Source organism: Hippopotamus amphibius, chromosome 7, assembly GCF_030028045.1.
Source record: "Hippopotamus amphibius kiboko isolate mHipAmp2 chromosome 7, mHipAmp2.hap2, whole genome shotgun sequence".
In the NCBI taxonomy this organism is placed as follows: domain Eukaryota; kingdom Metazoa; phylum Chordata; class Mammalia; order Artiodactyla; family Hippopotamidae; genus Hippopotamus; species Hippopotamus amphibius.
The window spans coordinates 45,336,094-45,450,899 of record NC_080192.1 but is presented as its reverse complement, the minus strand read 5'-3'; the positions used below and the strand labels follow the sequence as shown (position 1 = coordinate 45,450,899).

Here is a 114,806-nt window from a genome sequence, read left to right as displayed (position 1 = left end):
TGATCAGAAGTTTTAACTTGAAATTGAAAAAAATACATTTTTGAGGTGTTTTATAAGATGTGTAAATATAGAACTGTATTTATTACTACAGTAAAGATTCAGTAATACTAAGGACCATGATAATAAACCATGTACAGTGGCATATTCTTCCATATATATTGTGTTTCTCTGCCCATTTTCTTTAAATTCATTAACTATGTAATATATGTAAATGTATATAGTACTTGTAAATAGACTCCAAACTTGCTTTTCTATTGGGTACAAAATAAAAGAAATTTGTAATAAAATGTGTGACTATAAAACAAAATATTTTCAGGTGTTTTATTGAGCCCATAGGCAAATACATGGTCTCCTAAATGTTTTTGATTTTTAATGTTTAAGTACATTTGCTATCTAAGTATTTGCACTTCAGTATTTTAAGTATTTTGGACTTGTCTTAAGAAGTAAATATTTCACAAGAACAAAAAATATCTTTACCAACTCCTGGATTATTTTAACTATGACTGATAAGCTATTTTGTCATGACAAATGACCTGGTGAAGTTCATTGTCCCCAGTGATAGTTTGGACTTAATAGCCAGAATCTACTTCTCTTGCAATATAAGACGAAAAAAACACAATTAGAAAGAAATATATAGATAACAAATGAATCCTAAAATAATTCAATATGAACATGAGTTTTCTATAAATTCTTCCTTGAAAGAAAACATATGTATGACCATGTCAAGGCCAAAAGATAAGTACATGTGATTCTCGGGGCACAAAGAAATACACTATTCCCCTTTAGTGCCCAGCACCCAAAACATAGGAAATGAAATGATTTTTCTAAACACCAAGTGCCAGACTTTCCCAGGGTCGATGATGATTCCTGCTCTGCCAGTACAAGCTGTACAATGAAACCATCAAGCCGGAGCTGGAGCCTCAGCATCACTGTTAAGATGAACCCATAGCGCCTGAGCCCCTCCAGGGTCCCTGGCACTGAGTTTCCCACCCATCCATCAGATACCGTCACATGCTTCAACCTAACCTCCTTACAGGCATCCAGTGGGATCCTCTTCTGCAGTCTACGCTTTGTTTGTCTTCAGTTGAAACAAGGGCCATAAGATAACCTCACTCCTGTTAATCTCATACCTCTTAGCCGAGGCAGCTGATACGAAAGTTGCCTCTGGAGCAATGGATCTCGGTCTCTTTCCTCAACATACTTGCTTTTGGGTGCCCAAAGTTAGGAACGTCCTGGCAGCCCACTCCTTTCTCTTCCACTCAAAAAAGCACAAGTCAGTGGTGTGATTTTTTTAAAGGAAAAAAACCCCACTCTGATTTATGTCTTTAAAAATCCATAAGCTTTATTACCTTATTGGCAAAACCTAGTCACAATACACATCACACCAAACACTGCTCCGTTAAGTGTCTGATAAATACTCTCCACTATAATACTGTAAATCAGAATGACTGGAATCACATCCACCAATAAATAAACCCACAGTGAGACGGAGAAGATTTAATAAAGTGTTGACAGGCTGAACAACAATGAAAACCAAAACAAAACAAAAGAACCTAAAATAGAGTAAATGGTTAGCAATTTTATGTTTTCAAAACAGAATCATTCATTCAACAAGCATCCTGTACTTCCTATGTGTTCTGTGCCTGGGGATAATAAAATTTGATCTGGAATTTGCATTTCAGTGGAGGAGAGAGAGACAATACGCAAATATAAAGAAGGAAATATATGACGGGAGCACGAATGAAGGAAATGAAGCGACATAGCTTGACAGGAGTGACTGGCACATCACTTTGCATGCAGAGCCCAAGGAAAATCTCTGGAAAGGCACCTTTTAAATTAAGATCTTACTCAAAGAGGAGCTACCTTTGCTTTAGTGTTCAGCCAATTACATAAATAAAACATTATTTTCAGTCCCTCCATTCATATGTAACCTACTACAAACTGTTTTGAGAGACATTTTAATATAAAAATATATTAGACGGCCATTATTACACAAAATGTTTTCTCACAACTGTTACTGGAGAAAATCATTCTTACATGAAATAGAAAACATCTTTTCATTTTGTTTTGGCCAAAGGTAGAAAGGCCAGGTAGTAAAAGGTAATAAAATTAGCAACCTTGTTGGCTTAGAACCAGAAAATCTCTAACATCTGAAAAAATAACAGTGTTTGCTTTTTGTTGTTGTTGTTAATCTTATCATTGCATTTAGTTCAGGGGCCCATTGGCCCGCAAGAGAATAAGCCCTAGATAAATAAATGGGGCCCTTTGTGATGATACAAACTCCATTCTACTCTTCAGCATTTGGAAGTTTTATTTTACAGTTTAACTATGTAGTTAAGAGGGTCTATGTTCTTCCAAGTCACTAAGAACTGACAACTTTCTCTCTCAGGTCAGAGGCCCTAAAATACACTGAGGTTATGGTAGGTTTTCCTTGCAAGTCAAGTGGTCAGGGGACTCTGTAACCACATCCCCATTTCAATATCCTCCCTATGAACATTTCTTAATATGTTGAACTCAGATTCTACACTGACTCATTCATTTCAAACACAAGTGTCAGCATGCTTGACCCTTGAAACCTATTGAATAGGATGATAAACTTTAGCTCCTTGGGTTCAGAAACGGGTAGAAAATACATGTGCTGAGCTGGAGGAGCGTTGTGGAATATTGTTCCCAGCTCTAGCCATATTAGGACATGACTTCCCATTCCAGTTAGGCTATATTAAGTGGGACCTTAAAAACACGCTGCTCTGTGAGGACAGTGAATCTAATGATATGGGCTTGGGAAGTGAGAGTTTGTCAAAGAATAACTGCAAAAACTGAGAATGTTCTACCTGGAGAAAAGGCTAAAGGAAAACATTTGAAATATTTGAACAATCGAAATTTATGAAGTGCTTTCTTTCATAGCAGGCCAAAGAGTAAAATGGTTAAGTCCGGGAATCTGCTGCCACACAGAACTGTGTTCCAGTCCTAGTCCTATGACTGTGCAGTAGTTGGGCAAGGTATTTAATTTTTCTCAGCCTCAACTTTCTCCTCAGTACAATGGGAATAATACCAGCCTCATAGGATTAAGAGTATTAATAACTCAGTGTGTATAAAATTCTTATTAGCACATAGAACATAGTAAATATTTAATAAATGATTACTGTATTTGTCTCCTTTCCCAACAACCCTGTGACATGAGCAAAGCAGGACTTGCCATTTTGCAGTTGAAGAGACAGTGAGAGTGGTGACTCCCTAAGGTCAAAGATGAGGAGCTAGTATTAAAAACTTTCATTTTTATTTAATAGCACTTGAAAGGCAGTCATAGAGTAAGCTGAATTACTCTTTCAGAGAACGAGAACCAGCTAGTGAGTAACTTGGGGAGACAGCGTTGGGTTTAATCTAAGTAAGATTCATTTATCAGATGTCTTGGATACCAAAGAAAATCCATTATATTGAATAAGTTAGATCAAATAATGGCTAACTTTTCAATTCTCAATGTCTTAGATGAATTGTGTTAGTTTTCTTTTTTTTTTTAATAAATTTATTTATTTATTGGCTGAGTTGGGTCTTCGTTGCTGTGCACGGGCTTTCTCTAGTTGTGGAGAATGGGGACTACTCTTCGTTGTGGTGCGAGGGCTTCTCATTGTGGTGACTTCTCATGTTGTGGAGCACAGGCTCTAGGTGCGTGGGCTTCAGTAGTTGTGGCACATGGGCTCAGAAGTTGTGGCTTGCAGGCTCTAGAGCGCAGGCTCTGTAGTTGTGGTGCAGTTGCTCCGCGGCATGTGGGATCTTCCCTGGACCAGGGCTAGGAACGGTGTCCCCTGCATTGGCAGGCGGATTCTTAACCACTGCGCCACTAGGGAAGTCCCTGGTGGAGTCTTTAGAGTTTTCTGTACATTAAACCATGTCCTCCACAAATAGTGACTTCTTCCCTTCCAATCTGGATGAATTTTCTTTCTTTCTGTTGCTTAGTTGCTCTGGCTAGGACTTCTACTGCTAAGTTAAATAAAAGTGGTAAGAGTGGACATCTTTGTATTGTTCCTAATCTTAGAGGAAAAGCTTTCAGCTTTTCACTGCTGAGTGAGATGGAGATATATATATATACACATATACACACACACACACACATATGTATATATACATATATAATTTTTTTATCTAAAATTTGAAACTACGTTTTTAACTCCCTTTTTGTTCTCAAATAGGAAATTTGGACAAAGAGAATGGCAGGGCTCTAGGTCATACAGTCCTATGTCTGAGTGCCAGTGCTACTACTTATCAGCTGGATTGACATATTACTTAATTCTGGGTGGGCATATTCTTTAATATAGTGTAGGCATATTACTTAGTTCCCCTAAACAGCCATCTTCTCGTCTATAAAATGGAGATAATAATAGCATCCATCTCATAGCTTACCTTGAGGAATTATTAACGTGCAGTTGAAGAGTTTTAATGTGCAAAGTGCTTAATACTTCATAAGTACTCAATACACATCTGGCTATTGTTTGGGAAAGCCCAGTAAAGGGAACCTCCTTTCCTTGCCTTCGTTCTGAACGTGTGGAAAAACCAGGACAAACGGTAAGGCAGCTGAAGGTCTAACATCCCCTTTATTACTGGAAAGTTGATAAAAGACAGCAGGGCTTTCATCTGCAGGCAAGTAGGCATCCTAATACTTAACCTGAGAATTAAGCAGACTCATCCACTGAGTCACAGAGAACACTGGACCACCGCGAACCTTCCCACAGAGGGGTGTGTTTCTGTGAAATAACAGCACAGAAGAAGAAAACTGGATGTAACCTCCTTGAGGGCACTAACAGAGGGAAGAAGACTGAGTTCTTCTTCTAAATTCTAATAAGCTATGTCACTTATCCTCCCTTACAGGAAAAGTCAGTAAAAGGACGGAACACTGCCAGGACTGTTACTCTAATAGACTTCCCTCCATATGGAAGGAAACATCAGGAGGGGAATATGATCCCCTCACTCCCAACCTTCACTGTATTGTATTCTTTTAACTTAATCCATTAGGCTTAACCAGTAGCACTGTGTTCAACCAGAAGAGTTGCTCTCCCCTTAGAGGAGGATATCAGCTGTGTATCCGGGCTGTTTTAGTCCCACCTTCACAAAGTTGCTCCCCTATAACATCAATAGTCCCTGGAGGTATCTTCCTGGGTCCACTGGGGGCAAGAGATTTGATCTCCAGAAGGCTTTGTGATACCATATTCTCCAAAAGACAGTCTTTTTTCAGCTTTCGAATGCCCCAGACTGGATTAAGCCCAATGAGGAGTGAGTAAAAACTTACACTCCTCTGTGGATACAGCTTCTATAAACCTTAGTAATCTGCCAAAGCCAAAATACTTCATAGCTGAAGGCTCAACCTCATATTGGATTTGAAGGGTTCCAATAAATAGCATCCTTTTTCCCAGCCTGAGTTCTACAGAAGTGACAAATAAGAAAAAATAAGGTAAATATGGATCAATCTGTCACATTTTCTAATAATAAATTTAACAGTGCAGAATGTGGCCGAGATATCTCAGCAGGTGAGCTTTCTTGAGTTAGCCACACTGCTTTCCCAGACGTGCTCAGCACTCTATGACCACAGCCTCTCCACGTGGAGGCCAGGCTTTCTCTAGTTACTCCGTGGTGCAGTAGACCTGATGGCTTCTGTGGACAGCTTAGTTCCAAATTTAAAGAAAGGGTGTGGGGGCAGCACGGGTTACTCAAGCAGACCAGATATCTCTCCCAAACTCATCAATAGTTTCTAGCACTCTTACTCCCCGGGGAGGAGTGAGTGAGTGGGCGGAGAGGCCAGGATAGTGACAGTAACGGAGCTCTCTCTACTGAGGAGGAAGTATCAAGACTGAGGAATATGTTTGTATTGCTAATAGCTATTTCTTTATTGCTAAATATGTTAAGTGGATGCATGTCTGGAAAAGCCAGCTCATAACAATAGTTAACCTTTATTGGAGTCTTGATCATGCCAGGTAGTGTTAGGTGTTCTTACGTACAATACCTGATTTAATTAGGAGACAGTCCTATGAGATCAGTCTTGTTATTATCTCCACTTTGTAGACGAGGAAGCTGTAGCACAAAGGTTTGATTAAACAAAGGTCTGACCACTTGCCTGGTGAATAGTGAGGCTGGGTCTCAGAGACACTTGTTTGAACAGTCATACTGGTGATTTTCAAAGTGTGGTCCCCAGGAACTTGTTAGCAATTCACATTCTCAGACCTCCCTTTAGATCTACTGAATCAGAAACTCTGGAGTGGAGCCCCGTAATGTGGTTTAACTGGCCCTGCAGGTGATTCTAATGCAGGCTCAAGTTTGGAATCACTGCACTCTACTGCCCACAGGAGCTGCCTTAAAGGGGAATTGAGCTCTCACTCCTGTGCAAGGGAGAACAGGAAACAAAAGATAAAGAAAAGTAGCTACCCTGAGTATAGAGGGAAAGGGAGTCATGAAGGAGCAAATTTATTTCAAATTAAAGAAAAATGAATGAAAATGTTGGCTAAAGCATTGACTAGGAGAAATATTTGTAGAACTCTGTAAACATTTCCATCCTTTGTTTACTTTGTCTACAAAGAATTTGTGTAGCACACATTTAGATTAATTTAATTATTTGGTAAACATGCACTGAGTGGTTACTTTGAAGAAGAGTATAACATAGTGATTAAGCATTCAGATTCTGAAGCCAGGTGGCCTAGATTCAAATTCTGGCTCTAACCTGTAATCGTTGTCTGACCTTGAGCAAATTTCTTTACTTTTCTTCAGAGTGCTTGTCTATAAAATGGGACTAATAAAACCCCCACAGTATACTGTACCTGCCAACAAATTTCATTTTCCAATTAAATGTAAAAATCAAGGGTAAAGGGGCATGGAGGTATATTAATTACATGAAAGGTTTTATTTTTGTCGGAGGGATTTGCAGTTCATGTATATCTGATACTTATCTGATTACCTTCTCAAATTTTAAATCTTCATTCCACAGTAGAAAAAGATCTTGCCTGACATTTTGGTCAAAACCTGCTAACCATTGAGAGGTTTATTGGAAGCAACAATAAAGAAGTGGTCTACAAGAAAAGAAAGAAAAGAAGAAACAACAAAAACAAAAAACCCTTGTACTTTCTACCCAAGTCTTCTGTGTTAGCAAGAGCAGAATTGGCCCTCTGGAATATAGAGTGGCCTTTGATCTGGAGTAGACCAAATGTCATTGTTTCTGACTAACTTTATTTTCCAGTAGAAAAGTGTGAATTCTTGATATGATGTTTTGTTATAGTAATTACAAAAAGATTGTGTAGTTGATTTTGCCTGCTACAATCTCTGGAATATTCAGTTTTCCCTCTGAATACGTTTGTAATGAGGAAGAAAATAAATTTATTTATTTATTTATTTATTTATTTTTGCTGCGCTGCACAGTGTGCAGGATATTAGATCCCTAGTTGAACCCAAATCCCCTGCAGTGGAAGTGCAGAGTCTTAATCACTGGACTGCCAGGGAAGTTCCTAAATATTTTTATATATGAACTGGAGGTATCTATTCTAGCCAAAATTCCATGGAGATGGGCAACAGTAGCTCTTCTATACAATTTTTTTCAATTTTAATAGTTCATATAGACAATGGCATATAAAGTGGGTTGGGTTCATCGTATGCCTGGTTCAGTATGAGAGATTGCATACAGATGCCCAAAGCTGACTAAGGAGCAGATGGCATCACCTGAAGCAGAGGATGAAGCCTCATTTCAAAGGGAAATGGTACCAAAGTAATGGAAGCTTATTTCACTGTCTGTAGGCCTGTTGATAAGAGGAGTTGCAAAATTTTTCCCAACATTTGGTTATATTCATCATTCATTGTGGCCAACCTTTGATGTAGGAGGCTTAGTATGCTGGCAAGTATGGCCTGTTTAGAGGAGTCGGTTTGACTATTTCAAGTAAAACATCTCTTCCCCACTTTTGATGTAATTGTGAATTAAAGAACTGCTTAAAGTGTTCTGCATCCCATTTTTTTTGGAATATAAAAGCAACCTCAACTGGATAGGTGTTCTTTGTTTCCATATTCCCCTCGTTTCCCCACGAATCAGGACTAAAATCCATTTCTGCTTGGATCAGTAGCTCTTGAAGTTTAAACATGGGTATGAGATCTGCAAGTCATTCATTGTCTCAATTCCCTCCTCTCCACAGAGACTGAAGACACTCCCAGCCCTGCAAGCTGCACCTGAAGTAGCCAGGCTCCAAGATGGCCTATCAATGACCTCCACCTGCTGATATTCACACCCTTGTATAATCCTCTCCCATATTGTGCCAAGACTGGTCTGTGACGGTGTGTCATTTCCATTGTTACGTTGTAAAAGACTGCAACTTGCATTTATAGTGGCCCCTCTCTATCTCTTTCCGTCTCTCTGTCTCTGTGTCTCCCCCCTGGCTCACTCACTCTGGGAAAGCCTGCTGCCATTCCATGAAGCCCCTCATGCAGTCTATGGAGACATACATGTGGTGAGAAACTGAGGCCTGCAAACAACTATGTGAGCAAGCTTGAAAGTAGATCCTTCAGCCCTAGTTAAGCCTCAGATGACTGACTGCAGCCCTAGTCAATGGCTTGATACAGCTTCTTAAGAAATTCTGAGCCAAACCACCCAGCTAAGCCATTCCTGGATTCCTGACGCACAGAGACTGTGATAGAATAGTTTGTTGCTTCATGCTGCTTAGTTTTGGGGTCATGTACAGTAATACCTAACTAACCCAACTCTCCTGTGAACGAACAAGGAGTTATCATTCACTTAAATTTCAAGACCACTTAAAGATTTAAAACTTGGGAAGCCAGAACTATTCCTTAGCATCAGTTTTAGTGTAAAGAACACTGATGAAGGTGTAGATCAATGGTTGCTGCTACATTTCTGTGCCTGGTAGGCACACACCTCATAATGAGACAGAGCCTGAAGAAAGCTATGCAACTCGTAGCCACTGTATTCCCAATATTTAAATAAATGTTCCAGTGATTTGGGACCACATTCCTGCATTCCTTTGTAGTTCAAACAATGAAACCCATGCATTTTTTTCTCTAGCCTAGACAAGTGCTTCCCACATTTTAATGTGCAAAAAATCATTCAGGGATCTTATTAAGACACAGATTCCAATTCAGTGGGTCTGGAGTGGGGTCTGAGATTCTGCATGTCTAACAAGCTTCCAGATGTTCCTGATGCTATAGATCTAGAATCATGCTGAGGAGAAAAGGCCTAGATCATTGCAATCTCTTCAGTACATTCCCCACAGTAGGGAATTTCCAGCTTTTTAAAAAGCCATAGTTTCCTTTCATCTCTTTGCAAGTGCTGTCCCCATCTAACAGCACCCTTTTGTTCTCAAACATTCACTGGAACTTTATTTTGCCAAATAAATATAGGTCCAAACTAGCTTGATAGTTCTATATATACCATAACTAATTTGATTACTCCATTTTCTTTGTCCCAACTTGTTCTTCAGGTCTTATTTACTCTCAGGAATTTAATCAAGTAATTAGACCCACCAACCCACAAGCCTTCTCTTGTTATACCGAAATGCTGCTCTAACCCACGTTTCTGAGGCTTCTTCCCTCAAACTGCTTCTATAATCTCACATCTGCTATGGAAGGCTAATGCTATTGAGTAGTTAGTGTTCCGGGCAGTGGTCTAAGCCCTTAACCTATATGATCATATTATCCTCACAACCCCAAGTAAGATATATAAATGCTAGTTTTAATCTCCTCTTACAGAAGAAATGTTGGCTTAGAGGAGTGAAATTTCCCAAGTTTATGTAGCCAAGGGTTGAACCCAAATTAAAGACACCTTAAGCATTATTGCTATAGTTGTCTCTGAAGTTTGTCTTCTCAGCCCCACGCCCTACATATCTAAATATACAACTCTCTCACTGTCCATTCTTCCATACCTCTCAAGTTCAACATAAAGTTACTACGAAAGTCACTTAATTCATGTAGCTCTAAGAACATGCTCCATTTTCTGTCTTTGATGCCTTTTTTTTTAAGATTTATTTTATTATTTATTTATTTTAATTTTTTTATTTTTGGCTGCATTGGGTCTTCATTGCTGCGCATGGGCTTTCTCTAGTTGTGGCGAGTGGGGGCTACTCTTCGTTGTGCTGCGAGGGTTTCTCATTGCGATGGCTTCTCTTGTTGAGGGGCATGGGCTCTAGGCGTGAGGGCTTCAATAGTTGCAGCTCATGGCCTCAGTAGTTGTGGTACACGGGCTTAGTTGCTCTGCAGCATGTAGGATCTTCCTGGACCAGGGATCGAACCTGTGTCCCATGCATTGGCAGGCGGATTCTTAACAACTGCGCCACCAGGGAAGCCCTCTGTTCTTTAGTGTCTTAATCACTGTTGCAACTTATGTCTTCAGGTATTAGGTCCACAAATGTTTAACTGAATTTGGTTAACCTATTGTGTTGTCAGAAGACAATTCTACCGAATCTCAGAAGCTCAATTTAAAAAAAGGTTTGTGGGGTAGGTGGAAGTAGTTGGTAAGAATAAAAAATTTTAAATACCTGAAAAATCCAGGGGTATCTGATTTCAGACACAGTGAACCCTGCTAGCACTAGATTATATCTCTTTCCTCATCTCCGCTCTGCTTGCCTCCTGGGCCTCAATCCTGGTGGGCTTTCTCAGTGCTATGGTGAGGTAGTTCCAGGCTGCCACAGTTCCAGACTTACGTTCTACTAGTTTAGTAACAACAAAACAACACCAAACAAAAAGAGCCTCCGTCTCAATAATTCCCTCAAAGGTCCCAGGATTCCTTCTCAGTGAACCAACTTAAGTCACTTTAGAGGTTTTAGGTTTCCAATTAAGGGCATGCACTCAGAAGTCACCTTCCTGGGTTTGTCATTTACTACCTTTGGGTCTCAGCTGAGTTACTTAACCTCTTGTGACTCAGTTTATCATCTATAAAATGAGGATTTTAACAATATCTTGGGACCTCCCTGGTGGTCCAGTGGTAAAGAACCCGTCCTGCAATGCAAAGGACGAACATTCGATCCCTGGTGGGGGCACTGGGATCCCACATGCAGCAGGATAGCTAAGCCTGAGAGCCACAACTGCTGAGCCCACGCACCTCAACCAGAGAGCCCACGCACCCTGGAGCCATGCGTCACAACTAGAGAAGAGAAAACCCGCACACCACAACTAGAGAGAAGCCCACGCGCTGCAGCGAAGACCCGACACAGCCATAAATAAATAAGTATAAAAAAGCAGTACTTCACAGGGCTGATACAAGAATTTAAATAGGTTAATAAACCTCAAGCACGTAGAACAGTGTCTGATATAGACTAAGGCCTCAACTAAGGGTTAGTTATTAAATGCCAATCCCTGAACCTACTTTGATAAGCTAAATCTGGGAAATGTGCTTTCTGCTTTCCTATTCCAAAGATTTATAGGGTAGGATTATAAAACTAGAAGGGATTTTAGTAGTTCACCATTAAAGAGTTTTATTTGGAGATCAGAGCAAACTAGGTTCAAGCCACTAACCTCATTCTATAGTCTGTTTAATTTGATGGTGGTGTGGCAGAGATGTTTAGCTGTCCCCAAATATGTATTTCGGACTTCATCCTTGAATTTTTGCTGTCCACATAGCCACCTAAATAAAGACTACATTCCCCAGTCTCCCTTGTAGTGGCCAAACATCTGAAGAATGGCACAAAAGCAGAGATTGGTTATATTTAACTTCTCCTCTTGAGAGAGGAGGTTTGTCTTTCTCATTTTTCTTTCCTGCTAAATGAATGTGACCAAAGGCCTGGGACTAGGAAAGCCATCTTGAATCATCAGGACCACCACACTGCTGTGTGCAATTCAGAAAAAGGCCCACCCTCACCATAGAACTTGGGGCCAGGTAGATCCTATGTGTGAATTAGACAAAGGCCCTCCTTCCTCCAGACCAACAACCAGTGCCCTAGGATGCTTGATAAGCTATCTAATCATGGGCTTAATTTCAGCCCCTATTTCAGCCTTTTGACCATGTGCAGGACATGACCAGCAGAACCACATGTGGCAGCTTTCTTAGGGATGGAAATCACACGGGACAGGGCAACGAGACAGAAGGAGCCTAGGCCCTCTATCACCAGTGAGTGCCACATGGGTCAGCCCCGGTCCACCCACCTGGATTTTCACTTAAGAGACAAACTTCTATCTTATTTAAGCCACTGCTATTTTCTTTCTTTTCTGGTCTTTTTTTTTCTTTTTGTATTTATACTCAATTTTAAAATTTGTTTTTAATTTTTTGTGTAATTATTTTTTAATAGTTCATTTACAATGTTGTGTTAGTTTCAGGTGTATAACAGTGATTCAGTTAAATATATATACATATATAAATTCCTTTCCAGATTCTTTTCCCTTATAGGTTATTACAAAATATTGAGTATAGTTCCCTATGTTAAGTAAGTTCTTGTTGGTTATCTAAGCGACTGCTATTTTCATTTGCCAGTCCTAACACAGGAGGCTCACTTACAACATACTGGAACCCTGGAATGTACTCTTGGCTATTTCTACTCAGACTCTCCCCCACCCCACCCCCACCCCCACATCACAGTAATTCACCAACAAAAGTCAATGCTACCAATTACCTCCTGCTCTACGCTCTGTGATTTTTATATCTTTCCACCACTAGGACCAGAACTCCCACCAGATTTGGCCTCATTACAATAAAAAGCAAAATCACAGTTAAAAAGAAAATAAGGCAATCCCCACTCTTAAAATTATGTTCCCGGAGGGTTGTCTTCCAGCCTGGGGATCATGCAAACTTTATGCAAGTTCTCTTACCTGATTAGGTCACTTTATTACTTCTGCCTGGAAGCATAAGTAAGCTTAAATTGGTCAGCACTGCCATGCCCTTCATAAGCAATTCCAATAAAAAGTGGAAAGTAGCTTGGATTACTGGCTACTCTTTGCACTTAAACGAGCAATGAATGCTTTCTAGACCCATCAACAAGTGAACACTGAGTCCTGAATTAAAGTGGCCTTTATCCTCCACTACACCATAAAAAGAGCCCACTCAACATGCTGAGAATCCTCAGAATTGAAAACTAGAATCACGTTGACTCCTCTGACTTAAAGTTAGGACCATCTGCTAATGGATTGTCTTACCTATTATTTTAGGCAGTAACACCAGCAACAAGCCACTGAATCCAGATGGCAGTGATCTCTTGTGTTTTTTAGAGACAGCAATTAACTCATGCTTGAGTATTGGTAGGGTCACATGCTCCAACTGATGATAATGAAATTATGTCCAAAAAAAGCAAACTGTTATTTTATAGCATCTCTTTGCCTTCAAAATTTTGGAAAATGATCCCAAACTCAAAATATTATTTTTTAAAGGTAATTTCTATTACATGATCTCTCAACACCCCTGAGGTAAGTACACACATTTGCCTAATTTGTATATGTAGAAACAAAGAGCAATGAAACAACTTGTCATGATTACACAGCTAGTTAGTGGTGGAGCTAAATCTAACAACCAGATCTTTTAGATATGTGCTTTTGTCATTACTCACATTGGTTCACACTCCTCTATTTCCTGAAACTATTTCTTTGTAGCTCCATTTCAACCAGCATAAAATGCCAAATCTATCCACAGGCAGAGGCTTCCTAGGCGGCACAGTGGTTGGGAATCCACCTGCCAATGCAGAGGACATAGGTTCGATCCCTACTCTAGGAAGATCCCACATGCCACAGAGCAACTAAGCCTGTGTGCCCCCCCCCCCCACCAAAAAAAGGTATCCACAGGCAGTCTCATGATTTTGACTGTATGATATGCCAAGCTGAGTGTTTGTTTTGGCCTCGGCAGTAGCTGTCCTGATTATCTCCATTAATGCAAACAGCTCACCAACTCGTCTATCACCCTTCCTAATTGGTTCAGCTCCCTTAGGCTGTTGGCTATCATTCTCTTTCATAAGGCTTACATCACTAGGTAAGAATATTTGCAGATTTAATTTGCTTGAAAGACCAAACAATATTCTAAACCCATCTTTGATTTTGGCTAAATTGACCAAGTAAAGGACAAATGCAGTATATTCTCGTTTAGAACAGCTGTGCAAATAGCTTTCACGTTTGGATTCAGAGTTTTACTTAATTCATTGAATATGGCCTCGAAGAGTCATATTTGTTTCTGTTTTGGGTGGCCTGCAAAACTTATTAAACAGTCTTGCATAAAAGCAAAATAGTCATTATTCTATGTGGTATTTGTGATACAACTGACACGTATTCTTAACTCTATTCACTTTCTTCCATGCTGTACATTGTGTCTTTAAACTGGAGAAAATTCAGATCCACCAGCACTCGCCATAAAGTCACATCACTTAAGACCAATCAAATTGGCCTCAAATATTTCAGATCTCCTGCTTTCCTGCTGAAACCAGGAAGCAGATATTTCTTCCAAGCTCACACAAAATTTTTTGCTCCCCAAGTGAATTATTTTATTCCTGGCGTTACTGAGTTTCACATCAATTGAAACATTTCTGGAATTGGGCTAAAATATGTCATTTGGAAAAATCAGTTTAAAGCATTGAAGACTGGGCCATCTCCAGGTTGTTCTTCTACATAAATAGGAAAATAACCACGATTCATAACAGTCACAGGATATACCTTAGAGCCTTCACTGGGAATGGAACAGGGCTCTCTGCAAGTGGTAGATACCAGTAAATGTTCAGTCATGTCTACCAAACTGTCAGTTGTGCATGAATTAGTACAAAGCCAGAGAAGCTTTTTAGGGAGTTTTTAAAAATCCACTGGTTTCTAAACAGTGCAAATCATCCTACAACATTCAGGTGTAAGTGCCGCATAATTTTTGAAAACACTATTACTGGTCTCAATTTTTCCTCCTCCTATTTTATGACTTAGCCAATAATCCACTTCCATCTGGGGAGACTTTCCCAACCTCCAACTCCAAATTTGGAGCCCCCCTTGGAAATGCTTTCTTGACATATACTCTTCTGTTCTTAGACCCAGGGACCTCTATTCATCCTTGTATTGAGAGTGACACAATGCTCAAATTGATTCTGGAATGAAAAAACGCCTGACTCTCCACTGTGGGGCCTCTGAAAACATGTTGTTGGGTCCTGCTTGTGAAGGTCACTAAATGAAAACTAGAGACCAATTTGATAGCCATTTTACTATCTATGAAAGACAGACACAGCTTTCTATTATCTACCTCAAAGATGTCAGAGAGAAAAAAAAATGAGAAACTCTTTTCACATTTATTGCAGATATCTCAATCAAGTAGTATTCAAAAAGTATCCCATAACTCTTACTGAGGAAGGCTATGTGAGTGGTGGTGGAAGATGGGAATGAGAGCAGGGTGGCTCTTAGGTGGCTGTTAACTGGCCCCTGAAATAGTGAACACACAACTGAAGAACACTTGCAGAAGGTGAGGGGATTTTTTGGTTGTATATGGAATAGAGCCCTAAAAATATAAAAGAAAAAAACCACACTTTTTCAGCTCAGCTCTATGACCTACATTAAGAAGTATCATGGCTTGGAAAGATGGTGACCCAACTGTGAAACTGTGAAGGACAAAAAAGAATATAAAAAATGTTCCTGGGGGCGAAAGGGAAGCTGAGACTAAGTGAGAGAGTAGCATTGACATATATACACTACCAAAGGTAAAAGAGATAGCTACTGGGAAGTCGCTGCATAACATAGGGAGATCAACTCAATGATGGGTGATGACTTAAAGGGCTGGGATAGAGAGGGTGGGAGGGAGTCGCGGGAGGGAGGGGATATTATGTATAAATACAATGGATTCACTTCGGTGTACCTCAAAAACTGGCACAACAGTGTAAAGCAATTATACTCCAAAAAAGAGCTTAAAAAAAAAGTTCCTTAGAAGCCTACCTTTTCTTAAAAACTCTTGTTCCAAAATGCTCTGTATAATTACTGTTAATTTGTACTGAGGGGCAATGATACATTTGCAGGCATAATCCCCAAACCTGCAAGGTCACTAAAATCGTATTTCCCCATTCTTCCCTCACACCAATGTTAACAGAGAGATTTGAAAACAGACTGAAGGAAATTATGACTTATCTGTGAACACATGACAGCTTTAAGCAAGAATATTGGCCCTGCTTTGTATTATAGCCACATGTTCTTACTTTTCCAACAACCTTGAAAAATAAATATTTGAACTACAATCTTCAATAAAGTCCCTCTACATTTGTTGTCAGTCTTAATCACCTTTTGCTTGTCTGCTTAGTGCCTTTAGTTCTTAGATGTTGCACCTGGAGATTCTTGCTTGCTTTATGATGTAGGTTTACACGCCCTTTAATTGAAAGCAAACCGCCTGAGATAATCCAGTGACAACAATGTTACAAGGTCCACTTTCCGTTAAAAGGCAAATAGAAATATTAGGCTGTTCTCTAAAATGAAGAAAAACACATAAAAATACACCGCAATCTGCCACACCACTTCCTTTATCGGAGATAAAACCCCACAGCCTAAAATGCCTCTTTTGTGTTTTTCCTCCCTGACAGGAGTGGGAGAGTGTAAGGAACTGCAGTTCTCAATGACTAATCCTTTCTCACTGTATAACATTTCTCTGCCCAAAGAAAGACTTCAGTCATACAGTATGTTAAATATTACATTCACGTCACTACAATAACTCTATCAACTTCAACCCCAAGTTTTGTTTAATATTCTAATTATTACTTGTTGAAAGTACTTCATTAAAAAAGAAGTAAAAGTGAATAAGGAAGGATGACAGGAACATATACCGCACTCATAAGCAGTGTTTGCTATTTTTTTGTGGAGGTTACAGTGAGTTTGTAAAATGATAGGAAGAAAAGGTGACTATCTTAAAGGCAATACAATTTCTATAAGATAGCTTCATGATTTTAACTAGCAATACGACAACTGATTAAAAAGGAAACAGCTGCTTAACATATGCTAAGGCCTCTGCCTGCATGACTGTGAACATGTGAACTGGGACCTCTGGAGTTGTTACTGTGTACAGCCTGCATGGCTGGACCTTGCAGTTGCATGCACCAATGCAAAGTATTCTTTTTCTTTTTTCAAAGAAGCAAACGCTACTGCTGGTAGAATTGTTAATGCAACAAATGGTAGGTTTTAGAATTTACAAAAGTTCAAAACTTAGCACTGTCTCCAAAAAACTATTGAGGCATTTCAATTAATACCAAAAATATTACACTATGGGGGGACAGACTGGAAATATTTTTCCAAGCACCTAACAAATAATCAGAGCAGGAAGAGCTTTCAAGGTTAAATAGCTAAATGCATACAATGGAAAAATACCCCTCTGGGTTTACTATCTTCCACCCAAGTTTCTTTGGTTCTAGAAAAAAACCATATAGCCTCTTTTTGGTTTAATGAAAGACACTAGACAAAGGGTTCTGTTCTTGACCTCAGCAAACAGCACTTACTAGCCAAATATGCACTATGTGGTAGGCACATTAGTAGAGCCTCAAAATATGGCTTTAACTAAGCACTATAAACATGTACAGATGTACAAATCTACCTAGTATTTCATGGGGCTGTGGCTCTGCCTTCAATAACTAGATTGCACTGTAGCTGTAAGACCAGATTTGTGGCAGCGTATGCATCATTAACAATTTTTCTACCAAACACAAAAAACCCAACAAAAAGTCTCCTTTACATTTGGTCATATTGATATTCAACATAAGACAGAGCGTTACTAAGCAAATCATTCAAACTATAATTGGGAGATACTTTCTAAACACCATGGTCCTAAGAACAAGGAATTTAATGGTGGTGCAAACCTATATGTTCACTGTCCCCAAAACAGAATAGGACCCATCTTCCTGTGAATTTAAAAAGACACTGGAATGTTTTATGGGAAAGCAGACGGGTTCAAGATAAGAAAGTACTGATATAGTGAATATCCATATCTCCTACTTCAACCCTTTCCCACCGGAATGTGAAAAGTGAATAAAGACAGCAACATTTTTCAAAAAGTTAACTTATATTAAAAATATTTTTATAAACAATTTTAATACTACAAAGTAGTATCATAATACAAAGCAGTTCAAATATTAACTGTTCTTTAAACTGTTAAACTTTATTATAAATTAAAATTTCTTTACAAAAAAATTGCACATAATATTTGACCACTCTTAGGTTCTGATGCACTGGCATTTGCAATAGTTTCTTTAATCTTCAAGTTAAACAGTCTCGGCAAGGAGTCCAGAACGTAGAAAGGGCAATAAACAACCCTGTTAGAGCATTCAAGTGCAACTAGCAGACTTGTGGCCATGGCAGTTACACTTTCCTTAAGATGGACTGCTTAAGTTTTAAATCCTGAAATGAAGAATCTCAAAAGGTTTAAAGAGGAAAAACTAAAAGGGACTGCCGGCTTTTTACTGTAAACACAGCCCTGGAAATTAAATCCCAAACAAGAATCTCTCAGGCATCAGAGAGTGTCAAGTGAATCAGGAATAGCACAACGTAAAGGAAGGGGGAAAAGTAAAAAATAAAAACAAAAACAAAGCAAAATGAAAATAAATGTCAGTCACTTTGAGGAACTATACTTACGTACATGATGTTATGAGAATCTGGCAGGGCCTAGAAGCAGGCCAAACAGGAAGTTCATTTATCCAAGCGAAGAGGGTCATGTTCATTGCTTCCGGTTTTGAGGATAGGATATTGTAGGGGACTTGATATGATCAGTAACGCTTGTCTGTCTTACACAGACCTTAGCCAGGGATCAGCCTAATCTTGAAGGATCATTCAAATAATTTTGGCAATTATTATAAGGACTTAGAACTGACTGCACCCAGTGTTCAGTGATTCTTGCTTTCTGTTTTGTAACTGTTTAAATTTAAGAGCTCATTTAGGCTGACTCCAATCTCTTGGCACTTGGAAACTAGTTTTCTCAGGTTATCAGTTTTACCTCCTTCTGATGCTTCAAACAAGAGTTGCTGTAAAAGACAGGGAAGTATAGAAGTAAGACTTAGCTAGATTTTGAGCATTACCACATCAATGGACATGGCACATGCAGAAAATTTATAGGAAAACTTCAAGATGAAATAAAAGATAAAAAAGCATTACATCTTTCCACAGTGATGCACAAAGAGGTAACTTCTGTAAGGCTCTCTGATATAAACGATGGACCTATAAGATAGATATATATACAATTTCATCAGGAAATGTGGTGAAAAACACCTTCAAAATCCTAACTATTTGAATGATACTTCATAATATAACAACATGGTTATAACCATGACCAAATGGTTATGTTGGATTTTGGAGTTTCCAAACATTTACAGTTCTTAGGATGTTAACGTCTATGTTTTAATCCTTTTAAATTGAGAAGTCAACAAAAAGGGCAGAACAACTATTAAAAAAAAAAGCAACCCATCTGATAGTCAATCATGGCTTACCTCTCTTTGTCCCTTTAGAACAATCTCAGCAGCAATGGCTCTAAGAAAAGAAAAAGGAATATAGAAAAGGGAAAAGAAAAGTTTATATATCTTTGAACAAAATGAGATACTACCACTGGCAGAATACTGACTGTGGGAATCTGAGTACAAAACTTCCTGAAAGTAACAGGCTAAACTTCCAAGGAGGGTAACCTATAGTGAAAAGAAAAATTCAACAATTTTTATCAACTTTACAATAATAAAGCAGACCAGTGTTTTGAACATATATAACGTTCATGAAAAATATTCATAATCACTAGTAAAAAAAAATACCGGCACTAACACCTTTAAAAGAAAGAAGACATCAGACTATAAGAGGGGGGAAACCCCGCATTTCAAAAGAGATAGTCTTAAAATGTGTATAACAGATCTGTTTGTTTGATAACAGTACTATTATCTATGTGTTCTCCTTCAAGGAAAATTAAAACTATCCATTTTGCTTTTAGAAGCAATTGTTAATGAGCACTCCTTCACTCTTGGTATAAAACCTCAGAAAGTGCCAAAAACAAATCTAAATTAGAGTAGAGATCTCTCCAGGGGGGAAAATAAACATGTCATTTCAGATTTACCTGTCTGGAGCAAACCTTATAAATAAAAGCAATAGGTATAAAAACATGTACATGATTGTTGCATTACATTTTCCAGGTGGCCAGGCATGTTGGGATATTATATGTAAACATCTTGGCTTGAAGTTTCAGAATCTGAACATTGCTTTCTTCCCATTCATGTTGAAGTAGCCTGTAAAGTACATTCAGGAAAATGAACAAAAGCATTGCAAGTATAGGTAACTCCAAATAAGCTCTATGAGCAGAATGTTTCATGAGGTATAATTTTTAGTGAAATTCCATCAAGGCTATTCAGCAAGTATTTGCAGAATGCCTCTTACAAAAATTACCCTGGAAAAGAAACATGCAAACTAGCAAAAGGTCCCGTCAAGTCCCATACCATCTGCAACAAACTAAAATAAGGCTGATGTATTCCTACAGGATATTAAAGCATTCTCTCCAAAGTACACTCCACATGCTCCCTCCTCCCAAACTTTCTAAAATAATGAATTGATATATTAGCACAATTTCTTGGTATTGTTTCCTTTACTAAACACAGTACACTTAATTGTGAATGTTTCTTGAGCTAAAATGTAATAAGTACAGTGACTAATTATTAAGTTCTCTATTCTGAAAAAAAAAAAGGACAAGGATGACCATAAGGAAATAAGAAATATCAAAAATGGAACTCTGCCCACAAAACCAACCATTAAACTACCTATATTGCCAAATGCCTATTATTATAGAACTAGTCAAAACATCACCACATTTTCTATTTCACATGTTTTATCAAAGGTGATGTTTTATAATACAAATCTCTATAATTAACTTTGGCAGATTAGCATGCTTAATAAGCATATTTATTTTAAAATGCTATGGCGTTATTTTGTTATTTTTGTCACAGTTTTAGGCCTTTGAATTTTTTTCAACCTCATACCTTTTTCCACATACAAGCTAAGGGGAATGCAAATACTCTAAAACACAAAGCAATATCTGATAACTATTTTAGGTACCTTATAATCCATAAAATAAGCTTAGAAACATAAGGCACAACTGATGCAGTGGAAGTGAAGGCACAAGTGGAGGCCACAGCATTAGTATGCAGGGTACCTTTTTGAATCAAAAAGCGCAATTCTTGAGGGTTAAAATGGGTTTTACTCTATCAGAGCAGAAAATCTACAAAGAAATGCTCTAAGAAATCTTCTGATTGAATGTACGAAATCCCTGGACAAGTGTTTATCAATTACAGTTTGAGGTCTCTAGCTCAGGAATCTGCGTATTAAATAATCACCCCAGGAGATTCTGATGCATGCTAATATTTGAGAACGACTGACCTATATGAAAATAAGTGACAGTAACCAAAATATATATGGGGGGCTGCTTATCTCTTCAACATTAAAAAACCTCTCAAGTAATATTCCTTTGCCACGTAAAACATGCTTACTGCTTATAATGCATGCACTATGGACAGATGGTGTGTGCTTAGGGCACACAGGTGAACTTTACTTGAATTATATGCCCCCTTATAATCTGTAGTTTTCTGAAGTGATCAGATTTTTACAATGACTTTTACATGAATAGCTACATATTGCTTAACAACTCCAAAATGAAAATGAAAATGAGGAAACAGTGAAAGAACAGACTGTTCGTAGCAAGTTTTCAAGAATAATTGTATCTGAAGAGCGTATACAATTGAGCTGAGAATTTTATTTTTTTCTTACCTCAGTGCAAGTCCAGAATTAGTTGGCATAATTGAGCAAAACCGTTCCAAGGTTTTGGAATGCTGGGTCTTTGGAACACAGCTCAAATAAAAGAAAATAACCTGTAAAGGTTTGGGGGGGGGGGGGGGGGGGAGGGGAAAGGAATGCAACACATGTGAAATCCAATTACCTACGTGTTTTAATCAGAAAACCAAAATGGTCTTTAAGACATGAATGTATAAATTATAATAATGTATGATGCTGTGAGTTATAGTTCCTACCATTAATTATATTAGTGACTTTCCAAATATGAATTAGGAAATATGGTCTAGTGATGAGAGCCATGGACTGAGAACACTGACAAGAAGCCAGGAGTCCGGGTTTTCATTCCTGAGTCTACCTTTACTTGCTGTATAGCTGGGCAAGTCATAGGGCTAATAGTACCTGCCACATCTTGCTCATGGAATGCCCGTGTGTAAATGACTTAATGTCCACAAAGTGGTTTGAGATCCTGGGATAAAGAATGGCACAGAAGTACAAAGCATAATAACTGGTTATCCCAATTAGCAACAAGACCACCCCACCCAAAAAATAAATAAATAAACCACAGAGATGTTTTAGTCTATGCTGAGCTTTAGTAGGAGCTTTTAGCTTACACTGCACTGAATGAAAGGGGTCTCTGAAGATAAACCAATTTTTAAAAAACCCTTTGCTTCACTGCCTATAAGAAGATGACCTTAACTCAGTATTCTCAGTATTCAGATTCTACTCTTAAAATTCCAAACAGCATCTGATTTCAGCTTTCTTATGTCCTATGTATAGCTATATTTGCTTGACAAAATACCAGTAAAAAGAGCAGCTACAACACATAAGCACATTCTTACTTATTTTGAAGTTATGGAATTTTTCATTCAGTAAAATTACCAATTACTCAAGCAAAACATTACTGATATTATTACAATTATTTCTTTTGATCTCTCTTCTTTAATTTTGCTTCAATGTTAAATTTTCTTAAATAGAACATAATCAATATGCACATTTTATCTTAACTGAACCTTAGAGGGCTCTGTCCCTAGATTTTGAAGAGATAAACAGAAAACATGGTCAAGAATAATAGTAAATGTTAGTCAAGTGGTCCTAAGAAAAGCTTTCTTGATATTAAACTGGAGTTTTGCTATCATTTAAATCCCCTTCTTTTGTACAAATATCTAAGGAAAATAAGTTTTAAGTTCTTACCCTATTATGAAATTCATAGTTGGACCAGTAATCAGCACTGCTAAAAGGAATGGGGTATCGGGCAGGGACTGTAACCAAACATCTATTCACTAAATCAGTAAAAAATTTGAATTCTTGGACTTTGTTTCTGGATCCAGCAGCTCTATTATTGGCAAAGACAAGGTAACTGCCAAAAGAAAAATATTATAATTTAGAATAATTAAGCCAGTAATTCTCTAACAAGAAAGCTGATCACCCTTTCCCCAACCATATCCCCTTATTTCAAATCCCACTCTTATTAAGAGGAACTACACTTACTCCATCCAAATCTTCTGCACTATATCAGATCTCATGGCCACCCCTAATGCTGCCTCATATGCCTCCACTGCCTCTTTAATACTTGATTGAAGAGGATGACAAAGGCTGTTTACAAAATGAAGGAAAATGTTGTATGTCTACAGCTCAATTCGATCAGGTAAAGGAATGACAAAGTATAAACATTACGGATATTATTACAATGGAATTCTTCTTTTGATCTTTCTTCTTTAATAATGTATAAACCTTAGCATCCCTTAAATTTTGCTTCAATGACTTTAACAGGTTCATTTTAACACAGTAAATTCAGTAATAACAAATGCAAGCCTAGTATACAACATTTCTCTCCACAGTAGACAATGTCTCACCAGTATATCAGCCACAAATAAGGAACTTGGTGGTTAAACATTTCATCATCAAAATTTCCTTTACATAAATCGGCTGGAATGTCAAGTGGTCCTGGGATATTTAAGAGATACCTGAGGAAAAAAATCATACTGTTTGAAATTATGCCTCTGCACACATGGATTACTAAGACTTTAAAAAAAAACAACTCAGTTTCAACTAAAAGTTTGCTGAGATACTTTTATAAGCGAATGAGACTTTCTTTTCATGTGTATACCATACCACTTTGGTCACATCTCTAGCATATATTTATTATCTTATTCCTACTGGAATAACTCCTTTCCTAAAATGAATTTTTTAAATTTTATAGCCCAAGTTCAACAAACCACCATAATCATCTAATTAAACCTAATTAAAAACAGAACAAATGAGACTACCAAGTACCTAAAATTTCCCCCCAAATTTGTACTTTCTTATTAAAAAAAAAATCCTTTGAGTTACAAAACTTGATATCTGAAAACAATTTCTCCCTCACATACATACATACACACACACACACACATAAATACAACCATACATTTAATTTTAGACATGCTATCAGAGTGTATTCTATAATATATTGGCCCATAAGGCACCTGTCAAAAAGAGGTCTGTGATCAAATACGATTGAGAAACACCGCAAATTAAAGCTCCCTCTATAAAAAGAAAAAAAAAAAAAGCTCCCTCTTAAAAAGCCACAATACATATTAGGATATTGACTTCTAAAAGTCAATCAGTAAAAAAAATCTATTTGACTTTGGTAATTCAGGTTTCCCCCCCAATATATTTGAATCTGTGTCTATAACATTACCAGCATCTTCAGAAACAATGTTTTTAAAGGAAATGCACTGATTTCAACAATGACAACATAGTATAACTGCTCACATTGAATTTATTTCAAGGGACTAAGTTTTAATGGACTAGAGAGGCTGTATGGGGGCTGGGGTGGGTGGATCATAAGAAGGGAAGAAATGGTACGTCTAGAAGTCAGGTTATCATCCTGACTTGGCCATAACTAGCTCTATTACCACGAGTTAATCACTTAACTTCTAAGAATACTGACTTTTCTCAAATGAAAACTGAGGTAAGTAAGAAGAGATAATTGATCAATATAAGACTATCCCTATGCCAATAAGGTGAATGAAATCATGGTTATCTACTAATCTTCGAATTGATTTGAAACACATGAAAATTACTCCATCTTGGACCTCCTAGGTGGCACAGTGGTAAAGAATCCGCCTGCCAATGCAGGGGACACGGATTCAAGCCCTGCCCTGGGAGGATTCCACATGCCACGGAGCAACTAAGCCCGTGCGCCACAACTATTGAGCCTGTGCTCTAGAGCCCGTGAGCCACAACTACTGAGCCCATGTGCTGCAACTACTGAGGCTCACACGCCTAGGGCCCATGATCCACAACAAGAGAAGCCACTACAATGAGGAGCCTGCACACCACAATGAAGAGTGGCCCCCGCTCAAAGCAACTAGAGAAAGCCCGTGTGCAGCAATGAAGACCCAATGCGGCCAATAAATAAATTAAATAATAAATAAATTTAAAAAAAAATTACTCCATCTAGCTCTGTCTTCATAGTAAATCTTATACATAAAATTTTACAGTATAAAATATATACTAAATGTTACACAGAAAGAGAAATGACAGACTCTAATTCTAAATAAATATTACGGTTCTAAGTACTTTGCTTTACAATTTCTACTTATGAAATTAAAGAATATTTTGAACCTAATAAGAGCACTGAATTCTCCTATTAATAAGCTTCGGCTCTTTTATAAATTTTAAAAATTTATATCAATACAATTAAGTATGGCAATACTGAAAACTCTCTCACTTACTGCCAATCTTAATATTTGACTCAAAAAAGATTTCCTAAGTTAACAGAATTGCACACTGTAAATAAGGACTTCAAATTATCTAAATAAACTAAGCACAGGATACCTTCTTCTCATAAATCTTGGTGAATTATAAATTATGACTACACAAAAAAATTAATAAAGCAAGATGACTTAGTAAACAATGAGAAAATTATTTGGAGATAACCCACTTTCACACTTTTATTGACACTCATTTATTCTGCTTCATTAAGCTGACATCAAGAAGATCTGAAGATCTTTGACCACGGCACAAAACTGGCAGCATCTTCTTCAAAGCTAAAACAACTACCTCCATGCTGAAGGGGAGACAGAGCCAGCAAGCCTTTATAAGATTGGTTCAGCCTTGAATTTATCCTGTGCTTAAGCCTGAGATGTTAAAGCAATCTAATTTAAACAGGGAGAAAGTAAGCATGGGGAAGCTTAACAATCTCTAAATTTCTCACAGAATACTTTAATTCTTCTCTACTAATTTCCATTTCAAATTATTCTTTTCTAATTAATTGTAAGATATTGATCTAGATGTAGCAAAGCAGAATGATTTTCAGGAAGAGTACTAAAATCACTATGTCAATAAACTGGCTACCATGAGAGGACAGATATAAAGACTAAAATCTGGTAAAGAATAGTGACCCCAAACTTTTTGCCAAGTCTCAATTAAAACTGCCATGTTCACAAAATATTCTAGAGTGGATAGACCACTGACTTAACAAAATATGGCTTAATTTTTAAAATGTTTTTATATAACACTGTTATAACACCATAATAATATGGGGGCTGGGGGGGGGCGGCGGTGGTGCAGGGAGGGAGCAACTAAGAAAAGAAAAATATATCCAAGCATTAGACTTGCATTTATAAATCCAAGATTTTATCTTCACTTAGTATTTTCCACAAGAATATTTTTTCAGGAGATATTCAGCTTAGACCTTCCTTCTCTCAGTTCTTTCCAACATACACTAAAAAAGCATGTCATGATAAATATTTTCCTTTTGATGCTGTTTTACTTAGGATCAGCAAACTGCACCTATTTTCATAATAAACTTTTACTGGACCACAGCTATGCCCATTCATTTATACACTGTCTATGGCTGCTTTCTTGCTACAAAGGCAGGGTTGACTAGTAGTGACAGGCCATATGGCGCTTGCAAGCCTAAAATATTTACTATCTGGCCCTTAAGGAAAAAAGTTTGCTGATCCCTAAAGAGAGATGAGGAGGAAGAAGGAAGGAGAACTTTAAAAGCCTCCAAAGAAACCACCCTTTACGATCTGCTGTGACCTCTTACTGTTGTTAGAACAAGAACTCACAGGGAGGTAAATAAAGGCAGAACTCTATATGAGCTACTGAGAAAGTGATGGTTAAGAAAAGAACTCTCTAAAGCTTCTTACTCAACAACCTTTCAGAAGTTAAAGCAGTTCTCTTTAGAATTTTTTTTAAAAAGGCATATTATTTACATTCACTTTAAAATCACCAATCCAATAAATAAAAACTCATTTTTTCAAAAATCACTGAGATTGTCTCAGGATAATTTATTGCTATAGTATTAACTGCTAAAATTAACAATGACGATAATTAAAAGCAGAATGATCACCATGGTGTTAATATAAACCTTCCTTTATTAGTGTTCTTAATCCACAGAATGCAAAGCATTTTACACCTTGTGTCCATTTTTATTAAATTCTACTGCACTTAAAACGGTTCTGTAAGAGGGTATTCAGGTGTCTTAAAAAAAATTAGTCTAAATATAATCAATCCACCAAAAAATTGGTAATCTTTCCACTGAGCTACAGTATTTCTCATTCCTCTACAAATCAAAGAGTTCCACAAACTTACCGAAATAGATCTAAGTTACTATACTTTTCAAACCCAGGTTTAAAGAAGGATGCAATAAATTTCCGCAAAACTGGAAGAAGATTATCTCCTTGATTCTATTTTCAAAAGAGAGAGGAGGGATATACATTAGGCTTATAATGTTTAATTAAAATCTTTCAAAGGAGGAAAAGCCCCCCCCATTCCCCGGCCCCCACCCCACCCCCCAACACTGATTAGATTAGGTTTTTTGAGTAGGTGGAGGTAGAGAAGACGTCTGTATTCTGATCTCCAAGTTGAACTAACCATTAAACAGCTTATCACTCAATATACCACAAGCTCAGACTTCACTCACCAATTTCACCAATCAGGCATTAAGCTCTATTACATGTTTGGCACTGTGCTAGGTGTTGGGAGTAAGGGGGCTCTAAATTGGAAGAAGACATGGTCCCTGCCCTCTAGGCGTTCTTAGCATAGTGTATAAAGTAGCTATAAGCAAAAGTACAATGTGATATAATTAAGTGCAATGGTTGAACTATGCATGGGAGAGGGAATACCTAACACACTTTGCAAATGGCAAAATAGATCAGTAAAAGCATCCTGGAGAGGCTGATGCATGAAATACCTTAAAGGATGAATACATGTGAAACATAAAAATATCATATTTAAGAATTATGAAAAAAAAGAATTGAGTCTTTTTTTTTTTTTTACCTGCAACATGAAGAATTTGCATGTATAATAAAAAACCTCTGCATTCTGAGGATTTTTTTCAAAGGCAGTAAGCCACACTGCCCTGGCTTTGTCGTGCTGATTTGTTTGCAAATATATAGCAACAAGGGATTCCAACAACTGGCAGTTCATGGGACATGATTCCAATAAACATTTACAAAGCTCCACTGCAGCCTCATACCTTTACAAGAAAAAAGCACACATCTAAACACATGAAAAAAATCAACTTTTAATATGAAGTTAACCACTTGTCAGTTAAGTTTTACCTCCCAAGAAGCTGATGAAGAACAATCATGTTTGTGTAAAGTGGAACACAAGCCTCTATTCTTTCCTCAGCAGTAAGGCTCTCATCTGTGCAAGCTTTCACCGCATCTACTCAAAAATATCACAACATGAATCAAATATAAAATGAATTATCTGACTGTTATTTAAACTCTAGGATAGCCTATTCTTTTTTTGACTATATCTTATTCACCTTTACTAAACTTCTGGCTTTTACCCAAAGGAGGTATTTCAGATTTCTCCCAAAACTAAAGTTGAATCTCTTACCCTCACTTTCCAACATGAGCTCGCGCATCTAAATAAATACCTTTGCATTTATACTAAATTCCTGAAAAATTATGTCAAAAAAATTAAACATGAATTATCTTTTCATCTTTCTCTGACCCACTTCAAGAGGCCTTGCTCTGCTGATTTACAGCCATATAAACATCTCCCCCTAAACTAGATCTTTTCTTTACTTCTTCAAAACACTTTTCCCTTTGTAAAGAGTCCTTTACTTGGTCTTGCTACTTCTTATAGAGAATAGTCCTCCACTGTTTCACTCTGCACAACTGTCACCATTTCCACCTTGCCCAATGGTGGTATGACTTCCCAGATTTGCTGAGTTTAAAAGTGAATGCCATTCTGAAACAGCACTTTTGAAGTTCACTTATAAGGATCCTATCTAAACAAATCTCTCTCTACATTCATTTTATCTGATTAGCATTTGATAACATTCTTCCTCTTCTTTTTAATTTCTTCTTGTCTCTGCTTCCAAGAGATTATTTATACTTTCTCTTTCTCATTCACTGACTCAATTCTCCCTTTTACCCCTTACTCCTATACTTTAAAATCTCCATTTCCTTAAAGAAAGTATCTCATAGCTTTGACTTTTGAGTAACTTACTGGGAGAGTACATTAAAAACTGTAAAGCGGGACTGCCCTGGTAGCACAGTGGTTGGGACTCTGCCTGCCAGTGCAGGGGACACGGGTTTGATTCCTGGTCTGCGAGGATCCCACATGCCGCAGGGCAACTGAGCTTGTGTGCCACAACTACTGAGCCTGCACTCTGGAGCCCATGAGCCACAACTACTGAGCCCATGTGCTGCAACTGCTGAAGCCCACATGCCTGGAGCCAGTGCTCTGCAGCGGGAGAAGCCACCACACTAAGAGGCCCGTGTACCACAGCAGGGAGTAGCCCCCGCTCGCCACAGCTAGAGAGAGCCCACGTGTAGCAGTGAAGACTCAATGCAGCCAAAAATAAACAAATAAATAAAATAAATAAATCTTTTTAAAAAAACTGTAAAGCCTTATATAATACAATAATTTCTATGTTGATAACTTTCATATCCATTTCTCTATCCATAATTGTCCATTTAAGGTGCACTTCCTTATTTCCTTTTGCCAACAAGCATCTCCACTTGGATGACCAATTATCATTCACAAACACCACTCCTATTAGCAAAATTAGTCTTCCCAATTCACCAGTTTTCTATTAGTACACTTTCCTTTTCCTGGTCTCAAAACCCTGAAATCATCTTTGACCACTTTTTCTCTTCTTCCCTGACATTTAATCTGTCCCTTATACCTCTATGTGGTAACTTAAAATGTCTCCAATAAAATACTCTCCCTTTCCCAGGTTATTTTTACTGCCTCAGTTATGGCTGTCAGCTTCTAGTTGGTTTCCCTACCTTCTGCATCATTTCTCTCCAGCATATTCTTTTTTTCTTTCTTAGAGAATCTCTATTGCCATCAAGCCTACCACACTCACAAAGTTCTTGAAAATCTGGTATCATTCCACTTATCAAGCTTAATTTCTACTATTCTCCAGCACAAAAGTCTCACTTTGATAAGGACTCTCCCTTGTCCTAATCTCCCTTTAAATCCACTGCACCAATTCCTATCTACTTGTTGCTTTTTGTTTACTTAGTTCCCCTAACAGGAATATCCTTTTACTTCCTTTCTTCCCTAGTTTACTCAATGAACATTTACTAAGCACTCAGTACACTGCCAGACATTACAGGCCCTTGAGAAATATAAAAATAAGACAAGAGTTCCATCTTTCAGGAGGATGCCCACCATGTAAATTACATCATAGTCAAGCTTCAAAGTCCAGCTTCAATACCGTATAATTCTCTAAATCCCAGATCCCAGTCTCTTCTCTAAGCACAGAATTTAGACTATATACTAATAGACAGTTATATGGCCTCATGTTTATTAATTATGTCAGATGTATAAATTTTATCTTCTGACTAGGCTATGTATTTCTTATAAGAAGGGGAACAGACTTTATATCTTATATATGTTCCAAAGCAGATACCTTGGTTAGCACACAGAGGAATCAAACTCACTAACTGATGGAGAAAATATTAAATACTTGAAAAAATAAGATACTATCATTTAACTTTCACCTTGATAGATTGCTTTACAAAATTTACCTGGCTCTATGATTCAATCAACTCATTAAACCAATGTAAATATGCTATATTATATAGATATTTAGCTGATATCCTTTGCCATAATCAGAAAAATTAAATATGTAACATAGTACAGTTCCTGGCTTTCATAGATGCCAATGCCCATCTTACCTGATTCAACTTTTAATTTTTTAAGCATTTATATAATAAGGTGTAAAACTTCAACTTGCAATACATAAATTTGTTTCACTTAATTATGAAGAATCATAATAAGTGGTAAGTTGATGTTCTAAATAATTTATAAACATTTATACTTACCTTCAAATACTGCTAACAACATGTCAGGATTAGTCTTTACATCTTGGACTGCTTGCCACGGCATTACAAATGGTTCTATGTTAACAATTCTTGAAGGATTGGCATTAGATGGATCATAAAATTTTGAAGGGAGAACGTTGAATTCAATAAGATGTATGTAGGCTAACCATGCCAAACATCGATCACTTGTTTTAAGGTATTCAGCTACTATTCCATCATTAGCCAATTTCAATGCATTCTAGGTAAAATGGAAAAATAATCTGAAGGTGTTTTAAAAAATATTCCTAATAAGATTCAACTGTAAAGGCAAAGAAGATTAAAAGTGTTTTATTTCTTTGGCATGGTTCTTAAATACCTAAGTCAAAATTTTGATAGTCGCCAATTTTTTAAATGAAAAAACTCTTTAGAGATATCAATACTAGATTAACATAATTTTTACTATGCTAAGGTTTATGACATAATTAATGAAAAGGTTAAATTTATTTGTACATTTTAAGTGTCTTGATATTCAAAATCCAGTAAGATAAAAACAGTAAAAATAACAAACAAAAAGCCCCACCACACCCATGCAGAAGATTTTCACCATGGACTAATTTTTTCCCCTTATGGTCTGAATACTGGAGTTTATTCTAGTGGGCACTCAACAAATGTTATTCTCATTTAAACCTCATAAACACTCTAAAGAAGGTATTATCCCTACCAAATAAGCAAAGGAGGAAACGGTCATAAACGTACCCAAATTCACACAACTTAACTAGCAAGTGGCAAACAAAGATTCAAATCTTAAAGCCTGTGTCCTTATCATTAAACAATGCAACCTGTACCGTTTTAAATCTTTAAAATATTCTCTACGGGTTGTCATTAAATGGTATAATAAATGTTTACCTGCAAAACTGCAAGAGCACTTTGGCATCTTCCAGTAAATATGTGTAGCTGAACTCTAAACAAAAGAGCCTCTAAAAGCTGAAAGGACAGAATATCTGATGATTCCCGCTTGGCTGCTCCCATTAGGAATTCCACCATTCTCTCACATACGTAATCCTTTTCTTCAAAGGTGCTTTCTAGGTGCAGAAACTGCCCAAAGAGATTTCACATGATTACTCCTGCTTCATAAGAATAATCTTTAAAGTACAGGTTTTTCACATTTCATTAAGAAACTGTCACATATCAAAAATTCAGTTTCTATAAAAAGAATAATTACAAATATGTATAAACCCATCTTCCAGTATTATGACCTAGATTTCCCCTTCTACCACAAATTGGAAAGTGGAATCAGATGAAAACTAAAACAATACAGATATACTCTTAGAATTATCACTGAAGCAATTTCGCCTCTCCTTTCCTTGAATCAATAAATGGCAGTAAGACCATGATGGATCTCCAAAAGCTCATGTTTATGATCACATAATTTGAATTGCTCAGGTGTGTGACTGTATAAAAATTTTGAGAACAGCATTCATGTAAGAAATATGTGATAAAATAAAAGACTTAATCAAGAAATTAAGAGGTCCTTTAAAGACCAAACAACTTAAGGAAAAACATTACACTCTATAATTTGTGGCATTAACTTTTGTACAAGGCTGCAGGTACAAGTCTAAATCTATTCAGTGAGTTAGGAGAGTAAGAAAGAGGCAAGTTCATTCATTAAGGTATACCAAATCTATCTGTTTTGAATTTTAGTTAGCAAGTAAATGATAGATCTGACAGTAATAGGTTTATATGAAAGTTCATCTGAATCTAACAGTTTCTGAGTTCAGCTGGTAAAAGTTCACATATTAATGAATATTTATTTTATAAGTGGATTAATTATAATTTTAAGTTTAAGCCTGGGTAAGAAACATCTCATTTTCTCAGAGAATGAGGAAAAACCCACTTTTTGACCAAATCTTTTTAACACAGCAAGGTTCGATATTAGCATGATTTACATATAAGATTATTTCCATACATAATGAGGGCATATAATAAAAAGACCAAAATGTTTCCTGGCTTTCATGAAAATGTTATACAAGCAGGAAAAAAAATTTTTTTAATTATCTTCCGGTGCTTAGCAAAAAAGTCACTTAACTTCGCTCAAACTAAAACTGCTTAAGAATAGGTAAGTGTAAAATGTTTTTAAATGTTTATGTTTTCTCATTACCAATAAAGTAAACAACAACAACAACAACAACAACAAATCACCTCTTCACTAAATACTGTATTGTTTAGTCTAAATTAATCCTGACCCAGAGAAGTGGTTTTGAGGTTATTGGACAGTGAAAATAAGGTTATTATTATATGTATATGCAGACAAAACATATGATCTATTAAAGCTATACATCAATATGTAAGATGACCTAAAGAATTACTGATCTCACACACACACACACACACACACACACACACACACACACACACACCCCCTTTATCTTTTCTACTCACAGTCCAAAAACTTTGATAATCAGGAGCATATTCAACAGCTGTTTCACACATTTCCTGCACCTCCTCCTTGGTTCCTCTTTTTGAGAACAATCTGAGGTAATGGCACCAAATTTCTGGATTGTCTTTGTTGTTTTCCAAAGCTCGAGCCAGCACATTTAAAGCAGAATCCAAGGACTCTGAACACAGCCTACGTTTGAAAGAAAAAGCAAGAGCTTTTTTTTAATGCTTGAAAATACTTCTTAAATCAGTCTTGTCTAATAAGTCAACTTTTTAATTCCATTTTCTATTAGAACATACCAAGCTAGAATCACCTATGACAAAGGGAGGCAGATTAAGATTTTAAATCACATCTGTCCAAAACAGGTCAGATTTCCCACTGACCCAACAACCCCCTTTAAGTGGATGTTCAATGCTCATTTACCAGATAAAAACACAGTGTTATAAAACCACTAGATTATCAGCTTCAAATGTGCTTTATGTCCATATTCAGCAATACCTTTTATGATTTACACTGGTCTGGGAATGGGAAAAGTTAAACAATTCTCCCTCAAGGCCAGCTACTGCCAGAACAAAATAATCAAAGCTTTCAATATAATAGTTCTTTTCAACAGTCAAGGGCTTGCTGTCTTCTAGAGAAGAAAACTGTCTCTCATGACCCTATTCATAAAATAATGTAGAGTTTTTTTGGCCTTTGCTCAGTAAATGAGTCAGAAAAGAAAACGCTGTAACTTATCCTATTAACATGAAAATGACACACAAGGCAAGTTAAATAAGTACCATATTCAGGTATGTGTACTACCTTAAAAAAGTTTTTACACTGAGTTTTAAGATAGAATAGCCTGTTTAAAAAACAAAAAACAAACACCTGACAATTATAATTCTAAAATTAAAATAATAAATATTACCCCTGGTAATAAAAGATTATTTCTGGCAATTCTATCCACAAGTAGGAGTCAGAAAACACAATTATATAATGAAAATGTCATTTTTGAGATAAATTACTATTTACCTTATTTGAATACACATAACACCAAACACAGAAAAAAGTCAATTCACCAGAATTTAAAGCTCCTTAGACAAGCTTTAAATCTCCAAATGAAAATTAACATAAAATTTAACCTATTCCACTGTGACTTTATCATAATTTTATTAAGAGATCATTACTACCTGGCTTATTAAAAAACCCAATGATTAATTATTGGACCACTCGGAATTTAATTGATACTACTTTGTTTTAATTGATACTACTTTGAAATAAGAGCCTACTTAAGTTAAAACCTGTGCTAATTTATTACCCATACACTAAGCCATGCACATAACTCAAGATCTAATCTTAAACTTTTTCTAATAGCTTTTAAACAATAAGTGCTTTTGGCTTTGTCAAAAAACAAAGACTCCACTGATACTAGGAAGGAAACTTGATTACCAGAGATGAAATAAACCTCAAACATAAAAATATAAATGTGCAACAGTTTACCAAAGATTAGAAGGGGACCTACCCCTCATTTTGATTCAAGTACTTGTATGCAAGCTTGAGCCAAAGTTGTACATGAGAAGGATTTTCAAGCACACTTGCTTCCAAATTAGCAATGTCATCAGTCTCATTTGTAAAGTATCTGACATCATCTGGAGTGACAACTGTATCCAAAGCTGGAACATTTATTCGGTTCTCTGGCTGGAAGGCTATAAGGAAGAGTACTATTAGCTTCACAATTTCTCTAAATTCACAGACACAAGAAAAAACAACTGGCCTCATCTTTAAAATAATCTAAAACTCTAAAGCTCATAGCTTTAAGACAGAGCAATCATACAGTTTATTGTTCAAACCAGGACACTTCTAAGAGTAAAAAGGGGTGTTATTAAAAATTATGCCAGGATGACAGGTATATAAACTAGGACTCTGCTGGGCAAACCAAAATTATGAACTCCCTACTCTAATGGTAAATGACATCAACTGATAATTCACATTCATCAAGTTTTAAGAGAAACTTATAATTCATGAAGATGATTTATTACACTGCATCTAAATTAGAGAAAAGGTGTTAATGTAAATAAGTACATGAGAGCATATTTGCTTATCCACAAATAGTAAACAATTAAATTATCCAGACTTCAGATTATAATGCAAGATGTGCTTGACAATAAGGCACTCATTCATATATTAACTTTGTTCACTCATTTAATTCATTCATTCTGTGAGCCTACTGCATGTCAGAAAACACAGACTCAAAGATGAAACAAAACAGAACTCCTGCTCTCCAGAAGGACACAGGCCAGGTAATAATTCTCACATGGGAGCAGTACTGCTCCCCTCTTCCCACTCAAGTAGGTTTAGCAATATTTAAAGTTGTCACATTTAGTAAAGAGTGATCCTTGCATTTACTGGGCAGGGGCCATGAAAACAAAACATCCTGCAATAAAAGGGGCAGTCTTGCATAAGGAAGACCTAATTGCCTTAAACGCCAAGCAGCGTCATTGTTTTTTAAAAACAGAAGTTTTTAAAAGGCTAGTAGATTACATCTAAAGATTAGCAAAGTGTTACACAAAGATGTAACACCACAATTTAATGATTGTGGATCTTAAATTACTTCTTACCATACTTAATTGGTCCTGTAGACTGTTCCTCATCACTACTGAAATTATTCTCTGAAATAGGTTTTCTCCAAAACTTTGGCTTCCACTTTCTTTTATCTTTGTAGGTTGTAAATGGAGGTGCTAAAGTAGACAGGAGAAGACTTAGTTAAAAGGGCTAGTTTTTTATAGTTTTGAAGGATACCCAAACAGTACTCAAAAAAAGCTAAATTTATTCTATCATGTTACTCAGAAATGATATATATGTATTTTTTACACAATGCCAAAAAATTTCTTCTCATAAACTGTAAGGTCCTTTTGTGCAAGAGGAAGACCTATATACTCACTGTGGCCTTTACTCTCGTTGATGTTGCTCACAAGGAGAACAGCCATTTGGTCCATTGACATGCGATCTTTGTTTACTCCAAAAAGTTTCTCAACATATTTTTCTGAAATGAGAGCAATGTATCTTCATAAAAAGTATAAAAAAACATGGATTACAGAGATGAGGCTAATTAAAGAGTATGAAGTAAAGAACAGTTTAAAAATTAAAGGTACTAGTCAAAAACACCTATGGCCTTCTAAAAAGCAAGGCCTACGTTATCTTAACCACTGGAGCAAATCCTACTATATCATGCACCCCAATTTGGGCTGAAAAAAAAGTATTTCCTAAAACAACCTAAACAAGTGAAAATTAAAGTCCCTAATTATGGATGATGAATAGATTCAGTGATGCTATAATCACTTTGAGCTGTGATAATACCGAATTTAACAAACACCAATTCCCTTACTTCCAAAAGACTTATAGTTTAAGGTTTAATATTTGGCACTAAATCTGGGGAAAAGCTTAACAACATTTACTCACAATGTCTGGCAGTAATCTATGCTTTCTACAACGTCAAAGTGTATAAAGTCCTTTATTTCATTGTAGAATTTGAAACTATAGTCATCTCAACTTCCAATCCCCCTCTATTTTTGAAAATAGTAAATAAAAATAGACCCCCCATTTTTAAATCATCAGTAATATTTCTACACAACTATGTTAACATATTCTTCTAAATAAACTATTTAGATAAGCTCCATCAAAAGAACTTTCTAAAATAATGGAAATGTCTTACATCTGCACTGTCTTACTAGTAAGCAGTTACCACTATTGAGCTCAATAGTGGCTACTGAGCATTTGAAATATAGCTAGTGTGACTGAGGAAGTAAATTTTTATTTTAATTAACTTAGATTTAAATAGCAATACATGGCTAGTGACTACTGTACTGGACAGAGCAGATCTAGATAAAGTGTCATAGATGAATGTATTGAATTATTATAGCTATTTAAATATGTCAAGAACTGAATATAAAACTTTTAAATTGTCTAAATTCAATTTTCACTTGGGAAATAAGAGGTCTTTAAAACCTGCTGCAGCAGCAATTTCTTCATCAGTGCTTGTCTCTGAACAACCAATCAAAGACAGATTATATGACAGAATGTCCTGGAATAGCTGTTTTCGGCTAAGCGTATAGTCTTGTGTATGCTGCCTAAAATAAAATAACAACACAGAAAAGATAATCATGTATATATCAAAGCTAAACAACCAAGACTGCCTTTTAAAATATAAAATGTTCACAAACAAAAACTACTCACCACTGACAATCATCATCATTACATGTTCCTGTTAAATCAAAACGGCAGAAACACTGATCGGGTTCAATCATATTACTGTATGATACTGAGCTTAGGGGAAGTTTTTCCTTGGTTCGATAGTATGGACTAAACCTAAGAAGAGAGGCAGAGATGCACATTATGATACTCCATAAATATTCCTTAGAAAATCTTAAATTTTTTCATTTTTTCTTTCTTTGTTAAAGTTCCTGTGCTTTGAGCTTACTATCAAATTACTTAATACCAAAATTAACTCTAGAAAACAACCAGAATATCAAGCCATAGGGACAAACTACTTGTATACCCAGGACATAAATTATCTGAAATAGAAAACAAAACAAAAATATCCTGTATTTTAAAAGCAGTGTTTTCTTACCACATAATAAAATTGCTATATAACATTGGTATTTCTTCCACATACTACCAGCTAACCAAAAAACTAGAGAAAAAGTCTATACTACTTGGTAGGTGCTTTATGACTTTATGATTAAATCATACCAATTTAATAGTCTCACAGCTTCTAAAGAGTCTTAAAAAAAGACAACCTCCCAAAGTTAATCATCTGAAAATGTCAAATCAATTTTATGAAAGCTAGCCAATGCATTCCTTAGAATAACAATAAAATTAAAAAGCAAAAATTAAAAATTCTCATGAGACTCCAGTTATTTTTCCTAAAATCCTTAACAGACAGTAATTTAGAATTCTCCACAATTCCACCAGTAGCCAGAAATCAGGATTTGATAAGAATTAATAAACCCACGTAGTGAGTTAAATCTTGCCTCCTGTTTGGTTCAAGTATGACAACAAGGCACTTAAATTTGTATATTCCCTAAAAGGACAAGTTCATTTTTGAGAGATCATGATTCAGTTTTTTCCCACTGTCATCACACATGCAAGGTTAACCTATCATTAAGAACAAGGAGCAATCATGAAACTCAAGCTTATTGAATCTTTCTTCTATACCTGTAAGACTTAAAAACTAGAAGGGGACTATGGTAGGGTCTAAATGGACATGGCTTCACTTCTGTTGTTTTACTCTGTGCCGTCACAAAATCCACATCCACAGAAATCTCCTGCAAAAGAACAAAGTAATTTCATAAGGCAAATAAGGCTAGGGTGAATTCTAGATTTTATAAAGAATATGAAATGTTCAGTTACCTGACCATGCAAAACCTTGTCTGTAATGCCTGTGGTGGTTTTTAAAATCAGTTGTTTTAAGCTGTCAGCTTTTGAATATAATTTCTGCAATTCACCAATTTTTAACCCTAGAAAAAGTTCTGGTTTTTCTACTGTGTTCTTAGTAGGTTTGTTTATACATTCTTTGTTAGGTGTATCAGTGTGCTTAAGGTTAGGTTTAGTAAAAGAATTGGATTCTAAGAAGGATCTTCTTCTTTCTCTGTTTGAACCAGACAAAATCTCATCATCAACATCATTCTCCTCAGTGTCCAGACTTAATTTATCTTGAGTCAGATCGTGAAGTGAGGGTTGAGGTAAGGAAAATTCAGGTTCCTCTTCCACAAGTGGAGCAATATTTTGCTGTTCCTTTGCTTTAAGAGCCCTGGCTTCTTTTAGTTTCTGAATTTTCAGGGCATATTCATACTCTAGTTTTTGTAATCGTCTTTTTTCCATAGCAATTAGTTCTGCTGAATGCTTTCTTGGACTTGATATTGGAGAATTGTCCAGTCTCATCATTTTGTTTGGCTAGGGGGAAAAATGATATCAATATTTTATATTGCTATGATTTTATAAACAACTTTTAGTAAGATAATTGTGCTATCCCTACAATACAATGGCAACATTATAAAACTAAGTCAATAACAAGAATAAAATTTTATAAACTCCTCTAACAGATTTGCTAGTTTATGATGTACAAAAATAAATAAAATAAAAACAAGCTTCCAAAAATGTGGATGTCATTTAAAAACAAAGCTTTAACCTTATGCTCTTTGAACATGTAGGGAAAAGCATGAATTTTTTATGCATTTCTTACCCTCAAAAGAATCATTAAAACCTTCTCCTTTTCAAACATAAAATATTTCTACAAACAACTTACTCCAAGGCGATCTTGTTCCAGTTTACGTTTTCCTATTTCTTTACTAGCCACTGCCTTTGCCCGAGCAAGTTCTTCTCCATACTTCAGAGTCAAAGCTTTCTTAATTGTAACACGCTGTTGAACTTTGTGAATCTGAAATATAGGGTAATTCCAAAAATGTAAATCTTAGGAGAGGAAATACCTTCTTAAGCATAATAGCTTTAAGGTATTCAACTGAAAATTTAAAATATGCTAATAATATGTCTCAATGGAGAACAATATATGTTAAACATTTTGATGGCTTTGGTTTATGGTTTTAAAAATTTGGCCCATAAAAATGTGCAGTAAACATGAGACTACAATATTTGAATTTAAAAAAAGAACATTACTTGTTCTTGAAGCTTCTTCAAAAACATTCTGTTGACACTGAGAATTTTCTCTGTTGCCTGAAGCTGCTCTGTGAGTTTTGTAATTTTTGTTTCAGCATTTCGAACAGATTCTTTCTTCTTAGCTTCTTGCTGTACTAGATTCTTTAAGACAGATTCATCTTTCATCAAGAGAATCCTTTGGGAAATAACAAAATTCTCATTAATGTTTTTCTAAACTAGTGGACTAACACCATCAGAATAAAAAACTTACAAAGTAACAGCTTTATTTTAAAAAATATGTTTATGATACACAGAGGTGAGTACTTAAACAGAGAAATGTTTTCATATTCATCAATCACACAAGTATTCAGATAGACACTGTTAAATTTTATGAAAGCAACTATGGGTTAATCTTTTTTTTTTGGCCGCACCATGAGGCTTGTGAGATCTTAGTTCCCCGACCAGGGATTGAATGCGGGCTCTCAGTAATGAAAGCAAGAGTCCTAACCACTGGACTGCCAGAGAATTCCCTGCGTCTGATCTTTAAAAAAAAAAAAAAGAAGAAAGTCATGCATCTGAGTAATGTGAATTGCAGCTGAAAAGCTATTAATAGTAAATTTCAATGTAGCCCTAAATGACTCCTGAAAAATGAGAACTTAAGACAGAAAATCGCTATGTTTAGTTTCATTTACAATGCTCCTAATAAACATCTAATAAAATATAATCAAGCAAATTTAATTCACTTACAAACTTCTAACTCATTTCATCTAAAGCAAGGCAAAGAAGAGGAAAAGAAGTTTAATTTTTAAACAATAGACAGATGTAAAGTTTGGAACTGAGAAATAAAAAATCAGGACAAAAAGACAAATTTATGGATACAGATTTTCATCTTTTCAACTACTGAATATTATGATAAAAAAATGAAGCATTTTCCCCAGAAAGATACCATATTTCAAACAGTCACAATACACGACATCTAGAATGAATCATAAAGAGAGAATATGTGATAAGGAGGATAGGGAAGAGAAAGACAATTTTTTAAAATCTTTTCATTTGTTATGAAAGTTATTAAAGAAATGGAATCTAAATGAATTTATTTTAATTTCTTTTAAAACATATGTAATACCATTTCTCATTGATAATTTTGGAGATTTATAGTCACCACAATATTTCATCTATAAGTAACATTTTTCAGACCTCTAATATCAGGATACATCTTAATGTTACTGCATATCATAGTTTTTATAATAACACAATATTTGACCATGTGTCTTACTGAACAGACTAAGTAATGACTATTTCCAATAATCAAGTCTACCTTTAACAATAAAAATATGCTTCCAATAAAGGTATTTCAAAAAACATGCCAGAGGTTTTAAACAAAATTCCAAAGAGGAGTTTCATAAGTGCTTTTAGTAATGAATAAGCCATACATAAATCTGAAGGGGAAAACTCTCTTTTGAAGTCTTGGTATTTTTATTTAAACATTAATACTATTACTTTATGTAAATGTATGATTCAACAAAATGATAGCCTTCTCTAGGTCTACCAAGTATGAAAGAATAGATAATCATATGGTGTACTTATTATTGACATACACCACAAAAATACATCCCTCTAACATAGGAGCATTTAGATACATGCAACATTTAATTAGATAAGGAGACTCACCTATGTTTTTTAAGTTTTGCTTCTGCATCTGTAACCTGCTTAGTAACCATTGCTATCCTGCCAATCCCATCAATTTCTACATCAGAGTTTGCTGGGGATGATGTGCTTGTCTTCAGCTGATCTGATTTAATCAAACGCTGTTTCTCACGACTAAAATAATGAATAAAGATGGATAAATTATACCAAAAAATAAACTGAAATTATTTTTTTAAAGATGCATTCTATCTCACAGTAAAAATACTAAATGACTAACACTGACTAATAACAATGATGACCAATATGCATGACCCAAGCTGGCATTCAAAGCTGACAGTTCTCCTTTATAACAGCTTTTATCTTTTTCTAAGCTGTTTATATCTCAGTGCATCACTGCATTCGAGTTTATAGATGATCATCTGGCTCCCCCTCCTGTGCAAATTATGAAAACATTAACTCTTCATCTTGGATAAAATCATCACCTTTAGTTCCCAATGCCAATAAACTAAATACAGATTACGCACTGAAAATAGCACACACCTTTAAGCTAATTACATAAAATGTCACTTACTTGGCAATCTCTTCCTTTAACAATCTATATTCAATCTTCTTTTCTTCAGGCAAAGCTTCAGGTGTTCGCATGGGATCATTTTCTTTTTCAGATTTTGGAGGTACTTTGGGTTTTGAAGCTTGCTAGAAAATATTTGAAGTCAACCAGCTCAAAACCTTTTATAATCCCACACTAAGATCTATATTTTACTTTATCCAGTGCACATTTATATATTTAGAAATAAATAAATATCTTCATCATTACTTTCTATTTCTTTTTTAAAAAAAACCAACGCTGGCCTTTAACCACCAAATAACTGCACAGCCCACTAAGTAGTCAAGACCTATGATTTGAAAACAATTGAACTATTTCATATCTAAACAACTGTTGTAACTAGGAATAGAGATAGAAGTTGTACTTAGGTGATACACTTTCATAAAAAACTATTTTCTGGTAATATAACACGATTCCAAGACAATAAATTTCCTTAGTACAGAGGATAATTATTCACACAATTTTACAATTTTGCAAAAGGGATTAGTCAGCTGGAAACAAAAATAAAAGGGTTTTTAACAGCTAAATCTATCTAAATTTATACACACTTCATTATATAACTCCTAATAATACAAATACTTAAAATATTTTCATAATTCAATATATTAAAAATCTAAACATCTAAGATATAATTTTCAGGAAAAACAAACTTTAATGACTGTCAATAAATCTTCTTTTCATCTTTCATTTCTGCACTTACCTCAGCAGTTCGTCTTGCTTCTTTAATCATGGACTCCAAACCACCAAAAACACTATTGGTTGACTTGGACGCCTCTCCATCAGATTCACTATCATCTGAATCATTTAGTGTTACAACCACTGATTTATGCTTTGGAAGCTGCAAAGACAACATATCTGTTACTCTTGATGACAAAAGTATCTTAATCCTTTTCTTGGCTCTACCACAATTAGCTTCATGACCTTAAAACAAATCACCTTTCCTGTATAAATTTAAATTCATAAAAATAATGGGTTTCAAGCAGACAGTCTATGGTTCCTTCTGTTTATACTGCACTAATTGACTTTGTCTCACTCCACAGATACTGGTTATATACCAAAAACATAATATATTCTATTGGTTATATTCTCAGTCTTTCTAGACACTATCACCATCATTTTCGTCATTAAGTTTTATTTTCTCCAACTTTCTATAAAGAACCATAATGCAATCTAAATTAACCTTTTAAAGCCAAATAAAAAATGAATAATTCTACATTATTATTAACAAGACTTTTTGACTTTTGTGGTTATATAGAGAGGATAAGTTTACCAAACAGAGGCAAGATTTCAACTTGGCTTTACTTCATTTATTTTACTTTAAAGCCATAAGAAAACAAGGTAGAAAGAAACTGTCATTTTAATCTCCTTAATAAACACTGAAAAACATCATAAATTCTTCCATTACAGTACAGTCATTAATTGAAAAAATATGAGCAAAGATGGGAGGAAAAAAAAATATACATAATTTGCCAAAACTGACTAGAATAGACAGAAAATTTAAATGGACCAATTTATAGAGAACAAAAATTGAGGAAATGACAAAAGAATACCATCTGATGAAAATAATGCTTCCCCCAAAATATTATCATGAACTCTACCAGTTTTCAAGTGAAGAGGCTGCTCCCATTTCACTATTAATAAAAAATAATAAATATATGTTTGTATTTAATAAACTAGGATGTAGGGAATAGGACAACAAAACTACATACAAATTTCTCACAAGCTGTTTAAATAATAGTAAGACTAATTATTTTGCTTGTTTTTACCGAGATCACAGTTCGTGGAAGACGAGGTCCTCTGTGAAACTTTGGGTTCTGTATCCTAGGCTGAGATACTGTATTAATACTGACTATTGATAGATTGCTTCTTGGCACAGGCTGTGAATTGTTCAGAACTGGAGGTGAAGGTGGGTCACTATTACTGGATGTTTCCTAAAGAAGGAAGAGACAGATATGAAGTAATTTTAAATGAAAAGAAATTTCTGTCACCTTTAAAAGTCTTGAGCAAATTAGTATCAGACTTATCCCTACTTTACTGAAAAGCCCAATGAATCCCAAACTAGCAGAGAAAAGTAGGGCTATCTAAAACTAAGCTCAATAGCACCACCTGGAGGTTCAGGTACCTAAATTACCTCTGGCTTGAAAGCTCTTTTATTCGCTAGAGATTTAAGTAGCTCTTCCCGAAGCAGCATTTCTTCCTCTTCTTCCTCATCTGCAAAAGGTGGTTTTGGAGGCTGTTCTGGATCTTCAGGTGGAAGAGGTGGTAAAGGTGGTAGAGGAGGTAGAGGTTCAAGAGAAACACACAAGCCTTCCACATAAGGTTGGCTCAAAGGTGGTATAGACTAGTTATTTTTAAAAAAGAAGAAATGATAATTACTATGCAAGTTTTACCCATTCCAAGCATTTATCTCTAGAGCAACATTAAATTAGAAAAAGGTATATACATCAGGTTATTACTTTATTGTAAGCATAAGTGAACTAAGTTTACTGGAAATCTCAAAACTAACCAAATTCAATATTCAGCCATGAAAAAGTATAATTTTTACCAAAAAAACACGAAAATCAACAATATTTTAAACATTTAATTTATGAACTTCAAGACAGAGAAATCAAATTTTACAGGTTCTATCTCCCTAGATGACTACCTGAAAACAAACAGATACTAAAAACTCAGACACATATGATACTTAAGTAAAAGTCAAAAATTAGGAACCAAAGGCGGGAATAGCCTAGAGTATCTCAAGAATTAAATGTAAAGATCAAAACCACCCTCATAAAATCCTTATGAAATGACTTCTTAGAAATTGTCTACAAAGAAAGTTAATTTTACCCAAATCCCTGAATTTGCACATATTTTTGCTTCAAACACCTTCCAGTATTTCCCTTGGCATTTAAAAGAAATCAAGGAAGAAAGAAAAAATGTTTCTCTCTCACTCTCTGCTCTAATATTCCCCTCATCTTAAACTTCCTAGGAGGACACCAGATATCTACCTAGGAACTGTGAAGTGGCGAGGATCCCACTAACCTATTAAGAGAGATCCAGTGTGATCTCTAGGTTCTTTCAATCTAGAAATAACTTCAGAAATTTTATTTTGTGATTCCCCTACTTTTTTTTCTTTTTCTTTCTTTTTTTAACAGGGGACTCACAGTTCTTTCAAAAGGTAGGGAAAAGAAATTAACTTGCATAGACAATGCTTTTCTTTTACTGAATTTGCACATTAAAAATATCAAAAGAGGAGAAAGGAAAAAGTCTCTAGACGCACCTTAATGCATAAATCCCAATTCCCCCCTTAAAAATATCTAAAACAATAGATAATTCTTATTCTGCTTTGAAATACATTTTCTGAGGAACAAAGAGAAGAAAGAAGGAAACATGCTAAGTACTGAAAGAAAGTCAACATGAGATTACAAATTAGCTGTGAAAAAAATCTACCAAATGGACAGCCTGCCAATAACTAATCAACTGTTTATTCCATAGATTTCATAGCTATTAATTTTTGTAAGCAATTTTTATTTTATGCTCTCTTCAAACCTATTAATTACATGCCAGCCTTTCAAAACAAATTAGAAAAGACACAAGGCAACAAAATTTTCTTAGAAATCTTATCAATCCTTACTTACAGAAACCTGAGGTGGTGGAGGCAAAGAAACAGATGGTGCTGGAGAAAAATACCCCAATGAACATTCAGAGAAAAATGGTGGTTGTACTGGTGAAGGAGCTGTAAAAAAATTTTTTTAAGAGTTCAATAACAGATACATTTTAACAGAAACAAATTTATGATATTTTTGAAGAAATACAACTGCATCTAAGTAGAGCACAAGTGAGATTTTATTAATCTCCAATAAAATATTTAACCTCCATGAGACCACCTCTAACTATTTAAAATTGTCCTTATAGTATTATAAAGTCAGCCATCCACTTAAGCTGATACTTAGTCCCTCAAAACTCTTCATTCTACTTTTCACCTAGTGGTGGTAACAGGGAATAGAGCAAGAAAGACTAGAAACATACTCTTTTTTTTTTTAAATAAACTTTTTAAGAAATAATGAAACAAAAAATTCCCCTGAATCTGCCAAAGTGTCCTAATCATAGGAAAACAGTGATGTGGTGACTCCATTCCACCCTTCATGTGGAGAAAAGTGAAGAGGTGGACTATTTAAATTAGCTAGAAAGCAAATAGAACTAGGAATGAAGTACTATTGTATTTAATCATTAAAAAGTACATGTTTTTCACATTTTAATAATTCTGGGGACTTCCCTGGTGGTCCTGTGGCTAAGACTCCCAATGCAGGGGGCCGAGGTTCAATCCCTGGTCAAGGGACTAGATCCCAAATGCCACAACTAAGAGTTCACATGCCACAACTAAAGATCCCTCATCTGTAACTAAAGATTCCACATGCCGCAACTAAAAAAGATCCCACATGCTGCAATGAAGTTCCCACATGCCTCAATGAAGACCTGATGCAACCAAATAAATAAATATTAATAATTCTGAAATAGTTGCTGATGCATCTCAGTTAAATTGTCAGCATTTCTTCCTTGGTAGCAGATAAAAATATTGATAATTGCACATTTTACCTTCAGTGGTTTCTTAAGACTCACTGAAATGTGACAGATTCAGACTACTCTTGCTACCTAATAACCATATAACCTTAGGGAAAACTAACATATCTTCTTTGTCCCAATTGTCTCTCAAGTCAATATGGATATTAACACATGCCTCATATGGGGCTGACTTGTGGCCCAAATGATGCCATTTGGTTATACACTGCCCTTTAGAACAATTTACTTCTTAAAAACATAAATATCTGTAGTGAATATGACAAAAAGTTAAAATTTACAAAGCTGAGTAGACAGTACATTCTCTGTACAATTTTTTACAAAATTCTTTTAAAAGGGTAGATCATAAAATTATTTCATAGAAATAGAGTAATAATAATATTGTCAATACTTGGGAATTACAATGAATCGTCTCCAAGAACCTGGAAATGAGAAAATTAAAGATTGACCAAAGAGAATTAAATTATGAAACCAAAATGTAAGATTATTAAATATGAATCTAACATAGTAACCTGAAAATGAGCACTTCTGCTAAACATTACCAAATCGTATAGATTTTTCCTTCTCTCTAGACACATTAAAGTAGAATTCTAGTTTAACTTGGTCTCATAATATGACCACTGGAAGAAAAACACTGATCATATGGGCCTTGCAAGTAAGCATTCTAGTTCCTAGAACACAGACTGCATTTGGTTGACTGCCTCAACCTTATGTGTTTTAATTAGTAAGAAAATAACAACTAAAGCAAGTCTCTAGCCCTCAAGGATGGTCACACCCTAAAATGTGCAATCTAACTGCCGTACAGGCTAACAATCCTAACCACCTGATCCTAACACACCACTAGTATCACTTTCCATCTCCCTATTTCTACAGAGTATGATGAAAGGAAGGAAGAAGGAAGCCTAAAAACAAGAAAGATCCATCCCCCCTTTTTTACTGAAGTGAAGAATGCCTTAGATATAAAGATACTTAAGAAAGCAAAGGTTTTGTTTATTTGTTTTTTAAAGCAGTGTTCTCACCTTTCCCACAATCTTTACTTTTTAGATCAAAGAAACAGTTAACAGTAGAACACTACCCTTCTTATTAAAATGCTATATAGAAAGAAATGCCTGGAAATAAAGGTTAATATTACACATTTGAGGTTTGCTCTTGAAGTATTTATAACACCAAACAATGTCTATGGCTGTACAGCCTACCAGCAAATCTCACTTTCATTACACATTTCTTTCAAGGTTTTGGGTAGCTTCGTGACCATTCTCTATTTAATAACTGTGAATATGAAAATGTTTTAAGTTTTAGCTCATACCTGGAGAATTGGTTTCACTATCCGTATCCATAGCAACTTCTTCATAGTTATCATATTGATAAATGCCTCCTCCACTATCAATAGGCTGCTTATCTAAGGATCGTCTCAGGTCAGGATCTGAAGACTAATTACACAAGATTTTTTTTTAGTTTCACAACATTTTCTGTCAATCTATTCTTAGGCTAGAAATTACAAAACAATTAATAGTTATCTTTTACATAGAACAGTATCAAAAATCATGACGATCCAGTTAGAACTGCCTATCACATCTTATTTGGGAAATTCAATATACATGACAGGTACACTGTGGTTGACATTTTACAATTGTCAGACAGAAAATGAAGCTAGCAAGTACTATATATACAGATGAAATCCCCCAGAGTGAGCTGAGCCACTAAATAATCAGATATTCCTCTAGAAAATGACACCAAGATCAAAAATACTAATGGCCTCTCTCTGTAAGTGAAGAAATCAGATAAATGAATTCAAGTCTTATGTAATTAAAACTACATTTAGAATATTGCCCAAATAATCCATTAACATTTTAGTTATGAATAAATTAACGATAACTGAAAACTAAAAGCTTTTGGTCATATGCTTGTAACTTTTCTTTTCTTTTCTTACCTCTTATAATGTTCCACTCGGAGACAATTTATAACAAATTGAAAACTAGCAAAAACCACCCAGATGGACATAAGAGTAACGTACAACTACAATACCTCTCTAAAAAAAGATTCTATCAAAGTGCTTTTTGGAAGTTCAAAGTATAAATACTTACAAAATTCCTCACTTAAGCAAACCTAACTCTTAACTCCCTACAATTAAAGAGCTCTTACTCTTTAATATCCCTCTATTCTTGACAACTGATGGGAACATACTGGATAGCACAGGGAACTCTACCTAATGCACTGTGGTCACCTAAATGGGAGAGAAGTCCAAAAGGGAGGGGTTATCTGTATGTGAATGGCTGATTCATTCTGCTGTGCAGTGGAGGGTAACACAGCATTGTAAAGCAATTATATTCCAATAAAAATTAATTTTAAAAAATCCTTCTATTCTTTAATAATACACCTACAAGTTTAGTCTCAAAGCTCAGAATTCTGAAATTTGTCACTGCTAACAACACTAGATCAATATTAAATCTCCAGTTTACTTCCTGACACCATTCATAAAAGACAATGGCTCACTCAGTTATTATCACTTCTACATAATAAAGGCTCACAAATACTTGACAACTAAACAAAGTCACATGCACTAAGGCTATTACTAGATAATGATTTATCTTTCTTTAAAATAGTTCATATCAATTAATCATGACACATCTCTAATTCTACATTACTGAACAATGGAAAACTAATAGGGAACAGTCATTTTAAGAATAATAAGTCCTGGGACTTCCTAGGTGTCTCAGTGGTTAAGAATCCACCTGCCAATGAAGGGGATACAGGTTCAATCCCTGCTCCAGGAAGATCCCACATGCCACGGAGCAACTAAGCCCGTGTACCACAACTATTGAGCCTGTGTGCCACAACTACTGACACCTACTCGCCTAGAGCCCATGCTCCGCAACAAGAGAAGCCACCACCAGCCCGTGCACCACAATGAAGAGTAGCTCCCGCTCACTGCAACCAGAGAAAGCCCATGAGCAGCAATGAAGACTTAATGCAGCCAATAAATAAATTTATTAAAAAAAAAAAAAAAGTCCTCACTACAACTCAGCAATGCTATTTTCTTCCATATAGAAAATGACAAAAAAACCAAAAGCAGGCTTTTCTAACCATATTATTAGTCTTTCATTTCTTCAATTTCTAATATCTACAACTATAAAAATCAATCATTCTTATTTATAACCTACCTTCCCTTCTCCCTAAAAGAGTTATTTATATAATGAGCTCTATGAAACAAAAGAACTTAGTTGATTGAATGTATGAAATAAAACTATATGGACAGTTAAATTTGAGTAATATTTTGATTTTGTATTTTCGAATTCCTTACTTTACTCCTTGATCTCCTCTTTCCACCAACCAATTTCATGAATCGATTGTACTGCTCTTCTTGATTTGAGAGATCTCGAATTTTTCTGATTTCTTCTTCTCTTTTCCTTCTCTCTTCTTCTTCAGCTTGTTTCCGCTGATCTTCCTCTTTCTGTCTTTCCTGTTCTTTTTGTTGTTGTAGTTTCTTCCATGCCTTTGTTTGCTGCTTCCTCAATGCTTGTTTAGCTTTAAATAAGAAATATAGAAACATCAGTATCTATTAGTTAGAATTTTCTAGAAGATAAAAGAAAATAAGAGCTTTAACAATTATTTTCATTAGTAAGTCATATATACAGCTGCTCCTCTAAGTTCTGTTTATATAGGATTATCCTTCACTCAGGATACAATTCCCCAGCTCCAAAACTTTCTTAATTAAAATTTAGAAACTATACTGATATAGGAAATCAATTAAAAGAGTTTAATAGAAATGATCACCTGTAGTGCTAACTTTTTTGGCCGAATGTGTTTTTGTACTGGTTTTAACTTTTTGCTGTACGGTTTTCATCTTAGTCAGCTTTTCTTTGCTTTCTTTCATCACCTGCTGTTCTTTTTGCTGCCATTTTTTACTGGCTGACTGAAGAGCCAAAAGACGAAGCTGCAATTCAGAGAGCTCCTCTTCATCTTCACCAAGCTTCTTTAAAAAAAGAAATAGTTGCCATTTAAAAATTCTTTGACTTTAAATATATTACCCAGTCAAATCTTTTATAAGATCAGAATTTAAAGTTAGTTTTAAGGCAAATACTTAAATGATAAATATTAATACAAATAAAATAAGGAAACAATAATTTACCATTGCCCTATACTCTAACTCAGTCCCTGTAATACAAACAGAAGAGCAATCTGTAGAGGGTATGTGTGTATATGTAAGTGTGAAGGGTTTTGGGGGGGGGGGGGGCGGCGGGTTGGTACAACTGATGATGGAAAAAAAAAAAAAGTTAAGGGTTAGAGACTGACATTTACCTGCTTGCCAAACAGGAGTAGAAATCTGATGGCAGTGAATGCAAGAAGAAATCCACCCAGGAGAGGTATGGAATGAAGAACAGAGTGGTTCCATAATCATGTGAGTTTACTAGCCTTACAAGCACTACACAGAACAGGCACAGTGAATGTGAAGATTCAAATTTGCAAAATTTTAAAAATATATATTTTATAACGTAATTCTTTAAATCAGTTTTGAAGGAAAAAATATATAAAGATTTGCTTATATTTGAGCATTCTATGTTGTAAAGCTACAGATGTTTATCTGAATAGTGAAAATATTTTCAACACCCAAGACTTCTGCAGGGAAGCTAAACAGGAAAACAGTTTAGGAACAAATGTCTGAGAACTTTTTTCCAACTCAAGTAACTTCTTAATTTCTTTATTCTACTTTTTTTTTTAATTTTTAAAATTAATCTATTCTGTACATTTTAACTAAAATATAACTGAAAATGTCAGGCAACCTAAGCAGAGGTTCTAAACTGGAGTCCATGAGACTTGGGTGGGAGGGAGATAAGGGGGTCCTTTGGCATCCCCACTCCTTGAAGTTAAACACAAAGCTATGTATGTTTTTCCTTTATGTGTATATATGGAAAAGGAGGAGAGACTCAAAAGAGGCTAAGACTCAAAAAAGATTAAGGCCCACTTACCTAGTAACTTTTCCTTATAGGTGAATTGTAATTACATTTTTAAAATCCAATAAATTATTTAAGTCTTAAACATAAAGGAAACAGTAGATCCTACCTAGTGGTTTAACTTTATGCAGACTGTTATAAATCCCTAACTGAACTCCCATCACATATTTCAGTACTTCAGTTTACCCAAACCAGAATATAGTTACTCTTTCCTTTGTTGGGAAATATATGTAACAAATGAGCTCAAAAATTATAAGTCTCTTTTACTCTAAGTCATTTAAACATATCAAATTCTACTGCTTGGTACAGAAGATCTAGAGCCATGCTATCCAAAAATGGGACCAACAAGCCATGTGTGGCTATTTAAATTTAACTAAAATTGAATAAAAACTTTATTTCCTCAGCCACACTAGTCACATTCCAAGTGCTTAACAGCCACAAGTGGCTAACAGCCACCATAGCAGAGAGTGCAGATATAGAACATTTCCATTATTTTAGAAAATTCTATTGGACAATGCTGATCCAGATTTTAACTTAAAAAAGTCATTATTACTGTTCCAGTGAGACTTAAAAGTCTTTGATTATCTTTTGCTACTAGTCCTTTTGGAATGAAAGAGACCACTGATTCTGTCACTCAACTAAATGCTACTTAAAGCAGCTACTTGATCAGCAAGAGTAGTGAGCCTCATTCAAATTCCCTGTTCTGACACCAAAGTCCTATATAACTTTAAGCAAGTCACTTAATCTATGCATATGAACCTTAGATCATCTATAAAAGAGATAATGTCAATCTCCTTATGGAATTATTGTTAGGGTATTCAAAACTATATACATAAATAAACGCACGCACGTGTGTGTGCGTGTGCGTTTGTGTATGTATGTGTGTGGCTGTTACATTACCATCCTTAAATTCAGGACCATCTCTTTCCCAAAGCTTCTAGGCTCTTCGCATCATTTCAATTTACTAACAATAAGTAACTGAAATCTTAGAAGAAGCTGCTGAAACTGCAGATATTTCAGCTCTCTAATTCAACAAACAAAAGGCTTGGGCCAGCGAGTACCTACTACACGTCAAACACAGTGCTTAATGCTCTTGTACTTTATCCTGCTGAACTTCACAACAACCCAGAGAACAGATGACATTAAACTCATTTTGTAAAAAGAAAACAGAAGCAAGCAAAGGCTAAACAGCTTACACAAGATCACTCAGCTAATAAGAGAAGCTAGAATTGGATACTGGGTCAAGGTCTGTCTAACTCCAAAGCCTTCTCACATAATCCCTCGAAATTAGGAAAAGAAAATCTCTGGAGGAAAATTAGAAGTTTCAAAAAACAAACAAGCAAAAGGATCATCTATAGATACATATAACATTTCAATTAAATATAATTTAATTGAACCCAGTGGAGATATTTCAAGATGTCTCTCCAAATTTTCTTATCTTTTAAGGCTTATATCCAAACAGAGGTACAGCAATAATGGAGGAAAAAAAAAAAAAAAGAGTGAAAAACAAGACAATTTCCCTTTCAAATGAACAGAGTAAAACAGTGCAAGAATCAGTCTTACAGAGATATCCAATCTCACAAAGCAATATCTTACCTTTTCAGATAGAATATCTGAGGCACTAATTCTTCTTGTTAAATTTTGTTCCTTATCTTCTAATCCTTTAAAATAAAACAGCATACTTTGAATGCTTTAAAGGATTGCTACAATCAATTTAAAATAAAATGCTACATGACATTCACTAGTAAGTATTTTAAACGGTGTCATTAAAGGATCTCATTTTCTCAAGATCTCAACCGAAAGGAAAGAATGTTGTTAGAGAGAATGAAAATCTGAACAAACTTTCCATATCAGCCTCATTTCTGAAAGTTATAAGGCAAAAACAATTCAAAATATTAAATTATAAACTAAAACTGCACTATGGTAAAAATGACTTAACTACAAATAATTATTTCAAATAAGAACAGAATTTATAGAGTAGATAGACAAGAAACAAAGTGTCATTACTGAATAGATAATACACAGAAAAGAATATATGATGATTAATTGAGATCTCAAAAGTTGAAATGAATTCAACACTCAGAGACTGTACTGGAGTTAGTCATTAAAGAAATGTCCTAGGGACCTGGCCAAAAAGTAGAAGAAAAAAAAACAAACAAAAAGAAAGGAAGACATGTCCTTTATTTATCCAGAAAAGTATCAGCAGAAGTAAGTATCAACAAAATTAAGTCCTTCCACACGTTCCAGAATTCTAGCCTTGGGTGCAGGTTTCTGATTAAGTTAATACAAAATCTTATTTACATATTATCTAATCTATGACAGCTCTACAAATCACAAAATAAAAGTATAGTACATACTTAACAGTACTGAGAGAGACACTTTCATAGCTAAAACAGATTAGGTTAAAAACCAAGAAAATCTTTCCTCAAGATGACACAAATGAATTTGCAAAGCCAGGATTCAAACTAAGTCTAAACTCCAAGCCTAGTTTTCTTCCCCTATAATACCACTGCCAGTGTTTCAAACATCCTAATTTGATTGCTCAAGAAGATCTACTGTATCTCACGCATTTTTACCCATTTAATATGTAATCCTGCACTACCATTTTTATTAGATTCCAATCTTTTTTCATGTGCCACTGACAAGGTTTTTGAGTGTTGCTTCCCTAACAACATTTGCCCATAAGCCCTGTGGTTTTTATTGTGCAATTTTGCAGTGTAGTGATTTTCAGGAATGCATATGTCACCTTACAACAAAACTGACCATATTTCAAAGAATACCAGAATAGTAATAACCATTAGACAAAAATGAACAAGAAAAAAAAAAAATAAAGACAATAATAAATGTAGAAAGAACTAAACCTCTACATGAGAAGAAACCTATGAGTTTCATTAAGTCGTGATGTGGCTCTCTCTCATCTATAAAAGGTGGCAGCACCTCCCTTTAAGGGAGCATAGAGGCAACTGTCCACTAAGCTGGCAGATACCTAAGGAACACAACGTCACCTGAAAAACAAGCACAAATCATAAATTTCAGACCATAAATCTAACTTTACAGAAAGATTAATAAAAGCAGGTTATGGTTTAAATGACCAAGTGTGTAGTTTGGTCCTTTTGTCCTACCACTGTCATGGATCTCTATAATAATAATATTATTTCAATTCTTACTCAATACTTCCAAAATGAAAATTGGTCTTCTTCAGTCATGCAGTATTTTTTAAATTATTACCTGAAATTCTAAACTGAGCTAGAGACAATCAGGATATAGGTGCTAGTTAAAACCATAATAACTGAGAACACCCAAGGAGAATAGAACAGAGGACATCAACAATCAAGAAGTTACAAAGGAAAAGTATTTTTTTAAAAAACAAAAAAGGAAAATCACAAAGCTGTAAGAAATTACCGATACGTACAGTAGCACAGAAACCCAAAATTTCAAGGTTAGTGAGAAAAAAATCACTGAATATAATAAATGTGTCTACTCCCTATAGAATACTCTCAACATAGCAGCCCGAGTGATCCTTTGAGAATATAAAACAAATTATGCCAGTCCTTTGCTCAAGACCCTTTAACAGCTCCTATTTCACTCAGAATAAAAACCAAAGTTCTTATAAGATACTACATGATCTGCCCCAACCCATTATCTCTGACCTCTTCTCTCCCACTACTCATCTCCCTTCACTCTCTCCTCTTCAGTTGCACTGGTTTTCCTGTTATTCCCCCAAAATGCCAGTACCCTTCTCCCTAAGGGTCATTACTCTAGTTCAGTGATTCTCAAAATTCAGCAGGTGTCAGAATCAACAGGAGGACTTGTTAAATACAGATTGCTGGACCCTATTTCTAGAGTTTCCAATTTAGTAGATTTGGGATATGGCCTTAGAATTTGCATTTCTATCAAGTTCCCAGGTAAAGGAAGGTCCAAGGACCGAAGTTAGAAAATTAATGCTCTAGCTATTTATTCTCTTTGCCTAGAAACCTCTTTTCCCCAGATATCCATTTGGCTATTCCCCCACCATCTTCAAAGCCTTTGTTTAAATCTCACCTTCAAATTCAGGCTCTCCTGATACCCATTAACACTGCAGCCTGTACCCACTATCTCCATCCTAACTTACTTACTGCTACGCTTTTTCTCTCTCTACAACTATTATTTACTCATCATATTTACCGTCTCCTCTTCTTAAAATGCAAGCCCATGAGGGCATAAATGACTGTCTATTTTCCACCAATGTATTTCCAAGAGCCTGGAAAAAAAATGCTCAACTAATTTTTGAATAAATGGAAGAATGAAATAAAAAAATGAATGAAAATGAAAAATTAATTTTGCAATTAGGTTAAAGTAACCTTGCCATGAGTAGTTTCAGTATTCTGGTAGGGGCAGAAAAGCAAACCTCATTGACTTAAGAAGGAGTGAGAGGTAAAGTGAAAGAAATCAGCTAGATTAGCTTTTCAGGAAGTCTGGATGAAAAGACAGAAGTTAAGGGACAATGCAGAATGAGGAGGAGGAACTGTTTAAATTTGGGGATGGAAAACTCAAATGTGTTATATAAGTACTCCATAAGAGAAAGTGGTTAAAGATGAAACTGAATAAACAACTCCTGGAGCAAGGTCCCAGAGAAGGTAGAAATCAGAGCCAGGAATCAGGTTAAAACAAAGTGGTCATAAACAACAAGAGGGTCACCACTTCCTCAGAAGAGAAGAACTGAAATGAAACTTGAAATGGATATAAGTTTACAATCAGGAAGTGAAAAGTGAGAAGTTGAGGAAGATCACCTGAAATAGAACGCAAGCTCTTAGGCTGACAATAGGGATAAAGGTTGAGTAAAAGGTTTATAGAAGAGTCACTGAGAGAAATAGGGGAAAAAGCTGACCCACAACAGTCGAAAAGTTTAATGGCAGAGCTGAGTCATGCTGAAGAGTGGGCGAGGAGGAAGCATGTGTTCTGACACTTATCAGTATAATTTATTGATTTAGATAAATTTTAGCTTTTTCGGTTTTCCTCCAATCCCTCTTCTATACTGCTGTTTGTTATTTTCCTAAAACAGACATCTGACCACACCATTTTCCTGTTTAAAAATATTTGATGGCCCACCTGAGGTTTAAAGAAAATCTAAATTTAGCAAGACAGTCAATGCCCTTTGCATTTCAGTCGCAACCTGTACTTTTATAAATTTATATCCAACTCCCCAAAACATACATATATTTCACATTGCACCCATATCAGCTCAATCTCAATATCCCTTAAAAGTTCTCTGTGCTTTCAACTGCTCATTTGGTTCCTTCTGACTTCCCAAGTGGAAAAGATTCATCCTCCAAGACACATATCAAACACTTCCATCACAATGAAAACTTCCTAAATCCAAATGAAAATATTTGATCCTTCCTTTGTATTATTGCAGGCTTTTATAACCCTTATTATACTCCATGATATTTATGTGTCTTTTCTATCCCACTGGGGTATAATTTTCAAAACTGCCTATCTGGAATCACAGTGCTAAATTGAAGAGGAAAAAACATGTCCCTAAGACTGTGTAACCAAAACTAGTCACCACTCAGGTCTGTAACCAAATTTACACCACATGGGTTGCCTTGAAAATTTCAAATATAACATAGTCTCAAATCAAAAGTCTACTACTTAGTCCTTGGCAGCAGCAAAAGCAAATCCTCTGTAGGAAATTCACCTTTGTACAGGCCTCCAAAAATCCCCACCAAAAAAATTCAAAGGAAAATAAACACCCTACTTTAAAAAAAAAATACAAAACAAAACCAAAAAACACTTAACATTCAAGAAAAGAAGGTACCAAAAATGAGAGAGAGAGCAGAGAGAGCAAACATCAGAAATTAGATCCAGATACTGGAAACGAGCAGGCAAAGGGGAACGCCAAAACAAACCCATAATTAACATGTTTAAAGAAATAAAGATAAATTTGAAAAACAGAGAGAAGAAAATAAAAATCAATGACCAAAAAACAAAACAAAAATGAAACACTAAAATACAAACTGTAACTGAAATTTAAAATTCAATAGGTGGGCTTAAGGCCAATCAGACACAGATAAAGAGAATTGGGTGAACTGAAAGATACATCAGAGGAAATTTTGCAGAATGTAGCAGAGTTACAAACAGATGGAAACTTAAGAGAAACTGAGAGAAATGGAAGATAAAGATGATTTAACATAACATACAACTATAAAGAGTTCCAAAAAAGAAAGAGAATGGGACAATATTTTAAGAGATAATGACAATTTTCAGAATCAATGAAAACTAGAAGCAAAAACAAATCCCAAGTTGAACAACAAAAAGTCTGTAATTAACACATCATAGTTAAACTACAGAATATCAAGACAAAAATAGGGTCTTTAAAGCAGCTAGAGAAAAATGATGGATTACTACCTTCAAATGAGAAACTATTAAGACTGATAGCTGACTTTTCAAAATCAACAGTAGAAGCCAGAAAATATCTTCAATATATTGAAAATACAATCAATCAATCTAGAATTCTAAACCTAGGAAAACTGTCTTTAAAAGAGTGTAAACAGAAATAAGTTTTTCATATAGCAGACACAAACTAAAGGAAATTCTTAAAAATGTATTTTAAGCGTAAGTGATTCTAAATATAGAAGGAAAAGTGAGCCAAGAAAGTGTTAAATACATGGGCAAAGGTAGGCAAATATTGGTCCTTGTATATCAGGGAGAGGGTAAATAACTTGATAAACTTTAAACATTGATAAGAATTCATGTTACTATTCCTAAAGGAATCAATATGAGACCAAAAACTTTGTACCTAACTTGCAAACCAGTAAAAGAAAAAAGAAAAAAAAAAAAACTATTAAAAAAAAAAAATCAGAAGAGGTAAGGAAGAAAAAAAAGAACAAAAGGAATAAATACAAATATCAGTAATCATGAAAAAAATGTGAACAAACTATATATTCTTGTTAAAAGACAAAGATTGTTGGGTTAAATTACAAATGAAATCCAGCTCCACACAATGTACAAGTAACATTTGGGTCATGAAGGTACAGAAAGACTGAAAGGATGGAAAGTGATATACAAAGCATATATACTTATCAAGAGAAAGATGGTGTGGCTATTAATATGAGACAAAATAGTCATTTAGGCAAAAACATTACTAGAGATAGAGGTCACTATATAATAATGAGAATAAGTCAACTCCCCAGCCTCAAACTGTTTATTAAAGCAAAAACTGAAAATCAGAAATCCACCACCATACTGGCAGATTTGAGCAAGCCTCTCAGCAACTGACAGATCAAGCAGATCAAAAAATGTTCACATCTTAGAAGGAAACTGTGAAGATAAAAGCTTGATCTAACAATCCAAACATTCCTTTCAAACACACAAAAACAGTTACAAAAATCGATCACATACTAAACAATAAAGCAAGTCTCTACAAACATTTCAAAAGATTGGTACCATACAGATCTCATTCTTTGACAATGGGATTCACTTAGAAGTCAATAATAAAAAACACAGCTAAAAAAAGTACATGTTTGGAAGTTAAGAAACACACTTCCAAATAGCCTACAGGCCAAAGAACAACAAAAACTAGAGAATATTTAGAACTGAATGAAAAAAATTTACATATCACAAACTGAGATGCAGCTAAAGTAGAAATTTCATAGCCCAAAATGATGTTAATAGTAGAGAGGCTAAAAGTTAATGAGTTTTAAAAGCTGTGGACTTATTTCTGGGGAAATTTTTAAAAGATAAGGGGCGATATAATTTATAAATGCAACTAATAATAAAAAGGTAACAATAACAGTATAAACTATACAACTTACAGGAAACAAACACATTACTAGAAAAGCACAGTTTACCTAAACTGCCTTAACCAGCAATAGAAAACATGAACAGTCAGCAGTTTAAAACCTTCCCAGAAAAAACTCCATCCTGGCCCAGATAATTTTACCAGCAAGATCTACCAAATATCCCAAGAATGATTCCAAGCTTAAATTATTCCAGAGAATAAAGAGGAAACCACTCCCCAATTCATTCTGAGCATCATAACCTTACACTAAAACATGTAAGGAAAAAGAAGGAACAAAACTACAGGCTATGAAACTAAATAAAAAATTCTAAACAAAACATTAGCAAACCTTTATTTATGAAAGTTTCATAATCACCCAAAACTGGAAGACCCAAATGTCCCTGAAGTGGGAAATGGATAAACAAACTGTAGCACAGACATACAATGGGACATTCAGCCATAAAGCAGAATGAAGTACTGACATATGCAACCACATGGATCAATCTCAAATACACTACACTAAGTGAAAGAAGCTAGGGTTAAAAGGCAATGTTCTATATGACTCCATTTACATGACATTCTGGAACAGGCAAAAGTACATGGTCAGAAAACACACCAGTGGCTACCACACACGGTTGGTGGCATGAGGGAATCGGTGGGAGTTAATGGAATTGTTCTATATCTTAACAGTGATGGCTAACAATGGTTACCCAAATGCTTTCATTTGTCAAAGCTCAAGAAATTATACAGTTAAATGGGTAAACTTTTACTGTATATAAATCATACATTCATAAAAAAGAGGAAAAGAAAAAATTAACAAACCAAATCCATGATGTATAAAAGTGATATATCATGAACTGGATTTATCCCAATCATATAAGGGTGGTTTAACACTACAAAAATCAATCAATGAACCTGGTGTACCCCCCCAAAAAAAAAAAAAAAGAAAAAAAAAGAAAAGTAATGAGGGGTTCATTGCAAGTCTTCTTTAAGCTTGAATTTGCTCAAGATAAAACATTTATTGAAAAAAGAGATATACATATAGCAGAGAGATATTAAGAAATTATATAGCCCTTATAATTTACATATAAATTTGGAACAGAATAAAAATAATTATATACATGTAAAAAAAAAAATCAATCAATATACTCCATTACACTAATAAATTAAAGAACAAAATTAGATGCTCTTCTCCATAATGAAAAAAGATTTGATAAACTTCAACATCCATTTATGCTGAAATTTTCAAACAAGGAATGGGGGGTGAGGGGAGGAGGGTGAACACTTCATTTTCCCAATAAAGGACTCCAACAAAAAACTTAATCAACAACAAGTTTAAAAGTAAAAGTCAAGGAAGGGAGGGAATACGGGGATATGTGTATAAAAACAGATGATTGAACCTGGTGTACCCCCAAAAAAATTTAAAAAAAAATAATAAAAAAATAAAATAGTTAAAAAAAAATAATTAAGGACTTGTAGCATCTATGAAAAAAAAAAAAAAAAAGTAAATGGCAAAAGTGTCCCTGTAAGTTGGGGAACAATGGTGCCCACTTATGTTAAAAATTATGTTATTAGTCCTGATCAGCACTTAAGGCCAAAAGTGGTGAAAGATGAGAATGAAACAAAACTTGTCATCATCCAACAATATGACTATCTATGCAGAAAGTGCAAAAAGAATTCACAGATAAAATACTAGAACCATTTCAATTAAGTACACTACCAAAATAACTAGTTACACCTTTAGAGGAAGGAGAATCTCACCACTAATTAAAATTTTTAATTCCATTACCTTGACTAGACTCAGTAGTGTCAGATTTCAGGGAAAGCTGTTTTGTTCCATCTTTAACTTTTTTCAATCGGTTCTTATCTCCTGGTAAAGTCAATTTTTGCCTGAGTGGTTTTAATTCAAATGCCTGAAAAGTTTTGACCTGTGTTTTCTCCTCAGGAGCTACTTCTTTACTTGAGTCCTTTATAATACTGACATTATCAGTGCTTGTTTGGTCCTCAAAGTTCAGTGCTTTAGAATCTTCTTGCACATTCTCCTCTTTGCTACTCAAAGCTAGTTTTTCATCCTTATTGATGCACTCTAGTTCCAACTGTATTTGCTTATACTTCAAAAGTAAATCTTCAAAAGTTTCTTCCCCACAGTTTTCACTTTTTGATGAATAATTCTGTTTTCTTGATGGAGATCTTCCAAAACTTTTGGCTGAACAGCATATTAAGGAAATCAGTGTCCAAAAATTTTCCAGTTAATTTAACAAAAACAAATTAAGCTATAGATGAATTGTCTCCTTTTCATGTTTTTCAAGGAAGATGAATTGATATTTTAAAATTACTAAATGCCACTTAAAATATGTGCTGCTAATGCCCATTTTCATTATGTGCCTATACTTCAATTTAAGAAGTATTCATATCAATAGTCCACTTACAAAATCACTAGTGTCACTTATTACCCATAGGATCCACAGGTATTACACGTAGTTAGGTTATAGCATCCTTCCTTCTTCAGGTTATCAGGAAAGCCCATTATGAGCTGGATGTTAAAGATTCCTTTCAGAAGGAAGAGGGGAGAAACTGAATGGTTTGTCACAGATGTGGATAATTTACACTGCAGATAATCAGGAGAAAACATTTCTTCTTTTTAATTAGTTTCTTCTTATGTCTCAAATTTTAAAAAAGAGATAAAAAATGAACACTGACAATTAAGATTAAGTTATGAATAAGAAGCACTGTATTAAAAACCTAACAGATAACAACCTTAGAGTTCAAGTATACTAACATCTAACTTATGCACAACTAAGACAATGAAGGAAGTTAAATTAAAAAAATTAAAAAATAAAAAAACCTTAAGTGTATTCAAAATGTATCTTCTAAACTAATTTTTCCCTGAAGATAAGGATATTTAAAACTAATTATTTTTTTTGTTTTTTGTTTTCATAGTGATACATACAACATAACTTCTTGGTTGGAAATGGCTACAAAGTTCCAAACCACAATTTTTATTCAAATTCATTCATACATATGAGAATTGTTCCACCTCACTTCTCAAGCCTAGAAATTAACAAGAGAAAAGACTAGTACTTTATGTGGTTTTAATACAAAATGTCACTTATAGATCATTAAATTGGCTAGGATATGACATTACAGTTCCCTAAATATAGTTTCTTCTCTATGTAACAACTTCAGGACAAGCAATCTGCAAAGATTTTTAAACTTCCCTAATGACTGATTTAAGAATGGGAATTACCACCACATATTTTAGAAACTAAATGAGCATTACAACTGAAAATCTTTAATAGTTCTGCAGCAAAACTATTTTAGTAAGTCTCTGGTTTTCTGATCTCCTCTTCAGAGCTCAGTTTCTTGAAATAATACTAGTTTCTCATTATCTGTCTTACACCTCAACCAAATGGAAACTGGCTTCTGCAGGCTGTGTTTACCCATCATGTTTTCAAACCGTATTCTACCTGACTTCTCTGCAGCATTAAACACTGAAAACTACTTCTCTCTTGGCTTCCGTAACTCCACTCTCCCCTTGTTTCCCTACCCTTTTTTTTTTTTTGCACCTTAAAGTCTTCATGACTCCTTTCTATCCCAACTCCTGCCAAAATGGTGCTTGCCAGTGAGCTCTACTTAGCTTCTCTCTTTTCATTTTGAGTATTCTAATGCACTCCCATAGTTTTGGCTGGCGATAGACATCTAGGGTTCTATCTCCCACAAGCCATCCCCCATTCTATTGCTAGACTAATCTTTCTAGAACACAAATCTCATCAGATCTCATCCCTTGTTTTAATCTAAGAATAGAGTCCAAAATCTATATAATGGCATATAATGCTTTCATGATTCCTTTCCAACCTCACCTCTTCCATGTTCATCACAATTTATGCATAGCTGTGTATCTAGGTTTTTCTGTTCTTCAAATTGACCCCAATTCAAATGCCACCCACTATGCCAGGTAATTACTTGTTCCCCCACCCCACCACTACATACTCTCCTTACATAAACTATGTAATTATCTACATTTACATCTCACTTTTTCAATGGAGCCACAGTAACAAAAAAATATGACTAGCGTCCTTGGAAACATTCATAAAGGGAAAAGATTCAGTACAATAACAAAAAATAAAATAACTAAAGGACAGAAAAATGAAGAGAAACAACTGAGTTATAACTAATTAATCTCCTTCAAGGCTAAATGAAATCTCCTACTTCTGTCTATACAGAATAGCTAGGATGAAACCAACACTTAAAAATTTTAATTTAAAATTGGTCAAGATGCAATTTGTAATTGAAACCTGGTTTAAAGAAAGAACTGCCATTCAACTTTTACAACTGCAGGTGAAAATGGAATGACTATCTACTGATAAGAGACACTGGTCTCATTATATTAGCCCTGATCAGATTTGAAAGTTTAAAACAGCAGCCATCCAAAGGAGACATATGCTAAGATTGATTGACAAAGTGTCTATCACTAAGGAAAATTAAAAGTGAGTAAGAATGAAAATAATTACTGCAATAGAATCTGGTTTATTCTATTTCCTTAAAGCTGCATCTAGCATGCCTTTATTACAGAAAAAAAAAGTTTAAAAAAACAAAACCCACCTGTACTCATGCTACTTCACTTCTAGATTATGGAAATGAGTCACTGAATAACCCTTATTCTTTCTTAATACAATATTTGTAAAATAAAAATGTCATTATTACAGTCACACAGTGGAAATGTGAATTAAACTTAGTAAAATCATGGTACTAAAGGAATCTGAATTAACAAAATTTTGTATTACAAATTTAGTTTGCTCACATTACACAAAAGTGGCTGGGAACTATGTGTTCCTTCACAAATTCTTACAAAGAATACCACCTCTAGGATGGGTTAGTGATACCTCACGAGGTAAACAGCGAGCAGATGATTGTTTTCAATCATCCTTAAGTGCAGCATCTGTGAAAAGAAAAACAGCAAGACAAGCTCATTTCTGATAAATTACTACAGAAATCAGACTGGATATTTTCCCATACTGGCTTCACAACATCATATGCCTGTTCATTAATAAAAACATATAAGGTTAACAATTAATAAAGTTATGTGCTAGAGGCCAAGTTGGTACTGAATGAATGGATAAAGAAGGAAAAGGCAGGAGGCAGGCAAGTCCACGCATCACTTCCTTCTCTAATATAAAATAAACTAAGAAAAAACTTTAAACTCCCACAGTACTTTTTACATACCTCAACTTGAACTTTTTACACTAAATTATAATTATTTACATTTGTTTATCCAACACAAATTACAAGTTTCATCTTCGTATTCTTACAAATTTTTATATGTGTACTTAAACAGCTTTTGTTTTTAGGCTCAGAATGGACAACTAACAAATCCTTGGTTAAAAAAATACCTTGGGCAGAAGTTTTCTAATTTTACTGAAAGAACATCCTCTTTTTAAAAGTTAAATACCTACATGATTTTTTTCTGAAACAATCCTGGAGTGCTCCTAACCAAACTTTTGGTTGTAGAAGTCTTTTCAGAACACTAGCACCAGAAGCTCCTACTTTTTACCTAAACTTAATTTCTGGTGCCCTTTCTATCCTGACATCTGGGAAAGACCATTTGATCCTAAGTATTCTGTGAAAATAATGTTGAGTGTCTCCCAAACAAGTTACATTATAAGTTTCATATATAATGAATATATTAAAAAATGATTACACCATGGAAATTACAACCAGTAACAAATGTTCTTAGTAAACTATTTTTATGCAGTTATCATGGAATATGTCAAGACACAGTTCTACAAAAAATCTGAAAAAGAATACACATTATGTTACTATAATATTATATATATATGAATCACTTTGCTGTACATGTGAAATGCAACATTGTAAATTAACTATACTTCAACTTGAAAAATTTAAAAAAAAGACACAGTTCTACAAATACATCTTAAAATAGCAAACCCTCAGATAAGTAAACTCAGGAATGTTTAAGATAACTAAGAATAAAATTAGAGGGAACAAAAATCAGATATTTTGCTATTTTCCTTCTTATCTCTCCATAAACTCCACCTTTCCATAAACCCCAAGGTTTCCAATACATTAAAACAAAAATGCTGTTATGTTTCATTCTCTAGCACACATTTGTTGGCACTAAGAATTATGAAATGTCCAAAATTTCCAAAAGAAATAGAAGTTAAGGAGGTAAAGTTTCCCCCAAAGATATATGAATTTCAAACCTCTGAATTAATAGAGTTGGTGAAGATACCAGCTTTTTTTTTCAACTTTAAAAAGCAGCAATGTGTAATAAGTCAAGAAAAGTAAAAACAGAATTACAAATAAAACAGTGGATTATGCAGAATGAAACTTCACAATTTCCAATATGACAGTGCAATATGAAATAAGCAACAGTATTCCCCAAACTTTTTATGGCTAATATTTTTTTCTCCCTGCGACAATCTAAGGCAACTTCACAAAACAAAGTTCCTGTACTAACAAAAACAAAGGCTAATGAAACTCGGGCTTCTGATTTAATATTACAAATATGACTTTACACTTAGATTCCACTAGTTTGGCTCCCATCCATAAAAAGCAATATAGCTCATAAAGCAATTTTAAGAAATAACGCTACAGAGAACGAACGCATGGACACCAAGTGGGGAAAGCGGGGAGGGTTGGGGGGGAATGAATTGGAGATTGGGATTGCCATATGCACATCACTAATATGAAAAAAAAATCAAATTGTACACTCTAAATATATGCAGTTTATTGTATGTTAACTGTATCTCAATAAAAGTTCTTTAAAAAAAAAAAAGAACGCTACAGTTCGACACATGGGGATTACCAAAGAACCACCTGCGTTAAAGTATATTAACCCAGTGACACATCAGCGATTCTGACGACTCAGAAAAGGTACTCGTCTCACAGACCCAGTAATGACGCTAAAGGGAACTTTAGTAAGTGACACACCCAGGGCAGACCGCCACGTTAAGGATACAACTCTTCCGAGGTGGAGAGGGCTCTCGCCAGCTCTGACTGCTGCCGAATCCGGATCCCGCTCCTCCTCCCAGAGGAGGTCTGCTCCCCGGCTTGCCTCCTCGCTCACCCCCTCCTCGCCCCCGACTCCAGCGACTCCCACCCCGGTAAGGCCTGCCTCGAAAACGGAAACGGTCCAAGGCGATGTGGCTCCGTTCCCAAAAGGACGGCCGGGGGCTGCTTTCGGACAGGGAGCTCGAAGGCATCCGCACGGAGGGCGGGTGAGACCGGAACGGCTCTTTGGGTCGGTAGCTGCTGTGTCCCCTGAGGTGGCCCCGCTCCGACGCGTGCCGGGAGCGTGAGAAATTCCTCAGCTGCTGCTGGGAAGAGGACGACGACGAGGAGGAGCCACCGCCTCCGCCGGATCCACCGCCCCGGGCCGGGTGAGGAGGCCTTCGCCGTGGGTACGGTAACAGCCCGCCGCCACTGCTGCTGCTGCTGCTCCGGCTCCGTATCTGGCTGTTATTGTCGTCGTCGCTGATCTCCCCATCTTCGAGCTCCCCTTCTTCCTTGGGCGAGAGGCCACTGGAGGCCGGGGCCGGAGTATCTGCGGTCGCCATCCCGGGAACAGCGCCTTCCACACAACCTTAGCCCTCAGTCCGGGGATCCGCCCGACAATTACCTTCCTCCTCGGTTTCCTTCTTTCTTAACGGACCCGGTCGGTGCGGCCTTACCCTGCTTCGGACACCTAGCGGGCTCTGCTCCCCAACTTCCCCGCACCCCAGCTTTTTCTCGCCGGACCGTCGCAACCCACTTCCTTGCCCTAGCGCCCCCTTGCTCCTCCGCGATCGGAGCTCTTCCGCCTCGCGAGAAAGCAGCTCTGGAAGTGGCTCTGCTCGTGACGTCACTTCCTGCGGCACGCAGGAAACAAGGCTCGTAGTTCACGCGATAATAACGAGGACAACGCGATTCTCTTTGGGAATTGTGGTCTTCTTTTGCTTTTCGCTCAGGGTTCGTCCTGTCAGGCTGAGCCTCGTACGCACTCCGAGCTGGGTTTTGGGGTTTCTGGGTGCGTGGCGGGCTAGGTGGGCCTGTTCTTAATCTCGGCTGCGAGAGAGTGTCATAGCAATGGGGGGATGGGGGGGACACATCCTTTCTTTGTAATTGCTCGGAGGACAGCTGCTAGAGAGACGCGGTAATCCCCCTTCCTTTTGGGAGCCGGGAGAGGGCGGGTTGCATCCGCCATGTTGGTGAAGGCAGACGTAGGCGACTGGAGCTCCAGGACTGGCGGCTCTGCTGGCTCAAGTCCGCCATATTAATAAAGAGAAAGGGAAGGTTGACACCCACTCCCCGCGCGCTCACACACGTACACCCCTTCTTCCCACCTAGCGCCCGTAACTCAGCAGGGGGGGGGCCCTTCCCGAGCCTCGCTTGCCCAGTCTGCCCGAAGGAAGCGTAGCAGCCCGCGCCTCAAATCAGGCTTAAGACAGCGGCGAATGAGGGGCAAAGGGAAATGCCGACCAATTGCGCCGCGGCGGGCTGTGCTACCACCTACAACAAGCACATTAACGTCAGCTTCCACAGGTAACCTGGGCAGGGAGCGGGGGTGACGGAGACGGGAGCTCCTAGGCTGCGTGTCGCCTGTGTGGAAAAAACAGGAGGAGTCTCCTAATTCTGATAACTTCGCTAGCCCTTTGTGTGTGTGTTCTCAAATCCGCCCCGTTTTTCTCTCCCTTCGGGGAAGGTCTGCTCACTTTGTAAAAGAGAGCCAAGTTCTGTACGCTGATTACTCCTTCTCTAGAAAGTGACAGGAGGATGCCTTAATGTTCTACTCTTCTACTCCCTGTGTATTAGACCAGGTCTTGATATTAATGACGCCGTAAGAGGAGGAGAGATCTTCCTCTTCAAGTCAGCAATCACCTGAAAAGCCTGCTGTGTTCCCGTTATAATCAGTCAGTTCTCACTAGCTGGATTGACATGGGAAGCATTTAGATTTCTAATAGTCACGTACAGTAACTCTGCGGTAAGAGAGTCGTCATTAATAGCCGTGGAATTAAGCGATGTTAATGAAAGCGGAAAAGATAAGCTTTCTGTTCTTACTAGAACGGAGTAGTATCAGAAGAACCCAGGGTATGTTTTTCCTTCGTTTGCCGGAGGAGCAATCAAGATTCTTTAGTTCTGGTAGTGTGTATGTGTCAATGCCACTCTGTCACTATGTCCTCGCTTCCCCTCCCCCCATGTCCTCCAGTCCGTTCTCAACGGCTGCATGTCTATTCCTGCCCTGTCACTAGGTTCATCAGTACCATTTTTCTAGATTCCATATATATGTGTTAGCATACGGTATTTGTTTTTCTCTTTCCGATTTACTTAACTCTGTATGACAGACTCTAGGTCCCTCCACCTCACTACAAATAGCTCAATTTCGTTCCTTTTTATGGCTGAGTAATATTCCGTTTATATATATGTGCCACATCTGTGGGAAGCTGCTACAGAGCATAGGGAGATCAGCTCAATGCTTTGTGAAGACTTAAAGGGGTGGGATAGGGAGGGAGGGGATATGGGGATATATGCATAAATGTAGCCGATTTACTCTGTTGTACAGCAGAAACAAACACAATACTGTAAAGCAATTATACTCCAATAAAGAAAGAAAAATTCTTTAGTTCTGTCAAATCAGAACTTTGGGAAGCTCTTTGAACACTACATGAAATATTAATAAGTACTTGGTAAATGTTAACCTTCTCTTGAAGTGCCTGCCATATGCCTGAAGAAAAGCAGCATTCAAAAAGTTAAGTGCAAACAGTTCTGATTTTATATACCTCACAACTTAACAAGATTTTAGAATGTGGAAATGATGTCCTTGACCTTTCTCCCTACCTTATTATGAATAAATGTACCCATTTATTAAAAGTTACCACTTTTAAAAAAATCCTTGTGGTGTTTCTGTTTTTCATTTACTTTATGCAAATGTACTTTATTCGTTCATTCATCAAATGTGTACCAAGCTCTTATTTGCTTGACACGGTGCTAGAGATCCAGAAAATTCTTAACCTTCCTGGAGTTGGAATGAGAAAGACCAGCATAAATAATTATGGTAAAGTGCCACAACAGAGACCTTCAGGGTTTCTAACTTAGCCTTGGAAAGTCAAAGAACTCTTCTCAAAGAGTGTGAAATTTCAGATGAGACCAAAAGATGACATAGATTTTGTCCTGTATGATACTTTAAGGATTTTCTGTTTTATCCAGTGAGTACTTGAGAAGCCATGGAGGGCTTAAAAAGAATGGCGTTATTAGATTTGTATAGTAAAAAGCCCTCAGGCTGCAGTGCGGAGAATTACAGTGTTACTTAAAGTGCTGGTCAAGCATCATCAAGAGATGAATTTGACAAGAAAGGAGCCTATTAGAGAATGTTAACATACCTACCATTTCACAGGGATATCCTGCTACAGCATCAACTGAACTAAACAACATAACTTCAGTTGCTGGCACAATCAGCACTAGATTAGAAGAGGAGACCGTTGATAGAGGGAAAAGTTAGGAACCTGTAGTAAAACCAGAGAGAGTCCACCCAGTGGCCTAGACTAGTGGTACTGACAGTAGAGATGGAAAGAAGTGGACAGATTTGAGAAATGTTTGAGGAGAAACTACCTTTATGATCATTTGATTTGGAAGATGGGGGAGAGGGAGGAGTCAAGGCACCAAGAATGTTTAGGAGATGCACAGTGGTACACTAACATACATACTTCCTTTCCGTGTGTGATCATTTGCTTGCTATGAAATTAACATTTTCATGTGTAACCCCAGACATTAGGTCTTAAAATAGCATTATTTGTAATAAAATTAATTCCTATTTCATAGTTAACATTTAATCCATTCCTTTCCTAAGACATTGGTAGACTTCTTTATCACCATGTACAACTTACATTGCCTAAATTTACTGTTACCATTTTTCTTACCTCTTTACTCAGCCCATTCCAGTCTGAGTCTCCCCAATAACCTTTTGAAATTGTTCTTGCCAACATGAGTTGTCACTCCTACATCCTTTTTTCATGGCAAGTGATCATTTCCTCCTTGAAACACTCTCTACTTTGAATTATTTGACACTAATTTTGTGACTGTCACCTTCTTTGGCCTAACTTCAGTCTCCTCTGCAACTCCACCCCCTGACCAAGGTCTTCCCGCTCTTATCAAAAGGACTGCAACTGTTACTGTGTTCTTGGTTAACATTTACTTGTTGATGCCTCCCAAATCAATACCGCCAGTCCAAATCTCTCTAATGAGTTTTAGACTTATAAGTGTCTCAGTTATTTCCCCGTCTTTTCAGTTCCTCACATTCAACATACTAAAACTGTACCATTGAACTTGCCCTTCCCCCAAATCTACACCACTTCCCATATTCCCTTTCTCAGTAAATGGAAACACCATCCACTCAGAAATAGGGAGGTCATCCTCCCTTGACTTCTCACCATTCCCTCTCAATTGGAGTATTACAGCAGCCTCTTTAACTGGTTCACTGCTTCCATTCATGCACTCCTAACTGCTCTTCTATAATCAATGGTGTGTTGCTAAATGTTTAACAACAGAATTTCCAGGGAAGGGGGAAAGCCCCCATTTGTAGTGTTTGTCCAATTTCCATGATATAAACACTCCCACCGTAACTGGTTATAAACTGCCAATATGACATCACTGATCATGGAGTTGGGAAGAAATGTCCAATACTACCCTATTCTGTAACATTTATTCCATACAGGTGTAACAGACATAAGTAACCTTAAGAGTATAGATGGTAGTAAAATAATTAGGAAGTGATGGGTTTTTAGTATTTACTACTTTTGTTTTTAATTTATTTAGATGCTAACTTACATAATTTAATTTTTAATAATGGCTATGTTTAACAACCAATTAAAATATTTTCTGTTAACAATCAGCTCTAAATTAGGCCTCTTACTGGCTTACCAATGCCACTTTGGATAAAGTTCAAAATTACGCTTTAATTTAGAAGGCCCTCCATCATCGTTTCAGGTCACAACACTCTTCCCTGTCCCCAGGATACCCTTTAACACTCTCCACTATTACCATACTAATTCGTACTCTCTTAAGGCCTCTGAGGAGATTAGCTCTTCCTGTTTTATGGTTCCATGCAATCCTGTACTTACCCTTTATAAACTCATGACACATAATTACTTTCATAATAATAGCATTTATTTAGTATTTATCATATGCTTTGGGCTAAGCATTTACTCACATGGTCTTATTTAATCCTTAAAACCACGCTAGGTACCATTATTACTCCACTTTATGGATGATAAAACTGAGGCCTAAAAAGGTTAAACAACATTCTTAAGATCACCCAGCTATTACGTGAAGGAGCCAGGATTGATACCTGGCTTGATTCCAGAGACTGTTCTCAGCCACTCTTCTCTACTACATCAAGCTATTTGATTCTCTACCTTCCCCATTACAGTATACCCTCATAGAAGGTAGATATCATAAAGGTAGGTCAGTTTTGTTTACCACTATGTCTTCAGTGCCTAGGGCAGTGCTTGGAATGTAAGAGGCATTCACCTATTAAAGACCCAAGCAAAATAGCGTTTAAAATACTGAGTGATTTTCCAAAACATCTAATGTTTCTGAAAGCCTGGTTCTGTTATTGTGTAGAGAAGAATATATCCATTTATTAACACCATGTTAGTTTTTTTTAATTAATATTTACAGGATTTATTATTACTTAAATTCAGCTTATGGGCTGCTTCTCCCTCCCTTTGAATTTGCTGAGAAAAATCCAAACACATGTAAAACATCATTAAGGTTAATGCTGTATAAGACATTATCCAAAATCAAATATAAAATTGTTGGTTATTCTTATTTCAACACAGATAAAGATTATTTAGTAATGCCAAACTAACTCCATTACTTTGTGTATTCATTCGTTCACTCAGAAAAGTTCATTGAATGCTTACTTAACAGGATAAAGTAGTGAAAAAACAGCTCCTAACCAGGAGAATTAGAAAACAGTTATATTAGTGCTATATGATATAGAACATTTAACCGAGTCTTCTGATTATAAAAATCTTGTTAGGAAGATGGGATTCCTAAACTGAGTCTTAAAAGAAGTAGAATTTGATCAAGTTAAGGTCCAACTGGAGGCACTGGTTTCATAATTTAAAATTTTTTTGGTTTAAAAAAGAGCTAAAAGGGGAGGGGGTGAAAAATAATACCTGAAAGACAGCCTTAATATATCTGAAGAGTCTTATACAAATGCTAATACAATAGTACTGATAGTACTTATTTGTTCTGCACCTTTACTGAGGTCCCAACAAGAAGTATACTTATAAACTAAAGCTTAAGTTTTAGCTTAGTCCTCAGAAAACATCTTCAAATCATTAAATATTGGAACAGAGAGCTCTGAAATGAGAATACATTATTATTAAGAGGGGGCTACGCAGAGTAGATAAATTCTCCATCAGAGGTTTCTAGTAAAATAGAAAAAAACATACATATATGAAAACATGAACTGTAGAGTGACATACAAATGTGATCTTCAGCGTGTGTTTGGGGTTGTAGGGGATGGGGACATGAGATGGCAGGGTGTTTAAGTAAATCTGGGCTCTCAACTCTGTACCCCTCCCTGCTGGTAATTTGAGCAAGCCTAGTATATCTGATATAGCCAAAGACCTAGTGAAGTTTTAGTTGGAGGCTTCTGAGCCACATGATCTTCTAACATAAATTTAATGGTTCTTTTTAAATACTTTATATACCTTTTAGTGAGCTCATAATTAATACTTCAAGAATAAGGTAGTCAAACTAAAGAAGAGTTCAATTCAAACTTATTACATGTGAATGTTGATTCTTCTATTTCCAAGTCAGTCAACACAGTTACCAGTAGAATTTTTAAACAGTCCCTTATATTTTTCTCTTAACAGGTGTACACTGAGTATATATCAGTATATTTTATATTTGACATAAATATAAAAGGAAAAACATTCCTGCTGGGCTTGTCATCAGTGCTTTACTTTTTGTAGTAATTAATTATGCTTTCTACTGTACTACATAGCTTAAGAGTTCATTTTTTTAAAATATATACAATCTATCTTCATGGAAGTAATACAGTAAATTATTAATTTATATATTCTGTATTTATATTAAGCAAATTTTTTGTTGAGTTCCAACTGTTTGCAAGGCACTACATAAGTGTTAAAGATAGATAAAAAGATATAAGGATCTGTGTCCTCAAGAAACTTATAATCTACTTTGATTTCACTGGAAATTTATTAAAATGGAAAATTACAAAGCAATGTGGTAAGTATCATAATGAAGGAACACAGAGGAAGGAATACCAGAATCTGTCTTGATAAAACTTAATCTGTAGATAATCTGATTTGTCTTGACCACGTACATCACCAGCAGAACAAAGCATTGTGAAATTATTCCTGCTTATAATGGTTCGACATAAATTTGATCTAGATCAGTTTAGCCTTTATTTTTACTGCCCTTGTCAAGGGCTAATTTGGGAAGAAAGGTCTCTTTTTAAAACTGAAAATTTAAACTACTTAAGTTAGTTTTTTATTAATTTTTCTACAACTTATAAAAATCAACATGAATTGGTTTCTGTTCCAGTGTCTGGATATTGGAAATTTTAAAATTTTTATGTAAATGGAAGACATTTTAAATTGTCACCTTTCAAAATTTCTTTTAACCATTTAGGTGCAACCAGAAGTGTGATAGTTGGAATTTGAGTTGCCTTTTTGTTTTTTTAAAGGTTTCCTTTGGATCCTAAAAGAAGAAAAGAATGGGTTCGCCTGGTTAGGCGCAAAAATTTTGTGCCAGGAAAACATACTTTTCTTTGTTCAAAGCACTTTGAAGCCTCCTGTTTCGACCTAACAGGACAAACTAGACGACTTAAAATGGATGCTGTTCCAACCATTTTTGATTTTTGTACCCATATAAAGTCCATGGTAAGTAATGCTACTTTTCCTCCATTTTTACCATTTTTAGAATCCTTCCCTTTTTTATTTGTAGAATGGAACAATTAAGAATATATTGAAATTATATATAATGCTATGCCTCAAGAACGTTGCAAAACTACAGTAAAGATGCAGGCTAGAATTAGTGCTCAGCTCTCCTGACTCCAATATTCTTTCCCTAATCCAAACTGTTTTATTGTATTGGAATTATACATCATTGTTAATTGTTACCAGTAACTGACTCAATGGTAAAACAGAAATTGTACTGAAAGCTCCAGCATCACTCTGTTCTGATTTTAAGATGACACAAATAATGTGTGTTAAATGCTTTTAAGGCAGCACACCCAAAGAATACCAGAGTTATACCAAAGAATATAAGTGCAAAGGGAGGTATAACAGAAAACCTCACAGAGCTCAGGCATTTAGGCTGGGCTTGAGCTTGGAGTTTGGAACTTCGGAGAGGGTTCTTGACCTTGCACAGGGTAGCTACAATAGCATGATGAGAACAAAAGCTAGAAAGTCCAGGAGTGAGTGGAAAATAAGTTGTTAGAAAGTGATATTTAAAAGGAAGGAGAAAAAAAAAAGGAAGGAGAAATTTAAGGTATAGTATGAATGTTTTAAAACAATGTTTCATCTAGTTAGGGAAGAGCTAATCAGGAGAAGGAAAAGCTAGCTGAGAAAGACAGGGTCACTGAAAGGTTAGGGAGGGGTAGAATGAACAAAAGTAAGAGTTTAGCTTGGAAAAGGAGGACAAACATTTTTTTCCTGTGAGAGAGGAAAAACCACTGCTTTTCTTGAGTTATATTTTGACAGTTAAATTTGTAAATCTACATAAATTAATATCTGAATGGGAGAAAAGGGAGAGGAGATTGTGGTAAACTAATTATCACAGATATTAGAAAAGCTCCAGGATGGCAAGCATTTCACTTCTGAGTCCTCAGAACCTCAAATAGTACCTGGTACATAGTACACACTCAGATATTTATTGAATTTGAAGTATGCCTTGATTTTGACATTTTGATTATTTATTCACTCAACAAGTATTTACTAAACTTTACATTATGTCAAAATCCAAGTTAGATGCTGGGAATATAAAGATCAAAAAAGAGTGCCTACCAATTCCCCTAGACAGAAGGAATGCCAGTTGTAGGTTTCATGAGGACAGGAACCATGAGGATCAAAATGAGCCAGAGATCAATAAAGAAGTTTTTAATATATTCAAGTCAGACATGAATGATATGGACCTGACGTGGGTAGGAGCATTAAGAAGGATGGAGAGGAGAGGATTCGTGATAGAGATACTTAGGAGACAGAATTAATAGGACTTGATAACTAATTGAGTGAAAGAGATAAAGGGAAAAGTGTCCTTAGGTTTCTGATTTGGACAGAAAGTTTCTAGCCAGATTTTAAATTCTTGAATGTAAAATGTAGCTGTGCATAATTAACAGGTAAGTCTATTCAGGAGCTTAATACTTGTGAGTATGTTTTTATTAAGTAGGACCAAAGGTCTGAAATACTAATGAAACTGAGAGAATAGTTTTTCCCTAAAAAGAGATCAAATCAGTATTACAAATCAATTGCATTCTATATTGGCCTTAGTGAGAATTTTGCAAAGAATTTTTTTTGTCTCTATAGAATTATATTCAATAATTTGGAAGAGACCTTGGATTCCATTGTCTATTTCCAAATCAATGCTTGTATCTCTCTGGACAGAGAAGACAAAAAGAAATAGGTGGCTGGCATTATTTCAACCAGTTGAGAAACTTGAACCCATGATTATATGCGATGGGCTGCTCATGTTTCCTATCAAACTTTTAAAATCAGTTTGTAAAAGAGCAGTTTAAATACTGTTATCCAAAACTGGACAAAATTTACTTATTTGTGATATTCCATAATTTATGTTCAACCCTCTAATTTTATTCGGCTCAGAAACTCAAGTCAAGGAATCTTTTGAAGAAAAACAATTGTACTCCAACCACACCATCTAATTTAAAATCAAACATTAGTAGTCAGCAAGTCCTACTTGAACACAGTTATGCCTTTAGGAATCCTATGGAAGCAAAAAAGAGGATAATTAAACTGGAAAAGGAAATAGCAAGCTTAAGAAAAAAAATGAAAACTTGCCTACAGAAAGAACGCAGAGCAACTCGAAGATGGATCAAAGCCACATGCTTGGTGAAAAATCTAGAAGCAAATAACATATTACCTAAGGGCACATCAGAACACATTTTACCAACTGCCTTAAACAGTCTTCCTTTGGAAGATTTCAAGATTCTTGAACAAGATCAACAAGGTAAAACATTACCAATTCTCTAAATCTAAAGCAGGCTAAAAGTAACTTCAATTAGGATTTGATGCTTGAACTTCATTCTAGTCAAAGGTAAAGATATTTAAGGAAATTATTCCAAAATTGGGTATTTAATAAAGTTTTACTTGAAGTTAACAACATTACTGCATAATTTATGAAGACTTGATTACAAGAAAAATGGAGAACTTTTTATGAAACTTATTTGAATGGGAATGGAAGTGCCTTATGTGAGAATTATGTACTTAAAATTTTTGCTAAGAAATTGTATATTTGTAAAGTGTTTTGTGTTTTTGTCTTTTTAAACCTCTTAAAATTTAAAGAACAGTCTATGACAAGTAATGTTTTTAATTTAAATTATAAAAAATTTTTTTCCTGTACCAAAGTTGGGATACTAAATTCTAAGTAATTTGCCTAGTAGGAGTTAACCAACATGAAATATAACTTTAAAACTCCTGGGTTTTGTATTAACTAAGTTATTATTATTGGCACTGTGATTGGGAAAAATTATTTAAAAAACCCTGAAGTACAGGGCAAGTTCTTTTATTTAAACTTTTTATAACTTATCAGTAAAACTGAGCTAATCATGGCCTCCCTCATAACAAAATTAGCTTTTGCAATAGCTTGTAAAATATTCTGAAAATAGTATTTTCAAATGTGAATTACCCTTGAGTCATCCAAGTAACCCAGACAACTAAAAACTGGTAGCTGGTTATATTCATCTTCTAAGAAAATATGTTATAAAATAACACAGAGATTGAGATCTAGCTTTTACTTTAATTAAACAAAAAGATAAATGTATACCACATTTTTCTCATAATAAAAATATTACATTTTCAATTTCAAAATTGATGCATTAATAGGCAAAGCTGCTACAAAGTTCCACATTAGGAATACTCCCTCTGTCCCTGTGTGTGTTGATACCAAAATTCTTAAGCTTTTTTACCCATAAACCCGCAATAGAATTGAATTGTAGAAGAGTACTCACCATATTACATCTTCACAACTTATAAGCTAAAATGAAGTCAATTTATCTTACACATCAGCTTGCTTTTTATCTCCTCTTTTAGTGAGAGTCAAATAGAGCAATCATACTGCATAAGGGAAATGAAATTTAGATCTCTATAAAAATACATGTGTCTCTGATAAAGCTGTGCAAGTGCTAATTATTTTACAAAATAGAATATCAGAACTATTCTTATAGTTTCCACTTGAACACTTAAAGGGTTTGCCTTATTTTCCCAGATAAATGTTTAATAAGAACCCTTTCCTTCAAACAGCTTTGGTCAAATCATGTAAAAATTTATTAACGTACAATCAGATTATCCAGGCCTGAGTTGAGCTTCTGACATCACCATATGAAAGTACACATACATAATCACGTATTACTGTAAATCTTTCCCATAAGGTAATGGCTTATGATAAAAAAAAACCCACTTTTTTATAACATTTGCTTAGATGCTAGCAACAATCTTTATTAGCAACACTTTAATAAGGAATATCCCCCAAGCAACTAGATCCACAAAGGCAAAGGTAGGAAACGTCTCTTTTAGTTGTCATCAGGCACTTGAAACAAATATTTATGGAAATTCTTTTGTGTATAATGTAAACCTTGTTAGTCATGTTATCTTTAATATTGGATGCCACTCCTTGGAATTGTCATTATATGTTTTCAACTATCTTTATATGGTTTCAAACATAATCATCAACAAACACTTACCATGTCTATTTTATACCTCAACATAAGTTGGACAAATAATCACTTAAACATAAACTATGTTTTCCAAGTATAAACTTTCATGTGGTTCACCACTCCTCCCCAATACAAAACAAAACACTAATGCAGGCTGATTCCCATCTACAATAATACTTTGATATCTTAATAGAGCATTTTTTTTTTATAAATTTATTTATTTATTTTATTGGCTGTGTTGGGTCTTTTTTGCTGTGCGTGGGCCTTTTAGTTGCGGTGAGTGGGGGCTACTCTTCGTTGTAGTGCGCAGACTCCTCACTGCCGTGGCTTCTCTTGTTGCAGAGCATGGGCTCTAGGCGCGTGGGCTTCAGTAGTTGCAGCACATGGGCTCAACAGTTGTGGCTCACGGGCTCTAAAGCGCAGGCTCAGTAGTTGTGGCACACGGGCTTAGTTGCTCTGCGGCATGTGGGATCTTCCTGGAGCTGGGATCGAACTCGTGTCCCCTGCATTGGCAGGCAGACTCTTAACCACTGCGCCACCTAGGAAGCCCGGTAGAGCATTTTTTAAATCACAAAAATAAAGCATTATAAAATACAACAAGCTTTTGGCAAAGTTACTTAGACTTCATTATTATTTGAGAACACTGAATAAACTACCACTCAGTAATTTTAAAGTAGAATTTTTTGCTGTTTTTTTAATGTCATTTTCATGTTACTGTTCTGATAACATGCCCCAAATTCCCCCTGCATCAAATTATTTTAACATATATCTGTCTACCTTAAACCTACTTTCATTTATAGAGAAAAACCTAAAAGGAATCTTTTTAAATTCTGTTTTCAATTTGTTGATAAACTTATCACTTAGCCCTTATACCATAAAACTAATCAAAATTATAATAGCCCTTTGTCCTCTGCTGGACAGAACATATATCCTCTGTTCTGTATCTGTCATTCATTTTATGTCTACTAGGCACTAACCTATACAAAGAACCACCCAAAGGCTAGGAATTCGATATAAAGATCAATATGACATGACTTTCTGCCCTTAAGTTGCTCGAAGTCTCTTGAGAAAAATAAATATTATTTATAATACAATGTGTAAATGCTGTGAAAGAGGTATGTATGAAGTGCTTTGGTAAATGCTGTTGAATTGGAATTGAATGAGAATGTATAAACCTTAGACCTTTTTATGATAAAATAGTTTTCTTTTGAAATAAACAGATTTCTTCTTATAATGACTTAAAGGAGATTTTGTAGAAGGACATAGGTGTTGACCTGAATTGCATACACTGTTTATTTCATGAATCATAAGACTTCTTTTTCCCTTTAAAATAAACACTGAACATATTTGTTGTTAATATCTTGTTAAAAGGAAAACATAACTAAATATTATATCAAAGCCAAGATTGCAGTTTATTCAACATTTGATATTTTTATTAAACAACAAACCCTACTATCACAAATTTTTTAATAATTTAACTCAGAGTTTTAAAGTTAACAACGCACTATGGCACCTATTAGTTCTCTTATTTGTTCTTTACAAGTATTCTGTGTGGTAGGTGTTATTATCTCCAATTTTAGATGAAGAAATCCTTGTTAATATAATTTATTTATTCATGCAGACATTCATAATGTGTCAGCTGGCACAAGGGATAGAAATGAAATCTTCAGCTTCCAAATCCAATTCTCTGACCTCTACATTATAACCCTCTGTTAAATATATGAATCATTAAAATAGGACAGGTCATGTGTTTCAAAAAACTAAAATAAAAAATATTGTGTGTATATATATACAGTAAAGACAGTCTATGAAGTCATTGTTAATCTATTCTAGGTAGACTTCATAATGTTTTTTTTAAATCTTATTTCTCAATGTTAGAATACGGGTAAATTTTAATTTTGGTATAATATAGAAAATGGTTCCTCTTTATATCACAATATGGGATTCTTTTGGTGTTTAGACAGTTGGAAACTTCATAAAATTAATGACTTTATAATGTATATTAAACAATTGCATATTGTTTTCACAAAAAAATGTATTCTGAGTATGTTGATATTAAAAACTTTCCCAAGGAAATTACTGTCATGCCTATTATTTCTAAAATATGTATATAAACATTTCTGTGGGAATCCTTCCCCTACACTGATCCCCTAAAATACTTCTATAGAAGTCCCTCTCCTTAAATTGAAGCAAACTATAAGCAAAATAAAGATATATAAAACCTAGAAGAGGAATTATCATTTTCATTTTATGGTTCAAAGTATATCTAAACATACACTATAGTTTATTTGCACTGTTTTAAAAGGGTTATACAATCTACCCCAGATATATGAAGGACTATAAAAATTTTCTGTCTATCCTGACAATAATTTTTTTTTATAAATTTATTTATTTATTTTATATTTTTATTTATTGGCTGCATTGGGTCTTCGTTGCTGCACACGGGCTTTCTCTAGTTGCTGAGAGCGGGGGCTACTCTTCATTGTGGTGCACAGGCTCCTCATTGTAGTGGCTTCTCTTGTTATGGAGCACAGGCCCTAGGCGTGTGGGCTTCAATAGTTGTGGCACATGGGCTCAGTAGGGCTCAGCAGTTGTGGCTCATGGGCTCTAGAGCACAGGCTCAATAGCTGTGGCACATGGGCTTAGTTGCTTCATGGCATGTGGAATCTTCCCAGGCCAGGGCTCAAACCCGTGCCCCCTGCATTGGCAGGCAGATTCTTCACCACTGCGCCACCTAGGAAGTCCTATCCTGACAATCATTTGAGGCTCACACAAAGATTTATTTGTACATATGCTTACCATATCTTAATAACAAAGAAACAAGATATGATTTTTTCTTAATTTTTTTCTAAGTATTAAAATATTACTTAGTACTTTAATTTAAAAAACACTTTTAACATTCACTAAGAGACACTGAACAAACTAGAATGAACCAGATAAACATGGTTCCTGTCCTTGAGTGTACTGGGGAAAAAAAAATTCCATTTGTTTATTCCTGCCCTCACTGCTCCCTACCATCTTCCTAATGCCCTTTTAGAATAAGTTGAATCTAAAATAACATATGTCTTTAAATTGCTAGCCTTTTAAAATTTGTGCTCCAAAAGTTAAAAAAAAATCAAGTTCAATGCCAAGAAAGCAGATATGTGCCTATCTCTCAGATGAATTTTCAGTTTAATTATTTAGCTAGTATTTCACACCTTGTTATCTCTGAATCTTCCATACTCATGAATTTCTATTTTCATGCTCTTCACCACCAAATCTTTACATATTGCCCTTACTTTAGCTTGATCATTTAGCAATATCCCTGTCATCTTTGTTAGCTCTGATGCTCCCTCTCTCTCTGTCACTTTCCCTTAACAAACCAAAGTGACATAAGTGCTTCTCTCCTTGAGTCCTGTTTTACACATAACTTGGATGAAGTCATCATCTCATTATAATGTTATTGTCTACAAATCTGTCTTGGTTTTCTGTGTGCCTTCAAGGCAGTGTGTGTGTGTGTGTGTGTGTGTGTGTGTGTTTTGTTTTTGGGGGCCTCAGGTGGGGGGGGTCTGACATGCATATATTAGCAATTCAAATATTTACACATTTCTCTTAGATTTCACAAAATCTAACCCAATCCTTTGGCTTAGATTCAAAATGACTGTACGTAGAACTCACTGATGTCCTAGCATCAATAAGTGCTTTTTGCCATTGGGATGATTTTTACATTGGTATTATGTATCAAAAGTCTATCCCAGAAAATGGTTATGTCAATGAACACTTACATATGTATTTATATTGTGAGATTAAAAGATTATTAGTCCAACAATGACTTTTCAGTCTGTTGCTTTGATTACAATAACAGTTCTCAAACTGTAATGTTTTCTGAGGGAAAAGTAATCTATGGTAAAACAATTAACTCTGTTGGAAAGATATAAACAAAAGTGTTCAAAGTTTCTTAACTTCTCAGAACCTTTAGTGCACTCTCACAGTCCTATGAGGAAACAAAATTTCTGAACCTTAAATTTGATCAGAGGTATTTTGGAGGGGAGGTGGTGGTGGAAGGTAGAATACCTACTAATATCTTGAGGAATATAGTTTAAAAAATGCTTAATCAGAAATTCTCTGTTGCTAGAAAATGTCTTTTAAAGCAAATAGAAAAAGACTGTTGAAATGTTTTCAGATTGTCTCTAAACATTATCAGATTGTAAAATCATGTTTCTTTTTAAAGAATATTTTAATTATGTTAATTCCCCCAAACTCTTTCAGACTTAAGCTACAATAACTTGTTTTATGAAGAACAACAGCAATAATTGGACACCAGGAAAAACTGGAAGAGAAATATTCATTTGAAGAGTCAGTCACCAACACTGTTATTATTTAATATGCAAATTTAGCTACATATTCATGAGAGATAAACTCATCCCTGACATTCAGGAACTAGCCTGACACAGCTAGCCTTCAGCGTTGTTAGAAGATGGCCTGACACAGGCCATGGTTTCCTACTGGTCATAAAAATCTCATAGAGCACCCAAATCAGGCAAGATCACCCTGTGGACTGTACTGAAGTGAAAGGGGAAAAAAGCAATACCAGTCATAATTTTGTCTAAGCAAAGACAAAAACAAGGTCACTAAGCAAATCACAAAAATATTAGGTTTTACTTATTAATAATAACTCTACCCAGGACTTCCCTGGCAGTCCAGTGGTTAAGACTTTGCCTTTCAATGAAGTAGGTGCAGGTTCGATCCCTGGTGCGGGAGCTAAGATCCCACATGCCTCTTGACCAAAAAACCAAAACATAAAACAGAAACAATATTGTAACAAATTCAATAAAGTCTTTAAAAGTGGTCCACATGGAAAAAACTTAAAAAACAAACAAAAAAACCCCTCTACCCAATTGTGTATTATCACTAATATTACCCAGTCAGCTTTCTGAGGCAATCCAATAATTTACCTGTGCTGAACAAACCCACACAAAAATTAAGTGGGCACAGAATTTCTGCATATAGACTATATATGCATGTAGTAAGACAAGTCCACTACTATTTAGTCCTACTTCACAAATTTGGTCCTCAGGTAATTAATCAGATGCCAAAGGGCTTTAAATAGTCTTGGCATATAATACAGTGTGAGTTTTTAAAAAGTAATTACTCTTAGCCGGTTAAAACACATTTGGGTACTATGTCTGAAACTGAGTTGCTTCCTCTTCTTACAGTCAGCAATTAATTGATAAAGTTCAGAATATAACGTAATTATCAATTATCTACTGTTAACTCAGCAAACAAATTACTTTCAACTAAAATGTAAAATCAGCCACAATATTCAGATGTTGAATGGTGACAAGCCGTTCTGCTTTCTAAGTGAATTCACTGACTGCACAGACTTTACACAGGAGAGGTGCGGGAACCATCTCCACAATGTTCTACACGTTCCACATAATAATTATTTGAGAGTTCAATTGCAGGAACTATGTCAACCTATCTTTACATCTACTGCAGCTAACAGTGTCCAGCACCTTACACACGCTAAACAGCCTTGTATCTAAATGATCTTCTGTCATAAAATTCCCTTTCTACAGCCCAATATATCCCCATCGCCTAAAAAGTCCATAATATTGTTCAACATGAACTGCTCATAGATGAAAAAGTATTTGAACACGATGCTTGACACGGACTTACTGGGTCCAAGTTCACGCTTTCATTCCTCTATTCTATTACTGCCATGGTGGTGGTGGTTTCACTTCTCAGCGTTTGGGTACTTCCTCAAACACAAGACCTTTACAGGTGTTCCAAGGGTCTAGATTCTAAGGAGCGTGGACCCATACTGCAGTCCCTTGCCGTGTCCTCTAGGCCCGCCTGCCCTTGGAGCCGCCCTTTGAACGCTCACGTGAGCGAGGCGACGCCCACGGGTGGCCGCGGCGCATGCGCGCAGGAGGCGAGCCACGGGACACAGACGAGCGGCGAGGTGCGGGCTGAGCTCCAGGGTCCTCGGCCCTGGCCACCCGGACCCGGCCTCTGGGGCTGCGCGGGCGGCCGTCGAGAGTGACCGCACTCCACCGCTCTGGGCTCGCCGCCGGGATACCCCACGTTGCGGCCCCGCACCCTGCGCTTCTGCGCCACGGCCCCCCGGCGTCCGGGCTTGGGCGGGCGGTGAGGGCGGAGCTCGCCATCCCGGGCCGCTTGATTGGCTGCCTCCGCTTCCCTTTCACTTTCCTGGGCGGTGAAGTTCAAGTGTGAAGTGACTGCTGTCTGCGAGCCCACGCTCTGCCGGGTTGCGATTTGCTTTTCTAGGGAGGAGTTGACCTCGCCCAGGCTCCTGCCGCAAGGGCTCCACCAGCCCCATTTCCGGAAACAGTTTGTATTTATATTACTTTCTCGGCCGGTGGAAGATGTTGGCATTTAGGTTCGCCTCTACACGAATGTTTTGCTGGCCACTTAAATGACTTTAATTTCTTCAGAAAAGCGAGACAGTTTCTCCCCCAGGTGTTCATATCCTTATTTTTGATGACAGATCTTGACGACAGTACATACAAAAAATACATAAAGATGATAGCTAACATAGTTATATTGAGCCTGATTATTTGCATTTCTTTAGCTTTCTGGATTATGTCTATGACTGCAAGCACCTACTATGGTGAGTATCAACGTTCTAAACTGTCTTTCTATAATCTAATCGGTGGGATTTAGAATGTACCATTGTGAAGGCCAAAACTCATATCCTCTGAAGGGTGATAAACTGTTGCGTTTACTTAGCTTGCACGGCCTGACTTGAATTTACTAACATGGAAATATACAGTGCCTTGAACATTTTAAAGCTTTCAATAAATGCTGCTTGTCATAATACTAGTTATACCGGTTCCAAAATATGTTTTGTATTTTATGTAATTATTACACCTATCTTGGTGAAAAATAAGTAAGGTGAAACAATTTTGCAAAGCAATTGTAGTGATGCTTTTCACAAGACTGTTTGTAAGGTAGTTTCATGTGTCCTGTAAAAAATAAAAAATAAAAATAAAAGATACAATGTTTACATTTGGAGATTTGAAAGATTTGTCTGCTGTTTGGTCACTGCAAAAGAACAGACCTGTTTTAAACCTGAAGCCAATTTGAATAAATATGAGGTACTCTGGACTCAAATATTTAAGATTTTGAAGCTGCCTTAGAGCATAAGTATGCCTTTGTACAAACTTCCTTGGTGGCCCTTTATAAAAACAGAATACTGTTCCGTTCAAAAGAAAAGTGAAAAATAGAGTGAGAAAGTGAACTGTTACAAACAATTTTATCATAAGTGATTGCCGTTTTAGACCTTAGTCCTTTTGCAGAGAGACATGTGAATAATCAAGTGGGTGTTCTCCAAGGTAAAGGAGCTTTCAGGACTGTTCATTCATAATGATTCCCAGTAGGGGATGAGGGCTTGGGGAGGAGAGGTATGTGAGAAGACTCTCCTTGATGCCAGTATTGACTATGACTTGAACTAAATAAAATGAACCAGCGTTTGTAAATTGAAGTGACCCCCTGGGCTAGGCACCTGATGCAGATAAGGAAAGCTGTCCAGGGCTTTTCGTTGCATATTAAGAACATGGGAACAGTTTACACTTCTAGAAATAGAATTTTCTTAGGATTTCTTTGTTCGTTTTTTTAACATTTTCACCCTCTTTGTCTTCCATTTTCCGATTTTTGATAGGTGGGCACAAGCAGTAGTTCACATTTTTCTTTACTATAATCACTCAGCCTTGGTGTTTAGGAGTCTGCCAGGAATGGTGGGAACTTTAAATGGGAAAGCTGTGACCAGTCTAAAGGAGGCAGCTTCTCTTCACCTGTCGTCAATTCTGCTACAGGGGCCTGAACTTCCAGTTTTTAAAACAGAAAATAAGAATCTAGATTTTTATACAAAATTTCCTGATCTTTAAATATTGACTCAAATAGTCTGAAAAAAATTATGCCAGCTAAACAGAACATCTGTGAGTGAATGCAACCTTTGGAAAAATCAGTTGCTATCCTTTGAATCCTGAGGTGTGTAGCTTGTGGGAATGTTACCTTTTTAAAAAATCTCTGTGAAAGACAGAAGAATAATTGGATCCTGTTAAGAAAAGTGTTTGTTCTATGCAGATCTTGAGATTGCATACGTGCCTTCTTTCCAAAAACATGAAGAACCAGAGATTAGTTTCAAATCTCCAAATATGTACCAGATACCCATTATTATAAGTAGTTGTAAATGGTTCTCAAAACTTGGAGAGGTCTTATTTGGTCATTCCCCAGTAGGATTGTCTCTCTGTAAATATACAAGTCTCAACATAAATATTTTACTTCGGTGGCTTCATCTCAGTTTCTCTACTTACCATAGTGTGGTAATCCAGAATGCAGTTATCAGAGCTTGCAGCCAAGACTAACCTGTGCAGGCTTCACACAATTTATGCTCTACTTTTTTAATTTTTCAGGTAACTTACAGCCTATTTCTCCTTGGCGTTGGCTGTTTTCTGTTGTTGTTCCTGTTTTGATCGTCTCTAATGGCTTTAAAAAGAAAAGTCTAGATCACAGTGGGGCTTTAGGAGGTATGTTTTTCTTTTGAATGTTTAACCATATAGTAAGTGCTTGCTTATATAATTTAAACTCATGTTTTCTAAATTCTGAATATGAGACTGTAAATTACACATATTTTAGACAATGATGAAGTTATGCATTGCTTAACATTCCTGTTCTGCCAAAATTTCAGATGCTAACATACCCTTTTAGTGTGATGTACAAATTGAACTTTGTAATTGATAACAAGTATATTAGGATAGACTTCTGAGGACCTTGATTATTCTGCTTCTTAGTTGGATTAAATTTTCTGCTAGCAGAAACATTGGAGCCTTTTTCCTCGATGTAAAACAGAGGAGCTATTGAGAAGAATAGCACTTGGAAATTGCTGTTAGTAGCCGCAAGCAGAGTAGTTCCAACTGAGTATTCTTAGTTCATTCTTCAGAATTGAGATGGGGACATTTATTTATTCTTTTAGCAAATATTTATTGAGCACTTACTATGTGCCACTCTTCTAGAAACTGGGGATATAGCTGTGAACAAGGACAAACTTTCAGATTTTATGGAACTTTTATTCTTTAGTACAGATAGATAATAAACAAATAGAATACATAAAACTTTCTGTATAATGATAAAGTTAATGAGAAAAATTAAAGATAATAAAGTGTGTGTATTGGGGAATGTGGGGTATTCTGTGGATAGGGTCAGGATTAACCTTTCTTCTAAAGAGCTAGTTTTGAACTGAGACCTGAAGAAGTCAGAAATGAGAAGATCTGAGAGAAGCATATTCTGCTGACAGAACAAGTAAAAAGGCCCTGACATATTCAAGTCTGGCTTGTTCAGGGGTAAGAATAAGGCTCATTTGACTGGAAAATAGGAAGAAAAGGTAAAGTAATGCAAGATAAAATTGAAGAAATAGGCAAGGGCCAGGTCATATGGGCCTGTGGGACACAGTAAAGATTTTACCCCAACCTAGAATCCTCCCTGCGTCGAACCAGAGGAGTGATGGGATGTGATCTGACTTTGGGATTTTCATATCCTACCAGTGTTATAAGCCCCAAAGACATGAGGATCCCCACTCCCACCCTGCCCAAATGCTTCCTATAGGCTGAGATCACTACAGGATAAGGATTATTTAGAACTGGCAGGTCTTGAAACCGCCTACCCAGCCTTCAAAACATTTCTGATCATTAGCCCTGATGCACTGTAAACACAGTCTATTCCCTCTGTAATCACATATAGCAGACGTTTCATAAAGTCTCATAAACTAGAGCAGGCCTTCACGGAGGCAAGATAGTCTGATACGTAAAAGAACAAGCACTAGAATCAGGCAGGATGACTTTGAATAATAGTTATGGCTTTGGCAAAGTCACATAACCTCTCTGTACCTCAGTTTTCTCCTCAGAGAAATGAGTTTTTAATTTCTAATCTAGAAATTAACACAACATTGTAAATCAACTATACTTTAATTTGTTAAAATTTCAAAAAATAAATAAGTGCTTCCTGTGCAAAAAAAAAAAAAAAAAAAAATAGCTAACCTAGAGAAGGACACACCATGAAAGTAATAACGCTTAAACTTCATGGCATTTCATTTGCAATGCTACCTTTCAAGGTCCTAGGAAGAGCCCTAGCAATGTGCTCTTATGGTCCTCTTTTTACAGAGGTAAAAGATTTTTGTGCTTTTTTTTTTTTTAAAGTGCCCCCAATTTATAAGCTTCAGGACCTACAAAATCTTGATCTACCCCTGATTTCATTCTTAGGGTTGCAGTAAGAATTGAATGAGATAATTACTCTAAGGTTCTTAGCTCAGTGCCTAGACACATAGCCAACATGTATAGGGTGCTTATTATTATTTGGCACAGTTCTGCAGAATCATGCTCATTCTCTTGCTTCGTAATTAAGATACACGGTTCAAATTCTGTTGAGAAATTGAGAAATCTGTTGTTAGCACTTTCAAAGTGTTAACTCATTTATAGCAGATAATTTGAGCAATCTCTGCCTGAATATAATAATATAGAGTTATGCTTTGCTAAAAATGTCCTTTCTCAGGTAGCTTTGCCTTGGTTTTTGTTTTTTTTTTAAGAACTTTTATTGAGATACAGTTAACATACAATAAACTGCATATATTTAGAGTGTACAATTTGGTATTTTTTTTCTTATTAGTAATGTATATATGGCAATCCCGATCCCAGTTCATTCCCCCCCAAACCTCCCCGCTTTCCCCACTTGGTGGCCATATGTTTGTTCTCTACATCTGGGTCTCTATTTCTGCCTTGCAAACCGGTTGATTTGTACCATTTGTCTATATTCCGCATATATGTGTTAATATACGATATTTGTTTTTCTCTTTCTGACTCACTTCACTCTGTATGACAGTCTCTAGGTCCATCCATGTCTCTACAAATGTCCCAGTTTCATTCCTTTTTACAGCTGAGTAATATGCTATTGTATATATGTACCAATATATGTATTTATCCGTTCATCTGTTGATGGACATTTAGGTTGCTTCCATGTCCTGGCTGTTGTAAATAGTGCTGCAGTGAACACTGGAGTGCATGTGTCTTTTTGAATTATGGTGTTCTCTGGGTACATGCCCAGTAGTGGGATTGCTGGGTCATGTGGTAACTCTATTTTTAGTTTCGAAAGGAACCTCCATACTGTTCTCCATAGTGACTGTATCAATTTACATTCCCACCAACAGAGCAAGAGCCTTCCCTTTTCTCCACACCCTCTCCAGCATTTACTGTTTGTAGATTTTCTGATGATGCCCATTCTAACCGGTGTGAGGTAATACCTCATTGTAGTTTTGATTTGCATTTCTCTAATAATTAGTGATGTTGACTTGCCTTGGTTTTCATTGTTCTTGACCTGTAGGAAGAAGCGTCAAGTTCTTCTTGAAGTGCTGTCTTCCTTTGGCTTCTATGCTGTATACGATCCTGTTTCTCCTCTTACATCTCTACTTTTGTTTCTTTCCTGCTACCATTTCCTTTTCTGCCTCCTGCCCTTGGGCCTCTACTTTTCTCCTCCTTTGCTTGATTTAGAATTAGAAGATATATATTTGAATCGTAGCATTGCCACCTGCTGCCTCTGTGAACTTGGTTACTTGACCTAACTCCTCCAAGCCTCACTTTCTTCATCTCCTATGAAATAGCTCCTTATGGGCTTATTGGTGAGGCTCAAACAAGATAATGTGTGGGACAACATATCTTCTTAAACTATAAAGTGTTATACGATAAGCTCCCTAAAGACAGAGAGTATATCATATGCTTCTTTGTCCCATGCTTTTTTGAATAGTGCTACACAGTTACAATAGTGCTTAGGAAATACATGTGCGTTGATTTTAAAACCACTACTCTTCTCCTAATCATTTCATTCTGTGGAATATTTGTATCTTTTTTGTTTGTAACTTTTTTTTTCCCTTAAGGACAAAAAACTGTAATATTGATTCAAAATATGTCATAGTACTTGGGAATATGTCCTGAGGTATGACTGCAAGTCACTTAAACGCTGTGTTATAATTTTCCCATAAAATGAAAGGGAATAATAGATCTATAGCACTGACTTATCATGAGGAGTCATACATATAAAATGCTTAGCACAGGACCTGGCACGTATAAAATAATAATATGTATTTTATAAATGTTAGTATTGTTGTCTTTCCACAGCTACTGTTACAGTCATAGGAGTGTTACTGAGGTTTGTCATGTCATGTCTTTAGTGTGCTTGGGATTGAGAGGAGTTTCAGAACTTGCTCGGGATCTGGATATTTAGAGTCCACCATGACACAGGAACACATACCTTAGTGTTGAAGGAAGAGGGAAGGGGTTGAGGCAGTGCTCAGAGTGGACACTGAAGTGAAGGGCTCTCATCTTCTTGAGAGAAAGAATGCTTCTAGAATAAGGAGAAGATCAAATGAGGGATTATGTGAGAATGTACTTATAAACTGTGAAGCACCATGCAGGTGATTTGCTCCAAGAAAGTGTTATTCATTGTGTTCCTTTGAACATGTCTGTGTAGACAGTTTGTCGTTCACCTCTTGACAAGTTTAAATTTAATTTCACTTGCTAACACTCGTAGCTTATTGGTTTCCCATTTTTTTTTATTCATTCATTCAATAATTATTTAGTAACGGTGTCCTGAATGCCAGACACTGTTCTGAGCACTTAGGACTTAGTAGTGAACATAATAGATAAAAATCCCACTGTCAGAGCTTACATTTCTAGTCAGGGGAGACAGATGATAAATAAGATGGGTTTAAGGCATTTAATCCCTAGAAGGAGATGCTGTAAGTGTAGTAGTGCACAGCCAATGAGGTGTTGTCAGGAAGGGCCAGTGGTTGTGCACTGTGTGGTCTCACAAGGATGGCCTACCTCTTTGGTTATCATAATTCAGATCTGGCATTCAGTTTTTTGAAATAGAAACCTCATTCTGTCAAGTACCCAGAGCTGATTAGAGCCAAGAAAACTGGTTTATGTTGCCCATTGTTACAAGGCACTAATGTATGAATCAGAATGCTACTTTATTAAACTGATTAAATATATAACTACTGGGTCAACTGGAATACAAACATCACTGTTCAGACATGTCCTATTCTTGCAGTCAGTCCACTTGAGAAGTCAGATTGTAATGAGAAGGTTGCTTTGGTGAGTACAGAGTCTGAGAAACAGTCAGAAATGCAAATCCACAGGTCAGAGGGTCCTGTCCCTTATATAGTATTCAAGTCTGCCAACCTCTGGTTCTCTTGGCCTTCATATTCTATATTTTGGGTTAACCAGCCTTCTTTTGATTCCCATAGTCTTTCTCTAGGCAGATCACTTATGATATAATTGATTAGGTTTGAGTTTATTAAATTATAAAGTCCCAGTCCTACCTTTCCCTTTCCTGCCTCTCAGAGATTGTTCCCAGGTCTCCTTGGTTGGAATTTTGGGTAACTCTACTCCCACTGTCAGAGACATTTGTAGACAGTGTTGCTTTCCTTCCCCAGATGGCATCTTCCAGTTACAGAATTTACCTGTTTTAAACTCAGAAGGCAGCCATAATTCTTGAGTCTGCACATTCTTTGGAAGCATCCTCTTGTTGTGCACGTTAACTCCTTAGCGCTGACAATTAAAGATTATAGAGGTGAGTTAGAAAGGTGGAAGAGACACCAACTGGAGAGAGCAGTTACTAATTTAAAAGTTGTTATAACTGGGAGATGCAGGAAATTCTAAGATATTTCTTAGACTACATAAAAGAAGTCATTCCCTCAAAGCACGTTCACTTCAGTTGATTTCCTCATTCTGAACTGTCATCAACTTGAACACTGGTCATTTCATGTTGTATTTTGAGATGTTTGAAGCAAAAACGATGCGGATACCTCTTTGTAGCATATCAGTGTAGGTTGTTTTAGGGCCATCTTACTTTGGGTGTGTTTAAAGATGGTGGAACAAATTATTAACAGCGACTGTCCGTAGAGAAGGGATGGGAGTGGTGAGGGAGAGTGGCACTTTAACTTTGGTATGTTTTGGCTTTCCTCTCCGATACTCATGTGGTAATTTTGTAGTATATTTAAAAACGTAAAGGTTGGATAACAATAATATTCATCATTATTGTTACAGTAATAATACATAATTGCAATAATGATGTTATTGTTGAGGTTTCGCCACTGTAACTGCTATTATTGCTAATGACATTAGTTAACATTTATTAAGGGCTTCTAATAAGCATGTTATGAAAATTATCTCATTTAACTTTTTACATGAAGCCAATGAGGTAGGAATTATTATTCTGAATACACCAATGAGAAATTGAGGCTTAAGGTTAGGTAACATCTAGTCATACAGAAGTAAGTGGAGGAGTTGAGATTTTAGCTCCAGACTGTTCAACTCCAGAGCTGAAGCACTTTATTAGTACTTTATACAGCATTACCCTGTTTCTTGCACTCTCAGTAAAAATGTACTAAACATAAGTAAAATGCCAATAATTGAGTATCTCTGGATGGATCAATCAGTCTGGATGGAGCTAACCAATAGAGTTACTTTAGAAATAGGAACCTGGTCCCCTGCTCTATTATTTAATACTTATTTATTTATTACATATGTATTAACTTATTTAATAATATTTAATATCTATTCTGTTACTTAGTAGAATTTTGCTTATTGTGTTATTTAATAAAAATCTTCATATAGCAAAACTGAATCTATCTATCTTGAGTTACAGAGAGCAGAAATTTTCAACCATGAACGCCATGGTGGCCACTCTTGGGTGCCACTGATCTGAGTACTCAGTGGCAGACCAGCACATTCTCTGCCTGAAAGAAGAGCTATAAAATTATCAAAAGTGTGCTTGAAAGTTCAAAATCACATGTAGAGAATGCTACCTTTTGTGTAAGGAAGAAGGAAAAATAAAAAAGCATGCATATATCTGCTTATCTTTATAAAAGAAAACACAGGAATGATAAACTGGGGAACAATGATGTTGACTACATACAAAGAACAGAAAGAGAGCAAAATATAGAGGGAGAGGCAGAAGGGACATGGGAGGAAGTGGCACCTCACTTTTTGTGTAAGTGTAACTTTTAAAAGCACGTTTAAGAAAAGCCGGCAAATTGGGAAGGGGCGGATCTAAAACTGAAAGTAAACTAAAATAGATGAACCCAGCTGTATTTTAAATGAATACTATAAGCACACTGAAGGGAAAAAAAGAAAAAGAGTAACTTATGAACACAGTATTTAACTATATTCTTTATCCCTTCGGTCTGGGTTTACAGGAAGGGGAGAATTGCAAACAAATCTTAAAATTGTTTTTAGTAGGTTCGTTTTTGTTACAGTATGGGTAAAGCAATTCTAAAACAGTTTTTTACACGTAATAGGGGATTGAGCAAACGAGTGAAATTGTCATTGTTGTTTGAGGCCAGAGTTCTTTCTAACTAAGGAAAAAGGGATACAGATGTGGAATGGGGAGAAGCAAGAGAGAACCTGTGGAGACAGATTGGAATTGGAGTTATTGGTGTGATCTTGTGATTTCCAAACTATGTAGGCATCTGTGTATATACATGTATATGTGCCCATGTTTATGTGTGCATGTATATGCATGTGTGTATATTTGTGTATGTGTATTCACTTGCTTTGTCCACAAAAAGCAAATATACCCCAATAACAGTGAACACACTGTGAGCCTAGATTTTGACCTCTAATATCCATTCCCCCCTGTAATGAACCAGAGCTCCTCAGAGAAATGGCTGCCTCCAGGGCTGGGGCAAAGTAGGTTTAAGATGAGCCCCAAGCATTTTGTTATACCAGAAAGAAAAGAAATGCTTAAAAAAAGAGAGAGAGAGACAGCTAATGTCCTGTGGTTACTGTATTGAGCTTGTCCGTTTTGTCTAATATTAGTATAGCCAACCCTGCTGTCTATTGGTTGCTTATTTGGATGGATTGTCTTGTTCAGTCCTTTTACTTTCAACCCATTTATGTGTTTGGATTTAAATTGAATCTCTTATAGACAGCATATAGTTGGACAACGTATTTTTATCCATTTTGCCAATGGATAATCCGTCTTTTGATTAGATCATTTAACCCATTTACATTTCAATAACTACTAATAAGGTGAGACTTCTGTCGTGTTGGAATTTGTTTTCTATATGCCTCTCTCTACCAGATTTACTCTTGGATGCTCTATTTATTGAATCTTCTTTGTAAAGTAGAAAAAAATCCCAGGCTATGGAGGGAAAAATGTAAAAAATATTGTGGAAACCTGGAAGACTCTACTACTTGGTAATGTCTTGGTAAAAATGTAAATGGAAATAACTGAAAAAAAATTCATTCTTTTTTTTCCACAGCATTAATGTATGGACTAAGTATAATTTTGTGTATATGTGTGTTTCTTTCAGCACTCGTGGTTGGATTTATCTTAACCATTGCAAATCTCAGCTTTTTCACCTCTTTGATGATGTTTTTCCTTTCTTCCTCGAAACTCACTACATGGAAGAGAGAAACAAAGAAACGTCTAGATTCAGAATACAAAGAAGGTAGAATGAATTATGTTTAATGATACTTAAAGTGGTAATGTTTATTTCATCTTAAAACGTTGTAAGCTTTTAATCAGAACATGTTTAGACTATTGAAACAGAAATTTTATATGAGAATTACTTTAAGTAGTAGCCTGATGTAGTTTATTATTACTTTACCACAGTAGCAAGTAACAGCAGAATTTTAGAAATACTGAAGTTAGTGTTAATTACTCTGAAACAATACAGAATGTGGAAAAAGTTGCATCCCCCTTTTAGTCATTTTAAAAATTTTAGTCATTTTTCTTTTCCTAAATTTTAAAATGTAAGTTCCTATAACTGCATGATTTTCCTCCTGAGAAGAAAACATTTTTTGTCCTTTTCATTCCCTTGTTTATTCCTAGGTGGGCAGAGAAATTGGATTCAGGTATTCTGTAATGGAGCGGTGCCCACAGAGCTGGCCCTGCTGTACATGATAGAAAATGGCCCTGGGGAAATCCCAGTAGATTTTTCCAAGCAGCACACTGCTTCCTGGATGTGTTTGTCTCTCTTGGCTGCACTGGCCTGCTGTGCTGGAGACACGTGGGCTTCAGAAGTTGGCACTGTTCTGAGTAAAAGCCCACCAAGGCTGATAACAACTTGGGAGAAAGTTCCAATAGGTGAGTCTTTATTTAAGTTTCTTTAAAAAACAAAAATGGACAAAAAGCCTCTTGATTAATTGTGTTTCTTATTGAAAAGCCTTTTAAGAATTTCAATTTGTCTCCTTAATTGGCAGATCGATATAGGCTATTGAATCAGTGATAATAAATAATATTTGCAGAAAGTGTTAGTAATTCCTAGATAAACAATATAGAAACATAGAGATTGACCTGCAGGCTCATCAGTGGGAAAGGAAAAGGAAGGAAATGGTAGAGTATTTCTTGGGGCCTAGTATATGGTTAGTGCTTCAACGTATATCTCATGTCCTCATTATCGTTATCAACTACTTACTGCTACTAGTACTATACTAGTACTTTATCATCGTCTCCTCCTCCTTCCTCTCCTTTTCCTTCTTTTTTTTCCCCCTTCATCATCATCATCATCATAACAGTTAACATATTTGAGTATCTACTGTGCACAAAGCAGCATTCTGACTAGTCTCCATGGATTACTGTTTACTCTTAATAATCATGTGAATTGGTCCTTTCATTGTTTACATCTTACAAGCAAGTAAACTAAGGCATAGAGAAGTTAGGTAGCTTCACCACAGTCATCAAGCCTGGAAATGACAGGACTAAGATCGAAACCAGGCAGTCCAGCTCTACTAGTTAAACTATTCCACATCACTGCTTAGAATGTCAGGAGTTACTGAGGAGAAAAGCCTGTTTTCTAAGTAGGATAGTCTTTGGATTGCATCCAGGTGAACCCTTTCTTTAAATTAGTCTTGATTAGATAGGTACCAAAATATTTTGCTTTTTTTTGACTTTATGTGTTTGCTGATTGTTAACCAGATGATTTTATCCATGTTCTTCTTTAGGGACCAACGGAGGAGTTACGATGGTGGGCCTTGCCTCCAGTCTCCTTGGTGGGACCTTTGTGGGCATTGCTTACTTCCTCACGCAGTTGGTTTTTGTTAACGATTTAGACATCTCTGCCCCTCAGTGGCCAATTATTGCATTTGGGGGTCTGGCTGGATTGCTGGGATCAATTGTGGATTCATATCTAGGAGCCACCATGCAATTTAGTGGTAAGAACATTACCTTATTGTTGCAACTTACTGGTGTATTAAAGAAATGGGAATTCAGCCACCGCACAGCAGTGGCAGGGCCCAGCTGCTGCAAAGAAGATATGTTTTGGGCAAAAAAATTCATGTTATGGGCAAAAAATTCGAGTACTGTATTTCTGACTAATTGTATAACAAGTTATTTTAGTTTCTTTTCTGCGGAAAGTGTAAAGCATTACAACAAAGATTTTTAATGTAGGGTTGTTTTTTTCATCCGTGCTGTTGATTGTTAAATGTAGTAGTCTGATCATGACACTGAATAAGTGTGTCCTGAAAGAAAGAAAAAGGAAGGAAGGAAGGAGGGAGGGAGGGAGGGAGGGAAGGAAGGAAGGAAGGAAGGAAGGAAGGAAGGAAGGAAGGAAGGAAGGAAGGAAGGAAGGAAGGAAGGAAGGAAGGAAGGAAGGAAAGAGGGAAGAAATACAGAAAAGAAAAAAAAAAAAGAGAGATGTGATAATAAAAAGTCCCAAACACACAGGTTGTTGAGGGACCCAGAATGATAGCGCAAAGTCTCTTCTACGATTTTGAATTTCTTATTCTTTTGTGTTAAATTGATTGAAAGAAAACTACTCCTACAGAGCAATGAGTAGAAGCTATGCAGGCAAGATGTGATAGTGCAGGAGACAGACAGATGCTTTTGCTCATGGGACTTTACCTAATCCCAAGGAAGCAGAGTTTTGGAGTCAGATCATAATGCCCTTCCTTTCATTTGTTTTCCAAGTCCATTTGAGAAACAGTTAATAATAATCTGACTATGTGCATATGATGTACTTTTCTGCTGTGACATCAGGTTTGCTATCCTCCCCACTGAGCTTTTAGTCCCTCTCAAGATATATGGCAGAGTCCATTTTCTCCAAAATCTTCTGTGCTTTGCATCTAAGGCTCTCCTGTCATGTCAGTGTACTGACATGTTCTGTTAGGTGTGTATTTGATCCACCCTCTAACCAGCCACGTTTTCTCCTTTGATTCACACTGTGAAGAGGCTAGACGTCTGGAAAATGGTTCCCTGAATACAGTGTTCTCAGTTCTCTTCATGTCCCAAGATAATCTGCTTGTCCTTCCACTCCCCTTTCCACCATCAGAACATTGGTCCTCTCAGCTTCATTAGTCTCATCTAGATGCTGAGGAGGAAGCAATCTGACTTTAATTGATACTCAAGGGTCAGTAACCATACACACACACACACACACACACACACACACACACTACACGATTTTTAAAGAGCCTAGGTTTTATTTTAAACTGGGCTCTAACTGGGAAGTTTCTGATCATATTGAGTGAGTTGAGGTAAAAAATTTGGGCCGGGGAGCAGGTTAGATTCATCCTCATGAGCCTCCTTTGTGTGAGCACCTGGCTAGGCCTGGGTACCCATTGTGGAGGCCGTAGGCATGATGCCTATTCTCAGAAGCCTCACAGGTTGGTCTTGGGGGAACCACTGGGGACGCAGGCCCAGTCTGCCAGTTTCATGCCATCTCTGCTTTTCAAGTTCTCCCTTCTACTTCTGAAGGAACTCCAGCATTGTTGAGAGAACAGTATTGAGGTGTACTGAAACCCGTTTATTCAAAGAGGCCTTTTGTAATCATGGGTTCCATATCACTCACCATATAGGTTATCCACTAAAGTCGTTTTGTGAATGGCTGAGAATCTTTGAAAAATTATCTCCTTTGGAGGAGAAAGCTAATTTTTGTTTTTTAAATCTTGGATTTTCTACCTCACTCACTTCTTTTTCTTTCCAGGTTTGGATGAAAGCACTGGCATGGTGGTCAACAGCCCGATGAATGGGGTGAAACACATAGCAGGGAAACCCATTCTTGATAACAATGCCGTGAATCTGTTTTCTTCTGTCCTTGTCGCCCTCTTGCTCCCAACAGCTGCTTGGGGGTTTTGGCCCAGACAGTGAACTTTATTTCATTTGCAAAAGTTAAAACTGTGGTTAATTCAGCTAAATTTGCAATTCCAAGTTTCATCCCAGGAAGAGTAATTGTAATGACAAAGCCGAAATGCCAACTCCCCCTCTATTCCATTATGATGGAATTCCACATTTTTCCTTTCTCTGACTTCCTCATAACAGCTAATATCTTTCTGGTGAAAGACAAGATTCATAGAATTTATCCATACTTTTCTTCTGCTGAATGGAACTTGAGCAATGAAGCTATAATGTTCCTATATGTTGAACTGAAAGTTCCTGCTTGTTTTGTTTAAATCAATAAAGGGACTAAAAGTGATAAAATTTTTAAATGGTTCAGTTGTGGCAGAGAAATGCCACCATGCCAGTTATCCAAATGTTGTATCCGTTTTAAGTATTTAAATGGATGTGTGTGGAAGCCTGAATAAGTATAATATCCTGGACTTCCCCATTACTTGCCACTTATTGTAAAAAGTGTGGAGTTTGGTTCCTGGTGAGCTGCAAGGTCTACTCCGTGTTTCTTCTTCCTTCCTCAGGGTTAGTGATGAAAAAAAAGTAAATGTCTTTTTCATGTGGCCATTAAAATGCATGAAAAAAAATTATTTTTAAGTAAAAGCAAAAGAGATATGTCTAAAACATGTGCACCTTACTATATATATCAGTTGGTCTCTGAGCAGAAGTTATCTTGAATTTAATATTTTTAATGTATTTTCTAGCTTTCTTTGAAATTTGTCAAGGAATTTGATTTACATTGACATGTTGACCAGTTAAAGAATTCCTGGAAAATTATCGCAATTATTATTTCATTTGCTGTCCTAGAATTCCCTGGAAGATGCTGTGATTTCCTATTATGTACCTTCTAAGCTGTGCCCTCCTTTGCATAGTCTCAACCAAAGTGAATTCTACGTTTCAGTTTTGTTCTTCACTTTGATGTACATGCTAAAGTAGTTTAATATAGTATGAATTATTGTGCTAAAAGTATTTTGAAATATTTCTCATGTGATTTCCATATCTTTCTTCCCCTGCCCCTTTTGCATTCATAGAAAAATTGAGGAGAGAGTCTATGAATAAGCAACTATAAGAGTGGAGAAAGCTTAGCATTCTTTATTGGTGACCCTGCTACAGGGAGTATCTAGAAATGACTTGGTTCGGAAAGAATTTTTTAAAAAAAACAGCTGACACACTTAAGCCTTAAGCCAAGCAACTCAGTGGGTCTCTACTTGTCTTCTTTATATATAAGTTGACATTACCTGAGCATCTTAAAAAGAAAATACTTGTGTCTGGGCTTCACCCACAGGTTCTAATTTACCTGGTCTGGGGTACAGCCTGGGTATTGGAACTTTTTAAAGCTCTGGCTGCCCCTTAGAATCGTGTAGGGAGTTTTCAAAAGCACTGTTGTCAAAGTCCCTCTCTAGACCAAGTAAATCAGAATGTCTGAAAGTGAGACCCATGCGTGGGTTATTTTTAGAAAGTTCCTTGGGAGAGTCTAACGTTTAAACAGGTTGAGAACTACTAAATAAGAATATCCTTATACAAATGTCAAATCACTATGTTGTACACCTGAAACTAATGTTGTATGTCAATTACAATTCAATAAAAAAGATAAAGAAAAAAGAATATCCTATACCTAAAGTCTCAAAAGAGTTGAATTTTCATTTTTATGCAGACAGCTATTAGCAGCAGTGTTGTATGCTGTTTTTATGGATGGATAGCTTCTAGTAATTACACAGTCTTACAGCTACATCACTTACCAAATCATCCCTGCGTCAGTTTTTTGTGCAGCCTGTTTATTCCTACAGCTGTTCTAACATACCTCTTTTCTTTTTTTCCTGGAGATTCATCCTCATGACATACTTTGGGGCAAAAATACTCATTGGAACCATTTTGGGATTTGGTAGAATCACCACATCAGTAACAGTTTGGGGGACATACTGCTTCACAATCCTTTATTTGGGCTAGTTGTGTTTTGGAATCAAAATTTTTCAGACTTTAAAAAAATGATAAAGTACATATAAAATGTTTTACTTAAAATTCCCAAAAGAGTCTAGAATGGCACACATTATCAAATACACTAATATTTCTGTAGTGAGTATATGAATACCACCAATAAGTGTGATAACTAAAGACTGAGAGCTTCAAATCAGATTTTGTCACAGAATTTAGAAAGAAACTTTCTGGTTTCAGAGCATTTTTGGATATGATAGTTATAGTTTTTTGTTTTTTGTTTTTTTTATGTATTTATTTATTTACTTTATTGGCTGTGTTGGGTCTTTTTTTTTTTTTTTGCTGTGCGCGGGCTTTCTTTAGCTGTGGTGAGTGGGGGCTACTCTTTGTTATGGTGCACGGGCTCCTCATTGCCATGGCTTCTCTTGTTGCAGAGCACGGGCTCTAGGCGTGTGGGCTTCAGTAGTTGCAGCACATGGGCTCAATTGTTGTGGCTCACGGGCTCTAAAGCGCAGGCTCAATAGTTGTGGCGCACGGGCTTAGTTGCTCCACGGCATGTGGGATCTTCCTGGAGCAGGGATCGAACCCGTGTCCCCTGCCTTGGCAGGCGGATTCTCAACCACTGCGCCACCTAGGAAGCCCCATAGTTATAGTTTTTTAATGAAATGCTTTTAAAAAAGATCTTTCATGTATTTTACTGTAACGATAAACAGTTAATGTAAAAAACACTTTTCACGGAAAGAGCTCCCTGTAGCCATATAATAAAATAATATGTCCTACTGCCTACTTAGGCAGCCTGGAGGCATACATACTAGTTCTTGCCATACTGTCACCCAGTAGAAAAGAGCAAGGTGTATGTGCTCAGGGCAGCTCCCAAAGGAGACCTGAAGACTTAAAGGAGTGTTATTTGAAGACTCATCAAAAGGAGCCACCAGAAGGACAGTGAACTGATACAACAAATCCTTCCATTCTTAGCTTTTCTCATTACTTAAGAGTTATCTCGGCTTCAGCCTAGGTGCATATATCTCTTTCTTATTTCTAGCTGCTTTACATGTAGGATGCTGGCTTCAAAAATGCCAACCTCATCTGAATTAGGTACAGGCCTAGCATAGAGAGAAAGCATGTGAGGGGGCATATTGTAAACTTTGCCACATGCATGCAGTATGAACAGCTGCTGCCTGTGTGCACAGTGGGTGTCCTGCAGCCACACCATCTGATGCTCCTGAGGCCATCGCAGTGAGAAAAGACCGTGCTTAGCTGCCACATCCCAGGTGACTTGCACATGAAAACACAATGATGCAACTTAACTGTGGAGTACCTTTGGTATAACTCCAAATGAAACATTTGGAAACTGAACTGAACGTTTTTAAAATATGTAAGTGTTTAGTGTATGTTTGTTAGGTTGTTAATTAATCATTTTCCCTTGAAGAATCATTGAAAGTTGATCATCAGGAACATATTTCTGGAAGAAAATTAAAAATTAAAAAACCAGTTTGGCTACCTAAATTTCAGAGGACTGCGATGATACCAACGTTTCTTAATCATGTGACTCAGTTTTAATGGCTTTGGAACTAATGTGTCAGGGAGTGATTGTTGAAGAAGTGAGGGTGAGGCCAGGTTAGCAGGGCAAAGCTCCTGAAATTATTTTCCCTGCCAAGACTAAACATACTAATTCTCTTTCATTTATCATAACCACCCCCTTCAAAATTTACTTTATAATGTGGCAACTCTTTTTTTAATGTTTGGATTTTTTTCTCTTTTTTTTAATGTGTAGTCACTTAATACTCTAATCTATCCTTCTTTTTGAAAAGTTACAACATTACAGGTAAAACTAAAATATCCTTTTCCTCCACTACCTCTTCAACAAACCTAGCTTTCTCCCACCTTCCCCAAGATAACTATTGCTAGAAATTTGAGATATTTTCTACATAACATTTGTTTTGGGTGTATTTTAACATATATTCTTCATAATCAGTGAAATTTTGTTATAATTTGTACTATCATTTGGCTGCTTAAAGTCAGATATTACACCCAAGATAAAACCTGTTTGGGGAAAAAAGATGAGAAAGACATATACCAAAATATTGATGTGTTGTCTGTTAAGGTTACAGATGATTTTTATTTTTGTTGAAATAATTTTAAGTTTATGGTATATGAATTACATCTCAAGAAAACTGCTACTAAAATGCGTATACAAAAATAATTTTAAATACTTTTCTAAAAAGTCCACAAGTATGTTTCTTCTACAAATAAAAAAATGCTCAAATAAACAAAATAATCTCTGGGAATAACCCCTCTTCCCCACTACCATTGTTGTTTTAAATGGTATTCCTTCTCTTTATGAATGACCTTATTAGCAATGAATTTAAAAAGTAAAATGGGGTTTAGGGCAACATAAATCCAGTCACCCAACATTCGCTTGGTGTCTCTATGTCTTAGGCACTGTGTCCTGAACCTGGTGAATCAAAGATGAATGAGACAAGGATTGTGCCCTCCATGTGTGATAAGAGTAGGGAAGACAAATGTGTATAATTAGTATGTTGAACAAATATGACATGTGGTCTGTGATTTTTTAAAGTGACTTTATTTTTGTCTTCTATTGGCCCTTTAAACTTCCCATAACCTTATATAAAAACTCCAGCAAGCCGTGGACATTTTTTCTTATTCTTAGAAACAGCCAGGGAAGTCCCCTTGGCTTTTGTTTTTTAACCCAGGTCTGGCTATTCTAAATGCCGAATTGAAACTCTGTTAATAAACTAAAGTTTAGGGTCTTCCCTGGTGGTCCAGTGGTTAAGACTTCGCCTTCCAATGCAGGGGTGCAGTTTCGACCCCTGGTCGAGCAGCTAAGATCCCCCAGGCTTTGCAGCCAAGAAACCAAAGCGTAAAACAGAAGCAATATTGTAACAAAATTCAGTAAAGACTTTAATGATGGTCCATATTAAAAAAAATCTTTTTTCCCCCTGTATTCCCTCATTCAATCTGGACTGCCACAATCAGGCAGACAGAAAGCACAAGGACACTTTTTTCTTGCTTCTGTAGTGGAAACCTTAGCAGACGGTAACTGCTCCAGGCCTGTCAAATAAATCCATAAAAAAAATTTAAAAAAAATAAAGTTTTGCTGATGCTGGTTGACTGAGTGTATAGCCCCCAAATTCATATGTTGAAATCCTAACCCCCAATGTGACGGTGTTAGGAGTTGGGGACCTTTGGGAGGTGATTAGGTCATGAAGTGGAGCCCACATGAATGGGATCAGTGCCCTATCAAAGAAACCCCAGAGAGCGCTCTTGTCCTCTCCACCATGTGAGGACACTTGAGAAAACAGCCATCCGCAACCCAGAAGAGGGCCCTCACAGAATCCAACCCCCCTAGCATCCTGATCTTGGACTTCTAGCCTCCAGAACTGTGAGAAATAAATTTCTGTTGCTTATGAGTCACCCAGTGTCTGGTATTTTTGTTACAGCAGTCGGAACAGACTTAAGACACTGATGTAGAAGTGGGAAGGGAGATAGAGGCAGGAAGAAGATAAGTCTAATGATAGTTCTGGTTGTCTAGGCATGGCAGATGGCAAAAGCAGGTGTTATTGGATGAGTCTGGTCTAGAAGGTTAAAACTGGTATTAGCTTGGGGATTGCTTTTGTGAGCTATTTGGAGGTTTCCTGCTGAGCCCCTCTTTTACAGTTCTTACACCAGCAGATGCTTCTATAGTTCAAGTGGTTGCTTGCATCAGTTATCTATTAATGCAAACCACCCCAAAACTTAGTGGCTTACAGCAAAACCATTTATTTGCTCACAGTTTGTGACTGGATATTTGGGTTGGGCTTAGCTGGGCAGTTCAACTTTAAGCGATGTCAGGTGGGCTCATTCACCCATGTTTGTGGTCAGCTGACAGGTCAGCTTGGGGGCTTGTTGTGATGGCCTCATTTGTATGACTGGCACCTTGATGCTGACTCTTGGCTGGACTCCTCTACGTGACCTGTCTGTCATCCTCCAGTAGGCTTCTTTACTTGATGGCACAGGCGTTCCAAGAAAACAAAAGTAGGAGCTGCAAGTTCTCTTAAGGCCTAGCCTTAGAAGTCTCATGATGGGTCTTCCCTGGCAGTCCAGATGAATGAGACTTCATGCTTCCACTGCAAAGGGCGCGGGTCTGATCCCTGGTTGGAAACCTAAGATCCTGCATACTGCATGATGTGGCCAAAAAATAAAAATAAATAAAAGTTTAAAAAGAGTTACAAGCTTGCCCCCAGCAAGGAGGAATGTACTGCTGAATGACGTCATCCCTTTAAAAAAATGTCTCATGATGTCATTTCCACTACAATTATTGGTCCAAAAATTAAAAGGCTACTTAGATTCAAGGGGTGGGGAAATGTACTCCACCTCTCCATGGAAGGAGTAGTAGAGTTACATTGTAAAGGAGAAAGGTGACAGAGAGGTGTGATGCATTGGGGGCCATTGTTCTAACAATCTGCCACTCTGTTACTTCTCAGCTCCTGGCCATCTACCCTCTTTTTGCTGAGGTATTCTCACCTCTCAGGTAACCCTATTGGACAGGATTCAAGACAACCTCATGATAAGGTTTCACCAGGTGAACTTCATGTGCTCCATGGGGAAAATTCTGTGCTTTGACAACCCCTGAAAGTGCTACCCAACCTCAGTGCAATCTCTGGCTTTACCATCAAAGAGAGAGTCAGGGACTTTCTTGCCCTCTGAAATCCCAGACGGGATGAACGTTGGCTTTAACTTTCTCAGGCATGAGTCAGACACTAGCTATCTCTCTCTCTCTCAACTAAAGGAAACACTTTCCAAATGTACACTTGACGTTTCCTCTCCAGGTTGGGGACTCACAGCCTGGCTACCATTTCCTGTAAAGAAACTGTTCACTACTGTCCTCGTAGAAGCTTTCTCCTTTCTGGCCCCATTTTATAACTCTGGTATGGCTGAGGAGTCCAGGAGTTCCACAACAGGTTGTCAGGTTCTCTGTGGAAGGGTGTGTGCACCATCCTCACTTTAGTCTTCTGATGTCAATCATACTAGGCAATTAGAATCATTTGCATCCTAACAGCGTGTGTTCACATATGTTATGATGTGTGGCTAGTGTATAGCAAGAGTGTGGCAAAGGCAGTGAGAACTCTGCCACTAGCTGCCTGGGTGATCTGAGAATCCCTGGCAGAGAACATTAAGTGGAACATTACAAGATGAGTAAACGTTTGCCAAGTCAAGATGGTGAGGACTCCCTCCCAGAGGGTATGACAACACCAAGTTGCAAAGGGTATGATATTTTTGAAGGCAAAAAAAAGTTCACTGTGACTAGGGATTAGGTAGAGGGAAGTTGTGTGAAATGAAACTAGAGAGGTAGTTTGAGATCCATTTGTAAAGGGCCCTAACACGAGCTACTGACCTTGGGGCAGAACATAGTCTTTCTGTATGGAAAATGGTGTTAATATGCGTACTTCAGTTTCACATATTGTTGGTATCAAATCAGTTAATATAAGTGAAAAGCCTTTGGAGAAACTATGTGTTGTAGGCAGAACAGAAGATATCCGTGTCCCAATCTTTGGAGCCTGTGACAACCATACCTGGCACAGGAGGCTTGCAGATGTGATTAAGGTTAAGAACCCTGAGGTGGGGAGAGTATTTTGGATTATCCAAGTGGATCCAATCTCCTCACATGCATCCTTAAAAGTGGAAAACCTTTCCTGGCTCTGATCAAAGAAAGAGATGTGATAACAGAAGAAGAGTCAGAGAGATGCTGGTTTTGAAAATGGATGAAGGGGGCCCCGAGCCAAGGAACGTGGGCTGCCTCGAGAAGATGGAAAAGGCAAGGAAACGTGTTCTTCCTTAGGGCCTCCAGAAAGGAAGGCAGCCCTGCTGACCCCTTGACTTTAGGACTTCTGACCTACAGAACTGTGAGGTACTAAGTCTGTACTGTTTTAAGCCACTAAATTTGTGATAATGTTTTTCAGCAGCCGCAGATCTAATTAGACCATGTCAGCTTTGAAAGGCAGCGTAATGCAGCACAGGCTCTGGAGCTAGACCGCCTGGGTTCAGATCCTAGCTCTGCCATGCACGAGCCACAAGACCGTGTTTACTTAACCTCTCTGCGTCTCAGATTCTTCATCCGTAAAATGAGGCTATTAATAGCACCTAGCTCATGAAGTTGCTGTGAGGCTCAAATGAGTTGTCTTCCAACATACCTAGCACAGTCTCTAGCCTATAATGTGCAGTCAGTAAATGTTATCTTTACTATTTGACATATCTAAAGTGCCATGCAAATGCAAGTTGCTTCAAATTTGATATTATTGTTATTATTCTATGAAAAAGATAACTATTATATGAATGATTTGCAAGAGGGAAGAAAAGTGGGTTTTTTGTTTTGTTTTGTTTTGTGTGTTTACATGGAGCTATATTAACCAAAACCTCATTCTTAAACCTTAGGGATGATTTTTCTCCTGATGAGATAATGGGTGCCTAAGAGTAAGCACAAGACTTATCAACAGTTATTTCCCGACTCATGCTTCATGCATCCGGGCTCTCTGGACTATTAATAGTCCCAGAATATATCCTATGCTTTCTGATATCTCCATGTTATTCCACACATTCTTACTAGAGGGTTCTTGCTTCTGTCCTGGCAGGAGGTTCACTGGCATCTGTGAGAAGACATATATACTTCCACAGGATAAATTAGATCCTTGAGTGATAGGAGTATGGTAAAATAACCTCTGTGTCCACTTTCCAAATTCCTTTACTCTTTTACTTAATTTCCAGCTCATAGTCCCACCCCTAAATTCCTACCTTTAGAACCTTCGAGGGCAGAAACAAGAGACATTACAAAAAGTAGGAGGTGCTAGATATTCAGATCCCCATTGTCCCTGCTGGGCTTCTATCTGGTAGAAGAAGAGAAACATCAACGGGCTTGGGAGGAAATGTCTTTGAGCCATCTTTGTGCACACTTGCTGTCCCACTTTCCTTAAGAACTGGAGGGTCTCACCAATTTTTTCGTCATGACAGGTTAAAATGTGCTCCAGGAAGATTTTCTCACTACCCACCTCCCACTACCAGATTTTTGTGTCCCCAGTTATAATCTCGATTGCTAAAATGACCTGTCCTTATTAGTGTGCAATTCATAATGCAGCCTTCACAAGGACAGAAGTGCTTTTATAATTAGCACTGTAAAACAAAAGAAGAGATAAACTTTTACACAAAGGAATCAGAAGCTCATTACACAAAACAGTTTGGTTTTAGTTTTTCAACTTCTAAGTTTGGGATTTTCAAACACATACAGAGTGAATAGAATAATATAATGAGCCCTTTCATTCATTCCATATATCTAAATTACTCTCTTGAGCCTCTTGTTTTATATCTGCAGCAGCGAATCACTTAATACTGGAAAGTTCACTGGACTGAGAACTGGACTAGACTAGCACTAATTAGCTGAATGATTTGGGGCAAGTCACTTAAATACTTGAGTGTCAGTTTCTTCATCCAAACCACAACCTATTCGAAATAGATGATCAAAAAACCCTTTCAGGACTAAATTTCATTTATTCATTTATTAAATATTTATTTATGAGCTACTGGGTGTACAGATCTTCCTTGACTTATGATGGGGTTGCACCCTGATAAAACCACTGAAAACTGAAAACATCATAAGTTAAAAAAACGTTTCATACATCTAAACTACCAAACATCATAGCTTAGCTTAGCCTACCTTAAATGTGCTCGGAACACTGACATTAGCCTACAGTTGGGCAAAATCATCTAACACAAAGCCTATTTTATAATAAAGTGTTGAATAGCTCATGTAATTTATTGAATACTGTATTGAAAGTGAAAAAATAGAATGGTTATCTGGGTACATGGTTGTTGTAAGTGTATCGGTGGTTCACCCTCACAGTCATGTAGCTGACTGGGAGCTTCAGCTCGCTGCCACTGCCCAGCCACGCGAAAGAGTATCCTGCCCCACATCGCTAGCCTGGGAAAAGAGCAAAACTCAAGATTCGAAGTATGAGCTCTAGAGAATGTGTATAACTTTCGCACCATCGTAACGTTGAAAAATTGTAAATCAAACCATTGTCAGTTGGGGACCATCTGTATTGTACAGTATTAGGCATAAAGCGTTAAGATAAGGAAGTAGGACAAAATAAACATAAAGCTTATTGTCTAACTAGGAGTTAGGCATTAAACCAGTAATCCCACAACTAAACACATAATTACACATTGTGATAGGTGTTGTGAAGGAAACTACAGTGTTGGTGAATGATTACAATAGTGGGACTTAGAAGGACTGATTGCATTGGGAAGTCAAGAAATCTTTTTCTGAGGAAATGATAATAGCCAATTGCCAGGTTAAAAAAAGTAGGGGGTGGAGGGGGGTGGGAAGTGGAGAGCATTCCTGGAACAAGAAACAGCCAGCAGAAAAGCCCTGAGGCAGAAAAGAGCTTGGCCTGTAAAAGGAGGACAACCACATGTCCTCTTGGATGGAGCCTGCGGCAGACAGGGACTGGACCACCGCGGAGCCTTGCCTCGTCGGACGTGGGATTCTATCTCAGTGCAATGAAAGATGACTGCAAAGTTTTTCCAAATTGCCTTGAATCTGAGATTTAGCCTCACTCTGCAGTCCTCTCTTTAAGATCTGCATTCTGCAAAGCAAAAGAAACGGAGGAAACTCATTTGCAATGACTAATGCAAGCGGAGATCAATCTACCAACACTGAATTTTCTTTGGTGTAGGAGTCAAAGCAGTGTTTTCAGTGTTGGCTGCAGCGTGAAATCGCCTGGGAAGTTTTGAAAACTCCTAGTGCCTTGTTTCTCCTTTGGAGAGATTTGCTCTAATTAGCCTGGGGCATAACAAGAGAGTTTCTAAAAGATTCTCTGTGATTCAAATGTGCAGCCAAATTTGAGAACAATTGAGAGGGAAAGCTGGAAAGCTCACAGTGTTAACAGTGCATGTTCACCACATATGCATCTATTTTCATAAGGAATTTTTAAAAACAGCCCATAGGCTGGCCAGGAACTGTTCTAGTACTTTACAAAAGTAGACTCATAATTCTCACAATAAACCCGTAAGAATACTCATTATTTTCTCCAATGGATAAATAAAGAAATTGAAATATAGAGTGTGAATAATTTGCCCAAGGCCACATCACTAGTAAACAGCAGAGCTGGTATTTGAGCTGAGGCAGTCTGGCTCCAAAACACATTCTTAACCACTTTGTGGTAAGACCCCTGTGGAGTCAGAAGAGAGTTGACAAGTTGCCAGCTTTTTACACTGCCAGTGTCAACTAGAAGAAAAACACACAACTTAAAAGTTGTGGGTTAGGTTTTATTCAGGGCCTTACTGAGGACTATAGCCTGGGAAATAGTCTCTCAGTAGCTCTGAGGAATTACTCCAAAGAGGTAGCGGAGGAGCTAGTGTATATATGAATTTTTTTGGCTGGGAAATACATATGGTTACACACAATAAGATTACTGCTAATCACAAAGAACTCTCAAGTTCTAGATAGAGGAAAAGAAACACATTCGAGAGAGCAAAAAGACCTATTTTGTAAATTAAAAAGGCTCCCAGAATTCCAGGGCAGACTTAATTGGCAAGAAAAGACACATACACAAGCTGATATAATCCCTGAACTCTAAAGAACAAATACTATCTGCTACCATTTAGAAAGAACAAGCTACTGAAAAAAAGGAATCACCTTTGCATTGGACTTCTTATTTGTAACACTAGTAGCTTGAAGGCAGTAGATTAGCATCTTTTTTTTTTTTTTTTCGGCACACGGGCTTAGTTGCTCCGCGGCATGTGGGATCTTCCTGGAGCTGGGATCGAACCCGTAACCTCTGCATTGGCAGGCAGACTCTCAACCACTGCGCCACCTAGGAAGCCCCAGATTAGCATCTTTAGAGAGAGAAAAAGCAAGATTCTTTAGCTAGCTATGATATAATAATCTGTCAATTGAAAGAATGGTCTTTGAGAATGTGCAATAACTCAGAGAGTAGACCATTCCCATACCTCATCTAGAAAAATATTAAAGAAAAGACAACAAATTAATGTGTACAAATACTTCCAAGCAGTGAGAAACAGAAGAAACAGAACGAGCAGTACACATCGCTGTGTATATGCACAGTTACCTGTAAACAGATAAGGATAGACTGGGCGTGTGTAAAATAAATGTGTGATATAAACGGCAAAACTTGAAAGGAAACTCTAAGAGTCTAGAACTAAAAGTATGAAACTCCCAAAATCTAAGAGGGATAGTGGAAGAAGAGAGGAATTGAAAACTTCTAAGACTTCATGGATAGAGGGAAGAAGGAGGAGAGTGAAATTATTCTAAAGACCTTCACATATTGGTAATGAGAAGTAGAGGAGAAACAGAGTTCCTCAATGGAGCAAACTGTGTGTCTAGACAAGAGCAATATTTGGTATTGTGTTTTCAAATAATTGTAGAAAAATGTGTGTCTGATTAAGAAAAGTAACGGAAAGTTTTAATAAAACGATTGAAGAGAGGGGGAAGGGAAATATTAACATGATCAAAATAGCTCAAATATGAAAAAGGATATGTAGAAAAGTAAAACATAAGTATTACATATAAAGTATGAAGGAAGTAATAAAACACAGGATAGAAGTTATTACACTAATTTTGAAAAGACAGTATCCATATTAAAAGAGAAAAGCTATTTAAAAGAAGCATGATCAAATTGATAGAACTGACAATTAAGGGAACAGGCAAAAGATATCAAGCAAATGCAAACAAAAAGAAAGCAGAAACAGCACTATTAATGTAAGACTAAGTGAAATTTGAAATTAAAAGCACTAACAGGATAAAGATTGACATGTAATTTTTAAGGGCACCATTTACGAAAAAGATACAATTAAAAATTTGTATGCACCCAGCACCATGGTGGTCATATATATAAATCAAAACAATTAGAAATGCATGATAAAAAAATATGATATTTAGTAAAATACTTGATTATATCCTTCTTAGAAATCAACAATTCTAGGAAAACTAAATAAGTCAATTAACTTAATTAAATAACCATGTCTAGAATATTTTATTCCTCTAATAGACAATATTCATTTTGTCCTTGGAATATTTACTTTTATCATGTACTTGCCACATAGAAAATTTTAACAAATTAAAAACAAAACAAAACAACAACAACAGCAAAAACAGAGATATTACGGGCTACTTTTTCTAATCATAACCCAATAAAAATTAGGGAAAAACATATAGAGATGACAAAAACATAACTTTACAGAAATTAAGAAATACACTAATTTCTGTGCCTTTGGATTAAAGAGTAAATCAAAGATAAGTTATAAACTATGAAGCAATGAAAAGAAGACTTCACACCAAAACTTATGGGACATTCAAAAGCTGAACCTAGAAGGAAATGCTTCCCTCTAAATAAGTTTATTTATTAAATAAGAAAAAATAAAAATAAACAACTGTCTTTATCTTAAGAAATTAGAAAATTAACAAAATATACTATAGCACTAGAATTTAAAAAAATAAATGCTGCAATCAATGAAACAGAAAACATAAAAATAATATAAGAAATACATAAATAAGTAAGCTGATTCTTTGAAAACAATTAAACTAGATAAACTTATGGGTCTGATTAAGTGAAAGAGAGCAACAATTAGGTATGAGAGAGAAGACATACAACATATTCAGCAAAGATTAACACAATTATGAGAATATCACCAGCAATTTTATAATAGCAAATTTGAAAGCCTTGAATGAAATGGATAATTTCCTAGCAAATATAAATTACCAAATATGTGTACTCTGTATAAAATTACAATCTTTACAAAAGAGATATTAAAGATGACTTTTTAAAAAAATTTACCATTTGAAAAATGTTCCAGTACCAGATGGATTCACAAGTTTTAAGAACAGATAATTCTGTTCCATTTTTTTAAAGTTATTTTTTAAATTAGAAAGTTTCCCAATTTATTTTAGGAAGCCAGAATAAATTTAAAATCTTTTCTTTTATGGAGGCAAAATCTATAGTCCTATCTCAGAAATATAAATGTATAATTCTCTTCCAAAATTTAGTCGATAGACTCCATATATGAATCAAAAAATAAAAAGTAGGTTCAATCAATCATCTGTATAAATACAGATTTGTTTCAGGAATGCAATGTGTTTGAACATCAGGAAATCTACCAATGTAATTCATTACTATAACAATTAAAGAGTACCTAGAAAACCTAACAGATTCAATAAAATACTAGCAGAATTAATGAGAAGTTAGTAAGGTGGCTATATATCAAAGCAATATATTAAATTTAGTACATTTTTCAATTTTCTGGTAAAAAGCACCAAGAAATAAAGAATGAGAAAAATATTCCACATTTTATTCATAATAGTGGAAAAACTATAAAATGCTTAGGAATAAATTGATCAAAAATATGAAAAGGAATTTATAAAATTTTATTGGTAGGCAAAATATAAAAACATGGACCTGAAGAGGTTGGAAAATATACTATATTCTTGGATCATAAAAATTAGCATGAAGATAATATTTCTCTCCAAATTAATATATTAATTAGTTGTCATTCCAACTATGTTTGTTTGTTTATTTGGTTGCACCAGGCCTTAGTTGTGGCATGCAGGATCTTCAGCTGCGGCATGCAAACTCTTAGTTGCAGCACGTGGGATCTAGTTCCCTGACCAGGGATGGAACGCAGATTCTTAACCACTGGACCACTAGGGAAGTCCCCCAACTATGTTTATTACAGAATTGGATAAAATACCCCTAACATATATATGAATTATTAAATGCTACAGGAGCCCAGAAAATTATGAGAAATAAGAACAATGAAGTGGGATTTGGATTTGTCTTATCAATTTTTGAATATTTAATACAAACATGCCATCAATATGACAACATAGGAAAAGACAAAAAGGTCAGTGAACTAAAATAGAGAAAACACGTATATATATATTTGAATTTAAGAATTACAAAGATGATAGATTATCTGGAGAGAGGATAGATTTTTTTTTATTGTGGTAAAAAGCATATAACATTAAATTTACCACCTTAAGTTTTCAGTGTATAGTTCAGTAGTGTTAAATATATCCACATTCTCGGGCAACAGATCTCCAGAATGTTTTCATCTTGCAAGACTGAAACTCTAGACACATTATCACCCCCTTCCTCCGTCTCTTCCCCCAGCCCTCGACCACCACCTTTTTACTCTCTGTCTCTATGATTTTTGACTACTTTAGATACTTTCTATGAGTAGAATCATACATGACTTGTCCTTTTGTGACTGGCTTATTTAGCTTAGCATAATGTCCTTGAGGGTCATCCATGTTAGTGGCATGTGACAGGATTTTGTTCTTTCTTTAAGACTGCATAATACTCCACCGTGTGTATATACTACATTTTCTTTATCTATTACTCTGTCAATGTACTTGGGTTACTTCCATCTCTTGACTATTGTGAATAATGCCGCAATGAACATGGGTGTGCAAGTATCTCTTTTGAGATCTTGCTCTGAATTCTTCAGGATGTATACCTAGAAGTAGCATTGCTGGATCATGTGGTAATTTTTAAATTTTTTTGAGAAAACGTCATACTGTTTTCCATAGTGGCTGCATTTTAGATTCCCACCAACAGTGCACAAGGGTTATTCTTTCAGAGTAGACTTTGTTAAATCTACTTGAGGATCAGCTTGATCCATTTGAGGCTTGTTATTAAGCTTTGTTAGAGCAGATTCAGAGAAGACGTTACTCTGGGCTTTTTATCTTACTACTAAGAATAATTGACTCTCCTGAGGGCTGTACTCAATGCCCTGTATATGACAGGGACTCTCTACAGTGACAGACGTGAACACAAACTATTCTCTGCCCTATGTGAACTTCAGGAATTGTTCTGCTTACTCCTTTTCAGTGGCAATTTCCAAGATTTCTCTCACTCATGTGCATGTCAGTACTCAGTCAGATATTTGAGAAGACCTCTCTACAGTTCTCCAGAAATCTCTCTCTGTGCAGTGCCCTACTCTCCAGTTCTGTCAGAAATTCTAGCAGCTTCCACATTCCTGAACTCTCACATCTGCCTCCCCAACTTTTATTATATTCATTTTTAAAGTTTTACCATATTTCTTTGAATGTTAGACTTTGTTCTGGCAGGAAGTTAAGTTACTTTAGGGTCAACCTCATCTTTTTGACGTTTGATTTTGTGTTTTAGGTATGTGTATGGATAGCCTATACTTAGAACCAGTTTAGCTCGCCTGCTAAGATGGAACCTC

General features: G+C 36.3%; 3 protein-coding genes and 1 non-coding gene across 6 annotated transcripts; 2 read left to right on the top strand and 2 right to left on the bottom strand.

Annotated features, from left to right (window-relative positions):
* Positions 1-18,001: 18,001 nt before the first annotated feature.
* Positions 18,002-67,366, bottom strand: ZFC3H1 (zinc finger C3H1-type containing). Of its 3 annotated transcripts, none has more exons than XM_057741630.1 (35): positions 66,519-67,366; positions 61,329-61,745; positions 53,377-53,441; positions 50,603-50,801; positions 50,130-50,353; positions 48,135-48,258; positions 45,889-45,986; positions 44,400-44,609; positions 44,035-44,199; positions 42,969-43,106; positions 42,236-42,357; positions 41,689-41,838; positions 40,039-40,213; positions 39,671-39,802; positions 38,776-39,318; positions 38,581-38,690; positions 37,600-37,731; positions 37,372-37,493; positions 36,308-36,409; positions 35,985-36,104; positions 34,889-35,072; positions 33,390-33,576; positions 31,857-32,045; positions 30,972-31,209; positions 28,242-28,347; positions 27,958-28,156; positions 27,271-27,365; positions 23,538-23,648; positions 23,173-23,277; positions 22,876-23,041; positions 21,661-21,761; positions 20,031-20,132; positions 19,356-19,395; positions 19,024-19,086; positions 18,002-18,893 (listed from the first exon to the last, which is right to left on the bottom strand). In XM_057741630.1, exons 1-35 carry the CDS (start codon positions 67,114-67,116, stop codon positions 18,756-18,758), a joined length of 5,970 nt encoding a protein of 1,989 aa, XP_057597613.1. In that variant the 5' UTR covers positions 67,117-67,366; the 3' UTR covers positions 18,002-18,755. The 3 variants fall into 3 exon arrangements, with proteins under 3 accessions (XP_057597613.1, XP_057597614.1, XP_057597615.1); XM_057741631.1 differs by having other exon boundaries at positions 50,603-50,798; XM_057741632.1 differs by lacking the exon at positions 23,173-23,277.
* Positions 67,367-67,517: 151 nt separating this feature from the next.
* THAP2 (THAP domain containing 2) lies at positions 67,518-77,584 on the top strand. Its single transcript, XM_057742936.1, has 3 exons — positions 67,518-68,080; positions 74,256-74,451; positions 76,390-77,584. Exons 1-3 carry the CDS (start codon positions 68,010-68,012, stop codon positions 76,774-76,776), a joined length of 654 nt encoding a protein of 217 aa, XP_057598919.1. The 5' UTR covers positions 67,518-68,009; the 3' UTR covers positions 76,777-77,584.
* A 6,790-nt stretch (positions 77,585-84,374) lies between these two features.
* TMEM19 (transmembrane protein 19) lies at positions 84,375-100,232 on the top strand. Its single transcript, XM_057742934.1, has 6 exons — positions 84,375-85,071; positions 86,876-86,989; positions 94,825-94,962; positions 95,346-95,600; positions 96,458-96,667; positions 98,437-100,232. The coding sequence occupies exons 1-6, from the start codon at positions 84,942-84,944 to the stop codon at positions 98,598-98,600; spliced, it is 1,011 nt and encodes a 336-aa protein (XP_057598917.1). The 5' UTR covers positions 84,375-84,941; the 3' UTR covers positions 98,601-100,232.
* A 3,276-nt stretch (positions 100,233-103,508) lies between these two features.
* LOC130857916 (small nucleolar RNA SNORA31) lies at positions 103,509-103,639 on the bottom strand. Its single transcript, XR_009054911.1, has one exon. It is a non-coding gene; the product is annotated as a small nucleolar RNA SNORA31 (small nucleolar RNA).
* Positions 103,640-114,806: the final 11,167 nt, after the last annotated feature.

Excerpts from the sequence above, each read along its gene's own strand:
- TMEM19 (XM_057742934.1), top strand. The coding sequence starts at position 84,942 with ATGACAGATCTTGACGACAGTACATACAAAAAATACATAAAGATGATA. Across the intron at positions 94,963-95,345 it reads AGATTCAGAATACAAAGAAG|GTGGGCAGAGAAATTGGATT; the intron begins GTAGAATGAATT and ends GTTTATTCCTAG. Across the intron at positions 96,668-98,436 it reads AGCCACCATGCAATTTAGTG|GTTTGGATGAAAGCACTGGC; the intron begins GTAAGAACATTA and ends TTTTCTTTCCAG.
- THAP2 (XM_057742936.1), top strand. The coding sequence starts at position 68,010 with ATGCCGACCAATTGCGCCGCGGCGGGCTGTGCTACCACCTACAACAAG. Across the intron at positions 68,081-74,255 it reads ATTAACGTCAGCTTCCACAG|GTTTCCTTTGGATCCTAAAA; the intron begins GTAACCTGGGCA and ends GTTTTTTTAAAG. Across the intron at positions 74,452-76,389 it reads GTACCCATATAAAGTCCATG|AAACTCAAGTCAAGGAATCT; the intron begins GTAAGTAATGCT and ends TATTCGGCTCAG.
- ZFC3H1 (XM_057741630.1), bottom strand. The coding sequence starts at position 67,116 with ATGGCGACCGCAGATACTCCGGCCCCGGCCTCCAGTGGCCTCTCGCCC. Across the intron at positions 35,073-35,984 it reads TACAGGACCAATTAAGTATG|CCTTCCAGCCAGAGAACCGA; the intron begins GTAAGAAGTAAT and ends TCTTCCTTATAG. Across the intron at positions 28,157-28,241 it reads CTTCATCAGCTTCTTGGGAG|GTATGAGGCTGCAGTGGAGC; the intron begins GTAAAACTTAAC and ends TTTCTTGTAAAG.